General features: G+C 28.1%; 1 protein-coding gene across 1 annotated transcript; it reads left to right on the top strand.

Annotated features, from left to right (window-relative positions):
* Positions 1–35,067: 35,067 nt before the first annotated feature.
* On the top strand, positions 35,068–83,921 carry LOC136080441 (very-long-chain 3-oxoacyl-CoA reductase-like). Its single transcript, XM_065797077.1, has 10 exons — positions 35,068–35,228; positions 48,934–48,980; positions 58,858–58,933; positions 60,222–60,326; positions 60,572–60,630; positions 60,774–60,818; positions 61,375–61,409; positions 73,499–73,580; positions 73,662–73,727; positions 83,560–83,921. Exons 1-10 carry the CDS (start codon positions 35,087–35,089, stop codon positions 83,818–83,820), a joined length of 918 nt encoding a protein of 305 aa, XP_065653149.1. The 5' UTR covers positions 35,068–35,086; the 3' UTR covers positions 83,821–83,921.
* The last annotated feature ends 33,579 nt before the right edge of the window (positions 83,922–117,500 follow it).

The raw sequence follows: 117,500 nt of genomic DNA, 5'->3' as shown, positions 1-117,500 counted from the left end.
AGATGTGTCAAAAATAAACAAAGCTCTCAAACCTAAGACATCGCCACTTGATATTATTCCAACATACATCCTTAAATCTTGTTCAGAACTTTTCAGTCCAATTATAGCTCACCTTGCTAACCTCTCATTCAAGTCTGAAATTTTCCCAGCCTTATATAAAGTTGCTTAAATAACACCAATTCCCAGAAAATCAGGACTAGCAGAATTTGACTTATCAAATCTACGCCCAACATCAAATCTCAATACAATTTCCAAAATTCTTGAAAAGCTTGCATAATCTCGTCTTCTTCCACACGTAACTTCATCTATTAACTTCAATCCTTTACAATCTGGTTTTAGATCGAATCGCTCAACCGAAACAGCACTATTAAAGATATGCAATGACATCCTGCTAAACATTGATGGTGCTTTGAACACTATTCTCCTATCTCTTGACATATCTTCAGCATTTGATACAATTGATCACAGCCTGCTGATTTCCCGTATTAAAGATGAATTGCTGTCACAGATATTGCACTAAAATGGCAAATGACATCATAATTGCACACTCAAAAATCTTTTGTTTCTATTGGATTAACAAAATCTAGACAAATAGCAAGTCCAACAGGAGTACCACAGGGTAGTGTATTAGGCCCATTTCTATTTTCCATGTTTGTTTCACCTATATATCGTAATATAGCTGAACTCGGTACTAATCATCATCAATATGCTGATGATACCCAGCTTTATACTGTCATCAACCCAGGCATAGATAGCATTAATGAAATCAATGTGTGTGCTGATGCAGTAACAAAGTGGTTTCTAAAAAATGGACTTCTGCTCAACCCAAATAAAACAGCTTCTGTTTTATTTGGGTTGGGGATCTTGAAAACAAATTAGCAAGCATAAAATTGATTCAAAAATTGTTATTTCTGAAACAACACTAACTACGATAAATTCACTAAAAATCCTTGGTGTCACCCTAGATTCGTCGCTCTCTATGGACAAGCACATAAACAACACTATTAAATCCTGCAATTAACATATTTGTGGACTTCGCCACATTCGTCCATGTCTGACTAAAGAAGCTGCAAATACAATTGCAAGTGGCATTGTTAACACTAGCTTGACTATTCAGTCTTTATCTGGAACTTATCAAAAAAAATATAAAAAACTCCAACAAATTCAAAATAGCTTATCTCGAATCTTTTTCCATTCTCCTATTCATTTTAATTCAGAAATATTGCTGAAATCTCTTTATTGGTTACCAATAAATCAAAGAATAATCTATAAGATATCAGTTATCACATATAAAATTTTATTATCTAAATCTCCTGCATATTTATTTGAACTTCTAGAAGTCCGAACTTAAAACAAAAAACTAGATCATTAGACAGTTGTCAACTTACACGTCGTCAACAAAAAACTTCTCTGAGCTCAAATTCTTTTTGTATGACTGCACCTCGAATTTGGAATGGTTTATCTATGAACACGCGAAATTCAACCTCTTTAGAAACATTTAAAAAAAGACTAAAATATGAACTTTTTATAAACACTTTTTCAAACTCATAGCCAACTTGTTTTAGTACTTCTGAATTACTTCATCACTATTGTGATTGTTGTAAATAATGTCACTTTAATCTCTAATTATTATTATTATTATTATCATAATAATATATATATATATATATATATATATATATATATAAATATATGCATATATATATATATATATATGTTATATATATATATATATATATGTATATATATATATATGTATATATATATGTATATATATATATATATATATATATATATGTATATATATATATATATATATATATATATGTATATATATGTGTATATATATATATATATATATATATATATATATATATATATATATATATATATATATATATATATATATATATATATATATATATATATGACATACTATGTCATATATATATATATATATATATATATATATATATATATATATATATATATATATATATATATATATATATATATATATATATATATATATGACATACTATGTTAAATATGTCATACCAATTGCAACTCAAGGATCATAGTATTGCTCTACAATCTAAATGCAACTTTGTATGTATTTTTGCATCTGCTACGATACATAAAAAGTAGCATGATACAAAATGCAATGCGTTAAGCCGTTTTAAATAGATTTTCAGACAATTGTTCAAATTGTAACAAAACTATTTGTCCAAACATCAATGAATATATCTTGATTAAAAACGCAGAGAAAGTAAAATATTTAAATATTAAGTTGAATTAATTACGTTGAATCTGCCTTAATGATTCTACTGCAAAGTTTTTATACCATCCATTTTTTTTATTTGTTGAGTTGTTTCAATTAGATGAAGATGAATTAAATATAAATGATTTCTCATTACCATTTATTACTGATAAACGTTGTTTTTATTTATTCGCGGCACAATATTTAATAATGACAAAAACCGCAATAAATCAGTATTATTATTAAATAATGCATTTTATTTCGTAGATATTTCAAGCAATTCTATCAGAAAAAATCTTCCAAAATAACTACCAAATAATAAAAAAATGTTTTTTATTATTTGGTTTAAATATATGAAATAATGACAAGTTTTCTTTTTTTTAAGTCATTAACGTAAGTTATATATGTATATAAATATATATTTATATTTGCTTATACTAATATTTTAAAAATTACCATATAAGTATAAAGCCAGGCTGATCGGGTTTAGATTTTTTGATAGATAATACGTATAACACTAACGATACGCTGGTGTAAAAATCTAAATATTTATTTAGATTTTTACACCAACAATTCCTTTACCTTTTTTTTTACACGACATATTTCTTTACCTTTAGCTTTTAATTCTTTTGTGTCTTTAAACAAATTTTTTCTTATTTCAATGGTTCTTTCACTAAAGTCTTTGTTAACAAATAGTTATTCCTTCCAAAGTTTTACTTTGATAAATTTTCTTAAAACTGCACTTTCTTTTGTGTAGTTAAGAAATTTTTCTACTATTGCACTTTGTTTTTCTGTTGTTTTTTTTTAGGTGCCCCAAGAAGACCTAACGGTCTTGTCACAGAGCACCGCGGAAGTGCATTTAATCAGGAAGTTCCTTACCGTGACGCGAAAATATGTCCAGAGCTCGTTTCGAACCTGGATCTCCTACTTATGAAGCAAGCGCTCTAACCACTGTGCCACGGCCGCACAATTATTATTAATATTGTTCTGCTTTTTTAACGCCGTTTTCTTTTTTTCCTGTTCTATGTGCCCTTTTGATTGCTACATCATCAGAAAAATCGAGTTTGGATTTAAGGACTTTTTGAATTTTTTTCCACAGTCTTCCCACGATTCTTTTTCGTTTTCTTCGATTCCATTAAACCATAAATTATTTCTACGACTTCGATCCTCGAGTTCTGTTAGTTTATCTTTTACACCATTAATTTTCTCATCGAGTATTATGTTATCCTTTTGATAAATACTTGTTACTGTTTCTTTCTTTATTTCATTTAGTTCGACAAGAGCTGTTTTATACTTTTTGTTTATAAAGTCAGCAGACTTTTTAATTCACACAATTCGTTTTTAAGATTTCTATTTTCTTATTGCGTTTGGAAAATTTTACTTCCCAGTTTATCGAATTTAAAACAAAAACATTTTTTAGTGTGTTTTTGTGAATTTCAAGTAATTTTATTACTTGAGTTGTAGAAAATTTCACCATTTTTATTTTGTTTGTAGAAACGCCATTTATTTTGTTTGTCCGTTCACAATTACAGTTTGCGTTGCGCACTCATAAAAACTTGCGTTGCACGCTCACAAAATATTGCACTCATTTGTCAACACACTCAAGCTCTTTAAATAATGTAATGTTTCATACAGCTCTGTAGTTTCATCCCTATAAAATTTTCCAACAAAATCCTTCGAATTGTCAATGTCAAAAAATGCCATACTTTTAATCAAGAAAACCGCTATAGTGTGCCCCATCTTTGTGAAAGGAAACCCATCTTTAACAACAAAATATAGACCTATTTCAATGACGTGCACTGTTTGTAAAGTTATGGAGTCAATCATTGCAGAATGCATTACAAATTAATTACTAATCAATAACGTTATTACCGCTTATCAATTTTAAAGCGTAGGTCCACCTGTCCACAGATGTTGACAACCTTAAATGAGTGAACTAGTGCTGCTAATAACAAAAAGATAGTTGATATTGTATATATATAGACTTATAGAAAGCCTTCAATTCTGTGACTCAATCTAAGTTACTGTTCAAACTGCATTGTTATGGTATCCAGTATGAATTGATAAACTGGATTACAAATATTTTAACAAGTTGTTCTCAATGTGTCTACGTTGGTAACTCGTGTTTAAACAAAATTCTTGTAAAGAATGTTGTTTGAATTTCTTTGACTGAAAATTCTTTTTACATGAAGTTTCTGTAAAAGATATTTTTCTGTAAAAGATTTCTTGTGAAGAAAACTCTTCAAAACTCAATATCCTCAATCTAAAATCTCTTGAATTCCTTAAAATAAAATAATCTGATTGATCTTGCAATGACCTATAAAATTAGAAACAACCTTGTCAATCAATTTTTTTCTGAGTTTTTACATTTGCTCCTTCTTACTATCCTACAAGATGTTATGCCCAAAAACATAATTCACGTATCAAATGTAAAAATGAAGATTTTTCTAATATAAAAAATTTATCAAGATATGGAGTTTACTACCTGATTATATTGTTTACTCATTCACTTTGTCTTTGTTCAAATCAAATTTTATAAAGTACAATGTTTATCACCATTGCGCACCATTTTAACGTGTTTTTTTTTTCTTTTGGTGTTACATAAGAGTAATTTTGATATTACCACAATCTGTATAAATAGTGTCAGTCTCTGCTTTTATACTAATATAACTTAAAACATCTTCAAAAAATCAGGTTCACTAACTACAAAACAAGTCCAGTTCACTGAAGATCTTGAAGTAGGTAAATGGATTATAAGCCATAGAAAATTATATATTTTAGGCAAGTAAAAATGCAGAGTTATTGCAAATTTTTAATGCAAATATTTTTTACGCTGTTCTTTTATTTCTAAGTACCTAATTGAGCTATAGTAAATGATAAATTATTGTTAACTTGTAGGTAACGTCTTTAGTAAAATTATTTGAGCATTGTTAAATGGGCATTTTGTGATGTCATAGTATGTTTATAATGCCTGTACATTCATAATAATATCAAAATTTAGCGATAATAAAAAATAAACTACATAATTTCCGTACAAAAGTCATCTATATTTCCCTATAACTAGTTTTGCAGTTGATTCATGCAAAAAAGGTTTCATAGAATTCAAATGTAAAAGTTCAAAAAAAGAAGTAGTTAAAATAGAAGTTTACATTACTGTCTATTATGTTATTTGAATAATTATGAGAACAGCAGATTTTTAGCATTTTTTAATATTAATTATGAACAACTTCGTTATTCTTTTGTATCTGCTTCTTCGCGTGTTTCAATTTTTTAAAATTCTTTTCTTCACTTTTCTTCACCACTTCTTCACGTTATACAATTTAATATAACCCTTTCTTTAGGTCAGACCATCTTCTTATCTCTTACAGCTAACCTTACCAGTTTTTCACATAACTGAGAGGTTTTTTTTTCTTGAGAGAAGATATGAAAACTCTCTTTAGCAATAGAACAAAAATTTTATTTAGTTTTATTTTAAGCAAAAATTTGACAAACTTTTGTGTGGTTTTCGTAGAGGTTATAGTACTCAGCATACACTTATTTTTTTACTTAATAAGTGGCATGAATGCATTAACAATGGAGGTATTGTTGGAACATTATTAATGGATCTATCTAAAGCGTATGATTTCATTTCGCATGACCTACTTATTGCTAAATTAGAGGCGTATGGTTTCTCTAAAGAAAGTCTTAAATTTCTTATATCGTATATTAGTGGTCGTAAACAAAGGGTAAGGGTAGGACCTTCTGTTTCTAATTGGGTTGATATTTTGTCGGGAGTGCCTCAAGGTTCCATTCTTGGCCCCATCCTCTTTAATATCTTTATAAATGATATATTCTTCTTTATTAAAGATACTGAATTGTGCAACTTTGCAGATGATAATACGCTGTATGCCTGTGATTACAGCTTAGAAAAGGTTATTTTTCGATTGCAAAAAGAAGCAACTAATACCATTGCCTGGTTTAAGTTTAACTCGATGGTTGCCAACCCTGATAAATTCCAAGTACTTTTAGTTGGTTTAAAAAACACAAAAAATCAATACCTAAAAATAGGTAGCATAACTGTTTTTGCCTCTGATAGGGTGAAACTACTTGGTGTTACAATTGATAAGAATCTAAATTTTGGAGAACACATTAAATACTTATGCAGTAAAGCTAATGGTAAATGTTTGGCTCTTTCACGCATAAGAAGTTTTTTATCCCGTAATAAAGCTACATTGTTGTTTAATGCCTTCATAATGTCGAATTTTTCTTATTGTCCCCTAATATGGATGTTTTGTTCTAAATACTATGACAACCTTATAAATAAAATTCATAAAAAAGCTCTTTGTATTGTCTATAAAAGGTTTGACTTATCTCTTGATGAATTGTTAAGTTTTGATACTAGTCCGAGGATCCACTTAAGAAATTTGTGCTTTCTTATGATAGAAGTTTTTAAATCAATTAATTGTCTAAATCCACAATTTATGAAGGATTTATTCAATACAAAAAACCTTCCTTTTAAACTTCGTTGTAGCAAAATAATGATTCTACCTTCAAATGGCTATAAATATAAGGATACATGTTGTACTATATTTAGAGCCATCTCGTTATGGAACACTCTAGATAACAAGACCACGTCCTCTAAAAGTTCTGAGGTGTTTAAAAAACATATTAAAAATTGGTATGCAAAAAATTGTTATTGTAAAATCTGTCGTTTTTAATTACTATTTTTATTTATCCTGACATTATAATACAATATTTACTCATTTTTCTGTAATGAAACGGTTGTAATTTGAATTTGAATTTGAATATTTTTAATGTTATTTGTAACTTATATTATAATTTTGTAAATTGTAGTTTGTTTTTTGTTTTTAAACACTTTTTAAAAGATTAATCGAAAATTGACTATAAGTATGTGGACATATATATAGTCAATTTATTTATTTAATTTTTTTTTTTTTTTTTGATTTATTTATTATTTATTGCTTTTAACGATTTTCATGTGAGTGTGTATTGTCTATAATTGTTAAATGTGTTGATTTTAATTAGTTTATTCTTGTTTAAACTATTGTAACCATCAACAAAAAATAAAGTTTTTAAATTAAATTAAATTAAAAAAGCACTGTTGGTTGTAATTTTAGGTAAATGCAGGTAAATGATTGGTAATAAATAAAGGTAAATATTAGATGATAAATGGCATGGATATTTTTAAATAATTATTTTTGAAGCTGGAAAGGAGGTATTATTCATTTTTTTAAAAAAATACTTTAAAATAAATTTATTTTGATAGTTTGTGTCTTGCATAGAAGTGAACTACCTTTGAGGCACTTAACGTTAGTTATTGACAAACAATAAGTTTTCTGACAATATTTGATAGAATTCAATTTAATATTTGCATTAAAATGTCCACTAATGTAATTCGAGATTTAAATATTGAAATTAATTTATTGGATATTGACAAAGATTTTAAAAACTTATAGGTTAAAGATATCTATGCTAAATATCAAAAGCTATTAAAGATAAAATAATGCAAGATAATTTAAATGAAATTCAAGTTGGTCCTCACAATCACGCACGCTGGTTAAAACTGACAAGTAGTTTGCAAAATCTGGTATTTACAACATGGGCTGAATGGAAACATTTCTGAGAATTTAAAACTCCTTGTTCAGTTCTGTGTTCGTGTGTACTTTGTATTAAAGTTTGAAATTAAGGTAAGAAATTTTAATACTTAATATTCTTTTTTTGTGTGTATGTGTGTGTGTGCGTGTGTGTGTACATGTAGATAATTTTATAAATAAAAATGGACCCCAACACATTATCAAACAGCTAAAACTTGTCTATAAAATAAACTTAAAAATTCAGCAAATAGTTTTGCCCTATGTTTTTTGCTCTGCCTAGAATGCTCACAATGAATCCATTCTTCTAGTAGTAATTTGTAGTAAAAATAAAGAAGAGAGGATGTTTGCTGAAAAGACAATTCTTTCGATAAGAAATTCAAGCTCTCTAGGTAGTACTGCGGTTAGATCACAAAGAATTTTAAAAACTAACACCGACCCTAAAACTATTATTGAACTTTTTGATTGGAGTCCTAATATTTACCTTTGCTCACATCCAAGATAAGTAAAGAAAAAGTCATTAGATTCTCAAAAGTCCCGATGGAAATTTCAGAATTTTCTATTCTCGGACAGTTCATAGAAAGAATTATGAAAGCAAATTATAAGAGCTTCCAGCATGCTTAAGCTTTTTTTAGCAATAAGTTCTAATTTTATTGTATTATTAAGATAATTTTTTAAATTGATACGAATAATTTAAAAATGATTTTTTATGTATTAAACTGGTTTTAAATAGGGTGGCGGTTGAGGAACTTTCTAAAAAATTTTTTCCTTACATTACAGTCATATAATATTGTTATAACATTATGATATATATTAGTACAGATATTACAGCAAAGTTTAACAAAATAATAATCTTTGAAAACTTTGCAAACTATAAATAAAATAAGTTTTATTTTGAAATAACTTGATTGTTTGAGAGAAGAGGTGGGGAGAAGGGAGAGCGATGTTAGAGTTGTCGAAACTCAAATAATTAATTTTGTGAACTTTCGTCATTCAAACTTTAGACTAAGCATCTGCGTATCGTTATCGAAATATCGAAACTAACTGATATTTTTTACAATAATGGGTTTCGATATGAATTGCTATGATCCGATATGTTTCAATACGATTCCGATAAAATGTCGTTTGGGTTTCGATATGCACGATACCAGTATCGCTTTTAGCGATAAATATCGCATAATTTATCGCTAAAAATGTAAACCGATATTTTTTGAGTTTCGATATGATTCGATACGTTCTGATAAAATATCGTTTGATTTCGATATTTTACAATATTTTGTATTAGATATTACTAAATGTTAAGTTAATTTATTTTGCAATATATTTTCTCAATTTATTGATTAAGATATTGATAAAAATTAATAATCGCCTAATTTTGAATGCCATATTTTAGATTAAGGGTGGAATGCAAGAAGCGAACTTGAGTCATATGGGTTTTCCCCTCAAAAAATACTCTATACATATATATATATATATATATATATATATATATATATATATATATATATATATATATATATATATATATATATATATATATATATATATATATATATATATATATATATATATATATATATATATATATATATATATTTATATATATATATATATATATATATATATATATATATATATATATATATATTTATATATATATATATATATTTATATATATATATATATATATATTTATATATATATATATATATATATATATATATATATATATATATATATATATATATATATATATATATATATGTATATATATATATATATATATATATATATATATATATATATATATATATATATATATATATATATATATATATATATATATATATATATATATATAGGGGAGAACGAGGTGAGATAGGACAAAAAATTTGCTTGCGTGCTGCGCTTTAAATTTTCCACAAAAACCATACAAATCGGTTTAAAACTATAGTCCAATGAATTGTCATGTTAAATTATTGCAAAACTTATTATTAAACCATCAAATTAAGCTCAAGGGCTTGGTTGTTTAAAGTGACACTGTTTGTCCCATGTCACTCTATGTTGGGGTGAAATGGGACAATGGTTGGGGTGAAATGGGACAAAAATAAAAACAAATAATTTTAAGCATTATTTTATTGTTTATTCTACTCCTTATAAAACATAACAATACACAAAATTTATTTATGTTTAATAAAAATAAAATACAATTCTAAATGCATTTGTAACTTTGTTCAACAGGTTGCTTGATGTTTAAATTGAGTCAAAATTACGTTGATGTCTGAGGGGGTAACTTTTTTTTTTTTCTTATCTTTATCTTCTTTTTTTCTTTTACATTCTGATAAACTTTCACCTAATTCATTTCTTGTTGGTGTGTCAGTCAATACCAGAGACCTAGAACATTTTCTTTTTGCACTTTTTCTCTTTGCCACTCTTTCACCCGCTTTTGGAAATGGCTTTATATCTTCTGCTGTCCAATGATAGGCAGAAGTGCTGATTTGCTGTTTCTTTTCATTAATAACTTCAGATACAATACACAGTGATGTGGGGATTGTTTGTTCGTCGGAATTGTCATTTGCTGGAATTGGTCAATCAGATACATAAGAACATAAAAAGTCGACACCACTGAAAACATATGGATCGTACGGGAAAATGCCAGCTGCTTTAAAACCATTTTGAATGTTTTGGGAAGTAAAGGCTTTCGTTTAAGCTATTCCTAAATTTTCAGAAATGTCATATATCGTTATAGGAGTATTTGGATGTGCCTTTAACCATGAATCACATGCTGAATTGTAAAATTTCTTTAATGTCCCAAATACTGATCTGTCAAGTGGTTGGAGTTTGTGGCTGCAATAGGGTGGCAATGTCAAGAGCACAACATTGCTTTCCTTAGCTTTATCTATCAGTTCAATCGATATATGAGTTTTGCGGTTGTCTATTATTAAAAGTAATGGATGATCCTTGCTAGGATATCAATACTCAACAAAATGATCAAACCATTTCAAAAAAATTTTTGTATTTATCCATCCACTAGGATTAGCATCATCTTTTGTACCTGGTGGTGCACCTTTAAGCATATGGCTACAAAAGTGGACACGAAGAAATATCAAAAACGGTGGAATAAAATTTCCAATGGCATTAATGCAACCCACCATTGTAACGAGGGTTCCCCTTTCAGCAGAAGTTATCTGTCCTACTTGCTTTACTCCTTTACCAGCAATCACTTTCACTGGCTTATGAACAGTTGTCAGACCTATTTTATCAATATTGTAAATGCAATCAACAGAAAAGTTATAGCGCTTCTGCACACTGTCAAGGTTTTTGAAGAAAATATCTACATTTGTGCAATTGAAACTAGTTGTTCGACTGGGCTGGTAGCTTCTGGCGTACGAATAGATAATTTTGTACGATTTAAGAATAAATAAAACCATTCAGTTCCAGCTGTTTTACTCTTTTTCCAGTTTTCTGGTATTTTAATGTCATTTTTAATTGCATATTGGTATGCAAGTTGCTTTGTTTCTCTAACGTCAAGCCCATAATGCATATTAGATGCTTGACGAAGATATATTGAAAGTTCATCTTCTTGTGTCTTATTAAAAATATATTTATGTTGTTCATCAAAGTATAAGTTACTGTAAGAAGTTTCTTTATTAACCTTTATTTTCCGCTGTAAACTTGATTTTGAAATTGTATACTTTTGTGCAGCTGCTCGTAGTGATAAACTACCAGATTCGACAGCCACCACAGCAGCTTTTATTGTATGAGCATCAGGCTTTAACCGACTTGTCACTCGTTTGTACTTTCTTGGCATCTGAAAAATTATTACTCATATTACTCACTCCATTATTAAAAGAAATTATGCTCTTTTTAATTGCATTAACCAAAATCCAGATTAGGCTATAAATTTTAAATTCATTTTAATGAAAATAAAATAGTATCACAACACTATAAAACTTATAATGTGATTAAATTTAATAAGGCTAACAGCAAAGAACTTTATATAAACTGAATTTAAAATACAAAAATGATTGGCATTAAAACAATACTTACTGTGAAAGATGTCTTCAGGACAAAGTAACAAAGAAATCCAATATAATTATTATTATTTTCTATGATAAAAAAACACTTTACTATAAAGTAAACATTGAAATCTTATCATAAACATAATTTTTTGTTCACTTGCTTTTTTACAAAAATATTGATTATAAAAGTTAAAGTACAGTAAATTAAAAAAATGATAAAATTGAACAGTGTCCCATTTCACCCCAATTCTCCTGTCCCAAGTCACCCCATCACTAGTAGGTGTGAGAAAACCTTTATTTTAGTTATAGTTCTCGTAGCCATATGCTAATCATATTTCTTCAGTAGTTAAATAAAACAATAGTGAATAATTAAAAACCATAAACATAAAAATACATGCAAACAACGCATAAATATTTAATATTAATGATGTCTTCAAAATCCAGGAAAATTGTTAGATTTTTACATATTCGCAAATAATCCGAAAAAAAAAATACTTCTGAAACTTAAAAAACACAATAATGTGAAGAAAATATTGCAAACTTATAACATATATAAAAAACTTTTGCTTTATTAAATTTTTCACTGAGATATTTCTAAGTCCCATCTCACTCCATGTCCCATCTCACCCCGTTCTCCCCTATATATATATATATATATATATATATATATATATATATATATATATATATATATATATATATATATATATATATATATATATATATATATAAATAAATAAATTTATATATATATACATATATATATATATATACATATATATATATATATATATATATATATATATATATATATATATATATATATATATATATATATATATATATATATATATATATATATATATATGTATGTATGTATATATATATGTATATATATATATATATATATATATATATATATCTTAATAATTTTGATATAATTATCAAAATTTGTTTACTTTGGCAATTTTACCGTTACTTTGGCAATTTTAAGTTGATCAGGGATCAGGGATCCTTGGCTAACGCAAGGCGAAAAGATTTTAAATAGAATATTGTATGAATTTATATAAACATTTCCGTTGATACCGTCGAGTCCTATTGCTTTATTTGGTTTAATCGTTTTGAAAGCAGCTTCAAATTCCTTATAGGATATTTCAATGCAATTAAGATTTGTTATTTTTTGAGGTAAAAATTCAAAAGAATTACTAGTATATGGAATAGTTTTTGCTAAGTTAAGCCCTGCTAAAATAAAATGCTTTTTTAATTCAACTGCAATATCGCTTGAAGCATATAAAATTATATCATTAACTTTAATACCGTTAGGCAAAGCGCCTGATTTAGTTTTAGCTTTACCAGTGATTTCTCTTAAAAATTACTTAGTGCGTTTTGAGTTGTTGTTTTTTTTTTCAAGTAAGTCAAGATAATTTTTTTTTTTGAAAATTTTTCTTTGTCTTTTGAACTCTCTAGCATAATTTTTGTAAATGGTTTTATTTTAAACTGATTTGGACTTTATGCACTTAATATATAATTTTTGTTTAATTGTGGAAGATTTTCTTAGTACATCGGATATCCATAGGGATGTTATTTTTTTAAGCTTTTGGTTTATTTCAATTTTAGGATAATTTGCATTTAATGATTCCTTTTTTAAGTGAAACGCTCCGTTTTTAAATGAGTCATTGTAAAACTCTTTAATGTTGTATTTGACGTGATACTGTAAACAATCAAAATTAAAATCACCAATTAAATAGTTTAATTTCTTTTCGTGGTTACTTTTTTTAAAATAACCTTTTTTTTGGTTTTGGTTACTGTTTCAATTACGGTTCTACTGAACCGAAATTGACTAGCTAATTGTAATAAAAACGTTTTTAAAAACTCACTGGAAAAAAGTTTTTGAATACTCTTTAAATTACTTAGATATACATTAAAAGGCTCTTAAAATAATTTTTTTTTATAAGGAAAGACGTTAAAATTTTAGTTCGAATTAGTATTAAAATTGTAATTGAAAAACATTTTGAAGAATGCCAAGGCCAAGGACCGAAATTTGGAATCACTTTGATGAAGAGGTCAGTACTACGCGTGATGAAGAGCGACTTGTTACTGCAAAATGCAAGTATTATTTTGCAATTTGCAAGTTGACGGACAGAAACACATCTGGCATGAGATCACATTTGACAAGGAAGCATCCTGTTCAGTTTGCAGCCCTGGAGAAAAAGCTCCATGTTCCATTTGATGAGTGAGAACAGGTGCAATAAAGTTTAGAAACGTTTTTACTTTTTTGTTTTAAATATTAACTTTTATTTTCATATGTGTTAGTTATTATTACTATTTCAATACCATGGTTTAACAAGATTTAATGATAAATATTAATAACTTTCAATAAATGCTGAAGAATGTTTCAATATTAGGAATTTTAACAGATTTCATATTAATTTTTAGACCTACAATGAAGACGAGGCTTATGAACAGGTCCAAGATGATAAGACGCCATTAGTGTTGGGCAGTAAAGTTAAACAAGGAAGTCTTTCCGGACCATTAGCAGAAAAGGTCCAAAATCTAATGCATTGGGTCAAATACAAGCGACAAGACCATGAACAGCTTAGAGAAGACATTGAAATTGTCAAGTTTTTGGCCCGATTAAATTTGTCATTCTCTTTGGTTGAACATGAACCTTTTAAAGATTTTGTTCACTACTGGAACCCAAAAATGAATGCGAAGGCTGCAACAACATACTCCCGGTTCAAGTATGCAAAATTTTGTTGTTTTGAATAGATTTTATTTTGCGGTGGGGAGTCAATTCAATGGGAGTTCCAAGAGAAATAAATTTTTTTAACAGCTACATTTTTAAGATCAATTCACGCCAATTTTTTTTTGGTTTTCTTAGAAGGTAACCAAGTTGATATGTAACGAGAAATACCAATAATAACTAATTTTTTATTTTAATTTTATGTTGCCGTTGTTGTTCAAAAATTTGAAAATCTGTGTGGATGACATTTTAAAGGAGGAATTGCCAAAGACCGCTAGATTTGCAATCTCAACTGACCTCTGGCAAAGCAGAAACAATGATGCATACCAAGCCAGTATATTGCACTATGTCAATGAAGACTTCCGGTTAAATATGTTTGTGATTGGAGTTTTTCCGTTTTCCGGACAACATACAGCTGAAGCCATTGCTCTTCGTCTGAATAAGTATGTTTTAGTATTTTATTTTTATTAGGTTAAAATTTCTGTAAATTAAGTTAACCGTTTGAATTATTTAGACTTTTTGTTACAAAAAAACAAAACCCGCCATTTAGTTTAAAATTAATGACACAAATTAATACTTTTATTCATATCTATATAAACAAAAAAAGTATTAGTTTGTATTTTAAATTATCAAAAAGCAAACAACTAATTTTACTTTGCTTTTCAGGAATGTCTCACAGTTGGCCGGAAATAATGGAGTTTCGTCCGTTGTGTGTGTCCATGATTCAGCCGCTAATATGAAGGCGGCATTTAACAAGTGCAATTTTGTAGATGCATCTCTTTTGTGTGCTGATCATCTTTTGAATTTGGCAGTTGAAGCAACTGTCAAAGAAACAAAAGATTTTGACAGTTTGGATCTTCACGAAGCAATCCAAAGAGCAACTGAATTAAGTTCAAGTTTTTAGTTTAACATCCTTTTTAGCTTTTATAGCAATTTAGTTTATAGTTTAATACAATACAAGCGCAATTTAAACTTCTCAGTACACTTTTTGTGACAGAATTTTTCTAATGATAGCTATCATTAATAACTGATAAAATGTTAACACTTAAAAAGAAAAAACATATAACATAGTTAATATCAGTTTTTAATAATAGTAAATAGTACTAGTCACCTTTTATGTTATGTTTCTTATAATTCTATTTTAATTTTTAGCTGAAGCTGTTGCTTGATGACAGTGATGTTGTTGGCAAGGATAAGTTGAAATTTGTGAAAATCATCACTCCCGTGAAAACACGCTGGAATTCAACTTTTATGATGTTGGAAAACATTGTAAAAATGCGTCGTATCCTCAGCTCCATTAAAGACATTCCTGGAAAAGATGACACCAAGCTAGCTCCAGTCATTCCTTCAGAAGATGAGTTCAGTCTTTATGATGAAATTTTGCCAATTCTGAGGAGAGTTGCTGAGATTTCGGAATGTTTCTCTGCTGACAAAGAAGTAAGCATTCACCTCGTTATCTCAAACATTTACACGCTGAGGCACAAATACCTGGATTTCATCAAGGCTGGTGGGGTATCACCAACAGCACAAATTTTTCACCAAAAATTGGTGGAAAACCTGGATGTTCGTTTTCCGGACACTGGTTGTCAAAACCTATTTTACTCTGTTGCCAACTTGCTTAACCCCTTGTACAAGGGAAGAGCTCTGAAAAAACTGGGTGGATTTGATGAAGCTTATGAGGCACTGATTACTCAATCCAATGCTTATCAGGAATGGATTGCTGCAACAAGATTATTTAATGAACGGTTACATGCTGAAATCCAAGGTCATGTTTCAGAAGATGATCCTTTCTATAATGTTGGAATGGAAGAAACTCCTGCACTTATGAATTCCTATTCTGGTCCGGCTCCACCTGCAAAGTCGGACATTGTCACTGAATGGGAAATATTTCAAAAACTCCCAGGGGTTGTTGGTGTGGACGTGCTGGAATTTTGGAGAGCAAATATGTACAAATTTCCTATCCTTGCTCAAGCTACTAAAAAATGGCTATGTGTACCTGCTTCCTCAGCATCTTCAGAAAGAGCCTTTAGTGCCGGTTGAGGAATCGTCTCTTATTAAAGAATTTGCAAAAAATTTATAAAAGAAATTGCAGCCTGAACAAGTTGAAAAATTGTTGTACATTCAGCAAAACTACCCTAAGATCCAGATCAAAAGATGGTTTTTAACCAGTCAGGATGAAAAAAAGAATAGTTTGAAGAGGCTTCTACCAATGACTCTGAGAATTCAGCTGCTTCAAGTCAGAGACCTTCTACTTCAACTCTTTCATCAGCAGTTGAAATGGATAACTAACTTAAATTGGTTCATTGCCTAAGTGGCGTCATTGGCCTATTTCACTGCTTAGAGTTTATAAAACTTGCCATATAGTGATTTAGTGATTTCAATAAACCTTGTCTTTGAGATTAAATTTTAATTATTTTCTTATATTAAGTCACAAGCACAAACCTTAACATGTTAAACATGTCAAGCCAACAATTTATCAAGTAAAACATTGTAATTTTTTTTTTTAACTGTTTTTTGCTTCAGCTTAAGTCTTAAATAAATTAAAAAATCAAAATTACAAATAAAGTTTTGTTTATTTCTTTTTTTACTTTAAATAGTACACTTGTCAGTAATTTTATTAAAGTTATTTAGGTTTTTAAAAAATTATTTTTTTAGTCGGAAAATGTAACATCGTAATAAACCGATAAGTATCGTTATCGTTTGAGTTGCGATATGAGTTACGATATATATGGTAATTGAACGATAAATATCGTAATGAATCGATAAATATCAATACTTTATCGTGCAAATTTTTTGGTTACAATATTATCGTAATATAAAAAAATTTACGATACGCACATTCCGATATCTTATCGTATCGTATCGTAATAAGAAAATAATTTTCGAGACGCAGACCCTTACTTTAGACATTTGAAATTCGGTTGTTCAAAAGTTTTAAGTTTTTTTTACGTTGATTGAAATTTGTTTTTTTACCTTGAAAGACTTTTTCATTAATAAACGTCCACAATCAAGTCGAGGCTTCGGTTGTAACGTTTTGTGAGCAAAAAATGTTTTCATCGCTCAAGCTTATCTGTTTTCTTAAGCATATTTGTTTCTTAACCTTTATCTGTTGTTTTAAAAGGAGAATGTCATTATGCTAAAACGCAATCTCAGCTTAACAATCCAATGGTAAAACAATCTTTTGTAGATGATGTCCAGTAGGTGAGCCATATTAGTGGACTAAATTTTGAAAAGTTATGGAATGAAAAAGATAGAAAACGTTTTGTGGAATGGGAAGGGGGGGATGGGGGACAAAATCCCAAAAGATATTGAGAAAAAATTGAAATATTCATTAGATTGGTGGAACGTAAAAAAGCAGAGAAACATATTCAGGCAAACTCTAGAAGAAAACATTCCAAAATAATTTCTATTCTTCCTTTCAAACTTTAAACAACTTTTTACTTTTACCTTGTAAAAATATTTACAGTAGGTGGTTAAGAAAAAATAATAATAACAATAGCAACCAAAAATTTTTCAAAGGAAATAGAAAAAAATAAAAAATGTCGTCAAAAATTTATATAAACTAAAGACTTCAAAGTAAACTTCTAAGTTTACTTTAATATATGAAATTTAGTAAACCCTTATTATTTATTCTTAAAAAAATATAATAATGACAATCCAACTGTGAAATTTGATATAGAAAAGAAAACAATTGTATAATAATTATTATTTTAAAAGGTTTTTTAATTTTTATTCCAAATCACTTCCAACAAAGCTGCAAACAAACACTATTAATTGGGAGTTAATAGAAAATACAGAATAGAGTTAAAGAGCAAAGAAACAGTTTACAAAAGACTTGGAAACGTGTATAAGTCAAAAAAACATGAAGATTGTAAGCGAGTTACAAAGGATTGAATTGCAGGGGAAAAAATAGACAATGGCTACTTCTTCGTGGCAATTCTCTTTAAGTTGTAGTAACATTACGAAACTCTTAAACTAAAGTTTTACCATATTTTCATAATGGAATAACTCTCCAAAGGAAATTTAAAGTTTGACATTTAATATTGCCATTGTTAAAAATAAAAAATGCTTCAACTGTATTATTTCATATAAATTTTTTTCTATTGTAAATGTAATGAAGCCATAGACTTTAGTATTGTAACCACAATAGCAATACCTAGCCAACTTTCTATACAGAAATTTAAAACTCATGACACACAGTTTAATTTATCGTTTAATATATCGTCAAGAACAACATATGCTAGTAAAAGGTCAAAGTATTTTGATGGCTACTTTCCTTTAAAGACTATTAGCCAAAGTTTAGTCATTACCTCTTGCCCTAAAACTTTCTTAAATCAGAGAAGACTCTTATTCTTTAATTGTGTTATGAACTCAGTAATTGACGTCACTTCCCTTTGTTTAAAATAATACTTTTAGTTGAACTGGACATTTTGTATTGTGTAATTAATACACTATATATAATCCATGTTGTAGTTCTTTAATTGTGTTTAACTTTATAATTGATAAAAGCAAAAGTATATAAGATTGACTCCTTATTACGGTTTACAACAATAGTTATAAAGTATTTTAAAAACTTTATGAAGTTTTCTGGCTATAAAACAATTGTAAAACCATATGGCGTTGTCGTCGATGACAAAATAGAGTATGAATATGAAATAATGGAAATTAAGTGCAGTAAAAAATACAGTTATCTTAACCCAAAAGATTTTTAACAAAAAAATACGTATAATATTTGATAAATCTAATAATAACACTTTTATAAATAAAGGCCATAACTACTACGATCAAGAACAAATGCAACTTGGATTAATTACTCAAAGAAGGTGTGATTTTGTGTTTTACACATCAAAAGAACTAGTCATTGCGTTAAATATGATAAAGTACATTGGACAACAAACAAACGAAAATAGTATTACTCTAAACTCTTTATTCTAAAGGTCTAAGTATCTTAGACTATTACTTTTACACACTTTTTTTCAACTATTTGACAAGTTAGTTGCAAAAATACTTTATCGATATGTACTCATTCTGTTGTACAGTGTATGTCATTACAAATTTATCCTAAAATATGTCAGGGGTGGATCCAAAATTGTTTGGTGTTTGAGATAACTTCCTGACAAAGAGCAAACACCAAACATTTATAAGTTTACAGTTGTAACCCCCTCAAATTAAGGGGGTTACAACTTTATATGGTCATACTATGAAATTTAAAATTTATCGATGAATATAACTTAGCTGAGAATATTTAAAAAATTTTTTTATCAATTTGTGGCAAAAGATCAAGTTTGAGATTGATAAAATTTTTGAAATTGATTTTGAGTTCAACTCAAATTCGAACTTTATATATTTTACTTCCAAAATTGTTTTCCCGAATTCAAAAATTTTATGGAATTTGACTGAACTTAACATCGCCAGCAAACAATTTTGTATTGGATTTGCAATGGACCTATACAGACATATTGAGTGGTTCATTGGACTTTTGTTCAATCAGTCACTTAAAGGATATTCGCTATAAGTGACCAGCCAATAACTTTAAGAGTTACTTACTGTAGAATTAGCTATATGTTATCAGCAAAAAACTTTCCGACGTGTGGTATAGTTGCTAGTTGTCGGCTAGTCATTTTTAAGCTGCCTCTAAAAGTCTACCGTATAATCAATGAGCAAGCCTACAGTTGACCGCTCAAAACGCCTATATAGGTCCACTAAAATTCTGGCGTAGAAAATTTGCTGCGTCAAGGTAGATGACGTATCATATGTCAGCAGTCTAAGGCTTAGCGCAGAATTAAAGTAATGTTATTGCTTGTAAAAAACCTCAATTGATACAAGTAGTAGGTTTGTGTTTTAAAAACTACTGACCTTTATCATGTTTATAATTGAGTTCTTTCTTTATTCTTGAGAGAAAAATGTTAAAAAGAAAAACTATTTTTATAAAAAATGTTGTTTATTTGACTGATTAAAACTCTTTTAATATTTTCACTGTCCATCGTCATTCATATTTGATCACATAGTAATATTGTCATATTAACATTTAGTTAAAAAATTAAACAACTTGCTTGCTGATTTTCTAATTTACTTAAACAAATCGCGATATTATGTTTTGTTCTGATTGTAGACGGATGGTTGGAAACTAAAACTTCCGTTTTTGTTTAAACAATAGAATAATAAGTTTCTAAAGCTTCGTTACGTTTTCCCATATTATACAAATAATTAGCAAAATTATTTTTTGTTTCCATTGTTGATGTATGGTTGATACCTAAAATTTCATTTTCTACTTTATCAAAAGAATAATAAATTTCCAAGGCTTCGTTATATCTTTTCATATCACACAAACACATTGCGATATTATTTTTTGTTTCCATCATAGATGGGTGATTTACACCTAATACTTCAGTTAGTATTTTATTAACAGAAAATAAAATTTCTACGTTATATTTTCCCATATCGTACAAACATATTGCGATGTTATTTTTTGTTGCCATTGTAGAAGGATAGTACGTGCCTAAAGTTGCAGTTTATATTATATCAACAGAATAAAAAATTGCCAAAGCTTTTTTATATTCTCCTTTATCGCATAAACAGTTTGCGATATTATTTTTTGTTTCCATAGTAGATGGGTGATTAATACCTAAAACCTCAGCTTCAACTTTGTCAACAGAACAATAAACTTCTAATGCTTTGTTATAATCTCCCATATCGCCAAAACAGATTAAAATATTGTTTTTTGTTCCCATTGTAGATAAATGATTGTTACCTAAAATTTCAGTTTTTAATTTTTGTTAATTTTCTAAAGCTTCTTTATATTTTCCCATTTTTGTACGAATAGTTTGCGATATTATTTTGTGTTGCCATTGTTGATGGATTGTTGATACCTAAAGTTTCCGTTTGTACTTTATCAACAGAATAATAAATTTCTAAAGCTTCTACTCTTTTTCCCATATCATACAAACAGCTTGCTTAATTATTTTTTGCTTCCGTTGTAGATGGGTGGTTAATATCTAAAATTTCAGTTTTTAATTTATCAACAGAATAATAAATTTCTAAAACTTCATCATATTTTTTCAATAAGTACAAACAGTTTGCAATGTTATTTTTTGTTGCAATTGTAAATCGATGATTTATGGTTTAGAAATATGGTTGATACCTGAAAATTCAGTTTCTATTTTATCAACATAATAATATATTTCTAAAGCCTCCTCATATTTTCCCATATCGCTTAAACAGATGGCAATATTTTTTTTGTTTCTATAGTAGATAAATGGTTGTTACCTAAAATTTCAGATTTTAATTTTTCAACAGAATAATAAATTTTTAAGCTTGGTTATATTTTCCCATTTTGTACAAACAGTTTGCAATATTATTTTGTGTTGTCATTGTTGACGGTTTATACCCAAAGTTTCCGTTTGTATTTTATCAACAGAATAATAAATTTCCAAAGCTTCTTTATATTTTCCCATTTCGTACAAACAGCTTGCGATATTATGTTTTGTATTAAGCGGGACTTTTCTCCATAGGTTTCTTCACAATAACATTAAGTAGCTTTTAATATTTTGATTGCTTCTTGAAATAAACTTTTAATAACAATAAAGTTTTAATAGAAGTTGTCATTTGATTGAAAGTTTTCAACAGTCTTTTTTTGTTAATACGAAACATATGACTAAAATGAAAAAGAAAAAGTTTTCTATAATCGACGTGATCTTTTACTCAGTTTAATTCAAATATAAAATAATCTTCGATTAGTTCATGATACGTAGTTGTACTTAAATTTTTATTTTGAAAATTTTTACATGACAACTGTACCAGTTTGAGCATTGCATATTTTTCATCATCCAAACAATCTAGTTAAGAATAACTTATCATTATTACAATGGTTTCATCTATTATGTGTTCCTCGTTTATTGTCATTTTTATGAGATTTGATTTATTAATTGTTTACTTATGTTTTAACCATTAATGAGATAAACAGTTTAGTATTTTTAAAGTTTTAAATTTTTAGTATTTTAAAATGAATTAGGTTTTCTTGAAATGCGTTTTTCTAAGTTTTTAACACTTTCATTGTCGACATTAGCAAAAATATAAAAAGTATTTTTATTTTCATAATAGTTGTGAATTGTTTTAACAATTATATTTATATCTAAAAAATTCAGATGCGAATCTTGAACAGGGTATCCTATAAATTAATAAAGATTTTTTATCGAAGTTTGTAACTTGCGAAATGCTGCATCTACCCAAGCAAAGTTTTCATAAAATTTTTGATAAATTTCACAGTATTTTCTGGCAATTTGTTTTTTTCCCGACACCAGACATTCCATACAATACTAAGGGTGACTTTTTTTTATCGAGAAAATGGTGAATTTCAAAACACTCTTTTTTGCGCGAAAATAAGTATTCCGAAGGTGCCTCACCTAATATACAATACTTTATATTAGGTGAGGCACCTTCTATTCTAAAAAGTTTGATTATTTTAATAGTTTGTCTAGTTTTTTGCCACAAAGCTACGTCACATGCGCAAAAAAAATGTGGCTTCAACCATTTACGGAAAAACTCACATCAATCATTTTTAATGGTTTAGGGTATAGCCGTTGTGGCTAAAGCTACACCTTAAAATATTCAACAAAATGAAAAATAGTATAATATTCCACATAGTGGAATGATATATTATTTTTCATCAGCCTAATAACAATAAACATCTGTTTAAAATTGGCATGATAGTGCCAATCTTAAACAGATGTCTATTGTTATTAGGTATATAGGCAGTAACTATAATACTCGTGAAGATTTTTCTAGGTTTGTTGACTGTCCTTAATTATTTAAATGTGCTCTTTGTCTAAAATTACGGAAATGTTTTTATAATTATCGTTCTGTTGGTCAAGCAAAACTAATCCATGTCTGCTGTACTTGTTGGGTTTGAAAACGGAAAAGTCTGGGCATCTGTTTTAGCAAAAGGCTCTTTATAGTTGATGACTAAATTTTCTATCAATTTAAAAATTAGCTTTATCAAAAATTTGATGGATTGAATTTTTTAGATTACAATTAGACTCCAAGATAAGCAATATAATATACCTCAAATTTCAGAATCTTGAAATTGACAATTAAAAAAACACGCTTCAAGAAATTAAATTTGATTTCACTACAACTGGTTTAATATTACTTTTGAATTAGCTATGGCTTGAATTCCAAAAGAACTAAAACTAAGAAAATGTGGAAATCAAATCAATCATGATAATCAAACGTCATCTTTAATATCTGATTATTTTAAGCTTTTATCACTTTACCTCTACTGAACCATATTATTAATGATCTTATTAATTATATAAGATTAAGAAAGCTGTTGGTTTGAAAAATGTTGGTTTGTATGGGGCGTTTGCAGTTCCAATCTAACTAAGATAACTAAGATCGACAAATCTAATAATAATAATAATAATAATAATAATAATAATTTCATGAATATCTGGATCTTTCATTTTTATCTTCACACCAAACCTCTATTTATGCAGAGTTGGATTTATGGGAGCCTCTTTAGAAAAATCTATCAAAACCTCCATCTAGTATTTCTTAAACAAAAGTTATGACAATGACTGGTTTCCCCAACATTCTTGAACTTTTTTAACGGTTCAATTCTAGGTACAATACCTAGACATTAAAAACCTATTCAAGAAGTAGAATGTTAGAAAAGTGAATGACCTTGGCCTAATGACCTTGCCTTAATGTTAATTTATACAGATATGCAAATAATAGATTTGAAAAAGCAGAAATTGTTTCAAATGTAGGCAGGGTTATCAGCGTATTTTCTGGAGGGAGACATTTTAAGCATTTTTATAATTTTCTCTTAGAGCATTTTATTATTTATTTGTTTTATATGTTTAATAAATAAATTTCTTTTCTTTTTTGTGTACATTTGATGATCTTTAACTGCTAAAATGCTAAATGTTTTAAAAAGTGCTCTAAACTGAATTCTATCTAAACCACTAGATAAAAAATTTATATATGTCTGTAAATTTTGTTAGTGTATGCTGCAAAAAGAGTGCTGGGTATTCATAAAAAACAAAGATATAATAAAGTAGCTTCCTGAGGATCCTATAGTTGGTAAGACTGTTTAAATCGTTTTTTTTTTATTTATATATACTTATATATATTAGTATAAAATAAGTAAATACTTTTTAAAATAGCACAATATAATAGTATCATTTATAATAATATCGTGATATATTTTTAAATATATCACGATATTATTATAATATTATTACAATAATAATTGCAGTTATGCAATTAGAAACAAAAATATAAAGGAAAGAATCCAGAAATGGAGGGTTTATTTTTGTCAACAATAACAATACTTATGGATTGACGCCTATTAAGAATAGGGAAGAATTTAGAAATGGAAAGCTAACCTTTGGCAGTATTACAACTTACGTATGGGGTGCAAAGTCATATGGCTTATCTTCTAGTCTGTACACTTCGTTAAGTAAGTTAGACTTTTTATGTCTAACTTACGAACAGAATAGCAAAGGCAAATTTTATATTTTACCATTAATTATTTTATTAGAATCATTGAAAGTAAATGAAAAATATATGTGTACAAAAAGTGTAGATATATTTAAACACCGCAGAGGCTGCTTAACCTTAAATTTAAAACGCTCAGATAAAAAAATGTCTGACAGCGTCTGCATGACGTAATTATTGGACCGCTTTTTCATGTAGACTAACCGACTTATTAAATAGTTGCGGTTATGACGTAATTTTACAAATTTAAGCTACACCTATATAAAATCCTAGATCCGCCCCTGAATACTATGCAGCTTAAAACTTAAAAATTTTTCTTAAAATCAATAAAGAGCAAAAAAAGTTGTTCTGTATCGGGGACTTAAACATAGATCGTTTAAAATACAAAGAGTGTCCGATTACTAAATTATATTTTAATAACATGTTTCAACATTGTATTTTACCAATTATTAACAAACCCACACGGGAAACCTCGAATTCTATTTCTGCTATAGATAACATACTAACAAACTTATTTCAAGATACCTCCTTAAAAGCAGGAATAATAAAAATTGATATAACAGATCATTTTCCAATTTACTTTACAATAAAACATGATACAAAAATAAATAATAACTCGAAAAAAAAAATTTATAAAAGAAAAATAAATAAAAATTCTATTAAATGTTTTAAAGACGCACTATCGGCAGTAGATTGGCTTAAAGTGTATCAAGAATGTAACCTTGGGAACACAAACTCTGCATATAATACTTTCACAGATATTTTTCTAAAACACTATAATAATCATTTTCCAATCAAAGAAAAGGAAATCAAAGTAAAACATTTGAGCTGTCCATGGATCACCAGCGGAATCAAAAAATCTTCAAAAACTAAACAAAGATTATATGTTAAATATTTGAAAAACAGAAATGAAGAAAACCTATCTACTTATAAACAATATAAAAATCTTTTCGAAAAAATCAGAAAACATTTTAAAAAAGTTTATTATTCTAAATTACTTCAAAAAACAAATGGAGATACCAAAAAAACATGGAACATCATGAAAGAAATAATCGGAAAAAAGTATATAAAAACAAACAGCTTACCAAATAGAATTATCATAAATGAAACAGAACACAACGATAAGAATTCTTTTGCCGAACAAAGCAACAATTTCTTCGCAAATATTGGCCCTAACATGGCGTCTAAAATTCAAACCGCAAATAACTCCTTTGAAAATTATTTTACTGATCTAAATAGCGAACTAACTTTCAACGGATTAAGCTAGGAAGAACTCGAAAATGCAAAAAACTCTTTAAAAATCAACAAAGCACCAGGAATTGATGAAATTTGTAGCAATATTGTAATGAGTAACTTTCCGATAATAAAGAAACCCCTCTTCGAAATATTTAAATCTTCAATTACAACAGGAACCGTTCCAGAGAAATTAAAAATTGCAAAAATTGTACCAATATATAAAACTGGAGAACCATACTTACTAAAAATTTATAGACCAATCTCAATTCTTCCTGTATTCTCAAAACTCCTCGAACGAATAATTTATAATAAATCATATCAATATATAACAAACAACAACATCTTAAATACAAAACAATTCGACTTTCAAAAGCAACATGCAACCAAACATGCAATCGTAGATCTTGTAAATAGCATCAATTACTCATTTGTTAATAAAGAATTTGTTCTAGGAATCTTTATAGATTTATCGAAAGCATTCGATACTGTTGATCATGCTATCCTGCTCAAAAAATTGGAAAAATATGGCGTAAAAATTGTTGCATTACTCTGGTTTAAAAATTTTTTGCTAAACAGACAGCAATGTGTTAATACTGATGAAAATATCTGTTCAAAACTGCTTAAGATTAAATGTGGCGTTCCCCAAGGTTCCATTCTAGCTCCCTTATTGTTCTTAATATACATTAACGATCTTCCGAAAGTCTTAAACAAACTTGATGTAATAATGTTTGCAGATGATACTAATTTATTTTATTCATTTCAGTCTATTAAAGAACTCTTTGAAACAACGTATATCGAACTTGAAAAACTTAATATCTGGCTAAAATCTAATAAATTATCTTTAAACACAGAAAAAACCAATTACATTTTATTCCATACCAACCAAAAAAGAAAAAAAATACCTAATATATTACCATTGCTAAAAATAGAAAACAAAAATATTAAAAGAACCTCAATCACAAAATTTCTAGGTTTACTAATTGACAAAATATTTCATGGAAAGCACACATTGACTATTTAAATACTAAAATAACCAAAAACATTGGCGTGCTATACAAAGCTAGACCAATGTTATCCCAAGAAAATCTAAAACATCTTTATTTCTCATTTATAAAGACCTATTATACATATGGTAATATAGCATGGGCAAGTACCAATAAATCCAATTTGAAATCACTTTATCAACGTCAAAAACATGCCGTTAGAATTGTCTATAAAAAAGACAAATTTACTCATGCTGAACCTTTGTTAAAACTCCTTAATCTCGTTTAGTGCAAACGTCTATAGAATAAGCATTTATCAAAACTTATTGTTTATGCTGAAATATAAACTCGGGCTTGTCCCATCACATTTCTCAAATGATTTCTTTAAAAGCAATAGAAATAGATATGACACTCGAGAAGTAGGAAACTTTAATATACCGTTTAGAAAAACAAAACTATCGCGTTTCACAATTTCATATCGCGGTCACTATCTCTATAATAAACTGATATCCAGAAATGCCATAATTACAAAATTAGATAACCTAAATTGTTTGAAAATCTTACTAAAAAAAATCGTTTTAAATATAAACAATTATATGAACTTACACTAACCTAACTGAAACTAGAGCCAAAATTAACGTTGAAACGAAAATCCCAAAAAGCTCCAATAACAAATATTAATATAAAAAAATATAAATCAAAAATAATTTTATTTATGCCTAATCATATATTTATGTGTACAAAATCTAGCATTTATCAGTTATTTATTATCTTACATTTTATTATATGTGAATCCAATATAAAATGAACTACCATTATATTTTGTGAAACTAGAAACATGTAAAAACAAAAATACAAAAAATATTACTAGTACAAGCGGTTTCTTGATGACAAGACCATCTGGTCTTCTGCAAGTTTCCCGCGTTCTTTTAATAATAATGATACCCTGCAGTTATATTTTTTGTATTCTATAAAGTTGTGAGATTTTAGTTTTTCTCTTACCATTTTATATTTTATAAACATTGTAAATTTGTATCAGTTATATAGATAGAATCACAACATTGTAAAGATAAAAGAACAAAAAAAAAAAAAAAAAAAAAAAAAAAAAAAAAAAAAAAAAAACTTTCAATATATCAAATTATAAAAATAAATAAAAACAATTTTTTTTTTCAGATTATATTCAGGTGCCCTAAGAAGATCTACAGTCTTATCACAAAGCACCGTGGATGAGCATTTAATTGGAAGTTCACGCCTCCTTCCTAAGCGATGTTGCAAAACTTGCCCAGAGGTGGGGTTTGAACCACAGATCTTTTAATTTTGAGGCAAGTGCGCTACCACTGCGCCATAGCTGCTAATGTACTCAGGAATTAAATGAAACAAGAATCAAATTAATAAATTAGGATATATATATATATATATATATATATATATATATATATATATATATATATATATATATATATATATATATATATATATATATATATATATATATATATATATATATATATATATATATATATATATATATATATATATATATATATATATATATGTACATTCCTTACGGGGACAGACTTTACAAAAAAAAGAATACTTTCGGGGACATGAGCATTATTGCAGACATTTTTTGCACCCGTTACTTTTTTGTCCCCGTATGCATCGTACATAAAAGTATATACATCAACTATCAAATAGCTTAACCATAACCCTGAGCGCACTTGCCTCAGAAACTTAAGATCTGTGGTTCAGACCCCACTTATGGTAAAATTTTGCGACATCAGTTGGGAAAGAGGCGTGAACTTCCTATTAAATGCTCATCCGCGGTGCTCTGTGATAAGACCGTAAGGACATCTTGGGGCACCTAAAAAAAAAAAAATAATAAAAAAAAGCAGCGTGATTCGCGAGGGAGTGCTGCAACATCGATTAAGTGTTTGGTTAGGGTCAGCATCGAGGTCAGACTTAGGGTTAGGATTATGGCAAGATTTAAATATGGTTATACAACTGTAATTATTCATTTTTGTAAATAGATAAAAAATAAAAATGAAATATAATATGTTATAAATAAATAAAAATAACAAAAATAAATATAAAAAACATATTTTGATAATAAAATAAAAAATTTAAATATGTATAAATAAAAAAAGAAATACAAAATAAGAATTAAAAAAATTATGTTAATATGATGAAATTAGTAGAAAAAAAGCAAAAACAAATACATAACGGGAACAAAAAAACGTGTCCCGTAAATGCTCCGTAAATATATATATATATATATATATATATATATATATATATATATATATATATATATATATATATATATATATATATATATATATATATATATATATATATATACAATCCGGCAAATCCGGTTCCGGCCGGAATTAAAATTTTCTATTCCGGTACACCCCTTGTCTATAAGTGAGACTAGACGTGCTGGCAACAATCATAATATAATCTTAATACAAATAAACTACTATCATAATCTACATATTAATGTAAATAAAACATTTTTTTTATAAAAATAGTTCCAGTTTATGATTTGGTAAATTTTAAGACGTTTGATTTGATTTGAAATCAAATTAAATTAAAAAATCAAACTAGTATTTTTAGATTGCTTAGATTTGTTTTCAAAGCGCGTTTTCTAGGCAAAATTTAGTAGCGGATTGATGGCTAGGGTAGGTCATATTTTTTTAATTTATAGTCACTACTTCAAAAAGTTGCTATAATATGGAAGTAATAAGAAAAAAAATAAGAATTCAAGTTTCCTTCAGCATCATAAGGGGGCAACTTTTGTTTAAAGTTTTTAAATAACGCTTTTCTTCGTAGTTCGAATTCACTAAAAGTTCAAAAAGAATATTTCAAATATTATTTAATTAATTATACCCATATTTGACATTCCCCCTATTTCTAATTTCATTTTTACTTTATCTCTCACTGTTCTATTGTTTAAGATTGGTAAATTATAATCGTACGTGTTAGATGTCATGTAAAGAAGCGTGTTAAAATTCACGCATTATTTGTGATTACTTTCGAGGTTTGCTTTAATGACTATTGTAGTTAAAGAATTGTCATGGGAATTTTAATTTTTATGTAAATATAAGATTTTATGTAATGAACGTGGTAGAATCAATAACTATCGGATCGTTCTTTTTCAACATATAATCGCGATAATGCAACACTCACAATATTGTGGGTGTTCTGAGTGCATATTGCAATGTTAATATTGAAATATGCAAACTTTAAATATGTTTTGATTGTTAACTTTTAAGTTTAACGCATTGTAGAATTTTTTGAATGTTTTTGAATTAATATGTTGGCACTTGATATTTACGTTCGCAAGAGAACATGACTTTTTTCAATTTATTTTTCGTAAATCTGGATTACGAACGATTTTTTGTTCTTATTTTTTTTAGATTGCATAATGAACTTGAAGAAAAAGTTTATCAAAACCAGAAGTGACACGGGGCACTCAGTATTTAGCTAACCTTATAAATTTCCAGAAAGTCAATTGCCGACAAAAGCAGAAGTTTTTAAGGATTATCTATACATCAGACACGCAAAAACTTTTTCACAATCTTTAGACTCCGAAAAACCATCAATCAAAGACGTAAATAAGATAAGTAGCTGATGATTTGGTAAACAAATGGTCGAGGGCGGGATTGCCAACGATATCATATAATAGCATTCTGAAAAGCTTGGATAAATTGGTTACTGCTACAAAACGATTAAGGAAATATTTTGAAGAAAAGAGAAATTCGTCTTTTAGTGCCAACTTGGTTCATTCAATAAAGCATTTGAAATAGGTCCTTGAAAATGTGTTAATCGTGGTATCAGGGACCAGTCAAACTGCCATTGTTCCATCAAAGTTCCTCTTAAGGAATGCAAGTTTTGGCTCGATCAAAAGAGTGATCGCAAAATGTACATTGGCTAGATTGACTAAGCAACTGATTCAGAAGACAGCTCACATAGTGGACATGATCTAAAAAATTGCAATGAATTTCAATACAAAGAACTCTCTCAAATAATTGAACAAACAGAAGTTAGCAACCGAGATGCATGCAAAATTGTTTGCGCTTGCTTTAAAGATACATCATTCAATTCACCACAATACATATTAGATCCAGCAAAATTAAGAAGACAAAGAGAGCTGTGGAGACAAAAAGATGTCGAAGTACATGCAGAATTGATGGCTGGGTAGACAAAACCTTAAGTTTAGTGGAACAAGACGATGGTAAAGTTAGTAGGGCCACTTCTATTAAAGAAGATTATTACGTTATTTGTTCATATCCCAATAGCGTCTACTTTGATCACATTTGTCCACAAAGTGGTAAAGCAGTTAATGTTGCGAAAGAAATTATTTCAGTTTTAAATGACAGAAATTCTCTTGTGACTTTACAAAGTGTTGTTTTTGTGATGTAACCAATGTAAAAACGAGCTAGAAAAATAGTATCATTCATTTACTTGAAACTAGTATTGGCAAACCTCTTCAATGGTGTATTTGTTTGCTTCATTTGAGTGAGCTGCCTCTCAGAGTAATTTTCACTGAACTTGATGGCTGTACATCTGGTCCTCTGCATTCAAAGGCATTCTTGGCGAACAACTATCTTTTGATATTCATTTTCTACCGATAGTTAACTTTGCCAGTGTAAATGGAGTACTCATTGAAATGTCTTATGATGTCATTCATAATCTCAGTAAAGATCAGAAATAATTACTTAAAGCATGCAATGCTGTTATCCGAGGGTTTCGAAATTTAGATTTAGAAACGAAGAAGTATTTCACAAATACTCCTCCCGGAAATCTCAATCATGCCAGGTGGCTCACATTTGCCAATTGCTTGCTTCAGTTATACATGTCGACCGTAAAACCCGCGATAAGTCTAATAAAAATTGTTGATTACATTATCAAAGTTTACTGTTTCTGTTGGTTTTTAATCAAGAAAAATTGGAAATGCGTTGAAGGAGCACGGAATTTTTTCATGATTATAAAAAAATTCCATGCTCCTTCAATCTATGCATTTAATTAATTAGTTGCCTTAATTAACCTGATACAATTGAAATCGCCCAGAAAGTATTGCATAGAAACTCTCATCCTGAAAGTGTTTTGCTGTCAGCCATCAAAAATGAAGACAAGAAAAAAGCGTCGATACAGCAAGGAAAATTATTGCATGTAGAAGAAAAGATAACACTGCTGGGGTACGTGTTTTCTCTATACAAAAGATTTCTCTCAATTTCCATGATTTCTCATATTTAGAAATGATCGACTGATTAAATGTTGATATCTCTCCTCTTCCGATTTCATCTGAAGTAAACAATAAAGTTCTCTTAATCAATGTTACGAATGGCACTTTTACCTCGTTTGTGTTCTGTCAACTTTTCTAGGTATAAAAATCGCATCTTCTTTTAGAAGCCTTGTTTGTATTTAAAAAATAAGTAATTTATATATATTACGTCAAATGTAAACAAAACATTAAAAAAATATATATATATTTCGATGCATATTATAGAGATTCGTAAATGAAATATTGCTTCGGTGCCATATTTAAAATTTCGATCGCATACAAATTTTTCGATACAAATTAAATAGATTCGAAAGTGATCAAATGTTTTGGTACCATTCTTAGAATTTTGATTTTTCGACTATTAAAAAATGTATCGATAGCATAACGTGAATTTTGTACAGCTAAATTCATTACGGTTCAAAATTAAGCAATTAGAAATCGTTTCAAACTTACCGAAACAAAAATAGAGTTTCGAAAAGTTTTTTTTAATCGAAAACTCAACTTTTGCAAAAGTGAACAACCCTTATAATAATTTTTATAATTTTCTGAGCTTCTTTGAACTAATTAATTAGTACTTTTCGGTCTGTTCAATGTTTTTTTTACCCCAATAATTAAAAAAATTATATAAAATAAAATTAACATTGCTATCCTAAACATGATACCAATTTTTAAAACCTATTCTTCCGAGACATAATACATGCAAAATATTATATATGTAATATATAATACATAATGCAAAAATAATATTTTATAAATACAATTTTCTTTCAACTTGCAACGTTAACTTCACCGAGTGGCTTCCGCTTCAGACTAGTAAACCAAGGATTCCAGATTCGCCTCTTGGTATAGATTTTTTTTTTTTTTTAATTTGTGCACAAAGGCTGTTTTTTTGTTACTGCACACATTTGCACACCAACTAAAAAAATTCTGCACTTGGACCAGATAAAATCAAAGCGCAGAAAGTGCTTCCTCCTAAAGAGTGACGTAATTTGTGGACGACCCCTTTAGTCATAATTACCAACTTAACAGGAGACGAAAAAAAACTTACGACTTGGTGTTAGGAGGCGGTCAGGGTTGGTGACGAGGCCAACCGACTTGCTCGCTGTCACTACTTTTCGAATTACGGCTTCTGATTTGCTGAAATCTATATCATGTGACCAGTGGTTAGATCCGCATTGAGCTCGATAGGCATTAAAATGTAAAAACCGTTAATTTTCGTCTTAATTGGTTTTGTAAGTTAAGGGATCGGTTTTGCGAGTTAAAGTATTTAAGTCATCCATTTGAAGTATTGAAGATATGCATTTAAATATGAATTAATGAAATAAATAAGTTATGAATTTTTAAGTAAAGTCAATTGTTTTATTTTATTAGTATTAATTATATCTATCATTACTAGTGTATTTAAAAAATTTGACTAACATTGCTTCTCATAATGTGCCCCAACCCTGAATTTTCTGTTATTTGCGATTTTTCTAATGATAAGACCACTCCATAAGTCTCTGAATGAGTTCAAACTTTGGACCTTTGGACCAAAGGTCTCAATAAGTCCAAAGGTTATTTTTTAGTTTATTTTTGCTTTTAGTTTGAAAAAGCTGGAGTTATTTCGCAATGCAAATTATATATTTTTATTTTTTATGATATTGTTTTATTACATAGAACTATTAGGATAGTCACAGAGCACATAAATAATAATATGATAAAATATGATAAGTTGGCCTAAAAATTTATTGTGCAAGAGATGCTTTTTTTTTAGAAGTCCTTGATTTTTATTATTCTTATAATGAAAAATAATAAATCTAAACTCATACTGTCCTAATAAAACAAACAAAACAAAAACAAAAAAAACAGGATTTCCATAATGGAAATAACCTTTTAGATCTTTTTAGAGGATTAATAAAATGGTCCAATTATTTAAAAAGTATTAGCAGTAATATAATAGCACCTTACAAATAACAATGAGACGCTAAAATAAAAAAGCAGAATTAAATAATATATATATTTTATAGGGTATTTCACATACCATACCTTAAGGGTATATCACATATCCTATCTCTTAAGGTAAAAAAATATACCATTTTAGGTTGATCATTACACCCTTAAGGTAGCAAATAACACTACAATGTTTTTAGTATAGTATTTAACTTTGAAGGTATAATTTTCTACCTTAAATGGGTTGGATATGTGATATACCTTAAAGGTGTTTTGCACCTTAACAATGTTAGTTAAAAGTTAAAAGAAAATATTACTGTACTTTATAAGAAACAATGTTAGTGGAAAAATCTTTTTGTAACACTCTAATACCTAGTTAATGCTAGGAATGATATCATCAAAATAAACTCTCTTGCTAAGAAAAAAAAAAAAGACATTTGTTTTTAAGTAAAAAAAATTTTTGCGCAATGAAATGTAAAATAATGTTTAAATTTTAAATAACTTTTCTTGTATTTTTCAGGAAAGTTAAGTTATGATTTGGAAAATATTAGGAAGTCTTTTATTATTGAAGTATGGAATTACGCTGAGCCAGTTTTTGTGGTTAATGTGTCGATTATATGTTTTTCCAAAATGGGGCTTCAAAATTGATCTAAAAAAATTTGGAAAATGGGCAGGTAAAAAATGGTTATATATGTTGGAGTGTATGGTTTAAAATTATTTTTAAATGTCATTGTTATCCTTTAAGTAAGTAAGTTCTTGAATTCTTATACATTCTTCAAGAAAAAGAATTTTAATATCTGCATTAAACATTATTTAAAATTTGGCAAAGGTGAAGGTATTGTATCTTATTAGTATTAATGTCAATGTAAAGTTTTTTCATGAGTCTTATAGGTTTTAATTTATTTTTTTGTTGACCTGTTGATTGTTGACTTTTTTGATTTAACTTTTATTTTTATTTCTATCCCCAATAGAAATATTTTTAAATATCCCGTAGTTAAATTAAATTTTATATGCAATTAATATCTGCAAAAAAGATGGCATTTTTTCTTATAAAAAATGAAGCTATAATGTGTTCCTCCTTGTGTATATATTTGTACATATATATATATATATATATATATATATATATATATATATATATATATATATATATATATATATATATATATATATATGTATATATATATATGTATATATATATATATATATATATATATATATATATATATATATATATATATATATATATATAAATATATATATATATATATATATATATATATATATATATATATATATATATATATATATATATATACTGGCTGACTTTAAGTGGAAAAGCTGCCTCATTTATATTGTTGAAGGTAAAATTACTGCTTGCTAAATACTTCATCATTTTTTATTACATCTTTATAGCCAAATTAATTTTCAGACGGACTTGATAATCTGCTTGAAGAATGGTGACCTGGTTGTGACAAGTGAAGGCCTTCCACCTCTTTTGTGAAACTTCTGAAAAACCTTTTCCAGTTTGTTTTTTGTTTGAATAAACATCTTCTAATTTGAATGATACCAAATGACATCAAAATATGTTTAAGTTTAAAATAGAAAAGATAAATCTTATTTAAACTAAATTAAAAAAACTAAGTTAAAAAAATTTATTTCATTTAAAAATTGAATTAAGTTGAATTAAAGTTGGATCTTACCCAATGAATCAACAGGATTAGTTTCAAAATTATATTCAAGTGCTTAGCTTGTTTAATTTTCTTATATGAGATCCTCTTCTTCACTTGTTTTAACTAGGTTCTTAGTATCATTCAGTCTTTTTTGATCCCATACAGCCTTGATAAAACAATTGCACTGGCCTTGTCTGGAAGATCCTGGTGCGAGTTCTGGAGAGCTGATATTTGAGTTGGGTGAATAATTTCAGACAGAATAGACAAGAATAGACAGAAAAGACAGAATAATTTCACAAATAGATCCTGTTTCTGCCCACACTTTAATCTGACAAATGACCTTGGGATGACTTTTGTCCTTCATGTTGAGATCTTAGATTTTAGAATTTTTTTCAAAATATTGACTTGCTTTTGGTTTTTCTTTAATAGGAAACGCGACAAAATAAAACACGTCTTGTTTGAATTTTCAAACAAGACGTGTTTAATTTTGTTTTCAGGTTTTATAGGTTTTTGTATTGTAACAATTCCTAAAAATAAAAAAAATATATATAGATAAACAATAAAATTAAAATATTTTAATGAGTTGATAATAATTGATGATAATAAAATAATTTCAACGATTTCAATAATTTCAACGGTTTCAATAATTTCAATGATTTTGTTGAAATTTTTACCTTAATTATCCTTAAAAACCTTTTTCTTTTTTTTTTTGAATATTTTAACACATTTTGTCTCATTTTAACTTGGGTTCATTTGGATTCTAAGATCTTTAAATTAATAAAAAACATATTAAATTAACAGTCAAAGAAAAATGCAATTAGTTCAGAGAAAATTTTTTTTTAATTTTTAAATAAGGTTTTACAGGTTTATATCATGACAACGTTTCCCTCCAGAAAATAAAAAACAATTTGCATAGTTCTCTTTAGATCAGTCATAACATTTTGTTCTCTTTGAATAAGTGATTGTAAAACTACAATACCCTAGGCCTTTATTTCCATTGGGTTATTCCATATCAAATCACCTAAAGGCTCCCAAGGTACCACCTCAGATTTGCTTTAAATTTTGACCACACACAGATTTTATGAAAAAAATATAATCCAGAAAATTTCAGCTTGATTGACCAATTTGTTCAAAAGTTATGATTGGATTAAAAATGACCGAAATCTGAAAAATTTGTGCAAATTGGAGCTTGCAGCAGTTTTTTTCGATTTTTGACAAAATCATAACTTTTTAAATAAAGATGGTGATCACCTGAAATTTTGTAAGGTAATAGTTTTTCACCCAAATAATCTATTATTGTAGTTGTTTTTGACTGATTTGTTACAGTTTTTGAGTTATTGTATCTTAAAGTTGCTAAATATTGCAACAAATATTTTTTCGAACTTTAATGTGTTACAGTTTAATACTTACTTACAGAAAGTGGATTCAAAATTATGCATTAAAAATTAATTTAGCACATGCAGCAGCCTATTAAAAAATCACTTTTTTAAAAAATTATGATAAATTACATTGACTTTGCTAGCATAGAAAATAGCGTAAACAATTGAAATAAATTATGAAACTTTTTAATGTTGAGGTTCTATATATAGACAATCACCAAAAAAAATTTAAAGACCTATACTCTATCTTATGACATGATTGTAGCCTTTTGAGAGTGATGATATTTTCAAAAGGAGAATGTTATTAGACTATGAGCTAGCCTTAGGTTATAGTCTAATAATAAGTCATAGGGATGACAGTAGTATATTTTTTATTTATCTGTGAATGAATATATTCAGTTTTCTTTTTAATGACATAATGTCTTATTTTGTACTAATAATTAATGACATAGTTAGTGTCATAATCAGTGTCTGATATTTGTTAGTTTCTTTGAGATTTAATATGTTTATATCTTTTTAAAACTTTTTAGATTAGTAATAAAAATAAAAAAATAGTAAAGAATGACAGAGAAATGTTGTGTGGGGAAAGTTTTAAATGAAGTTTGCGACAAAACATATTATTGTAGAATCATTGGAAGAATAAAACTAAAAGATATTGTGAACACAGTTGTTGAAGTTTTCAATTCAAAAGTGTTTTTTTTTTTAGTTCAATTAATATTAGTTCAAAAGTGTGTCCAATTCAAAGAATTGGACACACTTTTGAACTAAATAAGGAGACATGTTTTCACCATGACAAAGCCTATATTTCTAGATATGAAGCACTTCAAAAATACTGCTGTGATCTGTTTAAAGTCCACAAGAAAAAAATTATTTAGGGATTGTGTAAAGTCGACATTTTAACAGCAAGTCAACTTAAGATCAAACCTGGTCATAAACGTTGCACTAACTTTTTGAATGAATTCAAACTTGAACAAATTGCAGGAAAATTTAGTCAAGAAGATGAAGACAAAGATGTTGATGATGAAGAGTTTGGTTCTTCAAACCTAAATAAGACAGTTTTAAATAAGAGTGCTTCTTTACTGGAAATATCTCCTCTAAAAAATGTAAGTAAATTTGACAAATTAGAACATGGAAAGCAAAAAGTTAAAAAACTGGAAACAAGTATGACAAACCTAGTAGCATCAGCATTGGATATAGACCCAAAAGAAATAATATCTGAGAAAAAGCAAAAGTGCATTAACTGTAATGATTTAGACTAACTGTAATGATTTAGACAAACTTTTAGATGCAATAAAGGAAAAAGTAAAAATCAGTTTGAATGAAGAAAAAGTTCAGTTACTAACATTAACTCCTGATAGTTGGTCAATTAAAAACTTTTTACTTATTACAGTCCAAACAAGCATTAGTAAATTTATTGAAACTTTAAGTGAAACTTTATATGACCTTTGCCACCACCACTTTATCAAAGAAGCTCAGTCTTCCTACTTATCAGAGGCAAAACAAACATTAGACCAATATACCTGCATTATTCTGATGGATTTTGCAGAAAACTATGGTTTTCTTGTACAAGATACTATACAAGGGTTTTACTGGCAGGCCGATCAAGCTACCTTACACTCATTTGCTGTTTATTACAAAGATGAAAAAGATCACCCTAAATGTGAATGCTATTGTTTAATTTTTTTTTTTTTTTCTTTTAAACATCTTCGCTTCCAACAAGGCTGCAAGCAGCCACTAATTAAAGTTAGAAATTACTGAAAGAGAAAAGAGAAAGATTGTAGAGCAAGATAACGATTGGCGGAGGACTTAAAGGATTGCAAATTATATGAATCAGGAAAACAAGATGAAGGAAGCGAATTCCAAAGAGCTGATGTTTGAGGAAAAAAACTAGTCGAATAAGCGTTTTTGAAGCACTTAGGAACAGTCACAGAAAAAGGATAAGACTTAATTGAATGACGAGTAACACAAGAATGAGTTTTAATAGATAGCACAAGAAACGCTAGCTCTTTAGAGCAGTGCCCATTATAGTATTTGTAGAAAAGAGAAAGAGAAACAACATTGCGACGATGTGATAATGGTTGGAGGTTGGCTGCAATAGCAGGTCCAACTATGTTTACAATGCATTTTTGCACCTTGTCTAAAAGAAAAAGGGCATCATTAGAAGATCCGCCCCAGATATGGCAACAGTATTCCATAGAAGGCCGGATTTGAGATTTATAGAGATAGAGAATAGAATCCAAAATAAGAAAGTGATGAGCTCGATAAAGAGATGCAACCTTAGCAGATGCTAATTTTGCAACTGATTTGATATATGGTTTCCAAGAAAGATTGGAAGTAAGAGTTTACCCTAGAAGATGAAGAGTAGGTGACTCATCGAGTACATCACCGTTCATAAATATAGGAAGATCTAAATTATTGCAATAACGATTGGCTGAAAAAAATTGAGTTTTATCTGTATTTAAGTTCACCAGCCACTGTGAGCCCCATGCTGTAGCAAAAATGAGATCCTTTTTAAGCTCAAATGCCCCCTCCAAGCAATCAGAGGGTGTTGGTTTCTTATCACGACAAAAATAAATGGTAGTATCATCAGCAAACAATGCCACCTTAGATGTGAGAATATCTGGAAGATTGTTAATGTAAATTAAAAAGAGTATAGGGCCAAGGATAGAACCTTGAGGAACCCCTGAAGTTACAGAATAAGAAGAAGAGTGCTGTCCATCGAGGACAACTTTTATACTACAATTGGAAAAGAAGGATTCAATAATCTTAAAGATGTTGCCGGATACACCATAAGAAGAAAGCCTATGGAGAAGACCAGCATGCCAAACTTTATTAAAAGCTTTTGAAATGTCAAGAGCGATGGCCTTAACCTCTCTACCTTCATCTAATGCACAATAATACCTATTTGTTATTACTGTTAGCAAATCAGCTGTAGAACTAGAAGATCGAAATCCATATTGATGGTCAGAAAGTAAGTTATTAGATTCAAGATGAGAAATTAAGTGTTTGTTAAGTGTTAAAGATTCAAAAACCTTGCTTATGATAGGAAGAAGACTTATGGGACGGTAGTTAGATGAATCAGATTGCTCTCCATTTCTGACCATTTTTTTCATGACCATTCAGCAGTCCATTGTTTTCTCACAAAGTTGCTCCCTATGTTCAAAATCAAACTACCTGCAGTGAATAAAGTTGAATACTTCAGTGATGGTGCTGTGTCACAGTATAAAAACTACAAATGTCTAATAAACTTAATTTATCACATTGTAGATCACCAAATAAATGCTGAGCATCACTTCTTTGCTACGTCACATGGCAAAAGTCCATGTGATGGAATAGGAGGTACTATAAAAAGAGAAGCAGCAAAAGCTAGTCTACGAGCAGCAATTACAAATCAGATTCTCACACCACAAGATCTGTTTACATGGGCTCAAATAAACTTCAAAGGTGTTAACATATTTTATCTTTCAAGTGATGATATCAATAACCATTAAATAACTTTTAACTTTCAGAAACGATATGAAGAGATGCGCACAGTTCCCGGAACAAGAAGCTATCACTGTTTTGTACCAGATGGAGAGAAATTGTTTTTACGAAGAATATCTAGTGATACTCTCTATGATACTCATGTGTTAAATGATGTTAATTTGATTTTAAAAAATCCTTCAAATTGAATGGTACATAGGGCTTGTGGATGAATGATACATAGGGCTTGTGGTTGATATTTGTAATGATAACCAAGACGTTAATGTGAAGTTTATGCAAAGAAACAAATTAAATTTAAAATGGACAAACGATGCACGATCAAGTCAGTGTTGGGTTCCATTTGACAAGATAATATGTCAAATAAGTGTTCCATTGATTAAAAGTATAAGTGCTCGTGACTATATTCTTGCTAGTAATGACTATGACAGTATTATGAGTTATAAAAGTCAGAGATAAGCTAATTAGTTTCATGTATACATACTTTTTCTTTTAACTGATTATCTTTCTCTTTGAATGCACTTTTTTACAGTATAGTTTATATAAAATTTGAGGTATAAATTTTGTATGTGGTAAGTGGTATTTTTTTGTTCTCCTTTTAAAAATATCATCACTCTCAAAAGACTACAATCATGTCATAAGATAGAGTATAGGTCTTTAAATTTTTTTAGGTGATTGTCTATATATAGTACCTCAACATTAAAGCGTTTCATAATTTATTTCAACTTTTTACACTACTTTCTATGCCAGCAAAGTTGATGTAGTTTATCATAATTTTTTAAAAAAGTTATTTTTTAATAGGCTGCTGCATGTGGTAAATTAATTTTTAATGCATAATTTTGATTATTCTATCAAGTGGTGACCCTAAGTACACAAAGGTAACAAAAAAATCCACTTTCTGTAAGTAGGTATTAAACTGTAACACGTCAAAGTTCGAAAAAATATTAATGTTGCAATATTTAGCAACTTTAAGGTACAATAACTCAAAAACTGTAAAAAATCAGTTAAAAACAACTGCAATAATGGATTATCTGGGTGAAAAACTATTACCCTACAAAATTTCAGGTGATCACCATCTTTATTTAAAAAGTTATGGTTTGTCAAAAATCAAAAATAACTGACCAAAATCCGAAAAATTTGTGTAAACTCCAATTTACTCAAATTTTTCAGATTTTGGTCATTTTTAATTCAATCATAACTTTTGAACAAAAATGGTCAATCAAGCTGAAATTTTCTGGATTGTATTTTTTTCATAAGATCTGTGTGTGGTCAAAGTTTAAAGCAAATCTGAGATGGTACCCTGGGGAACTTTCAAAAATCTAGGTGATTTGATATGGAATAACCCCACTAGAAAGAATTTTTGTTTAAATGCTTATAAAATCCTTAGTGTTAACCATACATTTTTTTAGTAAAAAAAAAAAAAAATTTACTAAATGTAAGTTTAGCACTATGGGTTTGTTTTGAAAATGTTAATTTTGTTTTTTTCTTTAAAACCAAATGCGTCATCAACAGGTTGGCAAACATGTGAATGTTTGTTAAAAAACACAACAGAAAAACCAATGTCACGTTTCTTTACTTTTACTTTATACAAACGTTGGCGTTTGCTTAAATTAGTTCAGCATTTTTCTTACATAAGTTCAGCAGTTTTTTTTCCAAATAAATAAGCAATTGATAGTTTTTTATTTATTATAAATAACACATATTTATAATGAAAAGCAATTAGTTACTATAGCATTATTTTTGCATGCGTTTACAAAGGCATAAAATAACCTACTTAAAATGAATGCCTTTGCAATTACTATAAAAGAAACCATGCTTAAACATTATTATTGCTTTCTTCTATAGTAAGCTTTTTTAAAAAATTATCTTATTTTCCTTAAAGTGAATTAATGTTTGTTTGCATGTTAAATATATTATTTTGATTAAAACAAAAGAATAAATGCATACTAAGAAAAAATTTTTTATTTTAGTGGAAGCTTGCTTTCTCCATTTTGTTGTAGAAAAAAGTCAGCATATTATATGCCACAATCTACTTGACTTGATAATTTATTCAAGCGCGTTTTATTCTCAAGAGTTTTAGTATGTGACGTCATTGATTTTTTTGTTTGTTTACGTTTCCAATTTTTTGCGCAACTTTTTGGCCAGCGGCAAAATGGAGAAGGCAAGCTTCCACTAAAATAAAAAAGTTAGTTTTTGTTGGTATGCATTTATTCTTTTGTTTTAATCAAAAACGTTTAGCCGAAACATTTTTTTTTATCACTCTTTAATATTTTTTTTTTTTTTTTTTTTTTAGATTATTCACCTCCCCAAGGCCCGAGGGGGGCCACTACAGTCGAGGAGGCTACTCATTTTTTGTTTTTTTTTATTTTTTTTTATTTTTTCTTAGTTATTATTCGTGGTGCAACCCTCTCTCAACTCTTTAACTCCGAAACACAAACCTTGCCGAGCAAGGCCGCTGCGCGGAGAAACTAAGTTGAGCGCGGTACTTCCAGGGACGTGGTGGGAGTCGAACTATAAACACAACATGTAAACACAAATATAAACACAACATGTCTTGGAGGTTCATGACTTTATGACCCCTAATGAAAAACTTAAACAAAAATATTCTATACTTTTAAGGATGCAAAAAAATGTTAAGTTAGGAAAGAAAAAAAATTAACAAAAAAAAAAAAAAAATAAGCAAATTGCAAAAATATTTTTGTACGAAAAAACTAATTGCGAAGGTATGAAAAGCATTTTACTATCGCGATACACTTAGTTTGAGCCCTGTATTTAATAAATGAAAGAATTCATGAAAAGGAAATAAATGCTATAGATCAAAATAAAGGATTGTTGCCACTATGGAATTTTCAATTGAAAGTTAAACTGTAAAACTAGATATATGTTTTCGTATGTTTAACATTTTTATATGATTTGAAGTTTACGTAGGTGCTGACACTCTTTCTCGCCATTACCTCAGTTGCAATGGATGCCAAAAGTTACATGTCAAACATGCTTGAAAGGGCACTAATACTAACAGCACTACTATTAAGTGCGGAAATTATATATACATATATATTTTGTTTTGCTGAAATATAAATAATCCAATAGAATTTATAGAATTAATATGTTTAATAATAATAAATATAATAATTCTATATAATCTGTTATAATTGTTAAATATTAAAAATATGATAATATTATATTTTTCATTTGTTATTGTGCATTTAACAACACCAACAATATGATACTTTTATTAACTTAATATTAAATATTTAATATTATATTTTAAAAAAATTCATTTTATTTTAATTTCTTCAAGTTTAAACATTTTTTTATTAGTAAATAAATTTTTATATAAAGGTTGTACTAATTATCATAAATTTGCACAATTAAATCTTTGCATAATAATTATCATTAATTTGTGCGCACTTTGCAAATGTGTAAAAAAATTATCTTGAAAAAATAAAAATTGATCAAATGCAATAAGCATCTTTGATACATCTAATAATTTATTAACTAGAATAAAAGTTATTTGACATATATCTCTTAAATTTGTTGTTTGCCAATTAATAAAGCCCATGTCTAAATTTGATACAATTCAATTTTGAATTTTAAATTCCAATATGTATTTCAATAATTTGAAATACAAATTAGAATTTTAAATTCCAATATGTATTTCAATATGTAATACAAATTTTGTCAAATTTGTATTACATAATTTAACTCTGCAAACCAAATTTGAATTTAGATTTTTAGATTTGACAAAATTTGAATTTGAAATTGACATCCAAATCAGAAATTAGTTAAATTTTTTCAATTTGAATTTGAAATTTGTCTAAGCTTATTCTCCAGCCTTCCCCTCAATTTTTTTTTCAAATTTTAAAGAGTATTACCTATTAATTAAGCATAATAAGATAATAAAATTTGATCTACCATATACAAGTGCAGAGTGTTTAGCAAAAAGCTCAAAGCTCAAAGGTTGTTTATTGACTTTTACAGTCATTTGCAATCAACATTCAAACATAAATGGAAACAAATGTGTAAAATGAAAATGTTGTTAAATATCAGTGAAAAATGTGAAATACCTAAATAAATTAGGAATACAACTTTGACATTTTGAAATAATCCATCCCATTTAAAGTAATTAGCAGTTATTGTGCTTGAGGTTGTTTATTGACTTTTACAGTCATTTGCAATCAACATTCAAACATAAATGGAAACAAATGTGTAAAATGAAAATGTTGTTAAATATCAGTGAAAAATGTGAAATACCTAAATAAATTAGGAATACAACTTTGACATTTTGAAATAATCCATCCCATTTAAGGTAATTAGCAGTTATTGTGCTTGAGGTTGTTTATTGACTTTTACAGTCATTTGCAATCAACATTCAAACATAAATGGAAACAAATGTGTAAAATGAAAATGTTGTTAAATATCAGTGAAAAATGTGAAATACCTAAATAAATTAGGAATACAACTTTGACATTTTGAAATAATCCATCCCATTTAAGGTAATTAGCAGTTATTGTGCTGACACTAATATTTAATTGTCTTAATATTTTTGTTTTGATCTTCAGTAAATTTTTATGGTTTAAAACAACCTCTTCTGATAAAATTTAGATTTCCACTGCAAACCCAATTAAAAACTAAATTATAATTGACTCCTAAATTTTGCGCCAAGTCACCCAATTGTCATTTCACTCAACACATTTAGCAACTCTTCTTTTGTCATTTGGTTAAGGTAAAACGTAATGTTTTCTTTCAACTTGTTCGGTTGTATGTATTTCATGCCAACAAATTGGACAAGTTGGTTCTGTTTGTCCCAGAAGCGGATATAAGCTAGTTTGATGAAATAAATGGTGACAGATTCAATTTAATAGCAGACTTTTGGTTCATTACGTATTGACAAATAATTCAATGATTTTTTAATTCCATTAATTTGAATTTAAATTTATTTTTTCATATAGTTTTATAACATATTTTTTACAAACTTTACAGTGCTGGATTTCAGTGTTTTTCAGTTCCATGCTGGGATAAAATTAACTTAAAAGCTTTAACACTTCAGCTAACACCTAATAAAAAATTGTCTGCCCCCGTTCGCCCCTAATAAATTTTTTAATAAATTGAAATAAATTACTTTATTATCTCACACTAAAATCATGGAGAGATTTCAAATTTAATCTAATGATCTTTTTGGTTTCAAAAGTTATGAGCTTTTAAAGTTTCCACCCTCCCCAAAATGAGCAGGTTGTAAGTTTTAAGTGGTCATAACTTTTAAACTCTAAATGACTATTTCGTAAAATTGAAAACCTGAATATGGAGTTTAATTTAGCATAAAATAAATTAAAAAAAAAAATACATTTATTTACTTATTGGGCTCGCCTTTAGGGTAAGCAGGCCAATTTTTGTTGGTATTTTTGTTTTCAGGCCCCAATTAAAAAATGTTTTTTGCAAAATAGTATAACTTGACTTAAACATAATCATACATAAGTTTAGAATTTGCAAATGTCTGAAAGTATCAATTCTGTAACACCAAAAAATCAGCGGGTTATGCAGTGGCAGTTTACTTAACACTTTCAGACATTGTGCTAACTCTGAACTTAGGTTTTTAATATTGTGATGTTCAGCCTAAATTTATATATTATTTACTATATCTGTCAAAATGGATTTTGTAGTGATAAATTTTAATTTATATTTTAAGTTCTTGCAGAACAAACTAGTTAAATATTGGTACCTAACTATTTTTGAATCCAAAAACATTTAAATCCAAGCGAAATGAAAATAATTAAAATTATAGTAAAAGAGTAAAAATATCTATTCTGTTATCATGGTTTGCAGTTTTACTAACTTATCTCTTACAAATTCCTAATCTCTAACAAATTTGAATTTTTTTGAAATAAAAGAGCAGCTGTTAGGCCATTCTAATATAATCGTTTTTATCTCTTGAAACTTTATAAAAATTTGCTAATTTACTATTAAGAAAAAAAAACTTTAATTATAGACTTTTTTAACAAAACTTTTTCATATTTAATACTTATTCAATAGTTTAATTTTTAGTAAAAAAAATGATTGAAATATGATACCTTACCATTTTTGATGCTGCTGAATCCATCGATGAATAGAAATTTCAAAATTTTTGATCTTTTATGATTTAAAAATAGTTTAAACAAAATTAGTTTTGTTTTGCTACATGGCTATTTCGCTTAATATTAAGTTTCTCAGTCATGGCTAAACAGTGACATACACTCAACTCAATGGTCTCTTAAAATTAACTTAAATAGTGACTATCATTTTATAACAGTGCTTTGTTTTGAATGTTTTTAAAATATTACTAAATATGAAAGAGAAATTTTTTTTGCAGAGAACTAGGGCTACCTAATTAATAAATATGTTTAAAGCATTTAATGGTGCTGCAATCCATTTATGCATAAAAAAGCTAAAAAAGTTATTTATTTTGTAACCCCAAGGCCAAAGCCGCTGCGTAGACTGCTATTTAACTCTCCGGCACTCTCAACTCCATAGCAATAAGTTATTAAAACAAGATATTAAAAATGTTATCTCTATGTAGTAAATGCAAATTATATTTTGTCTAACTTCTTAAGAAGCGTTACGCAGCTTGCATTTTACATACAAAATGGCAACTTGCATACACGTTCAGCAGTGTTTGGTAAAGCAAAAACTTTTTAATTTGAAATATATTTAAATTATTTTTTAATATTGTTTATGTGACGTTGTTCAGAATATATTAGGTCGTATAGAAGTGTTTTTGTTTAAGAGAATTTTTTCACAAATGTTTTAAAAAATTTTTCTTTCTTATTGATTCATTATTGTGTAAATTTTAACGTTATTTATTTATGAACATAAATTACGCTCACAAATATCTTATTAGTAACTGATAAAATCAATATATAAATTGTTTATAATCTTTATTTAAATTGTTACATTAAATACGTGAAAAATAAAATCAATAAATAGATTGTAATAAACAAATAGAAAATTATGTTAAGTATAAGATTGTTTTTCAATTACTTAATTTAGATTTTATCAGTAATTTTTGTTAAATTATTTTTGAGTGATTTTTAACCCAGTTTAAAAATAAATTTAATTGCAATGCGGTACTTTAAAATGATGCAATTTAAATATCAAAGCTGTGTTAAAGTTACATTTATTAGGGTTATGCATTTTTGTTACCTAACAAAATCTCATAGCAAGGTCTAATACTGCATAAAAGATGAAGTACTAAGACCATAAAATTAAATTCTTTAAGTTTTAAAGTTTTCAATCTAACTGCTATGTTCTTGCTAGTCCATAAGGTATGCATTTTATGTGTGTGTATCTACAATACACCAAAACTTAAAGTTGATGTTTAGTGCTGCAGGCCTTGAAAAGCCTTACCATGAAATCATTATATTGATTGTCTGCAGCAGAGAATGATTGCAGATTTCATCATTCAAGCTAACCAAAATAGTGTCAGTTGCAACAGTATCTGATATAAAATAATGATCCAGGAAGGCAAAATGAAAGAAATGGCTAACAAAAATGAACTGTCAGTGGATTTTGAACTGTGGACAATAACAGATAAAATAAAGTTTCCATTATTTGATTTCATAGAGCTTTTGTGTAAAAAGATAACATTACTAAAATTAATTATTTATCACAAAATTTAAAGCACTTAAAGATTCAATGTAAAATTTTTTGAGAAAATATTGCTGTTTTTATATATTTTAAAAGAAAATATTTGTTATTGTATAAACAGTACACATTTTATAATTTTAAAAAAGGAAGAAAATATTTGATTACAGTAATTAAAATAGAAATTATAATAATATTTAATGTGAATAATAGTAGTTTATTAAATTTAGTTATTACTGGAGCGACTGACGGTATTGGTAAAGCTATTGCAAAACAGGTTTATAGTTTATTTTACTTATTTATTATTATTGTTATGAATTTTTAACTTGTTTATAAATTTTAAGGAACTAAAAATAAAAATTTTTCAAACATGTTTTTAATGTAATAAATTAAAAAAATTTTTTTTAATATGATCGCGATTAGTTATAAAAAAAAAATAAATAAATATAAAAAAATTAACAAACCATTTTTGCCATATGTTAATTAAAAAAAAAAATATCAGTTACTAATTTATGGTAATATGTCAAAAACCAAGAACATTAGCTAAAATCTAAAATTCTTTCATAGCTGCCACAGTCAATGCCATACTTGTGGCTACTCTGCCCCTTAGGCATATGAATATTCGCCGTTCTATAATTTGTAACAGATGTTAAAAGAATACATATTTACAGTAAAAACTAATTACATTTACATATATGTATTTACATATATTTACATTTACATGTTACGTTTACATATACTTAAATATATGTGTATATATAAGCATATATAAATGTGCAGTCGTTTTTCAAAACGCCTTAAAATGCTTATTACCTATTTCGAGAAAAACACAATTAAAATAAATTATTAGTAGAAACTCTTTGTAAAACATTTTTTGAAATTTTCATTTTTTTTTCATTTTTTTCAAGAATATTTATTGGATAATGTTTGTAGAAATCTAAATTAGTTTATTTATATACACACACGTGCACACACACTATAGTATATAGTTTGTATAGATCAGCAAATGCTTACTAGTTTTGCTTATCTTTATAGTATGTTTTTTTTGTTTTTTTTTTTGAGAAAAAGAAGGAAAAAACAAAAAATAGTAAAAAAAAAGATTGCTGTCCATCCCAAACCCTCAGTCGATATAGCGGCACTTCCTAATCGTGGTCCTGTCAGTTTCAGTATGATGATTATCACTCTGCTACTGGTATCATGTAACCCAGTACTAACTGCCCCATACCTGTTGCCTTGTAGGGTTTGCTTTTTTTTGCAAAGATAAAAGGAAATAAACTTATAATTAACTAAAAATACTAAACATTAAAAGCCATCACCACCACCTAACTGTTTCAATATATCTTTTACAAGTATTCATAGCCTTTGAAGTAACTTTCCATCAGTTGAATCTTACCTTATGCCAAATTCACCAGACTTGCTTGCTCTTTGTGAAGGTTATTTAAAAAAAAAATATACTTTATTTTTTCATCTTTATTTTTTCACATTTTATCACTAAATCAAGTCTTTAGTGATGAAACGTGAAAAAATAAAGATGGATTAATTAAAGCAATAAATGATGTGCTTAACAATGTTCCATCTGAAATTTTCCATAACTTTGTTGATATTATGATGAATTGAATAATAAAAGAAGCTTTATTAGTTAATAATTTCTCTTTGTTTTTTGTTTTAATTTATTTTTCTTGCTTTTGTTTGCAATTGAATTATGGTGATAAACTTTTTATTCTTTTTCATTTTTACTATATATCGTTACAATTATGTTTGCATTAATTAAATTTTGATTTTAAAATAAAAATTTGATGAATTATTTTTTTTTTTCAAATTCTTTTTTCAGATTAAAAAAATAGATTGTCTATCTCTTAAAAATTAAATTAAGATATAAAAATTTTTTATCTGCTTATTTTTACTGCTAATTCTTTACTGGTAAAAAAGAGAGATTAGAATCTTTTTGATACCTAGATATTTAATTGAGTTGACATTATTGATTTTGTGTCATATTAATCTAAAGTTCATGTGTTGATTTTTGTTTGATTTGATTTTGAATTAACAAGTTCAGTTTTGTTAGAATTAAGAAAAAATTTGGTAGGGAGCAGCCACTGAAGTAGATTGGCAAGATCGTGGTTAATGTGTTTGCTAATTGTTTTGAAGAATATGATTTTTTTTTCAGGGATTATTAGAGAAAAGTCATAAAAAAAAGGTGTTGATACTAAAACAAACTAAGTAAAACATGGAATAATATAATAATAAATTCCAAAACAGAAAAATGATTAAGATATAAATTTTGTAACTCAAGAAAACATCTTTAAAGAGATGTTTTAATTCGAGTACATCTGCATTCAACGTGACAAGCCGTATATATATATATTTTTTCTGAATACGTAAGAAACATAATTATTACTCTTTTTTTAAATCTTTATTCAAAATTTATTTCTTTTCATTTTGTTTGCAAATTTTTATAAACTTCTCTATTTTTCTATATCATTTTTTTTTTCTTTTTTCTCAATTTAATTTTTAGTCAGTTTAATATATATATATATATATATATATATATATATATATATATATATATATATATATATATATATATATATATATATATATATATATATTTGTTTCTTTATAAAATTTATATAACATAATAAATATAACATAATAAATATTTTTTTTTCTTTGAGATTTATTAAATTGTAAATTTTATTTTATTACTATTAGTATTATTATTATTCCTGTTATTATTTTCATATTTTACATTAATATTATTTATTCATTATTAATTTCAAAGAATCGACATGACTTCATAACAATATTCATGATTAAGCAAGGTAAACTTAGCTGTTCAGAACTATCCGATATTATACATGATCAAAATGAAACTATTCAAAGACTTATAAAAGGAATTGAATTATTAGAATTGAAAAAAGAAATCAAAAATAGTTCAGCTACATTTTGGTCAAATCTTTATAACAAAAATAAACCTGCAGAAATTATATGGATCATATGATCTACCGTATGAACAAAGATTGTTGGCGTTAAATATGACAACTGTAAAATACAGGCTACTTCATGCAGACCTAATCAACGTCTATAAATGGTGCAAAAATAACAATAGTGACAGAAGTCTTTTTGAAATAGATAGACAATTTATTATTCGTGGTCATATATATAAACTAAAAAAACAATCTTCACGATTAAATTTACGTAAGAACTTTTTTTCTCTAAGAATAATAAATAAATGGAACTCTCTTCCTTTTGACATTGTATCAGTGTTATCTCTAAAAACGTTTAAGCTGCTTCTAGACAATCATCTAAAACCTTAATTTAAAAAAAAAAAAAAAAAAAAAATGCTATATATGCAACCTGATATTGTTGTGTGTAAAAGTTAGGCATATAACTTTGGAAATAAGCATCTTTATTAAATTAACAAAAACATATTGTATGTTTTAATAATAGGTTTTGGTTAATTTATGCATCCACACAGACCAATTTTTTGTCTATGTGGTATGATGGGTGGTAGATGCTTATTTTCGAAGTCTGCGCACACAAAAAAATCAGGTTGCATATATAGCATAAATATCAGATTAAAATTTAAATAATGCAGGCAGTTTGTTACTATTGTTTACTAAAAAAATTAATTTAGCTAAAATAAATTTTTTGCCTTTTTGTAATTTAGTTATTTTATTTTTTCAAATCCAGGGTTGAGGTAGGGAATTGCACTTTAACCCTCCTTTATGCTCACAACTATGTAAGTCCTAAACCAGGCACTAAATAGAACTTTTATCATTCAAAATCTCTTTAAAGATGTTTCAATGTCTTGAGTTGCAAAATTTATATTTTAAAAATGAAATAGTATTTTCTGAAAAGATCTTTTGAATTTGATTAAATATTAAAGAGACAAACCATGATTCTAGTCATTAGACCAAAGATGAAATGATGATTCAGAATTAAACTTTTTTCCAAAAATTTTTGGTGACAACCTCCATTTTGCTTATATATTTTTTGATATATTTATTTTATATATATTTTTTTAAATTTATTTTTTTGAATTCCTCTAGTAAAAGTCCATTGGGATTCCAAGTTTTAAGAAAACTCTATTAACCATCATCAAGGTATCAAAGCGGCTTTGTTGTCTCAACCAATTGTCACTAAAATTCTGATTGTTGTCTTAAATGGCGATATAATTTTTGAAATTACTAATTATTTTTTATGGGTTGTATTTTTAGTAAAATTGAAGCAATTCTTAGACATATAAGTGATAGAAATTTTTTTTTTTTGCATTTGCAAAAAAAAAAAATTCTATCACTTTTATGTCTAAGACAAAGTAAATAATGTTTTGCTAAATTTTTATATATCATTTAAAGAATAAATGATATACAAAGATTTTAAATTTTATGCAAAGCCACTTAAAGCAGTTTATTTAAAAAAATAAAGTAAGCTAAGCTTATCGTTAAATGAAAGTTTTTTTAAAAGAAACATTTATTTGGATGAGTCTTTTGGTGTTTGTTAAACACTTTGGTTGAGTATTTTCAGATTATTTTGTCTGTTGTCCAAGTAGTCTATAAATATTTTGGAGGTCTCTTTCACACTTTCTGACTTATAAACAGAATTTTAAAAATTTGCTTATTCTTTGCCAAGTATTGATAAAGTAAAATCACATTCTTTTCATGCATTAGTAAAAAGTAAAAATTCTTTGACTTTTTCAATATTTAATTGGTACTTTGTAATACTTTAACAATTTCTGCCTTAAGAAAGATGACATCATAAAACTTCTTATTTAAGTTGTACAGAAACATTGCAGCCATTACTTTTTGCATTGCAGGTATAGATGTGGTATAGATGTGGCTACATTGGCATGTAGCATATATCACCATACTGTTTTTACCACATCTATATCATCAACCACAACAATTGTTGTAGAATCTTGAGCTATCTAAAAAAAAAAAATGAAACAATTTTTGTATCCCTTTTACAGAAATAAACTGTGTGGCCATTGTTGGTGAAGTTTTTTTATCACCATTGATATTTTTTATCACCCTTGAAGATCCATTTGATGTTATTCTTCTTAGTTTTTTATTTGACTTGATTGTTATTGTGGACTTATAATTAGATATATAATTATTATATTAAACTTTGTTTTTTTATTTTAAATAAGTGGCTTTGGATAAAATTTGTAGACTTAGTATTTGCAAAAAAATGGTTAGTAAAAATTTTGTATATATACAAAATTTTTTCTAAGCATTTTATTCACATACATAAACTGTGTGGTCATTATTAGTGAAGTTTGTTACCTCCCTTGATGATGGTATTTCTTCAAGATCCATTTGGTGTTATTCTTCTCAGGTGTTCATTTGATTTGATTATTATTGTGACCTTGTACCTATCAAATACAATGAAGCTTTTGATATAGTTGTTTTGAAAACAGGTAACAAATGCAGGAATTATTACCTTAAACTTTGTTTTTATAACCCAGTGCACAGAATGTGCACAGTGCACACAATGTACACAGTGTTCATGATGTACCCAGTGCACACGGTTTACACAGCGCACATGATATACTAAAGCATCAAATCATCTGTCAATATTGTCTTTTAAATTTTGTTTTATTAAACACATTTTTTTCTATGTTAGAAGTAGTTTCTTTAATGAAGCTTTATCTAGTTTCTGTGTGAAAAATTCTTGAACAAGGCTTGTAAAAATGGAGTGATTTTGAAATCAAAGTACAATTCAAATTCAACATTTTGAATAGCTCTGTCATTGCATGATGAGCTAAATAATTTGTAAGTTAGTTTTTATGAAATAAACTTTCTGAGTTGCCCAGCTTTGTTAAATTTTGTTAAATGCCGTAGTGGTGTAGTGGTAGAGTGCTCGCTTCATATGCAAGCAGTTCCAAGATCAATTTCCACCATGTCCTTGGTAGTACCGCGCTCAACTTGTTTCTCTGTGAAGCAGCCTTGTTCATCAAGGTTTGTGTTTCAGAGTTATAGAGTTGAGAGAGGGTTATAACCACAAGTATCCTCCTCATCTGTAATGGCCTTATCGGCCTTCGGGAGGTGAATTACATTAAAAAAAAAAAAAAAATTACTAGCCAACAGATTCTGAATATTGAACTTATAAGTAGATCTGTTGCCGGGAAGCACATTATGTGGCGTTTATGTTGTCGACATATATGAGAGACGCATCAGTTGTACTAAACAACTTGTTAGCGCTTGCACTAAGCAGGCACTAACAAGAAAAACTAAGGCACCAAAATAACAACTGTTTTCAAATTTAAAAAAAAATTGGCCTGAAAATTTTAGGTGTGCAATGAAGATATTAACTCATTAAGACAGATTTAATTTCAACTTTTTTTAAAAAAATTCTCACATGCATCAGATTGCACAAGAAGCTAAAGAATACTGATTAAATGACCCTGAAAACCTTTTCCAATATGAAACCAGGCTAAATAAAATTATGTGAACTATGTTCTTTCTATTTGGGTAATAAAGTCCCAAATTTCTACCTTCATCAAACCCCTGCTTGTCATGAAGCTAGATTTATGACGAATAGGATGTCTTTGTTGATACTTCAACTTACTCATAAGAAACTGAATTTTATGTCAGTGGAGGAGATAAAAGATTGCATAAATTTTGTTGCAATTTTGTTTTCTGAAGTAATCAAAATCCAGGCACCATCTAATGATCTCAAAGCTATTAAAGTAGTCAAAAGCATAGAGGAAGAAGACAAAATACTAGGCAAAAGTCTGAAAATTTTTCTTCTTAGGCATAAATGGTACTTGGCTGAAGATGTTGTTATTGTATCACTAGTAGATCCAGGTGTGACTAATGAAGGAAAATTCCAAATGGTACAGGAACTTATTAATTATCCTCATCCCGCAGATATTTCTTATTTTGAAATAAAGAAACCAGAGATTAGAGATGATACAATCATTAACAAGAACACTCATTTGAACGAGTTTGTTGGGAAAAACAGCTGGTAAATTTTTTTCATGCTCCATCTTAATATACAAGATATATATATTTTTTGGATTTCTGATGGAAAAGTTGTAGATCTTTATCTCAAATTTTTTGAAGATTATGTTTCAAATGTTCATATTTTATTATTTAAATATTAGACAATTTGAAGAAAAATGAAAATATACACCTAACATTTCCTGAAGGTTTAAAGACTAAAAATTGTGCATTTTTTTTAAATTTAAGGTATACAACCAAGATGTCAAGCGTGAGTGAGGCTATACCAGGGTCAGTGTCACCTTTATTTTGGTTAGCTCCTGACTTTGTATTTATTGTTTGTTTTTGACTTCTTGGAAAGGTTAGTTTTTTGTCAACTGTGTTGATATCTTCTGTAAATTGTTTTTTTCTGAATATTTTTGTTGATTTTGTTGCCATTTTCAATATATTTTCAAGTTGTTTCTATCTTTGAGCAGTTTTTATTTTATTTTTATGGAGTAATATGCTGATAGAAATTGATCCTTTACTTTCTTTACTTTACTTAATAAAAAACAAACAAAAAAAGTTATATTAATTCCAGGAAAAAAAAAGACACAGGTTGGAGGGCCTTGTTCAAATGATAAATACAATGATATATGATTTTAACTATATAAAAAAATAATTAGATATTTTTCCCAAATATGTATTTGTGAGTCCTAAAAGGTCTTTTCTTTTCTCCACTTTTTTTGGTCATTTGTGACATGTTAACAAAAGTGCAAAAAACTTGATGATTTTTTTCCAGTTTCAGGTTAGTTCCAGGTTTTTTCAACTTATTCCACCTTTTGAATTAATATTGAACCACTAATATTGAATGTTCAAATTCAAATTATATGAAGATTATGTAATTCAATTCACAATGATTATAAACTAAAAACAATTTTTTTTTCAGTTTTTAGGATTTTTGTTAGAATTTTTTTAAACTAAACTAAATTCATTGACTTTTCATTTTTTAAAAACTGTCAAAGTCAATGAATTTAGTTTAAAAACCTTTATCTGTGTATTTTTTGTCACACAAATGTGTGTCACAAAAAATCTTTTTCTTTTTATTTTATAACTAATAGTTAAAGTGACAAATGTTTAAAGTGCAATCTTAGTTGTATCTTGTTAGCTGAAAATAAAACAATATTGATTTAATATTGAGTTATAAATACAATTGAATAATTATAAATATAAATGTGTAAATATTGTTAGAAAGTTAGATTAATTAGTTTTTATATAATTTGTTTTTCTTATGCTATTCAAGTTGAAACAAAATTTTGTTATTTGTTCTATGTTGTCTAAAAAATAATTTGATAAATTTATGGTCATTTTAGTGTAAAATAAAACATTTTTAAATAAAAGAAATAATGCTATTGCAATATATTTGGCGTCTTTTGACGTCAACTTAATGTGTACTACTTTTAATTTGATATTGCGAAAATCAGGTTATTTGATTCATTGAAAGTTGTCAACTGTAATTTCAATGAAAACGTAAACAATTGCTTTTACATCACTAAAATTAGCGCAAAATATTTTATTTAAATTTAACACATATTGCATTATTATATTTTATAAATAGGTATATAGCAGGCTACATGCCTAGGTAGTAGTTATATAGTAGTTATGAGTGGGCTATGTAGTAGCTATATAACAGGTTATGTAATAGGTATATAGCAGATTATGTTGTAGCATTTGTAAGCTATGCAATCATAACCATAAAATAATTTAAAAAAAATAGAGTCAAAGTAAGACTTGGACTAGTTCTTCCTTGAAATTGCGCGGGTTATCATACAAATTAAGTTAAACTTTTGACTTGATATTGCTAAAATTAAGTAATAATTTAATTAATTTAATTTTTTTTTACTTTTGCAACTTTTATTTTTACATCACTAACAGTAGTGTCAAATATTTTATAAAAATATTTTAAAATTATATTGTATTATATATTTAATATTGGTGGCATGTAGCAAGTTGTTTTGTTTTTTCATAGCTATGTAATCTTTCTTATGTAGCTATTGTGTTATACAGGCTATGTAGTAGCTATAACCTGGCTATGAAGTAGCTATGAGCGTGCTATGTAGTAGGTATACAACAGGTTATGTTGCATCATGTTGTAATATAGGTATGTAGTGGGTGGGTAGCCTGCCGGCTATGTTGTATCTGTAAGCTATTTACATAGTAGCTGTATAGCGGGCTATATAATAATTATGCCTTAGAAAAAATAATTAAATCTAATTTAAAGCATCGTATATAACATTGATGCGTATGTAAAATATATTAATATAACATAATAACATAATGGTAGTTATAATGTTATAATGACCTTTATACATTTTCGACTTTTTATATCAGACCAGATATTTTAATGTTTTTTTTTTAAGTATTTATATATCCAATAAAATAAAATAAAAATAAAACAAGAAAATAAATCAAAGAATAAAAGAACAAATAGATTTAATAAAACAAAAACAAAAAAATCACTTAAAAGCAAAGCACCAAATTAAAAGTAAAAAAAGCTGAAAAATGTTTAAAATAATAATAAAAAGAATTAATTAAAACGTAAAAATAAAAGTTTTTCTACACTTGTTTTTTTTTTCAAAAATAACAAAAGATTATTTTTTCATTTTATTTTATTTTGTAGAAGTTTTTGTGTTTGCATTTTCGTTTTGTAGTTTTTGCTTTCATTTTGTAGTTTTTGTGTTTGCCTTTTCGTTTGCGTAAAGTTTGTTTTATTTGTGCTATTTTGCTAATTATTTTTATTTTTGTTTGCTGCAGTTATTAATTGAGTGTTTTCATATTTTTTGTCTTATTATTTAATTTATTATAGCTTTATCGTTATATTTATTTTAAATTAATTCAATTTACGCATGCTTTTATTTATTATCATTGCTGTTGATTTTTTTTTTTTTTTTTGTCTATTATATTTTGGTGTCACTCCAATGACTAATTTTTAACTATATGAGTGACACCTAACCTAACTTTGTAAAGTTATAAAAAACTTGTAATTTTTAAATTTTTGGTTGAATAAATGGATAAATAAAAAAAATAAAATACCATCAAGAGTTATTGAAATTTAATACATATTTTTAAATACCTTAGCAGAAATATAAACTAAAAATTAAAAACTAAAAAATATTGATATTGACTAATAGTATGATTTTATAAATACTTTTTTTTTTTTTATTAATTTGTAAGTTGGCAAAGCGAGGCTTAAATCTTGTTCTTATAAGTCGATCGGAAGAAAAGCTTAAATCAACTGCTAAAGAATTTGGTTTGTGTTTTGTTTTATTTACTTATTTCAGACAGCATATAATTTAATCTTTAATGTATTTCATTTTTAAAATATATGTTTATAAAAATATGTTTTAATATTTTTTTACAAAAAAACTTTTTTTTTTTTCTTTTCTATTCATTTATTTTTGAATTTTTAAATTGTCAAAAATTCAAAAATAAATGAATAGAAAAGACTCAGATCACAGGTGTTCCCTCATAGGTAGAATTAAAATAAAACTTTAAAAATATATATGTTTTTTAAATTAAATCTTGTTTGCTGGACCTTTGAAGACTAAACAGCTCATACAGCCCTTAAAGTCTTTCATTGGTATTACCTCAGGACAGTTTGTAGGATTATCTTCTTCAAGAACATAAAATTAATATTTTCTTAGTCCAGCAAACCAATTAAGTTATTAGCATAATGAGCCAAAGCTAAGTTAAGCTAAGTGACATTTTGTTTAATTAACTACATGAGATTTTTACTCAACATGTCTGCAAGAAATCACTATTTAACAAGAATCAAAGGAATGAGTTTGAGCGAAAGAAAATAAAATAACTTCAAATAGTATGAATCAGTAAAACATTAATGTTATTTAAGACATAAATTAAAGAAGAATTTCTTCGTAAACAGTTCATATCAGTTTTTCGTAAACAAGTCATATCAGTTTGATAGGTAATAAGGTCACACCCTTTGTAAGAGATAAAATGTTTGTCTTTCTTAATGACATTAAGTTTTTCCATTTTTAAAGTAATATGTGTTGTTAAAGAACTTTATTTTTGAGATTTTTTTTTGTAATTAAATTTACCTTAGTTTGTTGACATATGTTATTATTTAAACATGTGAACATTAGCTATTGCATTTTTTGAAAGTTTATTTTAAAGAGGAACATTTGTTCTCATACATTGTTTATGATATTTGCAATGTCTTTAATTGTAAGGGTATGATATTATCCAACGTACCAGAGTACAAGTCACAAAAACCAAACAAACAAAAAATTCTATAGATAGAAATTACTTTGCAGGAATCTGCGAATCAAAGGAATCCTAATCACCAGATACCAATAAGTTTTCAATACAGATCAATATTAAGAATGGAATTACAAAATTAAAAAAAAAGATTAAATTACAGAAATGTTTGTCTCCTTTTATTTTTAATTAAAAATCATTATTCGCTATGCTGTTTATATAATTGATAAAACTAAAATTTTTTTTTTTTTTTTTGTTTTTGTTTTCATCAAAAATATTGTTAGAGTATGAAACGCTAATATTAAAAACTTACTTTTTAGAATCATTAGGTGTTGAAGTTAAAACGGTACAGTTTGATTTCAGTAAAACAGAAGGTTATGAAAAAATTCAGAAAATCTTGGTAAATTATGACATAGGTGTTTTAGGTATTTTACTTTATAAGTTATGTTTAAATAAATTAATGAATCCTGATTTGTTATTATTGTGGTTATATGATTTTATTTTTAGATCTTTAGATATCCCTTAATGATTTTATTTTTTAAATTTATATTTTCCTTTATAATATAAATGTATTTTTATGATAGATCTGAAAAGTATAAGTGAATGTTCTTTTTGTTTGTTTACTTAAATTTATATATTTAATTATAAATTAAATTGTATTTTTATTTAGTTAATAATGTTGGCATAAGCTATGATCATCCCGATTATTATTTGCAGAACTCAGATGATGTAAGTTTTTTTAGGTTTTTTTTGCAGAACTTTGATGATTTTTTTGTTGTTGTTGAGTAAAAAAGTAGTTTTCTTTTTTTTATCAATTTTTTTATTTTTATTTTATCAATAATTACATTTATTCTGAATATTTGATAATTTAGTTTTATGAAAGTTTGGTTAACATAAATGTATTGAGTTTACTTAAGGTAATTTAGTTTATTAGATTAATTATTATTTTTGTATATGTTACATTTCTTGTACTATATCATTGTTATATTTTTGTACCTGTACATGTTGTAAAAATTTTGTATTAGCATACATATGTTTGTATAATATACAGAAAAAATAAGCATGCTATAAATACATGCCTATATACTTACATATGAATACAATATAGATGCACATCTGTATAACAAAACTGCCATAACTTTAGTTAAAATAACTTTAAACAGAAATATTGTAGCAGCACTTCTATAAATTTATTACATCATACACATCTTTCATACATACAAACATTTTTTATAAACTACTGTCAATGTTGATATGACTTATTTTTTTATTATTTTAATTAAATTAAAAATTGCTTTAAATTTTTGCTAAGAGACTTAAAAAACAATAGGTTGTCTATATGTTATAGAGAAGAGATATTATCAATCATCAAGATTGATTTTATGTTAAGGGAAACATTTGTCAACTTACTAGAAACTTACCATTGGAATAAAAGTTCTATATTTTCTAAATACTTTTTCTTTTCTTCTTTAGATGACCAAAATTGTTCTGGAAGGAATGGTGTCAAGGTTTTTTTTTTTTTAATATTTTTTCTATAAATGTTGAAAAAGTATTGAACATATTTTTTAAATATAAAGAACAGATGACAAAATTTTTTTTTATCTTTGGATAAAAAATTTAAAAAGTATTTTTTGATGACCTTTTAATTATTCACTTTTATTGTGCATTATACCCAATTATTACACGGCTCAATTTAATGGTAAGAAGTTGTTGCCCCTCAGACTATTCTTGAGACCTGCTAGAAAATGGCAACAAACCATTGTTGATTTTTTAGTAAAAAATGAACAATGGTTGGTTGCCCCCATAAATCAGATCTTTTAAACAGTCTGTGGGGTGGAGATGTCTGACCATTAAATTAAGCCCTATTGTTGATATGTAGTTTAAAATATTAGTTTCAAGATTATATTCTCACGTGAGATTATATCAACTAAGAGTGTAATCTCATGACTCTCACAGTTGCTGAAAAATATTTACAAAAAATAGTTGCTAATAATACTCTGTAATATTGTATATAAAATGTATATAAATTTGATAATAATAATTATTATAAAACTTATATACACTTTAAAATCTATTTGTTAAATAGTTTTTTTCAATTTAAAATTTGTCATAGTGGTAAACTCTACCAATATTTGATTGTAATCTCAAAAAAATAATTTAATATTTAATTTTAATTATAAAATCATTTCATCATGAATAATAATGAAACATTTATCAAAATATTTGTACAATATTTCACCATTGTATATTTACAGACATATCATCTTCAACACTATTGTTGACTTGATATTTCTTTTATTGCGGATTTTAAGGTACTGCCCAAAAGTTGTTGCATTATATATTGATAACCAAGCTATTATCACGATACCTCTATGTGGATAACTATAAAGATAACTGCTAAAGCTTTGGCATTATATTGTTTAGTTTTTATATTTATTTATTTTTTTATCTTTCATGCAAGGAAAATTTAAAAACATTAAAAAGTTCACAATAAATTAGATCTAAAATTTCTGCAAATAATAAATTATTTAGATCTTATACATTTAAAAATATGGCAAAAGTAGAAGATAAAAAAATTGTCAAGCCATAGCTATAGGCACAGTTCACAAATATGCTTTAGGTATAAAATGATATGACCCAAGAGGTTTCAAAAGATTTAGGTCACTAATATCATACAATTTAAGGATCTAATTTTTAAAATATCTAATGAAAATAGTGCCCTTTTTGAGAAAATTCAGTTTAAAAATATGTGTAAGTTTCATAATTTTCTTTTAGGATTTTTAATGGTTTACATTCTTTAATTATTATTAAAATCAAAAGTATTTCCTATATAAGTTGATGAATAATTCAGACGAATATTTTTTAAAGAATATTCATGCATTGATATTTGATAAATGAACATTTGTTTCTCTCTCTGTTTGTAATGCCTCCCGAATGCCTCACTAACTTAGAGACAAATTGGGTCTATTACAACATTATCCTAATTATATTCATCATTATCAGCATGATTTTCATTTGCTGAAACAACTATTACATCCTTTTCATATACATCAATAGTATATAATTCATATCTCAATCAGAGGCCACAAGTTGGTTAGGAATGAAAACATATGCTTTACACGGACCATCAGCATATGAAATTTTCACAAAAATATAACATTTAACACAAACTTTGACTTGTCTTTTCCCTTAGTCAAGTATGGCTTTACTACATTCTATGTAGAAATGGTTTTAAATGTCTGACAAAATTTTGTTACAATTTTAATGTCTGACAAAATTTGGTTACAATTTTAATGTCTGACAAAATTTTGTTACAATTTTAATGTCTGGCAAAATTTAGAATTTTTTAAAGCTATATCAAGATCTTCTTGACAGAGGTCTTGAAAGTTTTATTAAGTTTTATCTCGTCGATTAAAATCACTATAAAGTCCTGCATTTTTTTGTGTGGGCGTCCAGCCTCATAATATAGTTTATACCAATTATCTAGATATCTCAAAGTTCTGAGATCTCCATCAGCAATAGGTGATGACCTTCACACCAGGCACATTAATATCTTACGTTAGCTTAAAATACTTTACATAAGGTCATTAACCTGATTTACATTTTATTAAGTAGTGTATGCATATGTGTTCAAATAAAAAAAAGTGTAATAAAAAATATCAATTTAGATGATAGTATTCCATTTAATCATTAAATAAATAAAATAAAATAATGTATTTAGTAAAATGACCATTACACTAAATGAATTCTTTTTCTTGTTTTTTTTGTAATATTTATTTTTACCTTGAAAAAATGCAACAGATATTATAAAGTCAGTACAGATGGGCGGGGCAAGAAGAAGATGCAATATGTCCTACCTCCACACCCAGAATAATATCACCACACCAAGAGATTTTGTTAAAAAAACATAAATTAATTAGAGATTATAAATTCCTAATAATATATTGAGTTTCATGTCTACTGCTAGAGAATATTTGCATTCATGCAAAATTTAGGCTCTTGACCATCTACAATAGGTTGTCCTGGATTTCTTCTTGATTAACTGCATGTGCAAGATCGACAGCCCGATTAATCCCTGAATATGTTCTTCTATCCTCCTGGTTGTCATATCTCTCTTGTTCAGGGATGTACATGTTATACACTACTTTCAATAAACCTCGGCCTAAATTGCATCACAATGCATAGAATTTAAGAATGTTTTACTAAATACTAGATTAAAAGAATACTCAACTTAAATGTATGTCCCTAATTTTTAACTTGGGTTAGCTGAATCAATTCAAACTCTATCTGGGTAATTTTGCCTTCTGAAAAACATGGCAAAGTTTAGTAAGTTCTTCTCTATAACTAAGTTTAGTTAGTTCTTCTCTGTGTAAGTTCTTCAATATAGCTAGGCCTTTTGAAACTATCTTTTTGAGCCTACTGTTTATCTTCTCTTCAGCTTTAATAGTCTTGACAGCATAAAACTCTGATTTGAACTTTCTCCGTTCAGCTAGTTTTGCCTCCACAAATGAATCAAATTTAATATCACATTTTCAATGTTCTTGCAACTTGCCCTGCAAGTTCAAAATGCTTATCATATATTGACTATATAATATATATAAGTTGTATTATCCATTGACCAAGTCCTAATTTGCTTATTTTTATGTTGACTAAGTTTTAGTTCATATAAGGTTAGATCTCTTCAAGTTTTACTTTTCTGGTTTTTTCAATTGGTTTCCCAAAGATTTCAGGAATTATTCACTCTCCTATAACAAATTTTAATAATTCATACTAAACATATTTAAAAATGGCAATCCACTTTTCAGTAACATTTATTGGAATAAGGTTATTGAATGTCATCCTGTTTATGTATGATTTGCAATATGAACTAATTCCTAAAATAGAAAACTGCTATTGGATAAAACACAGGTCTTGAATAGATGAGATTGAGATGGTCTTTGATCATTTTCTCCAGTGAGTATACATTTTAAATCTTTGAGGTGGTAGCAGGCATAAACCAATCTCTTATTGTCATCAGAATTTCTCGTATATTTTTTCTTTTTAGAGAGCATAACTCTTCAGTTCTTTGAACTAATTTTGCTTCTTTAGTTTCATAAAACAGATTTGATTCTTTAGTTTTATCTTTTTTTTAGGATTTCTTATCTTTTATTTATATTATGCCAATAATATTGATAAATAATAGCAGCAAGAAATAAAGTTATTGTTGATTTTTTTAACTGAAATGTTATAGTCTTGAGATATGTAATATAACAACTAATAAACATTGTATTATCAACCATACTTTTGATTTTAATAGTTATTAAAGAAGCTAAAAAGTCAGATCCTTAAAACATGATATTTGTGACCTGAATCCATTGAAAATTCCAAAGTCATATTTTATACTTTAAATGTATATTTGTGGAAAAATCCACTGTGAAAAAATTTGTGCATTTAATTAGAAACTATTGGATCATCATCTAGAACAATTTCTAAATTAGTTAAAGTCAGTCAGTCAACTGTGTCTCAGGTTCTTAAACATTACAAGGAATCTGTATCAATCAATCGCAAGTCAGGACCTGGTAGAAAGAAGGCATTTGAGATCAAAAAATAGGCCCCTGAAATTTGTTGTTCATATTTTCAGAATCCTAGACTATGATCTGACTATGCAAGAGTAAATAGATGCAATACATCTTGTTCTTTTGTGCAAAAAGTCTTGGATTGTATTTACTCTTATCCCAAAATAAAATATCCAAACCGTACTGAAAACTATCAAAGCAAAAGCAACAAAATTGGTTAAACATTCTGACAAATTCGATGGCTGCCTAATTTTTAATGGTAAAACTTTTGTCAAATAGACTTTAAACTAATACCATAGATTTTATGCTGATGTGAAGCATGGAGCTCTCAGTAATAAATATAATATATAAAACTGAATAATTTAGGCAAGAAATGTATGATTTGGCAAGCATTTTGTAGCTGTGGCAAAAAATATAAACCATTTGTAACCTCAATAATAACGCATACTGAACTCCTCAAGGAGGAGTGCCTGGAAAAGTATCTTCTACCTTTTATAAAGTTTTATAATGTTCCTATAAGGTTTTGATCTGATTTAGCAAGCTGTCACTATGCTAAAGCAATAATGAGTTGCTACCGAAAAAATGTTGATGAAATGAAAAAAAAAAGAGTTAAAATCATACCTAAAATTCACAAGCTACAAAATTATCCATAAATACGTCCCAAAGAAAAATTTTGAGCTCTTTGCAAGTTAAAGTTAAATAACACCAGTTAAAGTACAGGTTAAAGTTGCAAGTTACAGAACCCGAGCTTCTCTAATTAGGGAAAAATTTGTAAGCTTCATTACCCACATGCTACACCAATTTATTACATTAATAATGTCACTTTCAAGTTGGTTTGTTGCTTTTAAATTTTTGTAATTTTCATCAGAAACTAAAATTAATTTCCTGATGTCAACATATAATTAGCATTCTAAAGTTAACCCATTACATAAATTGTTTATAAATTTAATAAAAAGAAGTGGTCCTAGTAGAGAACCTTTTTGCACAGAACTAAATACTTAATATTTAATTAACAAGATGTTCTTTCACCAATAACTAGTCTTTGTGTTCTACAGGTTACCAATTACCAATTATGCTTAATCAAATAATGCTAGTAACTTACTATTAATCCATTCTTTAATGATTTTAGATTAGACTTTTTCAAAATCCGTCAGGGTTAGGGTTAGGGTTAACCCTAACCCTAACCCTGATGTGTAATAAGTAGACAACCTTTCCATCATTGAAAACACATAATAGTTCTAGTAAGTTTTTAGCACACAAATTTTGTTTGACAAATTTGTGCTGTTAATTATTTCTAATTATAGCCATAATTGTTCTGATGGTTTAATATATTTTTGAATTGAGTTTATAAACTATATATATAAGTTTTGTAATTTTGATAGGAGGGCAATTTTATGTAAAAACATCCAATTTTTTTATAAAATGCAAACCCTAAATCTTTGAATTTGCTGATATGTACACCACTCTTTTTTTTTTAAGCATCTTCTTTTTCAACCAAGGCTGCAAGCAAACACTATTAGAGTTGGAAGATAAAGTTTATAGAGCAAGATAACGATTAACAGACGACTTATAAGATAGCAAATTATATGAATCAGGAAACAAGATTTAAGCAGCAAATTTTTAAGAGCTGCTGATGTTCAAGGGAAAAAACTAGACAAAAAAGCACTTTAGACAAGTCACAGTAAAGGGATGAGACTTAATTGAATGATGAGTAACACAAAAATAAATTTTAGTAGATGGTGCAGGAGAAATTAGCTCATCAGAGTAGCGCTCATTATAGTATTTATAGAAATGGTTGAAGATTGGCTGCAAGAGCAGGTTCAACTATGTTTTACAATGTATTTTTGCATCTTGTCTATAAGAGAAAGGGCATCATTCGATAATTCGCTCTAGATATGGCAACAGTGTTCCATACAAGGATAGATTTGAGATTTATAAAGATAAATAATAGAATCCGGATTAGAAAGTGGCAAGCACGATAAAGAGATGCAACCTCAGCAGATGCTAATTCAAAGATTTTATTAAGTTATGAACATCCCTAAAATTTTATCTAATTCCAAACGATTTTTAAGATATGTTTATATTTAAGCTTTGCCTTAATCCAACAAAAATTCACCATTTAAAAAATGGTTTTGGTCTTTATTTCTGTTCTGTGTGCAATAGAAAGCTGAAAATAGGTACGCTTATATATACATGAGGCAAAAAATCCAATAAAACAACCTAAAATATTTAAAAGTTAATTTTATCACAATTTTACTGGGGTGTGTTTAATTTTAAAAACGTTGATGTAGCTCGATTTTTTTATTCATTTATTTTTTATTTTTTTCAAGATGTTGTGCTGAATAGTTAAGTTAGATTTAAAACAAAGAGAGTGGTCTTTTCTTAAACTCAAAAAAAAAAGGTCAAATTTACTAGAATATGTTACTTATAAAACAGTAATTATAAAAAGTCAAAAGAAATAAAGTTTTACTCTTATGTGCTTGATACACAGATGTTGATGTTTATTATTTTTCAAAAAATTTTTCCAAGTTAATAAAACCTCCTCACCCTGTTTATTAAATTTGACTTGTGATGAATTCAAAAAATTTTCTGTTTTAGTTTTCTAATTTTTGAAACCAATTAAGGTGTTAAAAGTTAGAAAATATAAACTCACTTGTAGAAATAAAATATAAATTCCTAATCTTCTGTTTATTCTTATTGTATATGTATACCCTCTTTCCTGTCCTTCTCTTTTATTACATCTGGACAAATATGTGAATTGTCTATTGATTGAAAGAATTTAACAAGTTTATTATGCTAAATTTTGAGCGCAAGTGACCAGTATGTTTTATAATAATTTCTCCTTAAGTTACAACTTCTTCCACAACTCTAAATACAATTTAAAAAAATAGCACAAAATTTGAAACATCACCTCCTGTATTAGCAATAACACTTGCCACTATTGCAGTATGTTGCCTAACTGGAAGTCTCACATGTATTTCTGTGAGAATGTAATAATCATTCTGACTATGAATTACCATTTAGGCTCAATTTTATTAACTACTAAGTGCTAAATTAATTAAAATAATAAATGCTCCATCATATAAAACATAATATAGCACATATAGTGTAAAAAGTAATACAATAATAAAATGCAAAAAGTGATAATAAACAACTTAATTAAATATTTTTTAACAATAATTGTCTCAACCAATTGTTTACCACTGATCAATAAAAAAACATTTTTTATTGATCATTATATATATTTATTATAGTTATAAAAGTTATAAATATATAGTTATTATAGTTATAAAAGTTTGATAAAATAGAAAAGTTAAATTAAAAAGTTGAATTGAAATTGAAATTAAAATTAAGTTGAAGTTGAAATTAAAAAGTTAAATTAAAATGTTAAATTAAAAAGTTGAATTAAAAAATTGAATTAAGTTAGAAAAGTTAAATTAAAAAGTTGAAAAAGAAAACACTGTGCAATAAAATATATATTTTTTTTTTAACTGGAACAACAGAGTGTGTCTTTTATAACATGCAATGTTCTGATTGTTCATAAATGTTCTGATGCAATGTTCTACCTTTGAAATGTTTCTAGCTCATCCAGAAATAAAGTTTCCAATCTGAAAATTTAGTTTTACTATTTAATATTTCAATAAAAAAGCTTTACTTAGAAAATTAATGTTTCTTTTGCCAAATTAGCTAGTCACTGTCTTGATGTTATCTTGCAGAATTGGTATAGTGGTGACTAGTTCTTAATTTTCTTTTGTGTGCAGAACTGTTGTCCATCTGCAAAAACCAACAGAAATCACCCATCATAATTTGACTATATTTCCCTTGATATCGTTGTTCCATCAAATGTCCTGGTGAAAACCTTCTCTGTGCTCATCGCTTACTTCAAGTAAATTCTCAAGAAAGAAGTCAATATCAGAATGCAGGAAATGGATCTTAAGAGATACATTTGCTCCGATCGCCTTATAGTCCATTATATATAATCACAGTTCTCTGTAGTCGTCTAAATTTCTGTTACTCCAACTTGTTTCTCCGCGCAGCGGCCTTGTTTGTCAAGGTTCGTGTTTCGGAGTTATAGAGTTGAGAGAGGGTTATAACCACTATTAAGTAGCCTCCTCATCTGAAGTGGCCTTCTTGGCCTTGAGGAGGTGAATAACAAAAAAAAAATAATAAAAAAATACTAAGAAACCCATCAACAATAGCCTTGAATGAGTTTCAGGCTGATCATTGCAAATCATTTAGCTTTGATGTAAACATGCAGTCATTCATTATAACATGTCTAATTTGAGATGCTATAAAGACTCTTTCTATTATTTTAGCATCACTCATTCTTGGAAATGTCTCTTTAAGGCATCCAAGTTGCCTTTAAGAGCTTTTCCAAAGTTCTTTATCAACTCCAACTTGATGTGAAGAGGTGGGAGGTAAGTTTTGTCTGGCTGTGCTAGCGAATTATACTTCACGTTGTGTTTTCTTTGGACATATTCAGATCTCGCTGGCCACTGCTTCTGTCAATAATGCAAGCACAGGAAGCAGCAATTTGTGTTACCACTTTTGCATGCCCATCACTAGCAAAGTTCCATGGCTGTCTCACAAACACAGGAAGAACTCAACACTAATCCAATAACTTTAAATTCAGCACAAAAATTCTAGCCAAATTTTTTACAATTGATTAACAAAAATTTTTCTATTCTCACTTGATACTTTTATACCAGCAGCATAGAATATTGGCACAGAAGGCTTTCAGTTGCCATTGTAAAAAAGAATCGCCTTAAGGCTCGTCTTTGAGGCGTCTATAAACAGGCGCCATTCATGAGCTTTGTGTTGACAACCAACAACCAAGCTCATTAATAAAAGTTTCTATATCTTTGCAGTAAGAGCACTTGTCTTTTTCTTCAAAGAATTGTCAAAGATTTGCACTTCATTTTCTGTAAATAGTTATCTTTGTGCCCTTTGACAAGAGATTCCACTGTTAAAAACCAGGTGCAAGTAGCTTTATCATTAGGTAATTTTAGATCTAAATCATTGAGTTCAGTTTGTTCGATGAGATAAGATGATGCAATCGCTTTCATGAGGTTATTTAATCTTCTCCTTGTTCTTACCAGAAAATCCTGCTGTCTTTGTTATGCAAAAGTAGCTATCTGTGTTGTGGTCTTTTGGTTCCCTTCAAACCATAGGAATTGCAAACTTCATTTGGCCTTAAGGTGCTGTGTCAAATTTGAGTAGCATGACACAAATGATGTGTGGTACCCATTTCTTGTCTTTGTCTCCAACCTTCATACTAAAGAGAGCTTTATAAGCAAATGTGACCAAAGGAGTGATGTTTTTTCTGTGTCCACAATCATAATGTGAATAATCCGCATACATAACAAAAACAGTCAGGATGATTAATACATCTGCATCTCTGCCGTCTTTTTGAACATGTTATACTTATTACTTTAGCAAACACGTGTAATACTTGTGAGTCAGTTTTTAATTATTGACTTATAAAGCTCCCACTTCACTAACAAAACATTTAATTGAAAGCATATTGAATATTACACTGCTTTCCTATGTGGCCAAAGGCTGCTGATATCAGCTACTATACACAGGCCTACGTTAACCAATGACATCAGCAGATTTTGATATTAATATCAGCAAAAGTGTGCTAGTCTTACATTTCTCTTTAGCAATAAATCAATTGACAACAGATGCAAAAGAGATATTTTACTAAATCAAATGGCTGCTGAGCAAAACGAGTTTATTAAAAAAAGAGAGAAAGGCTTCTGGGATTGGTATTCTAAAGGGCCAAGATAATGCATCAAGTAAAATCAGTTGCTGAATTTTTAAACAGTTATAATTAATAGAGACATCATTGTCAAGGTATTGCCTAAAAATGTTAGATCAGTGAGTCCTAGTAATATATATAAATCAAGCATACTTTAAGTTTCTTTGAAAAAATATCAGACTAAGAAAGCCTACTATCAAATGCCCATCATCACAGTGTCAATTTACAAGAATGTATGTGCAAGAGAGGACCTTCTTGATTAGTCTTTTTGTTTTGCCAACAAGTTAACCGTGTCAGTTTCATTAGTGCTACATGGTCAGCTTGAATTGTGATCTATCTAAAGCTGAAAGAAAAGCAAAAGTTAAATAAAAGAAAGCAATCAAAATATCCCCAATACATACCTTTTAAGTTATCAAATTTAATAATTTAGTCAACAAATGCAAGTTTATGTAAAAGCAAACTTGCTGGCCGAATTTGTAATGCAGCCATAGAAAAAATTGAGTCTCATATCATAGCACTTGCTGAAACAAAATTTGCCCCTAATAATGTACAGGTAAATTCTGCCCCGATAATATATGTGCATTGTTAATTGGATATATTAAAATGTTTCAACAAAATTGGAAATGTTGTCACGGTGGTGGTGGTATTTCTTTATATGTAAAAGACTATCAATGTATTTGAAGTTATTAACATACAACTCAACAATTGCAGCTAAGATGCCAATGCTTCATTAAATGAATCACTTGAAATTGCAAATAATCATTATCAGGTCTTAATCGTTCAAATATTGTGTTTATGGTGATTTTAAATATGGTTGCATCAGATATGTAGATATGAACATTGGTGGGGGTCACAATAGTCACAATAGCTAACATAGAAGCATCTTCAGGCGATAAGTGACCATATAAAATATTCCTTCAAAATAATCATCTTATGCAACTTGTTATTTTTTCAATATTTCGAATTCTATTGAGAAAAGCCAAAAAATATTATAGACCTCATTCCAGATGAGCCAGACCGTTTTTTTGTACTTAAAAGAGGTGCACCTCTTGGCCATTTTTATTACATGATTGTAATGGAATTTATTCAAAATGGAGAATTCGAAATTCATTTTAAAAAGGAATTTAGAAGAACTATATCCAAATGTATCCAATTGTATAATATACTGAATAATTTTAACAATTACTCTTGCTTATTGTGAACAATCATTTTAAAATTATCTTAGGTCTGCAGTGTCACAGGAAAGATGTTCAAGATAAGCAATACTATCGATGATAAATGCACTTGCCAGAAAATTTATTACAATGGTATAATGGATTTATAATTAAGTTCCTTGTATAATTATTTTTTAAATAAAACTCAATAAAAATGAATTTAATAAAGTTAAAAAAAAAAGTTCAAGGGCCCTTAATAGCTACAGCACAGGCCCCCAAAATGTTACAGCATCGTTCTGGTAAGAATTATATTATGGCTATTGCAACAATTTATAAAAAAGTCCAAGTTTGTTTTATGTGGAATAATATATTTTGTGTAGAATAAAATAATGAGAAATAGTTGCTTTGGTTTATTTCTGGTAGCGGTGTAGTGGATTTTTGGTAGTGGTATAGAGTGTTAGCCTCATAAGTGAGAAGTTCCACCACATTCCTGGTAGTACTGCCCTCAACATGGTTTCTGTGTGCAGCCACCTTGTTTGTCAAGGTTCGTGTTTCAGAGTTACAGAACAGAGAGAGGGTTGTAACCTCAATTATAGTAGCCTCCTTGACTGTATTGACCTTCATGGCCTTTGGAAGGTGAGTTAACATTTAAAAAAAAATCAAATCTTTTTTTTTTGTACAATTAGTTTTTATTTCAGACATCAGTACTTTTTAATAACTACATTTAAAAAATAAATAATAATTACTATTTCTGCATGATACATATTAAGTGCTGCAAAAATATTATGTTTTTTATTAAATTATATAAAATTCTTTATAATCATTTTTATTTTTATTATAATAAATCATTTTTTAAAAGACTGAACCTGCCCTGGTATAACATTTTTATTAACTTTGACTGACTCAGTCTGCTCAATGGAGAAACATGTTAAGGGATCTAACATTTCATATTTAGGTTGTAGTAACCCTGGGTACCACCATGAGGTACTTCATCCATCAGAATGTTTAAACTTTACTTATAAGATATTATTTATATATATGTATATAAGATATTATTTTAAAATAACGAGAAATAAAAAACAATAATATGTTCTTTGTTATTTTATTTTTATTCCTAATATTTGTAGAAAAAGAGGACTTATTGTTCATGTTTCTTCTCTATCTGGTCTTTCTCCGACACCATTTTTAACAGTTTACAGTGCTTCTAAGGTTTTTATTTGATTATTACAGTTGTTTAATTTTGTATTTATTATTTTTTTAATAATTTGCTTATATTAATTTATTTTTAAGGTCATGGTAAACTTTTTTGGACAAGCTCTGGATGCAGAATACAAAAATCAGGGTGTTAGTAGCCAGGTACAGGTGTTCCTTTTAATATTTTTTATCTGTTTACTTTGCAAACTTTGTCTGTGGTTTAATTATGTATATATATATATATATATATATATATATATATATATATATATATATATATATATATATATATATATATATATATATATATATAGTTTGTTTTATTTACTTATTATTTTTATGCTATTTTTCGGTATCATAATTTGTATTATTATTTTTATTGGTTTGTGATAATTCTATTTGTCTGTATATATTTCTCTGTATATATCTATCTATACATGATAGATTATAATTTAACTTTTTAGATAGATTATTTAATTTTAACTTAGGAAAATATCCTAAAATTGCTAAAATATGCCAAAATGAAACTAACTGTAGCATTATTTTATTCATCCACAAGTCTTCACAGTTTTCTGATTAGCTACTACTGTCTACACTTAATGGGCAAAATATAGGCAGCTTGTTGCTGTTTAGAACTCAGATATATCTAAAAGCAAGATGTCTACTAGGGTTATGACTTTTTGACTTTTTAAAAAATATATAATTTCCTGTGTCATTTATGACACCAGAACATACGGACCACATACAGACCACTGGTTACCTATAATGAAATAGAATTTAAAAAAAATTTTCATTTTAAAATTAATTTAGGTATTTAGATATTAATTATCTAAATATAAATTAATTTAGAGACCTTCATTTGAACCATGATGAAGGTCTCTAAAAAGTTACTGCCCCCTTTATTTGTGCCCCTATCTACCATTAAGACCAGATCAAGGAGAGGACAACCAACCATATCTTTCTTTTTATTAAGAAATGACTTATTTTTACTAGCACCCTTCACATAGGCCAGTTGGCAGTTTAGAGGGGCACTGGTTTCTAGTAACACATTCAACCGTTGATAATTGAAAAATAAGGTTATTTAAAAACGCATTTTTGGTGTGGATTTGACAAGTTTATAATGTTTCCATTTTCAGATAGTTGGGTGTAATGGTCTTATATGCTGTTATTCTTAGATCAAAACAAAGTGTTAAAAAAATTTTCAAGCATCTCAAAATGGCTAAAAATTGGACTTTTTAGGCGAGTGTACATTTTGCTTTTAGATATATCTGAGTTCTAAACTGCAACAAGCTGCCTATATTTTGCCCATTAATTGTAGACAGTAGTAGCTTATAAGAAAATTATTTGTAAAGACTTGTGGATGTATAGAATAATGCTACAGTTAGTTTCATTTTGGCATATTGTAGCCATTTTAGGATTTTTTCCAAAGTTGAGGGGGTCATAATTTTTTTCTAATTTAGCACAAGTTAATAAATCCCGCTTTTTTAAAGAGAGAACTATCCAGAAAATAGTTCTAGAAAAAATGAGACACTTGTTGAAAGTGAGGAAAAAGTTATACTGCTCTAAAGTAGTCTGTTTTGACCATTTGTAAATCAAGGGGGGCCACTGTGTCATGTTTTTAAAGCTATAATTTCTGAACCATTGTACTTGAAAGTCAGAAATTTCAAATTTAACCTCTACATAATAATGTAAGAAAGTCAGAAATTTCAAATTTAATCTACATAAAAAATCAAGAAAATTAGAGATGGTGACCTACAAAGTTTTCTTCAAATTGGTTGAACTATAATGATTTGATCCAGATATATATCTTAAGCAACGTAATAGCAATAAACGTAAACATATTTTTAAGAAAAACACGATATTTTTCAATCTTTCAGTTAACATACTACATTTATAAAAGATAAAATTAAAATTTAAAACTCTGGAATATAAAATCAAAATTTGAAGACAATACAGAGAAATATTAACAGATAAATAGAATTATTTCAAACCAATAGAAATAATGATACAAATTATGATAAATTGCATAAAAATAATAAGTTAATAAAACAAACTAGATTGACAAATTTATAATATTTAAAGATCAGTTTACCAATTTAATATGAAGTGCTTTTTTAATTTTCAAATTGTATTTGTTAGGAGCTATCAAAAATTTAAAAAAAATTATAGTTACTCAGATTTTTACAATTAACGGATGAAATCAAATACTTGTAAACATTAGATATAAGGTAGAATATATATATATATATATTATTATTTATACATTAAATTTATATATATATATATATATATATATATATATATATATATATATATATATATATATATATATATATATATATATATATATATATATTTATATTTATATGTATATATATATATTTATATGTATATATATGTATATATATGTATATATATATATATATATATACATATATAATATGCAGTAGTGGTGTACTGGTAGAGCGCTCACTTCATAAGCAAGAAGTTCCAAGTTCGATTACCACCATGTCCCTGGTAGTACTGCGCTCAACTTTTTTCTCTGCACAGCAGCCTTGTTTGTTCTTGTTCTGGAGTTGTAGAGTTGAGAGAGGGTTATAACCACAAGTAGCCTCCTCATCTGTAGTGGCCTTCTTGGCCTTGGGGAGGTGAATTACCAAAATATATATATAATTATTATTTATATACTATTATATATATATATATATTATTTGAAAAAGTGAATGTATATACACTACCGTCCATAATTATTTGAATGGTCGTACTTTTCGAAATAATATATCGTAGTTTTAATAACTATTGGGAGAGAAACTGTAACCAAAGTCTACCTGAATTTTATGTTATCTTCCTTTTTTTTAGGTTTACAAAAAAAAATTAAATATGTCCAATTAGATAATTTATAATTTACTTGCCTTTGAATCACCATTAGAAGCAATAACTGCCAAACATTTTCTTGGCATTCTACTTAACAACTTATACAATTTGTCAATTTTATACCACTAACTAATAAGTTTCGTCCACATCTTATGCATCATTTGGCATTAGTTTTTGACATTACTTTTGATTCCTCCCATAAAAATCTGACAGAAGAGATATCTTTCGATTGGGAAGGCTAAATCATTTTATTTAATATTTGATTGTTCTTGAACTCAAAAACTTGAACAAATCAAATAACTTGAACAAGTTTTTGAAAAATATATTTCAGATTTAAGCTTCAAGTCAATTTGTTTTGAAAAAATGAATAGCTTCTCATTAACCCATTTTTCATCTATATAAACCATCTTTATATATATATATATATATATATATATATATATATATATATATATATATATATATATATATATACAGTCGGTGGCCACACTGTTGTGATCACCTCAGTTTTTCCACATATTTTATTTTCAAAGTTATTTTAAAGTAATTTTAAGGTGAGTATATTATTATTACTAACTTATTATGCAATACTGACATCTATCGAATAAAATAGAAAAAAAAATTCTTTATAATCATGACCAATGTGAAGTTAGGTGTGTTTTAAGTCAGCAATGTGAATTTTTGTCATTTTTAAAAAAAACGTGGCTGATTTGTCACATACATTTTTTTTATATTTTAGCAGTTTTTTTTTGAGTGAAAAGTGTTTTATTATTTTTAATACATTTTATAAAGTTACTATAAATAGCAAGAATTAATATATAGTACCATTTTATTAGCATTTTTAGTGTAATAGGTTGTAATTGAAAATTTCAATAAAAAATAAACATGGTTACCGGTAAGGACATAAGTCCAAGCAAAATTTCAGAAGTAAAAGCACTTTTACAACATTCAGAGCATTCACAACGGAAAATTGCTAAAATGTGTAAAGTTTTGCAACCATTTGTCAATAAAATCAAACACAAAATGGAAAATGACATCACTCTTTCTCCAAAAAGGAAAGGGCGCAATGGGTCAAAACGTAAAACCACTCCCAGAACAGACAGTATTATAAGAGATTTGTCTGGAAAATAGAAAAAAATCATCCTTCTTGCTGTCAAAACTTGTTCAAGAGTCTGGAATACAAGTTTCGGAGCGCACAGTGAGTAGATGGTTGGCTGAAGTTGGTTCAAAATCACACATACCAGCTAAAAAACCAAGGCTAACTTCAGCAATGATAAAAAAGAGATTGCAATGGGCAAAAAATCATAAGTACATGACTATTTGAGATTAGGAACGTGTAAGTTTATCAATTTTGAATGAAATATTGTTAAAAATGTGTTTAAATGTTGACATAAACTTAATTACAACCACACTATGATGATTTTTCAGGTGTGTTCTTCAGACGAATCAACTTTTGAGATCTTGTTGGACAAAGCCACCTTTGTTCGAAAAAGACTAAATGAAAAATATCACCCAGATTGTACAAACTGTTAAACATCCAACTAAAGTTATGGTGTGGTCAGTGGTAAAGGCACAGGAAGACTTTATATTGTCAATGGGAATCAAATATAGTATCAAGAGGTTATGGAGAGCTTATCCCCCAAAAACAAGAATGGTTTCCAAACAACAATACATTTATGTTTATGCATGATAGTGCTCCATGCCATAAAGCTAAAAGGATCACAAACTTTCTTAAAACAAAAAATATCCCTGTTTTAGATTGGCCAGGGATTTCTCCTATATATATATATATATATATATATATATATATATATATATATATACACACACATATATATATACAGTATTGACCATTAATAACATTCCATCATGTTATTGTAGTATGGATATAAGTTTGAAATTACATATTTTAAAAATTAAAAGAGATTTTTTCTTCAATTTTTTTTTATTCAAATAAATCAAATGACTACCATATAAATTTATTATAAAGTAATAATAAATAAAAAAAATTAAAAACTAAAATAATGAAATAAAAACAAGTGTTCATATGTATCAAAAAAAAAAATGTGGCCAAAATAAACAAACCACATCAACAAAATTAACTAACCATAACAACAAAAAATAAATAAAAAACACAAAAGTAAAAAAATAAATAATTAATATTTTGTTGTTAATTCTTTAGCTTTTAAGCATTCATTGATCCGTTTTGGCATGGAATTCACTAAATTTTTAGTAATATCTTTTGGAACATTATTCAGTAATTTTGTTACTTCTTCCTTCAGCTGGTTCAGATCTTTTATTTCAATTTTACCAAGATTGTTGTCTTACCAAGACCACTAATTTTCTATTGAGATCTGGACTATTGGCAAGCCAAGACATGACTTTCATGTTGTTTTCTTCAAACCATTGCTTGCAAATCTTAGCAATATGACATGTAGCATTATCTTGTTGGAAGATAATTACTGTGTCATTTCGGAAAATGTCAATAGAAGGCATCAAATAATTATCCACTAAGTCTAAATATTTTTGAGAATCAAGCATTCCATCAAAAAGTTTGAAGCAACCGACACCTTCATAGTTCATGCAGGCCCAGATACCTATACCGCCACTACCTTGTTTTGTTCTATACATAAAACAATCTGGGTGCAATTTTTCATCTGGCGTTCTTCTCAGCATTACTCGGTTTTTTCTTGAATCAACCTCAACATTTATTTCATTGCTGAAAAGAACGTTGTGCCACATGCTCTTAAACCAAATTTTATGGGCTAAGCACCAGTTTTTTCTTGATTTCTGATATTTTTTTGATAGACATGGTTTTTTGCAAGCTCGCCACATATAATTGTGTTTTTGTAGTGCTCTCTTAATTGTTCGAGCACTAGCAACAACACCAGAAGCTTCCTGCTATTTTCGACTGAGATTAGTAGATGATAACTTTCTATTTTTTTTCACTATGTGAACGTTCATTTCTTTCATTTGAAATGCTGGGTCTTCTGGGACGCGGAAGATTTTCAGTTGTATTGTATTCATGAAATCGATTGATTATTCTGCTAACAGTTGCATGTGTTGTGTTATAATGTTTCGCAATTTTTCTCATTGAGATGTTTTGTTCATTCATTGCTATGATTTTACATTTTGTCATACTATCAATAGTTTTTTTCCAGTCATTTTTTTTTTTTCTATTACTGAAATGTTGTTGTTAATTAGATACTAGTTTTTATATTTCATTTACACAAACTTTTTAAATATTTATAACAATTTAAAAAAAAAAGTTCTCTAACAATTACTATTAATTTGCAAATAAGTTCAAAGTTTTTCTCACAGACAAATGCAATTTTAAGAAATTTTGAATTAATAGACGATTGTTAATTTTGGCCAATATAATTATTTAAGAATATGAGGTAAGTGTTAAAAAAAACCCAGATAATCAGTGCAGCAATTTATACTTTTATGAATATCTATACTTATTTGAAAGAAAATATGATACTCATCAATTTACACTTTTTATATTTGAAAAGAGTCAAACAATCATTTATTTATTATCCATCAAAGTCGAATGATCTCAAAAAAATCATGGTGGATTGTTATCCATAGCCAATACTGTGTGTGTGTGTGTATATATATATATATATATATATATATATATATATATAGCAGTATTAACGACTGATGATTGTCTTTGGACATAAAACTTCAAGTCCTACTAATCAGTTTTTTTATTCATCTAAATAATATATATATATATATATATATATATATATATATATATATATATATATATATATATCTATGTATGTATATATATATATATATATATATAATTTAATTAAATTAAATTAATGCAAAAAACGTCAATATTTAATTTAAACTAAGGAACTTGAAGATTATAAAAATGCTTTTTATTTTAATATTTTTCATTGTTTCGAATAAATAAGCAAACATTTACGCTAATTGATGACATCAACTTCTGCACAGTATCTTTAGCAATTTTTATACCTAGTAATGTCCACTCTCTAATCAATTCTTTAGCTGTACTTATTGTTTTGCCACTCTTATGCAAATATCCTTTGCCAATTCCTGTAAAACTGTGGAACAGTGGACAGTTTAGTGTATTCAAGCTTTTGGTATGAATTTGATGTCTCTCCAATAGTACCACTCTACGGTCTTATAATAATGAAAAGAAGCAAGTTTATACCTTTTGGCTCATTCTCTGTTCAATAAGCTGGGCATTTGTGTGAATGATTGTCGAATACTAATTGCTGCTTTCTTATCCTTAAAGCCACTCTTTTTTCAAGATCCTTTTGCTTGTTCGATAGATAAATAGCTCTTGTATTGTTTTATGACCATATAAACAATAGTTTTGCTAGAATCAGATGCTTTAGCCATTGAGAGTAACAATGCGGAAGGATTTTGTAAATAGTTGTGCAGAATTTTTTTTCTTCTTTATAACTATTCGATGATATTTTAATAAAGAGAAATATTTTGACTCAATGTTTTTTATTAATACTATCATTACTTAATGTAATTACGCAAAAAAATATTTTTTAAATGTGTTACTGACAAGTTTTACATCGAAATTCATCTTTCCGAATTTATCTACCGCTGATTTAAGTGAGCAGTGTGACGTCATACTGAAGTAGCCTGCTGCCGGGGGCTTCAGTACATACATTGACTGATAAATAACCTGACTCGCAGTGGAGTGCTGCTACATCGACTGAGAGTTTGGGATGGGGCTGCATTCTTTTCATTCATTATTCTTTGTTTTCTTCTTTTTCTAAAAAAAAAGAAAACGTGACATCTAAATACTGATGCTTCAGCTAAACTTAAATAATCCCAGACCTTTTTCTGCTGGATCAGCCATTAATGAAATTTCAGGGTGTTGTAAAATCCTAATTTTTTTTTTTCTGTCTAGAAAGAGAACCTTTTGATTGGAAATTTTGAATTTAAAGATCAATGCTTTGTTTCTGATCAGTGGCTTACCTGAGACTAACAACAGTCTATCTGGCACGTTTCTTGTTAACTTAACAAAACAGAAAATGTAGTATTTTAGATGCTTGATATAATGAAGTTTGAAAGCAGATATTTAATGGATGATTCATAAATCTTTGCAAAATTTTATATTTAAGCTTCACTAACTTTATTATAATATTAATTATTATATAAAAATAAACTTTAGTTTTTGTAAATTAAAAATATTTTATTATAATGCTATAAAGGCCAGGGTCGGCTATTCTACGAAGTTTAGATTTTACTTTATCCATATGACTTTAGAACTCATTTAAATCAAATTATCTCAAAAAAAAAAATGTATACATTTGATTATCATACTTAGGAACGAATTTGATGTTATTAGCTTTCATGAAGTCGATGACCTCATTTGCAAAAAGAGCAAAAGTTAAGTCTGACCATAATATTTGTGTTTGTGTTTACATTAATCTAATAAATGAATTTAATTTCGGTCTCAAGCATTTATTGATATAGCGCTTAGCATTGATTCAAATAAATGATTCTTCTATAAATTGTTTCTGAGATACCATCTTTAGAAATCGTGATCCAGACTAATAACATTGGTTCATATTTCAAATTTTTTTTGTATTTAATATCGTCAGGACCTGAACTTTTATAATCAGTAAAATAACCATCATTACCTGCTATTTCACTGTTTCCTTAGGTATAATACTTTTCATCATTGATAATTATTGTTTTTCTAACAAAAACATTTTTTGTTAAATACCTTGCCACTGATAATTTTTGCACGTTGTTTTACACGGTGTTTTTACTTTTTTCTATATCGAATTCTTACTGTACTTTATGAAATATTAAGATTTTTCAGTTCTCTGACTTTTTCCTGTAGGCTGTAGTTTGAGAGGGCAGCCACTTCTTGGTAAATCTTCAGTTGTTGAAGAACGTTCATATTTTATAATTATCGAATAAATTGTTCTTTCAGGTATTTTTTCGTGTTTAAAGTATTTAACAGTCATATTTTTATTACCATTAACAACATTTAAATAGTAACTTACAATTCATTTATTGATAGCTTCTTTTGCAGGACATTTCACGTTTTATTGAAATAAAAACTTTTTTCACAATTTAAAAATAAAAAATAAAAAACGAAATTACTTCAAGATATAGACCTAAAAAATGTCCGTAAAGTCTTATGGATCACCTGTTACAACTGGAAACTTTTCCAAGTTTTAAACTGAATTAAATTGTTCAGGAAATAACGTATTTTTTATTGTCACACCATCACTAGAAAGATACCCTACATAGATAACAAGCTCTTTCTACCCTTACCAAACTATAGTGAGGTTTTATTTAGGATTTTTTTTATCTCTTAGGTGAGCTGCATTTACCGCAGCTAGTAAACCTTACTTACAAAAAAAACATTTTTGTTTTTAAACCTTAAAGGACCTTTATAATGTCATAATCACAACAAATGACTTTGCATAATATGGCCTTGACCTTGTAAACGAAGATGGGTAAACAGTACACGCACACACAAACACACACATGCAAACAAATATATTATAATATATGTATATATTTATAATATAATCAACTGCTTAGAGTGCTAGTGCATTATTTTGATTGTTTGCTGTAAAATAAACTAAATATGTTGGTTATTTATTTGTGATATTAAGGTAATAATTTATTGTGATATAATTTATTGTTCAATATGCTTAAAGACTGTTACAAAATAATAAAATATTATAATATTTAATGTTATTTTTGTGTATAATTTGGTTAAATATGGATTAAAAAACTTAAACGTAGCATTTATCTTTCATTGTGGTCATTCAATATATATTTAAAAATAAGGTGTAATTTTTTAAACCTATTCTGCTTAGGTTTTTTTTTTTGGTTGTTTTTTGTTCTTAGTTTATTTTATTTTTTTATCTTTTAGTATGATTATGATTTATTTCTTTTTCAAAATATTTTAAATAAATCAAATAAAATTTTATTTTCAAACGATGATGATTTTATTGTACGTTTAAACTAGTTGTTTTGTTTCCTCTAGTAATTCGTAAGTTTATTTTGTTATAAAATTACAGAAAAGTTTGTATGACGTTGTTATTAAATATTTTTTGTTAAATTTTACACATATGTGAACAATTTTTTTAAGGTTATCACACCATTTTTTGTTGCAACGAAACTATCAAAACTACGTGCTAATGGGCTTTTTATACCAAGTGTAGAAGCGTACGCAGCTCAAACAGTTAATGCAATGGGTTTGAGTACTACAATGATGGGGTTTTGGAGTCATGAAATAATTAATTTTGTAATTTCTTTACTTCCTCAATGTATTGTCAATCGCGAAATCTTTAAAAGCATGAATGGTCTTCGAAAAAAATGGTTAAGCAAGCAGCAAGGAAAACGGGAATAAACATCTAACTTTAAGATGTAAAAGCTCAAAATATTATGATATGAATCTATACTTGTATTATGATATGATTTAAAAGAATAAAAATCAATTTTTTATGTGAAGCCCACCGACATAATAGGTTTAGTGTTGAACATTTAAACTATATTGTGGTATGCAGGTTCCACTTTAAAAAATACGAAATTTAAAAAATGAGTAGTAGAAAACTTATATATAAATAATAATAATTATTATTATAAAGAATTGAACAAAGACAATGTTTTTAAGTATTCTCACAAATAAGAACGTCAATAATAATGTAATACAAATAATAACGTCAATAATAATATAATACAAATAATAACGTCAATAAAAAATGTAAGGACATCAATATTGCTAGGTGATTTGTAAATGCTGAACTTTTCGCAGAAATTTCTTTGACTTTAAACCATCCCAATAATTATCAATGATTTACGATCTCGAAGTAAAGTAATTTTGTTTTAATATATCTGGAGGTTAAATCATTTGGTTTTGAAAAATATTCATCTAAGGGGCTATCTATAAAGTACGTACGCAGTAAAAGTACTGATTTTGAACTCTCCCCCCCTCCTCCTCCTCCTTCTCCCGCCACAAGAAGAATATCATTTATTAAGTTTCCAACTTCACCGATAACGTTTATTTGCTTCGAGCGTGGATCGAACCCCCAACCCCTGGGTTACGAGTTCAATGCTCTAATCACTGCGCCACGGCTGTTATAAAAAATTAACAACCAAAAAAATATCTAGTTATTTCGACTTTTCTCTGTACTTAATTAAAAACCGGGAAGTTAATAAAAATAAAGAATAATATTATAACGAAGGATTTTTGCGAGTATGTCATATTTTATATTTCCACAAATGGTGACTTAAATAAGTCAAACATATTAAATACAGGCATGAACTCAGCTTCCACACTTTTATCGACAACCTTCTCACTGACATCTTCAATTTTATTAATATATTCACTTGCGCACTCCAATTCGATCGTTTTTTTTTTGTTTTTATGTGCTTTTTTATGCCGTTTCATTGCAGCCTCACTTTATTGCAGTTAACGCAAACTCAGTTTGATAGCTTTTCTTTCATCGATGGGCAATACAGATCAAATGGTATTATTTTGTATTTTAATCCTTCTGTAGGTATATCATGTAGCAAAGGGCGATGTGTCAGTGGTGCAAATGTTGATTGGTTTGATACGTTTTTAAAATATGTAGACGGCTCTATTGCTTTATAACCATTCTCGCAGTATTCGTAAATGGCTGAAAATGGAATGAAACGTTGGGGGAGGTTTTTTATCCAGTTTGTTTGAAATGGTGTGTAGCATGACTTGTCTTGGCATTTTACGATTTAAAGGCTATATCGCGATTGCTGACAATGTTTTTCTACCAAAATAGGATCAGGAGTAGGTGGTTCATATGCTTTTCCAACTGGTACAGCCTGGCAATGAACAGGATACCCATCAATGACTGTTTTCTCCCAAACTTGGGCTAAAACGGTTGCCGCTTTTTGAAAGTTCTCTAGCTCCAATTTTTGGTCGATTGTTTTTCCTGAAGAATCAAGGTGGTTGCCAAAATAATTATGAGGAAGAATTATTCCAGCCAAATCATGAGAAAGAGGTGCCATTCTTCTTTCAACGGGGTTAAAGTCTGAAAGCCCAGCTGCATTTACACCATGAAGAAGGGCATCTAAATTAAGCAAGTGGAAGAGATCAACAGCAGTTAATAAGGTTTTAGGGAAGCCCGGTGCCTCATCCTGAGCTCCATCAGTCTCCATTAACATAATTGGTCTACGTTCAACCAACTTGGTTTTAAAAAGCTCTCTAAACTCAAAAGCATGTGTAAAAGCATTTGATGTATCGTGTTTCCCACTTCTTATGCGTATGAAAGTGTCCCCACTGTAAGATACATTTCCAGTTTTGTTAATTTCGCATATGCCATACACTGATGGGATCAATTTGTGCTGTGGGCCAACGACTAAGTCGTGATCCATGAGTTTGACTTTGTATTCCATATGCATCAGCAACGGCGCCTGAAGGCTTGCTGCAGCAAGACCCAATGGAACCCTGGCTTTATCATCGTTGGAAATGAAAAGCACAGCTTTTGGTCCAAATAATTTGCAAACTTCAAACATGTCGTCAATAAATGACTTTGCAAACATTCTATTGTTGTTGTTTTTTCGCATTGAGTTTTCTGGACGTAATAGCTTCACTGGAACCGTGTTGACATTTTTTTTTTCCTTCATAAGTGTTTCCACGTTGTGGTAAAAGACGAAGGTACAAACCACTCTACTCAAGGTAAAGCCTATTTTTGTCAACTCTGTCTGAAGGTCATCCAAAGTGGAGACGCTACGAAGGCAGTTTGTTCTTCGACGTTCTTCAGCTGCTGATGAGTTCTGCACAATTTTTATAATGGTTGATAAAAGCTCTGGTTGATCAACTTCAAGACGCAGTCGTCCAGGATGGTTTCGAATAAACTGTTTCAAGGCACTTGACGCAGGGTTGTTCTGACACACAGTTTTGATACTCTCTTTAAGTTTTTGTCTTCGTTTTCTTTGACGAGCCGATTCACGCATCAATCTGAAAACAAAATTTCTGAAAATCTTTGATTTCATTATAAAAACTTCTATACTTAAGGTTTTGCGAACTTTGGCTGATGTTGCAAAAGAAAAAGTACGCAAATTCTCATTTCAAACTAGAAATTATTATTGACAAAAAGATTATGAAAATTTCTGTCTGAAAAATGATTTTTTGGCCAAGACGCTTTTCTATACGCACAATTAAGCGCTGTTTAATATATCTCGATATTTACTAGAAACCTGATAGTTAGACATTATAAAACAAAATGTTTAATAAAGAAATTATATACAATTAAATTATCTTAGCTGTCCAATTTTGTATTTTCTTTTCTTATGCTTTCTTTCACAGTGTTTGTTTGTTCCTTTGATACGGTAGACAAACCAGAGTCGCGTAGGATTATCAAGTATGAACGTTGCGATTCAAGATCTGAGATTTTTGTTCGACTCCTAATTTGTGCCGGATTTTCTCTTTTCTTGTTGCTGGATGTTAAATCTAAATTAAAAAATACTGAAAAATGATTATAAATTCTTGGCAGTTGATACAAATCGATTTAATTTGGATATAGAAAACAGGTCAAGTGGCTAATGATAAATAAGTTTATGTGACTGCTCTATAGTCGTACGATATAGTTTGATTTATAATTTGGTTGAACTCAATGTATAGAAAATGTTTTGAAATATTACAGAAATTAGCTTACCAATGCTTCAATGTTCAATGCTTGCAGGCTCTATCGTAGTTGCATTTAGAGAACTTGGCGTTTCATTTGGTGAAGACGCCATTGGATGAATATCTTTTTTTTTTTTTGCTAGGTGGTGAAAAGGCATTTTCCCAGAATGACATAATTGATCCTTTCGATTTTGTTGCTTTCACTTTTAACTCGTTTACTTTTTTTTCATACAAGGATTGATCATTTTTTACTACATTCCACAACTCCTGTGCGTGCTGATATTGCTTTTGTTTTTCAAGCGTTGAATACGCTTTTTTATACAGCTCAATGAGTTGAAGATATTTTTTCTCATTCTCTACAAATCTGTGCGGCATCTTGGTAATAATAAATATATATATATTTTTTTTCTAATTTGGTGTTTTCAGTTTTTGAATAGAATGAAAAAGTTTTTATTGTTATCGCTTTGCTGTTAACTCAAATTAATTGTTCTTGCTTGCATAATAAAAAGTGTTGGTTTCTATCTGCATTAAAATAACTATTTTTTACAATTATAGTCATCGTTTTTTAAAGAGAAAAGTATTTTTGCCTTAAAACCCTATTTTAAGTTCTTAAAATTCATTTAAAAGGGGGGCTTTAAATTCATTTAATGAACTTAAAACCCTAATCTTAAAAGCAATTTTATCATAATATTAGCTTATTTTTTATTATATTTAAAAATAAAAATATTAAATTCATTTAAGAGAAATGAACCACATTGCGTAATTAAAAATAAAATGCTTTTATTTAACCTCTTTTTGCTTCTCATCTCGCTTCCAATCAAATTACATTGCAAAAAATAAAAAAATAACATTATTTGGAACAATTATCTCTCGATTTCTTTTTTCTCTTATTATTTATAAAGAGATATAAAAAAGAGTTGTGACCGAATTTAGAAAAAGAAAATAGAATACTGATTTTTTATAGGAGAATTAGTCAGACCGCGTTCGTACTCACTGTGTTTATCACTCCCCCCCCCCCCCCTTGTACGCATTCGTACGTTTTTGGGTATTTGATTTATAATTTTAGTATAATGAAGAACACAATGAAATAAAGAGATTTTGTAAGCAATGTCAGGAAAGTGGAGTAATTCCAATTTTTTGAACCATACTCATCAAGTTTAACCATAGCAACGCACATAGCAACGATAAAGCTTCTGCTTATCTGCTTATTTCAGAGGCTCACATAAAGTTATAAATCTGCTTATAATAAAGGCTTTATCTACTTTGTTTTTACTTTAATTATCTACTCTGCTTAAATTAAATATGACTCGATTACCTCTAATTATTTCAGTTTTTAATCATTCCTAAAATGCAAATATTGACTTTGTTATGAGTTGTTAAATGTAATAAGAACATATTTTATCAAATTAAAAAAAAAATTAGTTTTAATTAAGGGAAGAAAATATAGAGTCAAGCAAAGAACTAGAGTTACTGGAAAGAAAAGAGTTTTTTGTCATAACCAACACACTTTATCATCACCAACATCAATGACAAACTCAAAAAAATATTCAGACATTGATACTAGTTCTTCAAGATCAGCCAACAAGATTGAATATTTTAAAAATGGTATTTCAAATAAATATGATGAAAAAATAAATATTTATAAAATAATTGATGTTGAAATTTTAAACCCTATATTTGAATCTTTATGTTGTCCACAGTATACACGATAATAGCTTGGTATTGCAAGAAAACTTTGTGAAAAAAAGGATATGCTTCGAATTTAATATGTTGCTGCAGTGTTTGTGGATATAGAAAAGATTTCTATACATCTAAAGTTTGTAACCGCACTCATGATATTAATCTTTGTATAGTATATAGCATGAGATCAATTGGGCAAGGGTATTCAGGACTTAAAAAGTTTTCTGCATTAATGAACCTCCCAAGTCCGATGAGTAAAAAAAATTACAATGGTTCTGTAACGGTTATTACTGATGCTGTTACTACAGTTGCTAAAGAAACAATGCTTCAGGCTGCAAAAGAAATAAAAGGTAATAGCAACTACATTGTTGATGCTGGAGCTTCAACTGATGGAGCTTGGTAACGTAGAGGATACAGTTCACTGAACGGAGTTGTGACAACATTGTCGATGGATAATGGAAAAGTGTTAGATGTTGAGCCAAAGAGTAGACTTTGTAAGCAATGTCAACTACGCAAAGATTTAAAAACTAAGAATTCAGAGAGCTACAAAAATTGGTTTAAATCTCATAGTTGTAACGTAAATTGTGTTGGCTCAGCAGAAAGTATGGAAGTGACAGGTGCCAAACACATATTTAGTAGATCTGTCAAAGAATACTGATTGCAGTATATTAAATTTTATTGAAATGGTGACGGTAAAAGTTATCCAGCTATGAAATTTACTTATCCTGGTGTTGAAGTTGAAAAGTTAGAATGTGTTGGGCATGTTCAGAAACGAGTTGGGACATGTCTAAGAACATTAAAAAAAAACATGAAAAACCTCTGCGGCCGTGGAAAGTTAACAAACAGTCTTATTGACTATTTGTTAACTTTCCACGGCCTTTACAACTTTAACAATTAACAATTAACAAACAGTCTTATTGACTGTTTGTTAACTTTTTCTCCCAATATTAAAGTTTGCTACTATAGTAGCAAACTTTAATATTGGGAGAAAAAGTTCTCTATTAATTTATAAACAGTTAAACATGACACCAGGGAAATAAACATCACGTTTGTGCGATAATCAAAATCGAAAATGTATTTATTTAGCTGGATATAAAAATCTAGAGTCATCCAAGAAGCAGCGAAAGGTTCCACGAGGGCTGTCAAAAGCATTAAAGGACAAATATGAAAACTTTGAAGAAAGTCAGTGTGCCCCTGGGTCATTTTGAAACTTTATTTTAAACATAACTTAGTTCTATTTTATATTTTTTGTGAAATTTTAAATTTTTTTTTCTGTTTTTGCATTTTTCTCAAAACAAGGTTTTTAAATGCCCCGGCTGTGATAACTAAGGAACCGCTTGGTGTTTAATGATGAAATTTTCAGTAATTGTCCTATTTTATACCTTCTGTGATTTGAACCTCCACTTTTATGAAATACTTGACAGAACACATTCTACGCCTATTTCAGTAGCCTAATTTTGACCAAAATTCATTTAACGACACTATATTTGCCCCCTGAAGAACTAACTGTTATATTTTTCATAAAATTTTAGGTTCAGATCACAGTTCAAAGTATTAGTTAAAGGGAATTGCAGTATAACAGCTTGAATATATGTAGTTCTTCGGATAAGTTAGCCGAGGCATTAACTGTTTTTTGGTTACTTTTTCAATATTTTGGTTACCATGGCAACAAAGCACAATTTTCAAAATTTTTTATTCTGAAATATAAAATTTTGACATTATATATTGTTTAAAATCAATCTTACTGTTTGAACATGAGTTTTAACATTTTTGGAGTACTTCCCCCTTAAATTCATCGATAAGTTTTAAGTTTCAAAGTATTATCTCTCAGCCTTTAAAAATCGTAACCATGTAAAATTTAACCCCCCTCCTCTCCTTCAATTTAAGGGGGTTACAAATTTTATATGGTTATTATAATGCTTTATAATAAGGCTATTATAATGCTTAATGATAAGTATGTCCCGTTTGACCGGGATTGTCTCAGTTTTATGCCGTTTGTCCCAACAGTTTTCGTTTTATCCCGTTTTCAGAATTTTTTGTTTCAATTTGTCCCAAACAAAGTTCATGATTTTGAATTTTGAAAAAAAAAAAGCAGTCAGCGAAAATCATATTACTTTGATACTAATACAAACAGAGCCGTAACCGCCAGGGGGGTCGAAGCCCCCTCAAAAAATTTTTTAAAATATTTAATTATTTATTTTTATTTATTTAATTTCGTCATTAAAAAACTAAGCTTTTACAATGTTTTTACAACATAAAAATATAACATTAAAGTTTCAACCGGAGCCGGCAGAAGACATGGTCTTATCATCCAGCCCCGTTAATATAACTAAAAAATTCAACCGATAAAAATGAAAAAAGAAAGTAGAAACTAAAGAGAAAACTGATTTAACAATCGATTTACTATTTGCAGAAAAAAAGAAGAAAAAATAAAAAAAATTTTAATTTCTTTTTATAATTATAATTATTTTTTTTAATTCTTTATTTTATTCTACTTTTATTTTTATACACGCACGCACGCACGCACGCACGCACGCACACACACATACATACAAATATATGTCCGTTCATATATACATACAAAACCAAACAATTCTGTTTTATATATAATCTACAAACTGCGTAAGATATAATAAATATTGCATTTACAAATTGCGTTATTATTATAATATAGAATAATATCAAACATGTTTTAAGTACCATACGATATAATTAACATGTTGCGTCAATTTATTAGATATTAAATAATTAAGATTATCAAAGTTTTTAATAAAAGGATAGTAATTGCTTTGTATCAAAATCAAATAAGTGCTGTTTTGTTGCACGTTTAAAATGTTGAGTTAAAGTTAAAGTTTTTATATTACTCGTTAAAACCAAGTTCCATAACCGCGGCCCTCGGCAAGATATCGAAAAATCAGCTTGTTTTAATAATGTTTTAGGTATAAAAAAATTATTTATTGAGTATTTAGTTTCGTATTTGTGGTTTAAAGAAAAAAAGTAAGTTTGGAAAATGCTTGGTAGCATACCATTTTTAAACTTAAACATAAAAATAAGTATATTAAGAATATTTATTTCATAGACATGAGGCACTCCAATTTCTCTAAGCAGTGGTCTGGCACTAGCGTATTTATTTGCATTTAATATCAAGCAACTTGCTCGTTTTTGTATTTTGTAGATTGTATTTAACTTTGAAGGATAAGTACTTGCCCAGATAACGTTGCAGTAGCTGATGTACCTATGAATAAATGCAAAATAAATATTTTTTAAACAATTTGTGTTCAGGAGATGTTTTGTTTTATACATAATACCAATAATTTTAGATATTTTATTTTCTATTGCTTTGATATGATTACTCCAGCTAATATGTTCATTAAGAATTACGCCTAAAAACTTGATTGAGTATTCTCGTTTAAGTTTTGTTTTATCAAATATTAAATCAGGTAGTTTTAAGGGGAGGGTTTCAGATTTTGATAATTTTGTAAAAAGAATATATTTACTTTTTTCGACATTTGAAGAGAGTTTGTTAGCCTTAAACCATTCATTCAGGTTCTTGATTAACAGTGTTAAATAATAGGCTAATGTTTGTGTGGCTAAAGAATGCTTGCGTATCATCAGCAAAAAGGACAAAGTTAAGTATGTTAGAAGATAAGTAGATATCGTTAATGTAAATGAGGAATAACAATTGACCAAGAATTGATCCTTGTAATTGAAAATTTGAGTTTATGGTATTTTCGTCTTTGCACCATGTTTCTAAAAGGCATATTACCGTAAATTCGTGTAAATGTCATTTAGCATATCTTTAAAGTTTTCAAAGTTTTTACTCATGCTGCGTATATTTAATGTCAGCGCTGAAAATGTTTTTTTGTGACGCATTTATAAAACAAGATGATTCTTCGATACTATAGTAATTAGACTTAATTAATTAGACGATACTATAGTAATTAGACTTAAATGAGTTGTTTTCAAAAAAAATTTTGTCCGGGTCTTTGTTATTGTTCAGAAGAAGAGTGTTTTCTTTATCAAAAATTTCAAAATATTTTGTTTCCGTCATCGCCATAATTAAAAATTTAACTGTTTAAAAACATACACATACATATACAAACACACAAATATATATATATATATATATATATATATATATATATATATATATATATATATATATATATATATATATATATATATATATATATATATATATACGCGTAAGATATAAATATAAGAAATAAGAGTTATTTTTTTTGGATATTATTTAATTTAATAATTTTGTCGTACCTTAAACCAACATTTTTACCATTATTGCGTCTTTCTTTTACTTCAGCCAAGAGTCTTTTCCTAATATTGACAGTCTCATGGGAAAAATCTTCGTTTAAGTAAATCTTTGTGCCTTTTAGTCTTTATGACTCTTTCAGAATTTTTGTTTTATCATTGTATCTTAACAACTTCATTATAACTGTTCTGGACCATCCTTCTTTTCTGACTCCGGTTCGATGAGCTCGTTCGATTTCTATTTCATTTAGTCCCAACTTATTTACTAAAAATAATTTAACTTTCTCCTCAGTTTCATTCCATGTTTCTTTCACACTTTCTGGTAATCCGTCTATTCAAAAATTATTTCTTCCCGATCTATCTTCAAACTTTCTTAGCTTTCCATTTATATTATGCGTTGTAATGTTGTAACGTTGTAATCTAATCGCTCGTTGTTTTGCTTGTGGGTAGTTGCGATTTTTTTTGACAAAATCTTCATCATGAAAGTTTAAGCTCAATTTTATGTCTTCGATATCTTTTACTATTATCTTTATTTTGTTTGCATTTTCTTTAGAGTTTTCTTCTTTTTTGTCAAGTCTCTCGTTAATTATTTTTATATTTGCGCTTAAGATATCTATAAATATTTGTAGTTGTTGTTTAAGCATCATTTCCATTTCTTTTCTATATTCTATAAACATTTCCTTCAGCAAGGAGCCTATTGTAAAACATATAGAATGACTTTATTTCTATACCATTTATTTTCTTGAGATAAACTTGCGAAAACCTTACATTAAAAATTATAAGTTTTAGTTTTTATCTTTTTATTTAAATCAAATGCCTTTATTTCGATCTTTAAGTTTAAAGCCTCGAGAACAGTGAACATCCTAAAAACAGATAAAAATCTAAATAACATGTTAACCTTAATCTAAATCAAATAGAAAGATAAATTAAAAATTTATTTTTTGTAAAACAAGTAGACATCATGCATAATTGTGGATAGAAAACTTTATATGCATCATCATAAAAATTCTGGATCTGAATTTTTAGATTATTTGTGTTGATATATTTGAAAATAGTCTGCAAGCTATTTTTCTGATTTATTGCTGTTGTTCTAATAAACAGCTCTGTAATTATCAGTAAGCAATCTAACAATTTAAACTCTGGAAACAATAAAGCGAGCTGAAAAAAACTATTTACTGTAAATCCATTAATAACGCGTGGTCTCGAGTATTTAAGAACTATAATTATGATATATATATATATATATATATATATATATATATATATATATATATATATATATATATATATATATATATATATATATATATATATATATATATATATATATATATATATATATATATATTATATATAATTAAATTTTAGAAAAAACAACTTTTAATGGAACTTAAAATTTCATGCCTAACTACGGTAGAATGAGTTCTGACGTTATATTACAAGAAGACGTAATGGAAAACTAATCTCCGCTATCAAATAATGAAAGGAGAAATTTATTTTTGTGTCTACATTTAGAAACTAATTCACCTCTTTTGTTTAATAGATTTTTCCCTTTGTAAAATAATATTTCGAATTTCTCATTTAAACAAAGCTTACAAATTTTTGACGCAGGATTGTATGATTTACAGCGTTTAATAATTTTCCATTTGATTGAAGTTGTAAAATTGTTTTCTTTTAACTCCCATACTTCCTTGGACAATTCAGTGTCGTTTTTGTATTTTTTTATGTTAAAAGATTTTTGATGGTTCGCATAACGTAGCTTAAATGAGGTTTCGCTTATCCCAATGTATACTTTATCGTTGTATTGAGGTTTATTTGAGCTTACGGTGGCTTGGTAAACGATATTGTTAGACAAGCAATTGTTGTTCAGTTGACAAAGAGATTTTTTAATGCAATTGCAGGCTTTTTCTGATAATTTTAGATCACCATATAAAATATTTTTGTTGTGTAAGTTGATAATAGATTTGATGTTAGGCATACAGGAGTAGCTTATTTTAATTGTGTTTCTGTTAAATATTTTGTATAGTTGGTGGTTTTTAGGAAAATGCTTGTCAATTAGGGTTAAAAAGCGTTGACCAATTTTGCTTGTAACATTTTTACTAAATGGAGGATTGTACCAGATTATGTTTCGTTTGCGGTTATTTTTTGGAACATTTTTTATGCTTGGTTCATATGTCAATTTATAAATGTAACCCGATTGCTTTAATGCGTCATCATAAAGGTGTGTCGATTTATTAAAAATAACTTCACTTGATGAGTTGGCGGACAATCTTAGCTCGATATTTTTTGGAAGACTATTTATTATGCTAGGTGGATGGTTAGAATCAGCATGCACATAACTTAGGTTATTTTCAGGCTTGCAGTATGGTTGAAAAGAATTTTGAGTAAGATTAAAAGTTAAATCAAGGTAGTTAACAATTTTAAGATTGCAATTGATAGAGATGTTGAGATTGTTACGTTTGAAAATTTGAACGACATGCTTTTTTATTTGTTCCATTTGATGGCCATTTTCGTTCTTAAAAACAGCTAACCCGTCATCTCGATATAAACCAAAATCATTTTTGTTGTAAAACTGCGAAAGTTGAAAAAGAAAAATCCCAACTAGTTCGCAAACTTCCGCGCCATCATAGGCTCCCATGGTAACATCAAACAATCCTGCTTTTTTCTTAATCCATGATATGCCATCGTTAAAAATGAAAGATTTTCTTGCATGACGTATAATGGATTTGCTTTGCTCATCTATAATTATATGTTGCTCGGCAAAGGCAATTGCTTTATTTAGCATGTTTTCATCAATTGACGGATAAAAATCATTTATGTCAAATACTAAAAATTTACAAAGGTGTTTATCATCAGTTTTTCGGAACCAATTTATCACATTCTGCGTATTTTGCCATTGGTTTAAACAGAGCCTGATTCTTAATTCCGAGTTGATATTGAATAAAATAAATTTGGACAATCTTCCTACCTCATTCTTTGCTGGATTTAAAAGACGCACAGTAGGGTTGTTTATGAAGTTGGCTTTGTGATCTTTTAAAGTTATAAAACAATCGGCAGTTCCATTTATCTCGATTCTATTAAAAATATCGTGATTTGTCAAAATTTGCTTACTTTCTTTATTTACTACGTTCTTTAGATTTGGGTCGGCCTTTTTATAAATGGAAGTGATTGCGTTTTTTAGAAGGTGGTTGTAATCATCTTTAGATATTTTGTACATGTTGGAGGTTTTGTCAGCTGGAGTTAAAGTTTTATTAGATTTGCGTAAAGATTTAAGGTCATTATTTATTTTTTCTTGAAATGCGTTGCTGAGATTGCGGAATTTGATAGTTTTAACAAGATTTATTAAATCTTTTTCAAATAGTGACATTTCTTTAATTTGTGGAGGACACTTCGAAGATTTTACTCCATAGTTAGTGAAATCATTACACTTAGACGCATCACCGTGTTGTTTGTTAATAAAAAATAACGCTTTCCATCTCATTCTTTTTATAAGAGCTTCAGTTTTCTTGAGTAACTGCAGTATAAATTCTTTTTCAGATGGTATGGGTATATTTTTGATTGAGTATTTAAAGTTTATTTTTTCCATCTTGGACAATTTTGAGTAGAGTGCTCAACTGAAAGGAGCGTTTAAATTGTTTGTTTAAAACGTTTGAAGTCGACTATACATATACATATATATATATATATATATATATATATATATATATATATATATATATATATATATATATATATATATATATATATATATATATATATATATATATATATATATATATATATATATATATATATATATATATATATATATATATATATATATATATATATATGTATATGTATAGTCGACTTCATATCGCTTTATTGCTAAATGTACAAATGTCCCAAAATTTACAGTCATAGATATTATAAATAAGTTCAAGACTACTCAAAGGTTCGAAAGAAAACCTGGAAGTGGAAGAAAGGAATCTTTCCATAAATCCAAGAAGGTAAAGTCAATTTTACATTCAATAGCAAGAAATCCGCACCAGTCACAGTGAAATCTAATAAGAAAATTCAAGGCTTCGCGTTCTTATATCTAAAAAGTACTTAAAAATACTGGAATTAATTTATTTAAGAAAAAATATTTAGATGTTAGTAAACATTTTCAGAATGTTACAGGGTTATCATAGAGTCACAGCAATTGTTTATTAAATACAGTTTATGTATGGTCACGCATGGTTGCAAATTTGCAAATTTGTCAATTTCATATAGTTTTTTATGAAAATAATTTTCTTGGGAGTATATCAAATAAAATATTACTAATACAGCTCATATTATATATATATATATATATATATATATATATATATATATATATATATATATATATATATATATATATATATATATATATATATCAGAGCCGCCGGGGGGCTAGGGGGGCCTGAACCCCTGAAAATTTTTTAAAAAATATTTTTCTTATAGGAAACCTATTGTAAAATATATAAAATGATTTTATTTCTATCGCATTTCTTTTCTTGAGATAAACTTAAAATCTGCGAAAGCCTTACATTTTCTGAATACAGCATTTTATTGCAAAAATAAAGTATTTATTGTAATACACGTGAGGTTTTTACACATCACAATTCGATTGTCAAATCGAATAATGCTATTAACAACATTTTTTTCGAATTATTATCAGCATTTTATTATTAAAACTAATTTAAAAAGGTTTGTTTTAGTTATTATAAGTTATTATTTTCAAATTTTTTTCTTGATTAAAACTTCCCCCTTCCCCCACCCCTTTTTTTTTAATCGAAGAAACCCCAGGCCCCCTCCCCCGCCCTCAATATCAAAATTGTGGTTACGGCTCTGACAAATATAAACAAATACTTCCAAGGTCTGCGTTTTATAAGGAATTCAAAGTCTTATTTTGGAATAAACTTGAATGACGCTAACCGTTAACTTTATTAGTGTATGTGTAGCTGGAGATGTAGACCCAATGAAGGTAATTAAGTTATTGCAGCCAAGGAGGCTACATTTGCCATTCACACAGCAATGCATGATTTGAGCTTCAAAACATCTAACTGTAGTTCAAAACTGATCTCAAAGTTTTTTTGAACCGAAATATAGTGCTGCAAGAACCAAATGTCAAGGAATAATTTTAAATGTTCTGGCACCTTTATCTGTAGTGTTACATGATGACTCACAGAAGACACATTTTGTAAGTGTTTCTAATGACACATCAAATAGAAGAGAAATAAAACTATCACGAGTTGTTGTTGTTAGGTCCTTTTTACCACTGGAAGGTGTCAAAGTAAAACTTCTGAATTTTGATACTGCTGATGGTGAAACATCTGATAAGTTAATTTCAACGTTGCAGCGTCATGAAGTTAATAAAAAATTAGCTGCTTTTGTTCTGACAATTGCAACACACATTTTGGTGGAGTACATAGGAAAGGTAAGAATAATGTTTACAACAGGCTTAAATAAGAACTTTGTGTTAATATTGTTGGCATTGGTTATACTGCATATATTGTGCACAATACACTTCAATCTGCTGTGGATGGTCTTCCAATTGAACTTGAAGCTCTTGTTATGAAAATATATAAGCATTTTCATGTCTACACAGTTCGAGTAACTGAGTATAAGGAATTTTGTGATTTTGTAGATGTGGAATATAGGAAATTAATCCAGCATAGAAGTACTTGGTTTCTTTCTCTGTTAACCGCAGTTGAAAGAATTTTGTATATGTTTGAGGCCCTGAAGTCATACTTTGCTTTTCAAGAAAATTGTCCACGTGCTTTTCTAGCATTTTTTGATAATGAAACTATCAAAAAATGCTGGAAAAGCACGGAAAAAAACAGTTGCTTAGAAAATTTAGTTCTTATGGTATTAATACATTTAAAACCGAGGTAAATTCCTTTTATAAACAATGTATCTCATATATTGAAATGTATGGAAATAGTTTTGGTGGGGCTGAGATATTTGCATAGATTAGACTTGATCACTTACTAAAGTGGGAGGATATTGAACAATTTGCTGAAGCTATAAACAATATTTATGGTTCAGATGATCAACAAAAAGTTATTATTAACAGTCTTTTTGATGACATGTCAAGTGCAAAAACATTTTTTGCATCAAAAAACGAAAAATGGAATTTATTGAAAATCCAAATCGCTTGCCAGGAATATCTGCACCTGCAGAGCGTATTCTTTTAATCATGAAAAACATTTGTTCAAATGACCGAGGTCTTTTCAAGGAGTTCATGGGACGTGCATGCTGTACTGCAACTTGAACTTTAGCATTACATGCTCACTTTTTTATGAGAAAATTAAAAAAAAACTTGCTGGAAAAAGTACATTCTACTGAAAAGGTTAACTCGTATAAAAACAGTGAATAGTTTTTTTCTTATATTTCTTTTGTTAGATTTAAAAAATAATACAAAAATATTTTGGTTTTGTTTCTTTGCTTTACATTTCTTTAGCAGCTAAGCAATGGAGCTCTTCCTTTTTTATATAAAGACTTTCATCAAACCTAGTTACAGGGTGCCATGTATTTTAAAGCGCAAAAAAACACTACTTTTCTCCCCCTTCTATCTCTCTGGTTATTTATTTCAGCATTTTGCAAAACACACACACACGCATACACAGATATCTCTTTCTAAACAACCCCTCTCCACCACCGCAACCCCTGCCTGTTCCGGTTTACTACTTCAAAATTATGGTAAGCCTATTAGTATTAGTCAGAGATGCAAAGAAATGCAGGCAAACTTTATTTACAATTAATATATGTACGTTTAAGTATTAAAAAATGTTGATAGTTCACTGATAACTTTTGATATAAAAAATATCTGATACAACAATTAAAAGATATCCATATTTTTTATCTTTTTGATATAGCAACTTGATTGACAAAAATGAAAAGTCTATTATATCTTACTAAATAATTTTAAATTGTATGAATCGAAAACTAATAGGCTTATTAAAAAAAATTATAAAATATACTTCACGATAATATAAGTAGCATTTGAAATTGTTGCTAATCAAAATTGTCAATGGTGATTTAAAACTCTATAAAGTTTCTAGTACTCTAAAATCTTTTCAAATAAATATGATATATATTGCTCTAAAGCCTTTATATTACAATAAAAGTACAAATTTACTATGCTATAATGTATTGATTAATTAATATTACAGTTTTGCATCATTCCATTAAACTTTTTATTTTTATTTTTGTCACTCTGACCCACTGTGAATTGTAGCCAGTTTAAAAAAGAAAAAATTATATTTTAGTATGAAAAAAGACCCTCTTTTATAAAATAGTTGTGAAATAAGAAAGTGTATTTTAATAGGAAAAAGCCTCTCTTATAAAATGGCACATTAAAATTTATTGGGGTATTAATTGGGATAGAGATGAAGAATGTCATCATTTGGCACCTAACATTTATACCACGCGTGTTAGGTGCCAAAGCCCCACGTGACAGTGCCCCAGGGCCAAAAGCCCCACGTACGATTAAAAGTCCACGCGTGTGTCCATTAGAAATCCGTACTATATTTATTGATAGGGGTATAGACTAATTTATAATCAAAAATTGGAAAAAAGTCTCTCTTATAAAATAGTTGGAAAAAAAGAAAGTGACTTTTATATAATAAAATGTCTAATAAAATAGTTCGGGAGTGAGAAAAAAGGTGCGTGACAAATCCCATTAAAATTTATTGATAGGGGGTATAGCTAATATATATATATACAATAAATGTGAATATTAGGTATCAAATAAGTGTATACACAAAAACAGAAAATAAAAATAAATATGGCAAGAAGTATAGGAACTGTTAGACAAGTTCCTTTACGTTGAAGATCCTTATTCATAATGCAGAAGATGTAGATTTTCATGTCAAAAGAGGATTCTCTGTTCAAGTGGAAAGACGATCAGCGCTTTTGTGTAAAAGAAAAACAAAACAATAATATAAACGAAGCAAGCAAAATATAAAGAGCGGACGAGCTGAAGAGCCTGTATATAAATGGGTATTGACAAAGAAAACTTAAAGGTAATTAAAAAATGATATAACGGTAATAGTTGAATATATTTAGTTTGAGAAAATAAATTTAAATAGTTAAATAAAATAAGAAAAAATATATGACCGAAAACTAAATTAATGAAAAAAGCGCGAACAAAGAAAATGTCAAAAAGCGAATCACACGAGTTGAGGCGTTTACAAGGCATATATACACGTCATGGTAGAGATATCGCAAATCAGAGGTCGAGATTAGGTAGACAGCCAGAGGTTGTTGTTAACAAGTTAGATTTCAAAACGGTTTGGTACGAAAAATGAGTAATAAAACAAAAGTATAAGCGAACAAAAAATAATATTAGAGCAGGCGTGGTTGGTTATCCGGTCTATAAATGGCTATTAACAAAAAGGTAAACAAAATTTTAAATCTCTTTTAAAAATATATTAAAAAAGAAAATAAATTACAAGCTATTAAAAAAAATTTGAAAAAAATAAAGTAATAATAATTTTAAAAATGTAAAACTAATAACTTTAAAAATGAAATTATTTTAATAATATATTTGATGAAATAGTATAAAATAATTTGAAAAACAGAATATGCTTTAGTTGAAAGAAAAAGACATGAAAAAATATTAATTCATTAAACAAAAAAAATTAAAACTAAAGATCAAATAAATAAATAGTAAAATAATGCTCTAAAAGTTTAGTTTCTACAGAAGGTTCTTTTAACGTTGGCGATAATAAACCAAAAATGTTTTTCCATTAAATTGAGAAGCACTTTATATACAGCAAAGTTCTCCTCGTTTTCTTTTAATTTTAAAAATGTTAGATTTGTCGTTAACAAACTTTGTAATGCACTCATTGTTTCAACTACTAAGCCATTTGTAAAATCCATATTTGCAAAAAAATCTATATTATTTTAATTTACTTAGATTAAAAAAGATTTTTTCATATTTAGATGAAAAAAATATATTATAAAAAAACAAAGAGAAAATCGAGAGAAAAAGTAAAGATGGGGAATGGAATGGCTTCGTTATTAACAGTGAACAGCGCAAAAATAATTGAAAAAACCGCAATTCAAAATGCATACGTGTTGGGTGATTTAGCCAACTCGTTGTATAATCGAATTAAAAAAAAAAAAAGAAAGAAATCCCTGCTGAAGATTTAAATGAAAAACCGACGCTTCCGCAAAGAGATATTGCAAGTTTATCATTTGAAGAAAAACAAGCTTTTTATAATAAGCAATTGTAATCTACAAAATAAATACATAATGTCATTAAAAAATGTCATATTGACTATAATCATCATTTTCAGTTAATATAGAGGTTTGTGCAGGTGTTCCTAGTGGTGTTTGTAGACAATTATCATAGAAAAGGTTTTTGTGTTCAGTAATGTCATATGGATTTTGCGTTTTAGGAGTATGTTAAGAAGTTTCATTTGTGTTGTCTAGTATTTCGTCGATATTAAAGGGTTCATTTTGGTGTGGATGTAAAAGTTATGTGTTTTTTTTTTCGGAAAAGTTATTATTTTCATAATTAAAGTCATTTAATTCTGTACTATGTTTTTGTTGTTGTTCTTTAAATTTAATTAAGTTATTTTCATCCTCAAGGTTATATTCACTGGTAAAGTAAATTTTTTCTGTAAAATAATGTTGATGTTTTTTTTCATTTGTCACACGTATGTTGAATATTCTGTAAAACTTTGACGTCTTTTTCAAAAATTTAATTTTTTTTTCTAGGCCGATTTGCTTTTTCTATTTTGGTGGCAATTTTTTTTTTCCATTTTTAATTCAGCATAATTTTTTTTAAGTTTTTGAAATGTTGCTGCATTTCCACAAGTGGTTCTTTTTTATATTATTTTTAACGATTATGTCAAATCCGAAAAAAAAAAGTTTCTTTTTTTTAAAAAAAATTATGTTTCCTGAAAAATAAAAAAAAAAAAAAAAAAAAAAAATGGACTTGCGAGGCTGCGCGAAACACTTCCAATTCGCATTTTGTATTTATTATAATGTTCGACGATTATATACGTTTAGCAAATTGCAACTGAAGTTTCAAAAGCTTTCAATGTTTTCATTTGGCTTGACATAAAAGATGTTGTCTTTTTATAATCTCAGTGTAATCGCAATCTCAGTGAAAATAGAGAAATGTCTTCAAAAAAGAGATATTCTAGAAAATATAGACAGTAAAGTTCTAAAAATTTTAATGAAAAAAAAGTACAAAAAGGCACGCAAGTGATCGAAAGAGGCAGAAGAAAAAAAGACTTTAACTAACAAAATTTTTGAATGTGTTATTAAGTACGCTTTAAATGTATTAGGAAAAAAGTTAACTTTACCAGATGAAGTGGAAATGAAAAGTATTTTTTTCTTATTTATTTAAAAAGTAGTTTTCAGATTAAAATGTTTATATTTATGCGGAAAAAAAAAAAAAAATTTTAATGTTGCTGTAGCTTATAATATATCTGTAGTACAAATGTAGCTGTGAAAGCTTATTTTGTCATACCATTTTATCTTATAATATTTTTGTTTATTTTGAGTCAAATAGTTCTTCTTATTTACATATGGGCCCCATTCAACAAAGCCGATGCATGGGCTCCATTCAACTTGATGAAAAAGTTATCGAACGAGTACAAAGAAGAGCCACAAAATTATGCCATTCATTAAGGGGAAATAAAGTATGAAGATCGATTACCCCTACTCAATATCAAATCTATCAAAGTATGTAGCATACGAGTTGTTGCAGTTCAGTATTTTAAAGAAAGCACTGGTCTTAATACTACATCCTGGGTCCACTCTCCCAACAAGTCCCAATCTGGCAATTGTCCTGCGCCAGCAGGTGCAGTTAGGAGAAAAAAGGAACGACTAATCAAAGAGCTCACAAATAACTGTCGTCAAAGAGAATACTTTTTATTAAATAGAGTGGTTAATGTTTGGAACACACTTCCGGATGCAGTTAAAAACTCCAAAACTACTAATTCGTTTAAAAACAGTTACGATGCCTATGTGAAAAAAATATGAAACTTTACATACAGTTCAGCTGTCATAGTTGACCATATTCATTTGGTCAGCTCCGCTTTATGCCACAGCTCAAACTTATTGTTATCATTATTATTATTATTATTACTATTATTATTATTACTATTATTATTATTATTATTATTATTATTATTATTATTATTATTATTATTATTAATGTATCATTGTAATTAGATGATTGAAAGTTTTGAGGAAAAAATATCTTGTTGTTTGTTGTTGTTGTTATTGCAGAACATTGTTTGCTTCATTAACTAACTACAAAATATTTTTAATATTTTTATTTTCATTAAAACGATATTTTTTTAAACGTTAAACTTTCTTAATTTTAATAAGTTGATGTGTTTAAGTCAGATTATCTTCATTTATACCTTCTTTCATTTGTTAATGGACAGTTTTTGGTGGCCATTCATTCTGTTTAATACTTGGCAATTAAACCCATTAACTAACTTTCTACTCCTAATATCAGCTAGATTTTGATTGGTTGGGCAATGGTTTTAGATAATTAAACATTGTTTATTAGTTTCTTTGATATGGTTTGATAAAAAGTGTTTCAATTTAAGATTATCATTAAAGGCTTAATATTAGGGTGTCCCAAAAATACACTTTTTTTTAAATTTCAATGTGCTCTCAAGGGATTCTCATTCTATAGGTCCTAAATAACTACTAAAATTTTTTTTTTAATTTTTTAATGACTAGAAATGATAAATGTAAATTCTGGTTTACGGTTTTGTACACATATCTGTTTTACAGTTTTGTACACATGTGTATTTACATAAAAACAGCGCTATCTAGTACTTCAATACGCATTAACATGATGTAATAATTGGTACACAAAAAATTCTCATAGGACATTAATAAAGGTTGGCATCATTGTTAGCAATTGATATAATTTCCTCTGGATAATATAATTAGTTAATATAACTCTCCATGGATTGGTTCATAAATAATTCCATTTAGAAATTTTTTTTGGATTTCAAATTTCTAAATGGAATTATTTGTGCACGAAGGAATTCTCGTGTAAACGGTTTTAAAAGCCGTAACGGTAAACTTAGATAAAATATGATACGAGAGGGAATAACAACTTCATGGATTTTTGAGGCAAGTATAAAATATAGTATAAATCTAGTTTAAAAACCGATTATTTCAAAATTTATATAATAATGGGTAGAACAGCTAAAAAAGGATGAAAAAATGGGACCGAATCAGAAAAAACGGAAAATCAGTAGAGTGCTTTTTTTAAACCCAAATTGCTTACTGTAGAGAATATTGTTTACATCTAAAAAGAAATACAATCTTTTATACATAATGTGTTCTAATAACTTTGAAAAGCATGATAGTATGGAGATAGGCCTGTAATTGGAAACACTAGTTTCATCTCCTGATTTTAGTATAGGTTACCCTTGCAACTTTAAGTTTATTGGGAAAGATTTCTTGGTTTAAAGACAGCGTAAATATATGCAAAAGCGGAATTTTTAAATAAGGCATTGATTTAATTACTACATTACTGCTTACATCATCAACTCCATTACCTTTAGTAGCAGTATTTTTTGTAATTCAAGTAGGTTTATTTATAGTTGGAATAAATCCATTTTGAAACATAATATTAAAAAAAGTTCAGACGTCTTTGTTTATGTTGTATTCAAGCAAATCTAAATTCAGATTGCCTACAAAGTAAACGCATTTGTTTGTTAGATGCTTTTTATTACCAGAAGGCTGTCTGTATATGACGAGTACAACTGCCTCCTTGCAAGTTTTGTTTACAACTTCAATTGATAAAAATTCAAAATCATGCGCAACAGCAAAATAATTTTTGCGTAGTTTAAAATCTTAAGAGTTTAAGGATAAAGCCGTTTATTATAAATTTTGGTTTTAATTTAAAATTTTTATTGAAATAGTTCAGTTTTTATATACTAAGTTATCATTTAATCAGTGAAATTTTACTTTTAGATCCAAATTTATATTTTTATATAAAGATTTATTTATAGGACTTTTTGATATGCAAGAGACTTGTATTATCAGCAAACAGGAAATTTAGTTAAACTGTTAACGTAGTTTAAAAACAAAATAGGACCAAGAACAGACCCTTTGGGAACACCACACAAAATTGATATATTATTAGAATTAAAACCATTAATACTTTCAAATTATTTTTGATCTAAAAGATAAGATCAAAACAAATCATTTATAAATGAAGTTCGACAATGAAATGACAAAATGGAGTTCGCGGTATTGTATACAACACCGCGAACTCCATTTTGTTTTAAATTAGAAATCAAAATACTATTGTCAACGGTATTGAAAGCTTTTTGTATTTATAACTGATAAAAAAACCACAAGCAAAATGACTGGTATCAAGAGTTTTTCTTATTTATGTGTTATACTAATTAATGCATAGGAAATAGGATATTCTGATCGAAACCCAAATTGAAAATTGTTTGAACTGTTAAATGAGTTTAGAAAAGAATACACTCTAGAAAACATAAGTTTTTTAAGAAGCTTACTAATGTTAGATAAAAGAGAAGTAGGTCTATAGTTAGTGCATGTAAGTTTAGAGCCATTTTTAAATATCGGAATGACGCAAGATAATTTCAAAGTATCAGAAAATGTTAAATTATGAATTTTGAATGAAGTATTCTGAATGAGGAATTCTGAATGAGGTATTATGAATGAGGTATTATGAATGAGGTATTAAACAGTTTAGAAAAAATATTTTTAAAAATTCGTAGTTAAAAGAATGTTCATGGGTATGCTGTTTGGACCTAATGGTTTTGTCGGATTTAATTTAGAAGTAAAAGATAAAATTTCAGAAATATTTTTTGGAGATGATAATAAATAATGTAAATTTGGATATTTAAGATACTTTTGATAGTTAAAGTAAGACGAATGATTATTGGATTTGAGTTTTTGAGCAACATTTGTAAAAAAAAAGTGTTAAATGACTCAGAAATTGGAGTCGGGTCACTTAAATAGGTTTCATTTTCTTGCAAACAGTTAAGAAATGATTTATTGAAACATTTGACATTTATAAGATTTTTAATACCATTCCAAAGTTCGCAAAAATTTTTTACATTTTCCGAGAAAAAGTTTTTAAAATGGATTTTTTATTAAGTTTAATTAATATAATTATTACATATTTATATCAATAATTTAATATATATTAATAAGATCTTTATATCTTAACATTTTTTGTCACAAATAATTGTGCATTTGAATAAGTTTTATAATTCCATTTGTAATCCATGGCTTGAATCAACGTTTTCAAACTATTGATACTTGTTTTTTTAAGTGGGGCATAGCAATCTAAACCAATGTTGTTTCATTTAAAAACGCTATATAAACTGTCTGTCGTATATATAGTCGTATAGAAAAAAAAGTTTCCCGAAACGATTTCATCAGTTATTAAATTAGAGAAAATATTATCAATGATTGTTATAGATTGATCAGTTCGTCTAACCGGCAAAGTGATAAAAGAACGAATATTATTTAAAAAAATCAAACGTTATAAGTTAAAAATCAGACGTCCTAATGTTATTATTTAATTGTATCAGATCAATATTACAATCACCAAGTAAGAAAGCAGACTTATTACTAGCAGATATTTTTTAACGTAGGACAGACTTGATATTAATAAAAATATTAATTTCCATGCAAGGGCGTCTCTAAATGCAGCCAACAGCAATACTAGACTATTTAGAATTGGATAAAAAGAGGATATTCCTTCTTTTTTAACCTTGTTTCAGTCATACGGTTAATAGAAAATCAAAATAAATTAGTCATAGTATTATATTTTAATCCTCAAAGTTTTGTAACGGTGATATGCTTAGAAGAAAAAAGAAGAGAGCGTTTATTTTATTAAAGTTAAGTGTACATAATTAGCTTCAATCATAATACTTACAAGTTATGTCTAATGATGAAGAAGTTTCTTTATCAGAACCTAAAACTCTACTCTCGAGTCCTAAATACAAGGGAAGGTGGGAATGGAAGGTGGGAATGGAAGGTGGGAATAGAATGTGGGAAGGGAAGGTGGGTGGGAATTTTAGTCCAGATCTAATAAACGGGGAAGGGGGGAGGGGAGTAGATTTTTTTCTCAAATCTAATAAACGTGGGTGGGGGGAGGAGTTGAATCGATAGTAGGAGGATATAAAAATTAATCTTTATAAATATGCTTATGTAAAATGATATATACATATGAAGTCTCAAACACTAAAAAACTGTGCCTACACCTATGGTGGAAAGAATGTTTGTGCTGCTATAAATATGAAAATATAAAAATTATCTACTATTTAAACAGATCCTCAAAAGCGTTCCTGATTGAATAATTTTCATCGCGGTGTTCCACATCATTATCCAACTGTTTGTTGTCAATGGCTTCAAGGTTGTTGTTTTCAATACGGCTTTTAATGGCACGGCGAGATGTTATGTAGCTACGTTTAAATCTTGTAAGATGTGGAATAAATTGGGTAGATGTTTCTGCATTACTTAAGAGTTTTCCTAATTTATCAATGAAAACATCATCTTTTTTTATATCATTATTGCTCCGACATAAATCACCTAATAAAATGTTGGATGAGCTAACGGTATTTAAATTAACTTGATTGTTTTCATCTTGATTTTCTATAGCACCTGTTTCCACATTTGTATCGTTTTCCTCGTCTGTCTGATGCTCCTCATTGTGTTGATTAATAAATAATTTTAGACCTTCACAATCAAATAATTCATCTCCCTCATCTAACGGCTCTGTTTCACAAGTTTTGCATCCTTGCTTTCGTTTCACTCTTATTGGAGGTTTAAATAGCCCCTGGAGATCTTTCAAGTATATTGGGCTTGAGGTGAGCATCAGGTTTTTTTGAAATGCTTTAAGCTTTTCTCCCACTAAGACAAAAACTCTTTTCGAAACAAGACAATTCTCGCTTCCGTCCAAAGCATCGGTTACCCACAGTGCCTTAAATCGACTAGTAGCATCAATCTCCAACAAACTCCAACTTTCCAGCAGCATTTGCATCATTTGATCCCTGGATGGCTGTGGAATTTTTTAAGGGTCAAGTGTTAATTGCTTCATCATAAGTTTTTTTCCAACTCTCGGTATTTAACTTTTAAAGGCCTGTGGAAATCTGAATCGTTAACTTGGACATCCCCTGTAATACCATCTCCTATTCCAACGTAAATATAGCCTTTCTTCAGTAAGGCAGCTTTGATTTCTGGCATTATGTGCACACTATAATCATCTAGCACATAAATCCCGTAGTTTTGATGTGTAAAAATATTGTGCCTATTTGGTAAATTAGCTATTGTACTCAGCATATGTTCCAAACGATAGGAAATTTTACATCTTGAGGAGGATTAAGTTTTACCAGAACATCTTTGCCTTTAAACACGTATTCTGGTTTAAGTGAGACTTTAGGGTTACTGCAAACTTAAGTGTAAACAGTAACTACCCTGTAAACACACGACGTCTTAAAGACGTCTAAAAAACGTCTTTTAGACGTCTAGACAGTAACTAGTTCTTTTGAAAAAGAATAATTTTCTTTGACGTATGTGTCTAAACCAGTAAAGTTCAAGGTCTTTTGGCTAGAACTTTCATTCCGGTGGAGTGGCATTTGGTCACCGTTCAGCACAGGTGGATCAACTCCAAAATTTTCAATAAAGTATTTATGTACTGTCCAAATGTTTTTCAGGTACTCAAATATTCTTTCTTCACGGTCGGCCTGCATTATTTGAAAGCGTTTGTTAGGATGGCGCAGACTGACGCCATGCTCACTCATCCAGTTATTTAGCCAATGGTTGGAGAAAATAATTTTCCTATCCTCTGGCAAATCTTCTGGTTGTTGGGCAAGCCACTGTTCATAAAAAATTTTGCATTACGCTGTTCTCCTGGGTGAACGTGCTTTCAGGGTTCCACGGATGTCTACAAACCACACAAATAAAAGTTGTCTGACATCTGGGATGGTTATTTTTCGTCCTCCACCTGCTTGACGATACTTTGATTTGCTTGGAGGAGCAGTTACAGCATCTTTATCTGTCTTGAACTGGTTTAGATATCTTTTGTGGGGTTATCGTGTTTAATGTCTTTAAGGTCAGAATAAAACACTCTCACAGCTCTTGCAAGTTAACCTTCGCGTGGCAATGCATTAGTGTGTTTCCTTCTTTTTTTAATCAAGTTTACTATTTAAAAGTTTTCAGTAACCGATAAATCGTACTCTTTTTTGTAACTTTTACAAAGTTTTCCAAAGCATTTTTTTCTTCTAAACTGTATTTATCTCGGCAAGTTCTTAAAAATTTCCGATCTAACGCCATGTTACAATATTAACATTTTTTATAAAAAATTTTAATTTATAAATCCGAAACAATATTTGTGATAAAACACGCATAAAACTAACGTGGTTTGCGGTCAAAGGCGCATATTCTAACTGCTGTTTTATCATAAATTCAAATGGATTTAATATGCTGATATAAGCTTTATACTTTACAAAGTATAAAACTTATATTCAGCATATTAAATCCTATAACTAAAACCAAATTAGAGGATTTAAACCGACAAAAGAATTAAAAAAAAGTAAAATCAAAGCTTTGGTGAAAAGTAAACTAAAAGTTCATTTTTAGCAAATCGAGATTTCTTAATTCGACGATTTTAAAGCCAGTTTACACTCAAAGTTTTTTTTTATCAGTGACTGAAATGATTTTTTAATGTCATGGCCGATTTTCACTGATTTTTTTTTTTTTTCGGTTTTGGTTTTGAGATATAAATTTTTTGTTAATCAAAAATAAAAATTATTAAACGACGAGGTTTTAATAGGCTTAGGGTGGGTGGGAAAATATACAAAAAATAAGAATCGGGTGGGGACGATCATTAAGGACTCGAGAGTAGATAAGCATAATTATTAATTTGATTAGAGACTTTATTTAAATAACAAGGCAAGAAAAGGTTTGTAGACAGAGGTAAATCATCAGTTTTAAGAACTTTATTAGAGGAAAATAGTAATTTAAATTTGTTATTGGATGCATTTGTGAATAGAGAGATACTCCTAGTACAGTTTAAACAATGCCGCAGCGGTAAGCGCTTCATCTGAACAATTGTCATCTCCATTTGCGTCATTGTCATAATCTTTATCTTCATCAGATGAGTCAGCATATTATAATAAATTGCTATTTTAATTATATTATTTATAAGACTACATTTACTTTTTTTACATTTGCAATTCCTAGTGCATCCAGTTTTGCAGTTACAGCTCACAAGGTACAAAAAATTTTCTGGAGACGGTGGTTGAAGGTTTGATGTTGCCAAGAGATTTGATCCTATTATTTTCTAACCCTATTTTAGTCGTTCCAAGTTATGACCACACCATTGCTGTACTTGATGGTAGACAAAAATCTGAATGTTGCTTTGTTGCGAAAGTTGTTGGAGGTAATACGGCTAAATCAATTGTTATTGGATTTGGTTTTGAAGCTAGTCTTTAAAGATAATCATAATAACAAAATTTATCAAATGAAATTGACTTTTTTTTTTGATTCCTGAAGTGCTATGAAATAATGTTTTCCAGCATGAGCAACTTCATCGTAGTTGACTTCTGGCGTGTTAAATACATCAACGACTTCGCATAAATCCGCATTTTTGTGCAACAATTTGAAAGCTATCTTTTGCCTTGAAAGTAAGGAAATGATGCAATATCATTGCATTATTTCCTTACCTTCAAGTAATTATTTTACATGCAATGTCATTGCATTTAAAAACAATTGCTGCCTAGAGCAGTCACGAAGACCTTCTCTCAGCTTGGTTGCTCTGTAAACTTTGTCTCGCTTAGTATCTTTGCCAGGCTTCATCATGAAGATATTAGTAGTTGAATCTCTTAGAGCTCTTAAACTCCAGAATCTGCAAGGTGCACTGACAAGAATCTGCAAGGTGTACTGCCATGAATCTGCAAGGTGCACTGACAAGATTTCAATAAATCTAGCTTGCCTGAGTTAAATTAACTGTTATTAATTCGTTAAAAATAATATATGGTGAAACTGCTTTGGACTGGCGTCGCCTATTTTCTTCTGATTTGGTATTAGGTAGACTATTAGAAAAGCCATCAAAACAACCCAACAGTTTTTCCAATATTGATGTAGGACATATGGTACATAGCATTTACATATATCTTTATAAATTGTCTCATTCATACAATGAAGTAGATAAGGTGAAGTAAATACCCTCCATTGATGACAAATTTTGAGACAGGAGTTGTTTCGTCACATGACACAATTGATTCTATTGAATCACATAGAACTGCTTTTGAACTTTTTGCATTAAAAGCGACTCATCAAAAAGTGCTGAAGGTCTCGGTGCCAACTCATACTTAAAACATGCTGCAAGTGCTTCATCTGTTTTGACTGTACATATTAAAGAGCTGCAGTGTATTAATATTTACTTATTTTCTATGAACCTTTACAGTAGCCGTCAAGGAACCCAAGGATAAAACTTTATCCGTCTATTTTAAATAAATATTGGCAAAATTCATTCCAACCACTTTTTTTCATAGTATTTATGCCGATTTCAACTGTTCTATCACAATTAATTTTATCATCGCCCACTATACCGTTGAAAAAAGAGATCAGCGTAGGTCGGGTTGCACAAAATGGTTCATGGTCTTTTATCCATTCAATAAAGATGTTGGTATCGCAAATATCACGTGCTTGTCTTGATTCACACAATTCAAAGTGTTGCTCTGAAAATTCAAAAGTGATACTGCAAAAACTTCATTACTTGTTTCAACAGTTGAATATCGGGACATACCAAGAACCTGCCGAGAAAGTCTTCTGTCGGTTAAACTCTTCCATGAGTAAGCCCAGCTGATGTCTTCTTTGATCTCATAAGTACCTGCTCTATGGTCATGTCAGTCCAAATGCCGGCACAAAGTTTGTGTGTACGGAGAATGGTAAAACACCGGCATTTTTAAATTTTGAGTATTCTTCTGGAGACATTTTGGACTTAAGCGGCAACATCTGTTGTAAATATAAATGAGCATATTTCACATAAGGTAAGTGAGCTGATGCATGAAAATGTCGTAACATTGGACGCACACAAAAAAAGTGTAGCTGGCAGCCTTCAGTTTGCTCTGCTCTAATGAACAGTTTTATCAGTTGCACATTAAAACATTGTAATCATAATTATAATTACTATCTAGTGGTTATTTAGACAAGACTTACAACACGATATAAACTGTTCTTAATCTTTATAAAAATAATAATTGAATTTAGTCGACCCTAAAAATTAATTACAATGTTTTATAATTACAATGTTTATACATAATTAATTATGTATAAACATTGTAATTATAAAACATTGTAATTATAAAACATTGTAATTAATTTTTAGGGTCGACTAAATTCAATTATTATTTTTATAAAGATTAAGAACAGTTTATATCGTGTTGTAAATCTTGTCTAAATAACCACTAGATAGTAATTAGCGGTTTATATTACAACAATGACTTTATATACGTTTGAAGCCTCAAAGTATTTACAGTTAAGAAATGATAACTTATTAACGTGCTGTGAACCACGCGTCGCACGGGAAATGACGTTATAATATAGATTACGTTGCAATAGACGTATCCCGCATTCCAATGACGTATTGATGAAATGACATCAGGCAATGATAAAGCGTATATAGAATTTTGTAGTTTTTATTATTTCAAATTAACATGAGTGATTTTGCCTGTTCTACATTAAATTAAGGAGGAGGAAGTGGAGCTTATTGCTGTATTTCACAATGCAAAAGTTCATTTAACGATTTAAAAAAAAAAAAAATCATGAATTGGATTTTTTTAAATACCCAAGAATACTGCTCGTTGAAATAAGTTAGCAAAAATTAATTCTCAATTTAGAAGAAAAGGTGGTAATGATAATTTCGTTATTAAGGACACGACTCTAGCTTCATTTTTTAAATGACGACATTCAATTTTTATCCAATATTGGCAGAAAAACTTTAAAGAAAGAAGCACTATCTATTTTTGAATTTAAAAAACAAGTTGATGTACAAAAACGATGTTCGCCTAAAAAAAGAAAATTTATCGAAAACTTTGATATTGAAAACGTTTCTAGAAATAAAGACAATTTTAAAACTAACGATAGAGAACTATTAATTGATTTTGAGGTTGAGAAAGGTTGCATATGTTGTGTTGAACTACAAGACATAAATGATCCAGTGAAAAAAGAAAAACACGAGTTGAAATCTCAAACAAGCATCTTAGAATCTAAAACAAAAAAATAAAAAATCAACTGAATCAATATAAAAGTAAATATATACTAAGTTATGGAAATATGTCAACAGACAAAGAATTGTTTCAAAAATATACTGGCATTGAACATGAACAGTATATTGATTTGTACAACTTTTTAAATCCAGGAAAATATGGTGAAAATATTAAATACCATAACTCAGCATTATCTGAAAATATGCACAGGTTAGGTAATCAGGCAAAAACTGGTTCAAACACAAAATTAAACACAGAAAATCAGTTATTTATGTTTTTAGTGTGATTGACAATGGGTTTACAATTTTGCACACATCTTGGTTATTTAGAATTTCAAAATCAACAACATCTCGTTATTCAATAACATGGACAAACTTTTTATATTTTTCTTTGGGAAATGTACCTATTTGGCCTTCAAATATTTATTTAATAAGTTTATGCTAGAAAGCTCTAAGATGGCATTTTTATCAACAAGATGCATTATTGATTGTGCTGAACTGTTTTGTCAGAAACCTTCATCACTGAGACACCATAGTTCTTTATTCTCTAGTCATAAACATCATGTCTCTTACAAAGGATTGTTTGGTATTTCTTTTTCAGGAGCAATAACTTTTATAAGTCAACTTTATGATGGAGCTATTTCTGACGAAGAAATTGTTGTAAGATCAGGTTTCCTTAAAAAAGAACTATGGAGCAAAAATGACTCAGTTATGGATGATCTTGGGTTTACCATTTCAGATCATTTAAACACAATTAATGTTAAATTAAATATACCACCTTTTTTAAATGGACAACTACATCTAACTAAGTAAAGAAGATGCTACAGAAAGTCAAACCGTTGCATCATTGTGAATTCCTGTAGAATGCGCTATTCGTAGGAATAAAGTATTTTGCCAAATAAGTAATGAAATTCCTTTGGTGTTTCACGGTTCGATTAACCAACTATGGACAGTAACTCGTCTTTTATGTAACTTTTTGCCACCACTTATCGAAAAAAAAAATCAAAAGTAAAAACATTTATTAACATATAGAAGGTAATATACTTTCTTTGGTATTTACATTATTGTCTAATACTTGAGGTAAAAAAATAGTTAATGTAAAAATCATTCAACTTAGTAATTAATTTAAGAAAGAACTGATTGTCGAAAAAAAAAAAAAAAACTGATTGTCGAAAGGTGTTCTTATAATAGCAATTCCTTTAAACGTGTACACAACAAAGTCACAAACCTGGGAATTAATTAACCCCATTGCCATTTGTATTTGTGTATAATAACCAGTATAAAGATCTTTTTTTAAATATACCCATATTTAAAAAAAGATCTTTATCTTTTTTTAAATATGGCTATATTTTAAATAATTAGTCCATTATCTAATCCAATATAAAAATCATTGTCATTCAAACATTCAGAAATTGAAAGGGGTTTTTCATTCTGGGACACTTAATTTCAATTAAACCATAATAATATTTAGCCTCTTCATCATATACAAGACCACCCGGACTCGCAGATAACCAAAATAAATTATGTTGTATTACAATCCCAGTTGTCCTAACTGAAATATTGCTATTTAATCTATTTTTCAAAACTTCAATATATTTCTCTTGTGCATGCAGCTCATCAGCAACCCCGTGGTCTAAAGACTCTTGAATATATTTAGGTAAATCAACTTTTTGTGTATTATTAATTAACTGATAAGCAAGAGTTTCATATTGTCTTCTGCGTATATAAATTTTATGAGAAGTACTTGAAGTTAAGCGATGTTTTCTTAGATTAAATCACAGCTGATTTTTATTTTGTGTAACTGTATCAGCTTCATACTTTCTGCTTTGTTCAGAAGATACTTTTATTGATAACAAAAAATATTTTTGCTTCTTATTAAGCTCCCAATTGCAAGATATATAGCCATGATTTTTATTATAAAAGCCAAGAGGTAAAGGAGTTAGGGTATAAAACACATTAAAAAATATGGCTTAAAGTTTTTCAATATTAGTGATAAGCTAAAAGCTTTCATTTATGTGGAGTTGATAAGATAAAGGAGAACCATTTGGAAAATTTTCAAATTATATTTTAGTAAAACCAAAAATGTCAGGTACGCAATGAACAATACCAATATCTTTATTGAAAAAAGCAACATTTGATTTTAGATTGTAAATATTTCTTTTTAAAGTTTCTTCTTTACATTTTAGTCGCCTTGGATCATATAAAATAGGCTTAATGCCACGCCTAAATTCAATTCTTTGAACATTTGTTAACATAGCAAGATTTTTAATTGTTTTAGTTTTATGACCCAGAATGCCCTATTGCCTTGATTTACTTGTACAAGCTATCTCTTCAAGTACATACTCAAGTAAATTTAAAGAATATTCTGCAAGTTCAAATAATAAAACCATCACGTGATTACTATATCCACTATTTCCAGCAGGGCACGAGCAATATTTTCTAACAGAGCTAGTCAATCTGCTAATATAAAATTTTAAATCACGAACTTCATTTTTCATGCTTGCTTTGCATTTTGCTTTTACTTTGCTTTTACTTACTAAATACTATCCGATGATTTATATAGTTCAGATTTAAATCTTTTACCTCTTTCAAATGTTTTTTTTTATTGCAATACTTTTGTTTTTAGCTTCTTTTTTTTCAGTAGTTTTCTATTTCTTTAATAGTAAATAGTCGCAAGTATGTTAAAGTTTCATCTGCAGATATAAAGTTAGGTGAAATATTTAAATTTCTATTTATTTCTAAAACAATTGGTACTTCAGTTAAATAATTTTGTAAATCTACCAGAACATCTTCTACTTAAGAGTTTAAACAATTATTTCGATATTTACGTTTTATCATTGCCTGATGTCATTACATCATTACGTCATTGGAATGCGGGATACGTCTATTAGCTTTTTTTAGATTTACAGTGAGTCAGTGAGAAATATAATAAGTCGAACGGAAAGTAGTTCTTCAGCGTCACGGAGAAACAAGAATAAATTCTTCACAATTGTAATTAATATTATTATTTATAAATTTATTTTAGAATTCAGTTTTCAATCATCAGTTTAAGATTCATCAAAGAACTAACTCCACTCATTAAACAGTTAAGAATAACTACACTAAATCTTCTACATTAATTTCGATATACATAACAAGTAATATAACATAATAATATGAAAAACAATTTCTTATCTCAAATGGAAATGAGCAAGCATTCACAACAATGTAAGTGTGTGTT

The sequence above is a fragment of the Hydra vulgaris genome, chromosome 05, assembly GCF_038396675.1.
Source record: "Hydra vulgaris chromosome 05, alternate assembly HydraT2T_AEP".
Classification (NCBI taxonomy): Eukaryota; Metazoa; Cnidaria; class Hydrozoa; order Anthoathecata; family Hydridae; genus Hydra; species Hydra vulgaris.
Note: the sequence above shows the minus strand (reverse complement) of the source record. Positions and strands in the feature narration are given on the sequence as shown.

Excerpts from the sequence above, each read along its gene's own strand:
- LOC136080441 (XM_065797077.1), top strand. The coding sequence starts at position 35,087 with ATGATTTGGAAAATATTAGGAAGTCTTTTATTATTGAAGTATGGAATT. Across the intron at positions 35,229-48,933 it reads AAAATTTGGAAAATGGGCAG|TTATTACTGGAGCGACTGAC; the intron begins GTAAAAAATGGT and ends TATTAAATTTAG. Across the intron at positions 61,410-73,498 it reads CTGGAAGGAATGGTGTCAAG|AAAAAGAGGACTTATTGTTC; the intron begins GTTTTTTTTTTT and ends TAATATTTGTAG.